Source organism: Watersipora subatra, chromosome 5 (assembly GCF_963576615.1).
Source record: "Watersipora subatra chromosome 5, tzWatSuba1.1, whole genome shotgun sequence".
Lineage (NCBI taxonomy): Eukaryota > Metazoa > Bryozoa > Gymnolaemata > Cheilostomatida > Watersiporidae > Watersipora > Watersipora subatra.
Window position 1 is genome coordinate 60,299,852 of NC_088712.1, and position 127,572 is coordinate 60,427,423.

The 127,572-nt window shown below is 36.9% G+C and overlaps 5 protein-coding genes across 6 annotated transcripts; 2 read left to right on the forward strand and 3 right to left on the reverse strand.

Annotated features, from left to right (window-relative positions):
- Nucleotides 1–15,646: 15,646 nt before the first annotated feature.
- On the reverse strand, nt 15,647–51,154 carry LOC137397545 (ATP-dependent RNA helicase DHX58-like). The gene is made up of 19 exons (XM_068083838.1): nt 51,137–51,154; nt 48,968–49,079; nt 48,294–48,392; nt 41,593–41,778; nt 41,028–41,122; nt 38,315–38,439; nt 36,695–36,836; nt 35,193–35,358; nt 33,344–33,436; nt 31,547–31,722; nt 29,188–29,308; nt 28,851–28,934; nt 27,551–27,724; nt 24,211–24,378; nt 22,804–22,923; nt 20,820–20,952; nt 19,982–20,100; nt 17,954–18,088; nt 15,647–16,272 (listed from the first exon to the last, which is right to left on the reverse strand). Exons 1-19 carry the CDS (start codon nt 51,152–51,154, stop codon nt 16,145–16,147), a joined length of 2,394 nt encoding a protein of 797 aa, XP_067939939.1. The 3' UTR covers nt 15,647–16,144.
- Nucleotides 51,155–60,451: 9,297 nt separating this feature from the next.
- LOC137396439 (UDP-galactose transporter senju-like) lies at nt 60,452–72,971 on the forward strand. 2 transcript variants are annotated; one of them, XM_068082722.1, is made up of 8 exons: nt 60,452–60,561; nt 62,406–62,523; nt 62,676–62,722; nt 63,228–63,367; nt 63,644–63,789; nt 67,433–67,524; nt 70,437–70,546; nt 71,969–72,971. In XM_068082722.1, exons 1-8 carry the CDS (start codon nt 60,540–60,542, stop codon nt 72,302–72,304), a joined length of 1,011 nt encoding a protein of 336 aa, XP_067938823.1. In that variant the 5' UTR covers nt 60,452–60,539; the 3' UTR covers nt 72,305–72,971. The 2 variants fall into 2 exon arrangements, with proteins under 2 accessions (XP_067938823.1, XP_067938822.1); XM_068082721.1 differs by having other exon boundaries at nt 60,452–60,511.
- Nucleotides 64,450–65,805, reverse strand: LOC137396676 (uncharacterized). The gene has a single exon (XM_068082992.1). It carries the CDS (start codon nt 65,803–65,805, stop codon nt 64,450–64,452), a length of 1,356 nt encoding a protein of 451 aa, XP_067939093.1.
- Nucleotides 72,972–74,804: 1,833 nt separating the features above from the next.
- Nucleotides 74,805–93,611, forward strand: LOC137396780 (protein FAM177A1-like). Its single transcript, XM_068083089.1, has 5 exons — nt 74,805–74,938; nt 82,230–82,376; nt 83,352–83,418; nt 90,861–90,958; nt 93,091–93,611. The coding sequence occupies exons 1-5, from the start codon at nt 74,840–74,842 to the stop codon at nt 93,226–93,228; spliced, it is 549 nt and encodes a 182-aa protein (XP_067939190.1). The 5' UTR covers nt 74,805–74,839; the 3' UTR covers nt 93,229–93,611.
- A 1,566-nt stretch (nt 93,612–95,177) lies between these two features.
- On the reverse strand, nt 95,178–112,813 carry LOC137396533 (uncharacterized). The gene is made up of 2 exons (XM_068082841.1): nt 112,682–112,813; nt 95,178–96,939 (listed from the first exon to the last, which is right to left on the reverse strand). The coding sequence occupies exon 2, from the start codon at nt 96,927–96,929 to the stop codon at nt 95,505–95,507; it is 1,425 nt and encodes a 474-aa protein (XP_067938942.1). The 5' UTR covers nt 96,930–96,939; nt 112,682–112,813; the 3' UTR covers nt 95,178–95,504.
- Nucleotides 112,814–127,572: the final 14,759 nt, after the last annotated feature.

Genomic DNA, 127,572 nt, shown 5'->3' on the forward strand with positions numbered 1-127,572 from the left:
AAGTCAACTAAACAAAGTTTCAAGCATAAAACTGCCATTAAATATAATTTTTTAGCATTAAGTTTAACAAAGAGCCAGTTTGTGGGCCCTGATGATGAGCTGACAAAAAGCAAAGATAAATATTCTGAAATGCTGAGACTGCTTACCTAAAAGCCAAGAAGTAGTTTAACACAGTTTGAGGTGTAGCAACTATCACTTTCCATTCACTTCCAGTGAGAATTCTTTCTAAGTCATCCATGCTGTCCACATCTCCACCGGTCAGTTTTCGACACTGTAGTATTTCATCAACAACCAAAGGTGAATTTTTATTTACTAATAAGTAGAGACCAAAATTTTGACCTTAAAAATTGACTTTTTCACCTAAAAATGTCTAATTTTGATTTAAAAATTACTGCTAACAGGTTGATATGCAATGGCAGTATCTATCAACACTAGTAGCTTAAATGCATTGTATTTCACACAGATGTACTTAACAAAATTCTAATTTTAAAAGTTCCTGTTTTTACTGATCAATGTAGAATTACTAAGTGCAAAAGATGAATACATCAAGCTGAAAGCAAAACAACAATGACCAGAGCAATTGGAAATAATTTTTAATTATTTTTAAACAAGTAAAAATCAAAACTAGAGATGACCTAGATTTTGTTATTCTTTCTGCAAATTAAATATTGAAAAACCAGATTTTGACTGTTTTTGACCTAAAATGCTCAATGGTTTCACTCAATTAAAATCATTTTTTATTATATAATGTCCAACAACATGTGACCTGAGTAAAAAACAAAGATATGGGTTTCAAACCGTAAAAAATTCCCAGCACCCCCAAAAAATTCATTTTTTCCATCCGGCTTTTCTATCAATAAGCTTACAAAGAAGAGTTGTGATACTCACAGAATATACCAAGGAATGAACATTAAAACAATTATATTATTGGAGATAGCTTGCGAACAGAAATTCATACCAGGAATATGTTACTGTCCTAGTCCTGTCCTAGATGAAGACTAGTTAGAAATTGTAGCCATGCTCCTATAAACAGCCTCAGATTTAGTAATTTGTATTTGTAGTTACTAAAAAACCTCTATAACTTCAAAGGTCTAAAAAAGGTCACCTTGTCAGCCCACTCTGGCTTCAGGTGTAATTTGATCACCTCCAGCTGCTGTTCACATAGCACTACCTTTGGAGTCAAAAATAGTATCTTCACTCTTGGATCATCTGTAATTATTAATTGATAAATTACTGACAATAAATTAATGACTTATTAGTAATAAACTATTATATTAGAAATACAAAATTAATGAATTAATAATAAACTAGTATATTAGTAATAATAATTTAAAAAACTATTAATAAAAACTACTATATTTGTAATTTATTAGTACTAATATAGTAATGATAAATTAATAAATTAGAAATAATAAACTATATAGAATAATCAAGTAACCACACTAAAATTCTGTGGAAGGAGGTACCCTATTTGATTTGGAAACTTTTTTAAATCTAAAATATACCGAATTCAGAAAATGATGGGTAACTAGTTTGAAACATTGGACTTCTATTGTCATAGATTTCTTTTGTTGTGCTATAGAACTAGTTTTATCTACCAACTATCATTTACACCTTCACTCCCCTAAGCAACTACATATATTACTGTGGTTGGGCACTCAATATCACTATGTACCCGTTTTGTCCATTTAAGACAAGAGACAACAACTCTCTTACCTGTTGTCGCCAGATGCTTTTCTATCATTCCAAAGGCTACAGCTGTTTTTCCAGTTCCCGTAGGAAGTATAATGACATCATTGTCAAATTTGAGTATATTCTTACTTATCTCCACCTGGTAGTTTCTTAATTTAAAAGAGCCGCTTATGCCTTCACTTTCTGAAACAGAGAATGTAGTATATTTTGTAGGATTTTTAGAGTTATCTTCCTGTGTACATGAATTTCTGCACATTACAAAATACTGGCTTTTATTAGATTGATAGATTATTGATGTATTGTGACAGTCATCGGCTGGCTCCATTTCGGCCCCTGGCTTAGCTAGGAGGACACCAGCTGATTACTAACTTGGCTCAGTCAGACCAAGAGGGCAAAACCCTGGGAGAGAAGACAACGAGCCAGCCAAGGTGGACCGAGAGCAACCGAGCCAATCTGGTCGGAAGAGAAAGAGCCAGCTGGTTCAGAGCTGAAGGGGCAGGCCCCTCACATATATATACAGACCCTCGAGAACGTAGCTGGTGCATTCGAATCTGGAGCTACGATACGATATGTATGTGCACTGTGAATACTTTTACTGTGATCTAATATTGTACAAATATGTTTATTACTGCAGACTTAAACCGGCTGGTTCTCACTCGTGCGGAGAAGTAAAGGATCACTGTGGACCCTTTACAACATTATGCTGTAATATTATTGTGTCTGTTGTTTAAAATACCATCACTGTCAGTGTATTGTATTTCATGAGTACCCATAGTTCACAAACTCTCTTTATGACTGTTTATCTGTGGTTTCAGTGTGAGTCAAGTTTCTCATGACTGACTGTATTATAGTTTCAAGTGAATTCTATCAAAAATCGTACAGTCAGAGCTCTCTGGTCAATGTGTTCTACAGAAGTCTTTGACGTCTCTACGTTTCTAATGAAGTCACATTTTAAAATGTTTATATGAGAACTAATAACTACACACCTGATAAATGGATATAACCATAATGTAACCATCTCGTTTCAGTCACATGATCACCAAGTCATAAAAAGTAAAAGTTTCCTAAACAAAATTGCTAAAGTTACAAAAAAAGTTGGGGATTTGACATAATTGGATTTCCTTCACCTCTTCTACCAATTTTGAATAAATTTATTATTAAATTATTAATTAAATTATTCCCAAACTGTGAGGGATGAGTTTAAGTAGATATTTTGCCGCATTTTCTTCAGAATAAATATACAATTATTTAACTAAACATAATAAATCAGTTCTCACGCTAATTTGACCACAAATCTCTCATGATACGATGTGTAGGTTACCATTAGTGCCTAAGCCTAAAGGCAAAGGTATAGAAGAGACCAATGGAATCACAGCGGGGATTAGTGTTCTATTGGAGTGAACCACAGTTTGGTCTCCTTGTGAAAGTGCTGTTTCAGTTTGCCCTCGTGTGTCTGCAACGTGAGTTCAACATAGTAAGAGGATAGTCTACTTTGATAAGAACTCTAACAGTGATCTTTGGTTTGAGTTACTAGTGTAGCTTATGTTATTTCACTGTTGAGTTTTTCATAAGGACACCTACTGATCATCAAAACTATGTAAGTGCGTAAACACTTGCACTATAGAAACATAGACATAGAAGGCTATCATACTTCTATAGCGTACCTGGTAAGTGAAATGTGTCATCACTAGTACTTGTCAGCCAGGCTACAATAACCAGAAACACATTTAACATTTTTGTGACACTGAAAATGTCATTGACATCTTTAAGCGTTGTATATTATGTGAGCTATAACATGATTTTTAGCATAGCTACAATTTAGCAAACCTCTCACACTGCGATTTAACCTATGCGTAACAGCATTAGAGAAAGGCCTAAGATGGCTTAGACATGTGCACAGGATATAGAGGAGTGAATACCAAGACAACTATTATATTTCAACTCCGCAAAGGAAAGAAGAATCAGAAAGACCCAGGCTGAGATACAAAGATGTAGCAAAGCATAACATGAATTTGAGGGAACTAGACACAAACAGATGGGAAAAGAAGGTGGAAAACAGAGCTGCATGGAAGTTAGAGATAACGTCTAAACCATAAGACAGTCATCGTTGCACTGGCAGCAAGAGAGAGATGAAGACATAGAGAGATAAAGATAAACAAAGCTAGAGAGAGATCACAATTAGAGAACTTTAGGTTATATCTATGGAACATCTGTCTATGCAATTTAGCTTCAATGATATAAACTCCTAAAAGGTCAAAATGGGCAGAATTGTACACAAGACTAGTCTGAATATGCTGAATGAGTGTAAACAGCGTAAATAATTATCAAAAAAACACATTGTTATTGTCATATTTATTATTATCATATACATGTATATATAGCAGATTGTTAAATAAGGTTTCAATTTTAATACATATCATGTCCTTCAGATATTACAGCGAGTCCTTAGTCAGCAAGACGGTTGGTAGCGAGTCCTTTGTCAGCAAGACGGTAGGTTCAGATATTACAGCGAGTCCTTAGTCAGCAAGACGGTAGGTTCAGATATTACAGCGAGTCCTTAGTCAGCAAGACGGTAGATTCAGATATTACAGCGAGTCCTTAGTCAGCAAGATGGTAGGTTCAGATATTACAGCGAGTCCTTAGTCAGCAAGACGGTTGGTAGCGAGTCCTTTGTCAGCAAGACGGTAGGTAGCGAGTCCTTTGTCAGCAAGACGGTAGGTAGCGAGTCCTTAGTCAGCAAGACGGTAGGTTCAGATATTACAGCGAGTCCTTAGTCAGCAAGACGGTAGGTTCAGATATTACAGCGAGTCCTTAGTCAGCAAGACGGTAGGTTCAGATATTACAGCGAGTCCTTAGTCAGCAAGATGGTAGGTTCAGATATTACAGCGAGTCCTTAGTCAGCAAGACGGTAGATTCAGATATTACAGCGAGTCCTTAGTCAGCAAGACGGTAGGTAGCGAGTCCTTAGTCAGCAAGACGGTAGGTTCAGATATTACAGCGAGTCTTTAGTCAGCAAGATGGTAGGTTCAGATATTACAGCGAGTCCTTAGTCAGCAAGACGGTAGGTTCAGATATTACAGCGAGTCCTTAGTCAGCAAGATGGTAGGTTCAGATATTACAGCGAGTCCTTAGTCAGCAAGATGGTAGGTTCAGATATTACAGCGAGTCCTTAGTCAGCAAGACGGTAGGTTCAGATATTACAGCGAGTCCTTAGTCAGCAAGACGGTAGGTTGCTGAAGGTAAAAGTTTCATTAAGCAAAGTACATGTAGTAAATAAACTCAAAATACTTACAGGAACCCGCAGATCTCTCTTGCAATTCTTCAGCGACATTGTACAGATTAACTACAAAAAAACCATGTATACATTATTGATATGTTAAAAGTGAATGCGTACAGGTTAAGGATAAGAATTATCATTTATATCAAATTATTAGAATTGTTGCTAAAATCTCAGCGTTTAGTGAGATAAAAAATTGCTGAGGAAGGCAGAAAGCTCAGCGATGTAACAATATCATAACAACCAAAACAGCAAAGTCCGCTGACTTTTAAAATGAAAAGAAATGAAATTTAAGCAACTATGGTACATGTAGTTGCTCAACTTCATTTCTTACCTATTTGCCAATAGAATGGTTAAGCAAATCCTTCATAGACAAAAATAGGGAGAAGTCCCTGCCAAGAACTTGATTCTCAAGAGCTTATCTACAGTACCTTACACTTAGCTGGCTAACATTCAGTGTATTATATACAGCATTTATAGACTGGGTAAATTACATAAAATCGTATAATATGAAAATGCATTGAATCGAATATAATTATATATAATTATTACAAAATTATCTGTAACATGAAGATATCCACAAAATCAAATGAGCAAAAAGATTTGAAGCAACTACCAGGGCCACCTTTAATGTAAGTCTAGAAAACTCTTTGAGATTCTCCAATGCTGGATTACCGACATAATCCTCAATGTTATCAGTAACTAAAACACTCCAGAACATCAAGCATGACTCTTACCTGATATTTCAGGGTTTCCGGATTGGCTGCCGCTGTCAAGACGCTGAGTAGACGGTTCACCGTCCTCATACAAGTGTAAAAGAGGGCTTAAGCTAAGACCTTCATCGTCATCAAACTGCTGAGACGTCATGTCACGTTACCCTCTGTCTTTAGTAGGCATATAGACACAATGAAAGAACATAATGTCACTGGCGATGCCTTTATAAAATGGAGCTTAACGAGATTACATTTAACAGGTCTTTCAACTAGAGACTTCCAAAACCAGAAAGCTTGGTTAAATTCAAGAGACACAGTGGGTACAAAAAAAGGCAGCACCTAGTCGCTTCTGGAAATGTTAAACCATAACTGCTACGAACAACTTTTATCGTATTTACTAGGTAAATCAGACATGCTGATTCCGATTTTGTAATCAAAATAAAGATTAGGCCACTAACTTTCAGAGTAATGAAGGATTTTTTATAGCGTTTTAATATCGGTCTCGAAAACAACACGATCGGCATAACAAGCTCCGCCCATAAATACTTGACGTAACCTAGCTTTTTAGGAACAGAAGTTACGTAGAGATGTTTAGACCGATTTAGAATAATAGAGATGGCTGTTTTAAAATCTATTAATATCTAAATCCAGCTTTAAAAATAATATCAGTCTTTTCTGAAAGGTAGATAAGCTATTTAGCATTGCATATTGTGTTGGTTCCTGCGACCAACACGTAGAGGCGACTAGGTCGGCTTACTCTACCGGTCTGCATTCACCCTTCACAGGGGCTGTGTACTGGTTTCCCGTGACCAACACGCGGAGGCGACTAGGTCGGCTTACTCCACCAGTCAACATTAACCACCTTACACAAGGGATTGCACCCCGAGGGGTTTTATACTAGGTCGACAAGGTCGACCGGAGGTCGACGAGGTCGACAGTGTTTTTACGAGTTTATCCCCACAGCACAGTCCATAGACTAGGTCTTTGGAGATAGCTATATGCTTGGGGTGGTTCTGATATCACGCAAGGTAGCAGAAAGAGTATGGTTCCAAATGCACTGCATATATTGAACGAACATAAAGAGCCGAGGCCCTGCCTTAAGTACATTAAATTATGTAAATGAGATGCAAGGACCAGCCTCCTTTAGGGGCGTGGTTACAAAAGGATAAAAAGGGAACATAACTCCAGTTAGAAATTATACAAGAAGGATAGCAACTTAGTGTTCCACCACACACGCCGCCCCTATAGACGACAATCGGCTATAATAAAAAAAAAACCAAAAAAAAGAATAAAATAATAAAAGAAAACACAAACAAACTAGAACACACCACAAAATAGAGATAGTCAATGTCTTTAACGGGATTCGGGTCGCAATCTTTCACTTGGTCGACATCCGATTGGCCAACTCTTCCAGGCGACGGGCCGTCCGTCTGAGGCTAGAGGCCTCCTCTCGAAGGGCGTCCACCGTGGCTCGGGGTCGGACATCTCCCAGTCGGCTCTGGATGCTCCCGACCGTCGTTAGCGTCTTCCTGGGAGCAGGTATGGGTCTCCCCTTTTTGAGCGGACTACATTTCTGATCTATCCGCTTTTCCTTCGGGGGAGAGAGAAAGGGTGCCTGCGGTCCTCTCCTCACAGGTGGCTTCATCTTAACCGGACCATAGGGCATAGGTTTCTCGAAGGCCGGGGGGGTTGACCAATCGGACCCTCTTGCTCCATGCGGGATAGCTGGCGCGGTCGACCTCGTAGATCTTAACGCCCGTTCCACCGTGGGCTTTCCGGATCTCCACGTCCTTCATCCTTGATTGGTGCTTGGCGATTGTGTCCCTCGAGGTCGAATTTCTCCTGCATTTGAAAAGAACCTCATAAAATGTTGTGCAATGTGAATCCGGCGCCGTCGAGGGGTGGATAATGATTGTTGGCACAACGGACAGTGGACACCGTCTTCCTGACATAACTTCATTATTTTCCTGGTCGTCTCCTCTGAGACCCACTTGGTCGGCAGGCGAGAGTTCGGGGAGGAATCTTCCTTCATCGAGTCGGAATCCATACCATCCAACGTTTCATTGGGAGCCGGGTGTAGTTCCAATGGAATCACTAACTCCGATAGTAGGGGCAAGGCTCCGGTAATTGGAGAAGCTTCCTTAATGGTCTCCTTGGTCACTTCCATGGCTGGAGGGTGTAAATATGTGTGTGTGTGTGTGTGTGTGTGTGTGTGTGTGTGTGTGTGTGTCGAGCTGATAACAAGCAATGAGCGCGCTTTCTTTGGTTTCCAAAATGGCCGCCCTCTGACCTTGACCCCTTCTGGCTTCTCCTGATTGGACAGTACTGGTGTCGTAATCCGCTAGATACGCAGGGGGCTTTCTTATTCGTTGGGGCCGCGTGGTGTTTCCGGCCCCAGTGGTACTAGCCTGGACTCCTTCATTCCCCGTAGCTCTTGCTTCTTCGGTCGCCAACTCGCAGCCAGTGTCGAGGCCAGCCCTCGAGTTAGAGTTGTGTTCACCTGGAGAGACCAAAAAATCTTCGCTGGGGAGCCGAGGTGGTTCCAATCTTCCCGGCGATTGTGGTATTGGTAAATCTATTAATCGACTAGGCAGAAGTGATTCGGAAATAAGGGCATCTGGATTACCGTTTTCTCGTGGTACTCGTCTCCGGGGGTAACCTCTCATGTTGGGACGTCGGGCAGGTTCGACTTCAGCTGGGGCTCGTCCTTGTTGCACCGGGCTAGGGCAACAGAGCCTTAATCTTCCTTCGGCCTGAGTGGATCGCTGTCCATATCTTTCTATTTCGTACGTATGATTTTCGTGACTCCTTAGTACGCGATAGGGCCCCACATACTTGGCCGCTAATTTCGGATTTTCCCCTTTTCTTCGCCGCTTGCTTAGCAACCATACGAGGTCACCCTCATTGAACAGCGGAGGCTCTCTCACATCGGTTGATACAATTTCCTTCTGTCTATCTCGGAGGAGAGTATGAGCTTGTATCAACCGGTCGTGAACAGTCTGGACATACTCGTGTGTGCTCGTAAATGATTCCAACCTATTTCCATGCAGCAATTGGTCAGGAAGACGAAGCTCTCGACCCAACATCAAATAATTTGGTGTTTCCTTAGTGGCGGAGTGCGGTAGCCCTCGCAGCGTCCGCATGATCTGTGGCAATAATTGATCCCAGTCCTCTTGTCCTCTGCCCAGTAAAAGTGCTCGTAGGGAGTCACCCAATACTCGATTGTTTCTTTCAACCACACCATTTCCTTCGGGGTGGTACGGAGTGGTCCTAGATTTGTCGACTCCCCACAAGTCACATAGCTCTTGAAACAAAGAGGACTCGAATTGGCTCCCCTGGTCGGTGTGGATAATTTCGGGCAGACCGAAGTAACTGAATACTCTTTCATCCAAGACTTGGGCCACCGTTGGGGCTGTAGCGTCAGGGATAGCTAAGGCATCCGACCACCGGGTGAAATGGTCAGTGAGTACCAACACCCAGCTATTTCCTCGAGGTGTCTGAGGTAGAGGTCCCACTAAATCTACGGCTAGACGTTGCCATGGCCTCCCGGCGTACAGCCGTTGTCGATTCCCGGAGGTCCGGGCCTTTCCCGTCTTAGCCCGCTGGCAAACTTCACAGGAGAGAACTGCCCTCCTGATATCTCCAGTCATGCCCGGCCAGTACCAATCCAGCTGGACGCGCTTCAGGGTCCTTTCCACACCGCAGTGAGTTTGTTCGTGGGCCTTCCACAGAATCTCCTGTCGCAGAGTTTGGGGGCATACCACCACCACCCTTTCTCGCCCATTCTGAATGAGATGAAGGGTCAATACACCTGATTCGTCAATCTGGAGCTGATGGAACATCCGGGCCAACCGCTGCAACTCGGGGCTGCCTACTTGTAATACGGCCTCTTCGATCCTCTTCCGGTTCCTGACGGCCTGGTAAATTATCCCTAGGTCGGTAGCGGGTCTCTGTTGCAATGCTCGTACTTCATCTAGTGAGGTTTGCACTACTGTCAACATTTCCGGGACCTTTGGGGCAGCTGGCGGTGAGAGATCTAAACTCGTGGCTCTAGCGTCTGATTGTACTGCAACTTTGTCAGTCTCCACAACGAGTCCTGGCTCACCTGCCACCTTGATGGCCCGTAACCGAGGGTTTTGAGACTTTCTGAGGGGGTTGTCCAACACTCCGGGTGACCCCGCACCGCATGGCAGCCGTACTGGAACTTGGCCGGCTGGTGTGGGAATCGGGAGGCTGGGCCCTGATGTATGTCTGCTGCTGGGTAGTCGAGGCCATTCGTCTTCGTCCAACTGGTGGGCGCTAGGACTGGGTCCTCCCGTACCTCTTGGTGGTTGTACTAGAACTTGGTCCACTGGTGCGGTAGTTTTCCGATTTGTCCCTGGGGGTACTAGCGAGTCACACACTTGTGACCTAGTTGGCCCCCGATCCCGCTTCTCAATGGCAGCACACTGCCGGCAGTCGATGCACTGTTGTCGACTCAACCCATCGGCGTTACCGTGCTTAACGCCTTTTCGATGGATGATTCGATACTTGTGCTCGGCTAGGCTCTCCAGCCACCGGGCCACCTGGCAAGAGGGTTCCTTTTTCCGGTGCAGCCAAACCAAGGAGGCATGATCTGTCCGGATAGTAAACTCTCTGCCATATAGGTATGGCCGGAAATGTCGGACAGCTAGCACGACTGCCAGCAGCTCTCTTCTAGTCACGCAGTAGTTGCGTTCGGCGGGGGAGAGGGTTTTGCTATAGTAGGCTATAGGTCGCTCCTTGCCTTGCTGGACCTGGGATAACACAGCCCCGGTCCCTACGTTACTAGCATCGGTATCGAGTACGTAGGGTAAAGAGGGATCAGGGTATGCCAGTACTGGAGCGTGCGTCAGTGACCACTTGAGCTTAAGGAAAGCTTCCTGTTCATCTTCCTCCCACTTCCAGGGGACCCCCTCGCTTGTCAACAAGGTGAGAGGTTTGGCGATCGAGGCGTAGTCAGGTACGTATCGGTGGTAGTACCCAGTGGTACCCAAATACGATCTTAACTGAGTCGCATCCTGTGGTGCTGCCCATTCACTGATGGCCTGAATCTTCTCAGGGTCGGTAGCCACTCCAGTGTCGCTGACTATGTGGCCCAGGTACTTGACTTGGGTCTGGAACAGACTGCATTTAGAGGGCTTCAATTTTAACCCTGCTTGCCTCAATCGTTCCAACACCTCTGCCAGCCTAGTTACATGACTAGAGAAGTCTGCCGACATGACGATGATGTCGTCTAGGTATAGCAGCAAAGTTTTCCAGTGTAGCCCTTGGAGGACGCGTTCCATTAGCCGCTGGAAGGTAGCCGGAGCGGAGGTCAGCCCAAAGGGAAGCACCTTCCATCTCCATAATCCACTGCGTGTGGTGAATGCTGACCGTTCCTGGGCCTCGGCAGAGAGAGGTACCTGCCAATACCCGCTCATCATATCCAGGGTACTGAAAAACTTGCTGCCGGACAAGGCTTCTAAACTCTCATCAATCCGGGGAAGGGGGTAGGCGTCCTGGCGAGTGACACTATTGAGCTTTCTATAGTCCACACATAATCGCCACGCCCCGTCCTTCTTCCTCACCAAGACCACCGGAGAGCTCCAGGCCCCGTGAGCGGGCTAAATCATGCCTTGTTTCTCAAGGGCCGAAACCTGTCGCTCGATTTCGGCTTCTTTCTCATGTCCTACTCGATATGGTTGTTGACGGATGGGTTGTGCCTCTGGGAGAAGGGGGATTTCATGTTGTACCAGGGTGGTACGCCCCACGTCTTCGCTTCCTTGGCTGAACACATCCGCATAACGAACCAAAAGGTCTTCCATCCTTCGGTGCTCGGTAGGGGACGAGCAATGTGGCGCCGCTTGTTGGAGCAAGTCCTGCATGTGGGGGGGCACGCCTGAAGGAGAAGGGGGATGTTCCTTAGTAGTCTCGACATCCTCCTTTGCTGTCCAGGGAACCCCTATTTCGTCCGGCCCTACTCCAGTGTATTGTCCCACAATCGTCCCTGCCGTCACGCTGACTGGATGGTCGGTAGGATTCATGCAGCGGATGGCCACTCTCCCCTTTTTACCGGGTTGATGTGGGCTGGCGGCCACCATATAACTGCTTCTTACTCCCTCGATTAACCCGACTGGCTGATAGGATGAGGACGTGAGACGCCCAGCAACTAGGACCTCGGCTCGAGGGGGAAGCGTTGTGGCTCGCATTATTTGAACTCCACTTGTCAGGGGTCGGCCCTCTCTGTCAGTGCAAGTCAATTTCTGTCCATTTAACACCAACGTGGGTTGCTGAAAATTCATCTCACAGTGGTGGTCGACCAAGAATGGCATGCCCAAGATGGCATCCTCCTTCAGGGCACACACCACTAGAGATACAGTGACTTGGACACTCCTGACTCTGACTGGGAGAGTGATGAGTCCGTGAAATTTCAGCCGTGTACCATCTGCCATCCGCCCATAGTCTTCTCGAACCTCTAATTGGCTTTTGACATCCTTGGGTAAGCGCTCAAAAACATGTCGTCCCAACAGATTAGACGTGCATCCGGTGTCCACGAGAAACTGGACGGGCTGTCCTCCGATGCGACCTGGCAAGAAATAGCTGCTATTATGTGGCTTCCACAATTCATCTCCATGAGTTCGTCTGGCTTCGCTCATTCTCTGGGGGCCTTTTTTGGAAGGCCGAGACGGCTTTGGCCAGATGTATGTTTCTTCCTTGGTTTCTGAGGGTGGGAGACCTGCACACTCAGGTAAGGGCTGATACTGGTTATGCAAGGGGACCGGTGGCGAGCAGGGGGGGAGCCTGTGTCGCCTAGTCCGTCGTGGCCGTTGCCACTGGCCTTGCATTGGTATAGTAGATCCACAGTCAGCACTTCCCCCTACTGCTGTGGATGGGAACCGTTTCCCGATCTCGTGGCTTGAGGTGGTTGTCTTTGGATAACTTGAGGGCACCGGCGTTGTACATGCCCTGTCTGGCCGCAGCCCCAACAGTTAAGTTCCCTTTTCTCCGCTCCCCGTCGTCCCAGTCGGTTTCCTTCTTTTAGTCCATCGGTTAACCCTTTTATAGCCAGTAGGACGTCATTCAGGGTGGCTGATGGAGGATCCGAGTGGATGGGGCGACTGTAGCAGGGGTAGTCTCCTCCTCCTCCACTGTCATTACTATGGGTCGAGCACCAGGCCGAGGAAGAGTGGGCTGAATTTGCAGGAACTCATTCCCTGCCTGCACTGCTTCCTCTAAGCTCTGGGCCCTCATTGCCAAAAGATGGCGTTGGAGGTGCGTGTTTCCTAGAGTCAGGGAAAACGCATCCATGGCCATGTTAGCTTGGTAGGAGTCCGGAAGGTCAGCGTATGCTATCTTCACTAGACGCTCCATCTCCGTTGCGTGTTCTTGGAGGCTAGTCTTTGGTTCCCTCTTGAGGTGGAGCCTACTCTTAGCCTCTCTCGGGGAGAGCCCGTACTTGGTGCGTAAGGCCGAGAAGATGGAGGCAGGTGAATCTCCTCGACTACAACCTCTGACTCCCTCTTTCAATGTCTCACGCAGGTGGAGGAGAGTGGCCTTCTCATTCCACTCATTAGCTTCTGCAACCTCTTCGAACTGGGAGATGAATAGTTCCACATCTTCACTCCCATCGAACTTCGGTGGCTTGAAGCTAGCCTCCTTCTTAGGCATTTGTAAGGCTCTAGTGATAGCCTCTGTCAGCTGACCAATCTGGTCGACCTGTTGTAGCTCTGCCTCAGCCAGATGTCTGGTAGCACTCCGTCGGCTGTTTGGCATGGTTACAAAGGTTGTCTTAGAAGTCCGTGTTACCGCAGTGAGATCCCACTGCTGCCACCAGTGTGTTGGTTCCTGCGACCAACACGTAGAGGCGACTAGGTCGGCTTACTCTACCGGTCTGCATTCACCCTTCACAGGGGCTGTGTACTGGTTTCCCGTGACCAACACGCGGAGGCGACTAGGTCGGCTTACTCCACCAGTCAACATTAACCACCTTACACAAGGGATTGCACCCCGAGGGGTTTTATACTAGGTCGACAGTGTTTTTACGAGTTTATCCCCACAGCACAGTCCATAGACTAGGTATTTGGAGATAGCTATATGCTTGGGGTGGTTCTGATATCACGCAAGGTAGCAGAAAGAGTATGGTTCCAAATGCACTGCATATATTGAACGAACATAAAGAGCCGAGGCCCTGCCTTAAGTACATTAAATTATGTAAATGAGATGCAAGGACCAGCCTCCTTTAGGGGCGTGGTTACAAAAGGATAAAAAGGGAACATAACTCCAGTTAGAAATTATACAAGAAGGATAGCAACTTAGTGTTCCACCACAATATTTAAAAAGCGCGATAACAACGCTAGCTCGTGATAAAACCGCGCTTTTTGAGCTCATTTTTCTCGGCGTCCAGCCCATTTAAACGTCATGTAACAAGCTGCAAGCAATTTTAAATAGTTTATATCCCTTTCATAAAAAACTGAAATTATTTTACAGGCTGGATTTAGATAATAATGGGTTTTAAGACACCCATCTCTATTATTCTAAATCGGACTAAACTTTCCTAACTTCTGTTTCTGAAAAAGCTAGGTTTCGTCACATATTTATGGGCGGAGCTTGTAATGTCGATTGTGTTGTTTTCGAAACGGATATTGAAACGCTTTAAAAAAGCCTAAATGACTTTGAAGGTTAGTGGACTAATCTTTATTTTGAGTACAAAATCGGAATCAGCGTGTCTGATTTACCTAGTGAATACAATAAAAGTTGTTCGTGACAGTTATGGTTTAAGTTTTAAAGCAAATGTAATTTATATCGAGAGGTATATTACTGGGCCTTTAAATGTGAAACAAGGTGCTCACTGCTTATTCCTGTAGTCTTTAACCTCTGATATCAGTATCAGATTTCTCCATTTTTCACATGTCAAGTTGTAAACAAAATCTTTGACTGAGAAATTTACTTTGTCATAAACGGAGAAGCATCTAGAAGAAGTGGAGCGTCCTTCAGAGAATCCAGCAAAACAATAACACAAAAGAAATGAATATAGCAAGTCATAAAAACAAACTTTTTGCTCGCATCATCTTCCGTTTGAATGAAAAACGGTTAACAGTACGCTGTTGATAGGTTCATCTAGCAAATATCCAGCATATCTGGTCTAGCGCAGTCGTAAAAGCTACTCAGCATTCAGTCCTGAACTAAGCGTATTTATAATAGCATCTTTGGCATCGTTCAATCAGCGATGAAATTAGACAAGGATTAATTTCGTAGTAAAAACAAGACATCATTTTTCAACATCTTACAGAGACAGCTGATCGAGCAGAGCGGGCTTTGTGAGACAATTAGTTACTTCTAGGATACAGCAGTTATGAAATAAACAGACGTATTATGTCTTTAGAGTGGCAACTTGGGATCATAGAGTCGTCCTAAAATATTCTGAGCAAGTTATGGTATATGCATTACTGTAAGACAATGACAGAAAATACCTTCCTATGTGGAGTGGTAAGAAACAGCGGTCAGCCTTCAGCAGAGCCTGCCAGACTAGTAGTAGCTGTGTTAATACTAGTCTGGTCATTTAGGACTGATTCGCAGAGCTTGGCAGTGTTGCACACGTTAATATCATAACAAAGCAGCAAATAAGGGGCTTTGAAAAACTCTGTTGAGATCAATGGATACGGCTTTTCAGTGTTTCATTCATTACAAGTAGGTGAAAAAGCCTGCTAGAAGTGACAATGGCATAGACTTGCTTTATCAGTCGATACTCGCAATCAACTGATAAAGCAAGTCAATAGCAGTTAGAGTATTGATCACTGGAGAGAGGTAAGGTAACTCTCACAAGGTAACTCTCCTTGAATGCAACATAAAAAGTACAGTAAATGAATGTTTTGTTTCGGTAATGATATTGAATCTGCCTCAGGACTACTACTGACTTATAGCATGTTGACACTCAGCAATTGAGACACTATTTCTGAGGATTTTATTTTGATTAAGTCTGTGCACACTAACCTTGTAAAAATTACCTCAAATAAACCTCAAATAAACATTTAAAGTGTTCTTGGTAAACGTGTAAAACATATAAAAATATACGAAAAGAAAACTTAAAAAAAATATAATGCAAAGATTGGAATCGTTGTAATATTGCTAATAATAGTGAAAAAAAACAGATAACCAAAAACTTTACTCAGCTAATCACATTCATGAATACAAAAAAAATGATAAAACAGTTTGGTCTAAATCATCACAGATAAAAATGTGTAAGGTTACTAAATCACCATGAATATTAGAATTAATGGCACCATGCTTGGATGGTCAAAACTCTAGACCTTAATGACAAGATCAGACTTTGAATAGATTATTTGATGCAGACTGTAGGATATGAAATGTATACTAAAACTAATCTAAAAAACTTAAAGAACAAATTATGCAAATATTTGCTGTTAAGAACAAGCCTTGGTTCCTGAAAAGGAGTTTAAAGCACTTAATTGGTCTCCATAAGTTTGTTTGCCGATGCCAGGTCTGTCAGCTCCTCCTGCTTTATATCACGGATAGCATACTTAGCAGTAATATCTGTCCACTTCTTTACAGGCTTTCGGTTGCCATCACTTTCTGTTGTACGAAAAAAAACAGTGAACATGGTTAGACAGCCAGCATGCATCTGTGATATAGCAACATTCCATCAATCTTTATCAGAGCTCAAGGTTGAGACAACTCCTACAGTAACTTGAGTGCTTACAAAGAACCATGGGAAATGATGAAGGCGGGTAAAACAAGTTTAACAGACCGCAACAGTAAGTTTAACTAGCCAAAGAACGTGAACTATTCAGACACAGTGAAAGCAACTGTGGAACTTGTAACAGTCAGCTGAAATCAGGACATGCCAGCCAGGCGAAAGGTGACTGACAATTGGCGTTGACTTGACTGTCATCCAAACTGAAAAGTTGCCAGAAAGAAACCTGAGACAGAGTCACAAGTAAACTTCCCTCATTACTTGTAACTCTGACAAGAATCACGCAGTGTCTGCTATATTTATGGTCAGCTTTTATTGCGGTTAGACACATTATTTTCTGTTGCTATATTGCAATATAGCAACAGAAAATACTACTTGCTATACAGTTATTATTTGCTATACAGTTATTACTTCAAAAGTCGTATGAACAACAGTTCCACAGCACCAGTGTGGTGGAAATCTGTAAAATCGGTAGGTTGAGTTATTCAATGAATAAGGTAATAAAAAAAGAAAGGTAATTATCACATCATTGTCGTATGAGCAACCTATGGTTGACAATAGTAGTTAGAATATACCGGTATGGTAGTGTGATGAAATACGCTGAATTTTTTACCTCTACTAGGGAGAGCTTAACCAGATACTATCAAGTTGAATCCATCAGCAGTGAGCATTTATGTGATGCCGAATAGTAGTATCCCTGCAAATGCCTTGGCACAAATTTTTCAAAGCGAAATGGTGTCAAATCGATTCAGATTTTACTGTATTATGATTCCGAGTGGTTGAAACTCCAAATCCATTCAAAACATGGAAACAATAAATAAATAAACCCAGTAAATAAAACTACAAGTGAATGAGAATACTCTCACTATGCATCTAAACAACGAAATTATGCAAAGTTATGCTGTACTCGTAATGAGATTTATAGCAAAATCCTGCTGAACGCAGGAGTTGATTCAACGATGATTGCCTTTTGACCCATCAGACCAAACAAACAGCTGCGCCATTGAAACATGTCAGAGACAACATTAAGAAAACTTTGTCAAATTGAAATTCAAACTGTAGCAATTTTTGAAACCAAGCAGCTTTATAAAAAACAGTGTGATTAACGATTCAGTGTTCATAAAAATTCACCACTAAATTCTTGGCACACTAAAACCTGATAACAATTACATTACCGATTACATTCACTTGTGGACATCAGGACATCTTCCAAAAAGATGATAGCTAAATAGATTTTCATCAACGGACAGAAGCTGTATTGGTAACCCCAAATTTATAAAGGAGTAATATAGATCTTGCTGGATTAAAAATGTTTGTAGGGGAACTCCTGGAGTTTATCACTAGCACTAAAGCTCAAGGAAGTTATATAAAAAGATCTGACATACAGTGTTGAGAGAAAAGGGAGCTGACGTAAAAGCGAATGTAACAGGATGGGACAACTGCCTGGCACTGCTTGAAAACTTCTGCTTCAACGAAATTAAAATGTGAGAACATGACTCTGAGAGTAAAAAGAAAATTGAGAAGAAAAGAAGAGCCATCAGTTATTAAAGTGTAACCCACCCAGCAAGACAACTTGTTGAGGTATCCACTTGACCACTCTACGCACAACGTCGGTGCTGAGCTTTATTCGAAAAATGTCTCCGAGAACGGAGCATCCATTCTTCTTACAAACAACAACTCCACATTCTGTCATTGCTGTAAGGACAAACTGAAGTAGAAACAAAAGCTTACTAAAAGATTCACAGTGTTCATATAGCTTAGATTTTAAGTAGATAGGTAGAGTATCATGTTATACCTTAGATGATATACACACTATTAATCATAGGTAGAGTATCATGTTATACTTTAGATGATATACATACCAGTAATAATAGGTAGAGTACATGTTATACCTTAGATGATATACATACCAGTAATAATAGGTAGAGTATCATGTTATAGCTTAAATGATATACATACTAGTAATCATTGGTAGAGTATCATGCTATACCTTAGATAATATACATACTAGTAATCATAGGTAGAGTATCATATTATAACTCAAATGATATACATACTAGTAGTCATAGGTATAGTATCGTGTTATAGCTTAGAAGATATACATACTAGTAATCGTAGGTAGAGTATCATGTTATACCTTAGATGATATACATTGTACATACTAGTAATCATAGGTAGAGTATCATGTTATAACTTAGATGATATACATACTAGTAATCATAGGTAGAATATCATGTTATACCTTAGATGATATACATACTAGTAATCATAGGTAGAGTATCATGTTATACCTTAGATGACATGCATATTAGTAATCATAGGTAGAGTATCATGTTATACCTTAGATGATATACATACTAGTAATCATAGGTAAAGTATCATGTTATACCTTAGATGATATACATACTAGTAATCATAGGTAGAGTACATGTTATACCTTAGATGATATACATACTAGTAATCATAGGTAGAGTATCATGTTATAGCTTAGATGATATACATACTAGTAATCATAGGAAGAGTATCATGTTTTATCTTAGATGATATGCATACTAGTAATCATAGGTAGAGTATCATGTTATACCTTAGATGATATACATACTAGTAATCATAGGTAGAGTATCATGTTGTAGCTTAGATGATATACATACTAGTAATCATAGGTAGAGTATCATGTTATAACTTAGATGATATACATACTAGTAATCATAGGTAAAGTATCATGTTATAACTTAGATGATATACATACTAGTAATCATAGGTAAAGTATCATGTTATATATTAGATGATATACATACTAGTAATCATAGGTAGAGTATCATGTTATAGCTTAGATGATATACATACTAGTAATCATAGGTAGAGTATCATGTTATAGCTTAGATGATATACATATTAGTAATCATAGGTAGAGTATCATGTTATAGCTTAGATGATATACATACTAGTAATCATAGGTAGAGTATCATGTTATAACTTAGATGATATACATACTAGTAATCATACGTAGAGTATCATGTTATACCTTAGATGATATAAATACTAGTAATCATAGGTAGAGTATCATGTTTTATCTTAGATGATATGCATACTAGTAATCATAGGTAGAGTATCATGTTATACCTTAGATGATATACATACTAGTAATCATAGGTAGAGTATCATGTTGTAGCTTAGATGATATACATACTAGTAATCATAGGTAAAGTATCATGTTATAACTTAGATGATATACATACTAGTAATCATAGGAAGAGTATCATGTTATAGCTTAGGTGATATACATACCAGTAATCATAGGTAGAGTACATGTTCTAACTTAGATGATATCCATACTAGTAATCATAGGTAGAGTATCATGTTATAACTTAGATGATATACATACTAGTAATCATAGGTAAAGTATCATGTTATACCTTAGATAATATACATACTAGTAATCATAGGTAGAGTATCATGTTGTAGCTTAGATGATATACATACTAGTAATCATAGGTAGAGTATCATGTTATAGCTTAAATAATGAGGAAACATAATAGTTTGAATTTGATCTTAGATGTTCTAGAAGCTGTAAATTGATATGGTTACCATCATATGTATCTCCAGCTCCATCAGGCACCAGGTCAACCTTATCCTGGAGTTGAGAGTCAATCGTTATGTAGTGCACAGCCATATATCTGCACACATCTTGAAGTTGCCCAACCCTTCTACAGCCATACCAATAAGCTTTTTTAATCAGCTTTACAAGAAATATGAAAACATGGGAGCGAGAGAAAACTGCAAACCGATGAACAGCATAACTTGTCCTTCTGCTAGTTCCATCGCAAAATTATGCATTAGGGTTATGCTACCTGATATGGACAGTTACAAACGGTGTTTAGTTGTCCTTAATGCTGAGGAGCTAAATGCGTTTATTTGCTATTTAAATTACTCAAATCGTACCTCCAATCTGCCTGACTATCCATTACATTCCTACTTCCCCAAACAAATTGCAACACCTTATACCAGACACCAACATTTAGTCAGTTTACTTTAAAGAACAGTGTTATGCAAAAAGAGCTTTTTCTCTCAATACACATAATTAAATTCACTATTTTTGGTTTTTGTTTTATGGTCTGATTTGATTTAAACGACCTTGACCTGTGTGAATAAAGTTAATATCTACCTATCTATTTATCTACCACCTATTCACATGTATCTATCTAGTTAACTGAAGGAGTCAGAATAATATTAGAGTATATCGGAATGGTGACCTGCTCTGACATGCTCAGGGTCAGAATAAATACAAAACTTCTCCTCTTACTGATGAAACAAAATGAAAAAATTCCAATTCCAAATTAGAATAAAGAAGAATGTTTGCAAAAATATTACAAGAAAAGTGGCCTTTACACATAAACAAAAGAAATGCCAGCAATAAATAACAAACCTTAGGCAGTTTTTGCAGGCTATTTGAACGTCTGCCACAAGCTTCTTTCCTGTGGAAGTCTCTCGTTGTATTCCTCGATAAAGTGAAGTTCGACGTTTGTTTACTTCTGCACGGAAATCTTTGTCTGACATACCTGCAAATAGATAACATTCTGAAAGAATGTAACGGGAGGTTACACCAAGTGATCAGGCACTTATTATCAAATGGCTTTAACAAAATGACGTTCATCAAAGGTTCAAAGGCCACGAGCAACAGTATACAACTAATAAAAACTTGCTTTATTGATAAATAATGCATCAAAATAAAATGAGAGTGGTAGACTGTTTCCATTCACATAAATTCTGTGGAACTCATAGGAGGATCAAACAGCCATTTTCACCAATAAAAGCTTACAGAGGGTCTGACAAGTTCAATGGCTACAAAATTCACAAAAATCTCTAGAAAACGGACAACATTACCTCAATAAAGAGTTGTTCCCTCCTGAAACAATTTATAATCTGCCCGCTTGCAGTAACACAGGCGAATGGACCCCACGAAGTCCTGTCGTTATAGCTATGTAACTGGCTACCTACTCAACTAGCTAAAACGCTTAACGCCCTGCGTAACGTAATATTATCATATCTCTTTTTATTGTTTGAAGCTTTTGAAGAACCTTGTTTAAAAGAGCTTAATATTTGTCATGAAAATCAATATTTTTTGCAAATAAAATTATAGGTGAATCGTCATTCCATTTAGTTTTTCGGATATGAAGTGTTTAATAATTTATGTCTATTACAATAACTCAAAAGTCTGCAATATCTAACCTTAGTTGAATTTTTTTTTGGTGAAAATTATTTAAATATTACAAAAACTCCACATTAAAGTTCTTCCATTTTAGCTTAACTAAGTAAATAAAAGCAGTCCAATTTTTGCATCTTCCGCTACACACACATTATAAATATAATGTGAGTATATATATAATGTGTATATATAATATGAATATATATATATATATATAATACTACAACGTTAACAATAAAATCTGTAGTCAATCAGCCTTCCAACAGCTCAATACAGAAGGCAGACCGATGAAGGCAAATCTATAACTGGTTTTGACAAAGTTCTAGCAGGAAGTTATCTATCAATATATGTAAATCTCAAATTTGGTGTGTGTGTGTTTCGGTGTCCAGCTATAGCTATTAACATTTAGGAATGAAATATCAGTTTTATGCTGGATTTGATCTCGGAACCTCCCATTAGCTAGGCAAATATCTAATATATCTAAAATATCAAATCGGCACCTCCAGATCTGGCGACTGTCGAGCTAACCCATTAAGCCACACAGCCTACTTGCAATACAATGTATGACTTGCACACATACTTATCACATCAGTTAGAATACGAATAATGACAAATGAGCTGGCTTCACGGCTCATGGCTCTTATTATAGTATGTTCAGCGATATAAGCAAGCTTAAGTTACTAGCTTAAATTACTCAAATTAGATAATTTTGCCATTGGCTAATTAATCAACTTAGTCAAAGGCAACTGCATTACCTGCCACTGTTTATAAGCTGCTTTTGGATTACCCGTGCAGCCCCGGACATTCAGCTAGTTACTGTATAAAGTTGTTAAGATTCCCGTGTCACATCTTCAATGTAGTTATGTTGAACCTTATCTATACGAATATAGTCCAAATGATTCAACAAACTTTGACAACAACTGAAAATTCCAATTAATGACAAATTCTAAAGATGAACACAGCTTTAACATACCAAGAAACTCTGTACCGAAGGGAAACTAAGTATTTGGGTTAGAGATGTAGAGAGAACCATGACTATCAGCTATACCGAAGTTACCTTTCCTGGCGAGAGTCTATTCAATTAAATGTATAAATATTACAAAACTCATAAAACTCCACCAAAAATACGTAATTTTCACATAACGAAATATGAAACCTGAATATTTCAACAATGAAATAAAGATGCAGCAGACAAACTCCCCACCTCTTATGTTTTTCAGAGCTAGATCCATTCTCTTTTCCATAATCTTTGTTTTATCATATTGATCCTTTAACTTTTGATCAAAGATAGCGACAATCGTACCATTCTTGCTTCTCACTCGACCTTGAAATATGTGAATGATGACAATGACTAGAGGTCGCCGAGATTAAAAATATCAGCATGAAACTATCACCCATACCTCTATTAAGGTTGACATACTAACTACAATCCCCTCTATCAACCTTGACCTTTCCATACCTTCTAAAATCCTCTCTGTTAAACTTGACCCTGCTATTCCTACTAAATTCTCTCTATCAACTTTGCCATCATACCTACTAAAATTATCTTAATTAACTTTGACCTTGCCATACCTACTAAAATCCTCTCTATCAACCTTGGCCCTGCTATTAATACTAAATTCTCTCTATCAACGTTGACCTTGCAATCATACCTACTGAAATTATCTTAATTAATTTTGACCTTGCCATGCCTACTAAAATCCTCTATATCAACCTTGACCTTGCCATACCTACTAAAATCCTCTCTATCAACCTTGACCTGGCCATACCTACTAAAATCCTCTCTATCAACCTTGACCTTGCCATACCTACTAAATTCTCTCTATCAACGTTGACCTTGCAATCATACCTACTGAAATTATCTTAATTAATTTTGACCTTGCCATGCCTACTAAAATCCTCTATATCAACCTTGACCTTGCCATACCTACTAAAATCCTCTCTATCAACCTTGACCTGGCCATACCAGTCATGATTACACAGGTGACTTCTAATAAACATTTATGGCGGTTCAACTGCTCTCCACATGCAACTCTGATGAACTAAATACATAAGAAGTATGATCTAAAGGAAGTTAATCTAGTATACATAAGTCAGCCACAATGGAGGAATAAAATATCTTATGTACATGTATCCTAGTGGAGAAAATAACTCAAATTAGAGAGTTGTCCTATCTTTTCGTGTAAGAAGTGGATGAAGGAGGGGATATCCTTTACCAAAGCCTAACCTTGTTATAATCGTGAGAGTGTTATGTAAAAAGGCATTTTCTCAAGCCAATTGGCTGCAAGGTTTGCGTCTTCTGTCAAACTCTGGTTATGCTAATGGACAGAACGACAATATATTGTTGCATGACAAGAGCAATAGCCAAGTAAAAGAAAGTATTTTTTACTGAAAACACTATTTTATCTACAAGATGTTTTAATTCTAAAAACAATTCATTTGTGGACCTAGATATCACTTGCAAGTATCTGATAATACCCAATCATAGCTGCCATCTATCTGAACTTGAGTTCTGTTCAGTCAAAGCAAACACGTCCATACAACCGAGTAACAACACACCAAGTACATCAAATTAGCATCATTAGATAAGTTAAGAGAGCTAACTACTGACCTGGCACCTGCACCTCCGCTATCACATCCTTTATGTACATATATCGGATGACACAGTTGCATTCTGGGATATCAAGTCCTTCTGAGAGGACAGAGGTAGCTACGAGTATGTTCAACTCTCCTTCCTTGAACTGACCCATCACTTCCTTCGCTTGTGGTGCGGTCATTCCTGCCACAACATGTAACACTTAATAACATTTGATAACACTTGAGAACATTTGACAACACTTAAACACACTTAATAACACTTGACAATACTTAAAACACCTAATAACAGTTGGAAATACTTAATTACATTTAATAACAATTGACAACATTTAATAACACTTGACAAGCCTTGAAAACACTTGACAAAAATTGAGAACACGTGACAACATTTGATAACACTTGGAAACGACTGAAAACGCTTGAAAACACTTGATAACACTTGACAACATTTGATAACACTTGACAAAGCTTGAAAACACTTGACAACATTCGATAACACTTGACAAGGCTTAAAAACACTTGACAAAAATTGATAACACTTGACAATGCTTGAAAACACTTGATAACACTTGACAACAATTGATAACACGTAATAACACTTGAAAACAGTTTACAACGCTTGTCAACACTTACACTCTATTGATGTATATAATCTATACTTTCACCAACTAATCATCTAAATGACCCACACAATTTTTATGGTTGTTTATGGTTTATGCTATATACAGTTTTATATCTAACCATACACACAAACTCAAAATAGTTATATAACAAAGTCTTTTCAAGTACAACGTTTAATATGGTTTTATAGCGAGTCCACCCAGACGAGCAACTGTGAAACACAAGTGAATCAAGTGGACACTTGGGAAAAACAAGGTATTAATGAATGTGGTTAAAGCAGTTATGATACAGTTTACACAAAATCAATTTTCATTCTCAGAATGGAGCTGTAACTTACACGTAACGTCCTATCTTGGCTCGCTATTAACCCAATAATGCATTTAAATAATGCTGCCTATGCTATAAGTATTAGCATGAGATTGTAAACTGGAGCTTTTTCCTTATTTTATTCAAGCAACAGACGGATAATCCAACATTCTTTAGTTTCATAATGTTAAAAGATAACTCATTAAAAATATATTTAAATAATACAAAAGTGATTAATTTAAAGATTTCCAGATCATTTGTAGAATTGTAAGGAGTAATGCTAGAAGCTGTTGTACCACTATAATGACAGTAGAAGGTGTTGTACCGCTATAATGACAGTAGAAGGTGTTGTACCGCTATAATGACAGTAGAAGGTGTTGTACCGCTATAATGACAGTAGAAGGTGTTGTACCGCTATAATGACAGTAGAAGCTGTTGTACCGCTATAATGACAGAAGAAGCTGTTGTACCGCTATAATGACAGTAGAAGGTGTTGTACCGCTATAATGACAGTAGAAGGTGTTGTGCCACTATAATGACAGTAGAAGGTGTTGTACCGCTATAATGACAGTAGAAGGTGTTGTATCGCTATAATGACAGTAGAAGGTGTTGTACCGCTATAATGACAGTAGAAGCTGTTGTACCGCTATAATGACAGTAGAAGCTGTTGTACCGCTATAATGACAGTAGAAGCTGTTGTACCGCTATAATGACAGTAGAAGCTGTTGTACCGCTATAATGACAGAAGAAGCTGTTGTACCGCTATAATGACAGTAGAAGGTGTTGTACCGCTATAATGACAGTAGAAGGTGTTGTGCCACTATAATGACAGTAGAAGGTGTTGTACCGCTATAATGACAGTAGAAGGTGTTGTATCGCTATAATGACAGTAGAAGGTGTTGTACCGCTATAATGACAGTAGAAGCTGTTGTACCGCTATAATGACAGTAGAAGCTGTTGTACCGCTATAATGACAGTAGAAGCTGTTGTACCGCTATAATGACAGAAGAAGCTGTTGTACCGCTATAATGACAGTAGAAGCTGTTGTACCGCTATAATGACAGTAGAAGCTGTTGTACCGCTATAATGACAGTAGAAGGTGTTGTATCGCTATAATGACAGTAGAAGGTGTTGTACCGCTATAATGACAGTAGAAGCTGTTGTACCGCTATAATGACAGTAGAAGCTGTTGTACCGCTATAATGACAGTAGAAGCTGTTGTACCGCTATAATGACAGAAGAAGCTGTTGTACCGCTATAATGACAGTAGAAGCTGTTGTACCGCTATAATGACAGTAGAAGCTGTTGTACCGCTATAATGACAGTAGAAGCTGTTGTACCGCTATAATGACAGTAGAAGCTGTTGTACCGCTATAATGAAAGTAGAAGCTGTTGTATCGCTATAATGACAGTAGAAGCTCTTGTTCCGCTATAATGACAGTAGAAGCTGTTGTACCGCTATAATGACAGTAGAAGCTGTTGTACTGCTATAATGACAGTAGAAACTGTTGTACCGCTATAATAGCAGTAGAAGCTGTTGTACCGCTATAATGACAGTAGAAGGTGTTGTACCGCTATAATGACAGTAGAAGCTGTTGTACCACTATAATGACAGTAGAAGCTGTTGTACCACTATAATAACAGTAGAAGCTGTTGTACCACTATAATGAGCAGTTGTACCGCTATAATGAGCAGTTGTACCGCTATAATGAGCAGTTTTACCGCTATAATGACAGGTACAATATTCCTGAAGTCATTACTAATTACGGCAGAGACAACACTCCTGTAATAGCTAGCAATATACTCACTCTATAATAGAGCACATGTTTGATGATCAGTACAGCGGTAACTCTACATAAGAGGTTGATTTGTTTTGGGATTGTATTTATACCTAGAACGATTCATACCTTGAACAAACTCTGATCTTGAAGAAACTTTTCTTATAAAAAGTAAATGAAAAACAAAGAATTTTTTCCAGTTTTCAAAACAATTCAGATTTACATTAAATGTTTATAATGCACCTTTCCTGATTACCAAAAACACATTCACATAGTAGTTGAGCATAACAAATAAAACTAGACTACCTGAGATAATAGCAATCTACGTATATACTATATAAATAAAGCTGTGTTTGTCTGTTGGTCTGTGTGTTGGTCTGTCATTCATGTGTCCAGTTATAGGGATAAAGTTTTAGGAATGAAGAATCCACTTCGCACTAGATTTGAAGTTGGACATCCAGTTCTGGAGACAGTTGAGATAACAAACTAAGCCACACGGCCCACTTGCAATACAATAGATTAATTTACACATCCTTATTACATCGGTTAAAATACGCATAACGATTTTGACCGCACTCGAAACTTTTAGGCTGGGCTGATTACACTACCCTTCGTCTACTAGCATACTGACTATATGTAGTGGCATACCATGTGAGGTCGAAGATTGCAAGGAGGAAACAAATCTTTTGGATTTGTACTCATCTCCAAGAGAGCTCAGCCAATCACTGATCATGCTGGCGAGACGTCTATGTTCAACAAACACCATGATTCTTGGCATGGAGCCATCATCCATCCTTTCTTTTTTCAACACTTTGTCCAGCTCTGTAACAGATGATAGACATTGAACAAGGAACTAAAACTAAAAAAAGACAATTTCCCATGCAAATTATTTATTACAGTACCAAGATGGTTGACTAGCTACGATGCAAGCCTGTGATCTACCGCTAGTGTAATTAGAGAAAAACATGAAAGTTTAGCAGCATTTTAAACTTGTCATGAATCAATACATTCTCTTGCCATAGGAGTCAGTTTAACTAAAGATTTTGAAAATTAGTTAACTGGCTATAAGAAATAGCTAATCCCATGGCTTATTATATTGCAAGTACAATTGATAATAATCACTGCATCAAGCCTTAGCAACCAGCAATCACAAGAAAATCGGGATTCAATCTCCAAGTACAGATATACATGTAAAATCAGCATTTAGTCTCTAAGTACAGATATACAGGTAAATCAGCATTCAGTCTCTAAGTACAGATATACATGTAAAATCAGCATTCAATCTTGAAGTACAGATACACAGGTAAAATCAGCATTCAATCTCTAAGTACAGATAAACAGGTAAAATCATCATTTAGTCTCTATGTACAGATACACAGGTAAAATCATCATTTAGTCTCTATGTACAGATACACAGGTAATATCAGCATTCAGTCTCTAAGTACAGATATACGGGTAAAATCAGCATTCAGTCTCTAAGTACAGATACACAGGTAAAATCAGCATTCAATCTCAAAGTACAGATATGCAGGTAAAATCAGCATTCAGTCTCTAAGTACAGATAAACAGGTAAAATCATCATTTAGTCTCTATGTACAGATACACAGGTAAAATCAGCATTCAGTCTCTAAGTACAGATATACAGGTAAAATCAGCATTCAGTCTCTATGTACAGATACACAGGTAATATCAGCATTTAGTCTCTATGTACAGATACACAGGTAAAATCAGCATTCAGTCTTTAAGTACAGATATACAGGTAAAATCAGCATTCAGTCTCTAAGTACAGATATGGAAGTAAAACTTAAAAATGAAAAGAAAAAGTTGGTGAACAAATTTATTATGAAAAATAGGAAATTTAAAAAGAGTTTAAAGAAGATGGAAGATGTAATTTTAATATCTTTTATGAAATATAACCAGGTGGCTCATGAAAAGTTGGCTAACAAACCTTTTTTAAGGACCAGAAGCTTTTTATTGGGATACTTCTCATCCTCTCTGCTAGCCCGTTGTCTCAACTCATCAGCATAGGTTTCTACAAAGTAGAGTTTATCACAGACCATAGCACAAAGTTAACAGTATGGTAAGTTTAGTGGTTAATAGCAACAAAAGCCCTTAGGGTTGCCTCCCCTTGATAAATAGAAACTCATGTCAGTAACTAGTGTACTGTATACTGGTTAGTCAATAATATGTATTTGGGGTAGAACATTATCAATTAATACATTATCAATAATGTATTTGGTGTAGAACAAGAGTTGCCTGTCCCCTATGACATCTTCTGAACTTACCTCTATATTTTTTTAAAAACTTGCAGTTTTGTAGATCATTTTTTTCCATTTCCTCCTCGAGGTATTCCATAGAGTTGCTGAGCCGAGCGAGGTTTGCCCACTGCAAGGCCTGGTGGTAGACCTGATCACATGACAAATCATCATATTCAGTAGGACAGTTTGGCATGTACATTTATAGGTCAGCATAATGCGCAAGCGCAAGAGAATATCACAAGATACCACTGGAAATGGCTAACACTCCGTTCAGCAGTGCACTGTGTACACTAGAAAACGTTAACCAAAATTGTACAGTAATTACAGTGTATCTTACAGCTGACTACAGACTGCCTAACAGATATATGAGTTGTTTTATTCACATTCAGAGCATGACTTTAGATTAATAAGCTATTAAAACCATGATTCAAAGCGTTCAAACACACATCTGTGTACAAAAAGTTTTACTGCTATATATGATAAAGCGTGATATGATGGAGCATTACTGATACAAGTTTTTTATGCTTGCACCGAAAGTTTCACTGAAATTAACTTCTATCGCTGATGCAAGCAAGGACAGCAAAATATTGAGTTGAAAAAATCAGTTGAATAAGTTCTCCCTAAATTGTTATAAGATTTTTGGAGTAATTATTTTGCTCAAATGTTAATATAGCCCAATATTTTTAACAGATAACATTACAGATTGGTGTTTACATAGCATTAACTAAAATACCAGATTTTATCAACATTACCAAGTCATGGAAATAAATAGAAAGATTTATGATCTTTGTAAAATGTTGACCAGAAACAGCTGCGACGCTATATAGATTATTATATTGCTTATCATATTCAAAAATTGCTCATCTTTTAAAATAAATTATCTAAAGATTCTACGCTCAAAATCCTTATTCATAAAAGTGAAGCCTATGTTAATAGGTTTTAAACAGATGGCTTCTGAGAATAGTAAATTTTTACAAACAATTTTTTACCATCCCATTTGTGTAAAGAAAGAAGCTTTTTTAGAGCAGTCCACAAAAAGTACACACAAGCCAATTGGCATAATTCTATAAAATTTAAAAGTTATTTAGTTTTAGAAATTTATAAAATTTAAAAGTTATTTAAGAAGTTTATAATTCTATATATAGAAATCTCACAGCTAGTCAGTTGTCTGGCAGTCTGTCCAGCTATAGCTGATTAGTATCTAGCTATGAAAGTCCGTATCACAGAAGATTTGATCTCGGAACCTCCTATTCACCAGGTGATAAACTAACCCACTAAGCTACGCGAGATGCAATGGAGTTATTGGGTGATATGAGTCATTATCTGGGTTAAAATGCGCATAGTGACTTTGCACTACCGTACGATGTCACTAAAGCTAATATAGATACTAGCTTTTTAAAATTAGCCATTGGTTATGTGCCAGGCTAATGGCAAGTGGCAGGCAACTACATTACCTGCCACTGTTTCTAAGCTGTATTTTAACACCCGCACAACGCCAGATATTCGGCTAGTCTTCAATATAAGAAGTATAATTACGGCACAGACTCTTTCAGTATTTGTGAAATCTGCCTCAAACTTGCATTTTATTTGCACGTATCTGTTAGAGAACCAAAACTAGTAATGTGGCAATAAAATACGGAAAATGCATTAGAATGGCAGCCAACAAAAGCACTTTGCATTTACGCATTAGCTATTCCTCTGCATCGTATATTATACATTGATTTTTTTGCCAAAAAATGACTTCCTCGTGTCACAGTTTCGAGCTTGCATCATGATTGTTTATGCCTCAGAAACTGGCTTTTTGTTCTTCTAACAGCAAAATTATCAGAAAAGGTGGCTGTAGTTTTTCGGGCAGATAATGCAGAAGGAAGGTCTCGAAACTTGACAGTCTTTGATCTTTAAAGAAAAACAGAGCAGGGGCAAACAGCGGCTGATCCAGTTGGGAAGCCTGGGAAGCCTAAGCAAATGGATGGCGCACAACTATCAGAAAAAGAGAGTAGAGGTATCGAAGTAAGCATTGTTGAAAATAACAAGGGATAGAAAGTGGTGGAAAGCCATGATCCTCATCTTCCTCACAAGACATGGTACTTAGAGAGAGAGAAAAAAACAATTTTAAACTCAAGTTCATGATAAAACATCTATCCGGCAAAACCATAACACCTTGATTACAAAAAACTAGCAGTATTAATAGATCTACTAGCAATCGACATTTCTTAGAAAGAGAGAACATCAACATCCTAACTGAAAGATGAGATAACATGTTATATGGATATAAATGGATGCGGTATTACAATGTTGTCAGTTAAGCTTTAATTACACCCATTTTCATCACTTTCCATTTCTGTCATTTCTTCAAACTAGCGTTTTACAATGAATAGACACATACTTGCAGGTGCTTCAGATGCTTTATGCATTCTCCAGGGTCAGATTGAGCAAACTTAGCAGCAGCTGTCAGACCACTGATGGCTTCTTTGATCGTCTGTACAAGAGACAGACTGAGCATATCTTTAGCCGGAGGTCTAAACTTGATTTTAACGCTTTTCCACGCCGGATCTCTCTCCACTAAACAGAAACACCACTATGTCAAAGGCATTATACTTGTGGCACAAGTAATGTATCATCTTTGCCAATGTATTATCTAAGATAGGCTATGTATGAATGAACCATTGACTATTATGTGCTGGTATTTGATGATGAGAATTCCATTTACCAGTAGATTATATTATTAGCTTGCACTCAATCTATTAATCGATTAGTTTTACCTCTACTTCTATAGATGTAAACTTCATAGATGATTATATGCGTTATTGAAGTGCATTCTATAGATGTTGGATTTAAACATTATAAAATGTAATTGTGGGTTCTCCAGCTGTAAACTCTATGATTGTTTATTCTGTGGATAAAGATTGCGGTTAACTTCTTTTATTATGCAGGTAATGAAAATATAGTGTGTGTAAGAAATGATCCATTTTCAGGCTATCTATGAGAAATTATAAATGATGTTGCCCTTAAACAAGAGCTAAACGCACAAAAGTGTGAGTTATGCCGTACTAATAATAATGTCTTATTAATGTGCAAGAGAAACTACTCCCAGATCTCCGAGTCAAGAAGTTCTCATTTAAATGTCAAAAAAAGTTGTATAGACAAGGAGGAGGCAGAAACAATAGCAAACAAAAAAAATGTGCCAAATCTGTGAATCAGTTCTGGTGAACCAAATAAATAGCTCATGAGAACTATGAAAACTGAAACCGTTATATGCTATATACAAAAAATATGCCAATATACAAACAAGATCTTGTACCAAAGCCTTTGCATGTAATACTGATCATTACCGTTGCAGTTTCTGACCACACACCACCATGGAACTTCGACTAAATTAACACCATGTTTTGAAATTCTGTGAACAGCTTTTTCATGCCTTTCATGTTCCTAATAGACTGAACTAATGCTGAACTGTTTTATTGTAGAAAATGCTTTCCCTAACCAGGAGTACAGAAAACATTTTAGTAAAAAAGAAAGTAGGTGTTAAAGAGGCTGGTGCTCAGGAACCAGATGGAATTTTGACACCGAATAATTTTAGTGACTTGGGAAAAAGGCACTGATCGCATGCATGTGAAGCTTGAACAGAATGGCAAAAAACCTGGAAACGAGGAGCCTGTTGTTCATCTGTGATAGTCAAGAAATGCTGCAGAAACGTTCCGCGCCATTTGGCAGGAAGTATGTGTAACATGATCAGATTACGACTAGATGATTAAACCAAGCTGAAACGAAACTGTCAAATAGCGAGCATTTATATTTGATAAGGGTTTTGTGGTAGAACCCGAAGTGTTTGTCATAAACTAGTGCTATGAGGCGTTTTATTTTGAGCCTTTTATTGGCCTTTCAATTCATGTGATAACGTCATGTGTCAAAACCATGTCGAGTTGAACACGTCAGCGAAATAAAAGGATTCCAACCTACAGCGTTTTCATGATGGCTGCGATTAGCTGTTCGTTTTTTTAGCTTTTAAGAGCTTGTAATCCCATTTCCACATATTGTGCACTTACAACACAGCAGAATAAGACATAGTGAACCTTTTGATACCAGATAACTGTAATGTGAATTTTGTTGCAAGTCAACCTTTAAGATACTTAAGATGTGATTTATAAGCTGCTCTGCACAAGTTAGAAAGTTATTTACTCACAATTCTCTTTAACATCCGAAATGATGTCTCTCATCACTTCTCGGAGATAATTGGAAAATGGATCTAATCTTACAGACTCCACATCTTCATTGCCTGCATAATAAAGGAGAATAGCCTCAATCTTTATCCATAGAGTAAACAGTCATAGAGTTTAATTACATTATCATGTGTAAATCACATCAAAATCCAGCATTTGTAGAATACATTTCAATAACTAGTATAAATATCTATAGAGTTAATATCTAAAGAAATAAATGTAAAACTAGTCAATTAAAGATGAATTTGTAAAACATTTGAGTAGTATTTATCAAAAAGTATCGGCATTTTTCTATCGTTTTTGATGTTTGAAGTAATTTGACAGCTAGAATGTTTTAAAATTAAAATCGACAAAACTTGATGAGTGGGTAAAAGCGGTTAAAACGCTTAGAAGAAAAGTACACACAAAATGATGGCAATAGTCGCTATCATTGCTATAGTTAATAGTCGCTATCATTGCTATAGTTAATAGTGGTTATCATTGCTATAGTTAATAGTCGCTATCATTGCTATAGTTAATATCAGTCTCTGCAACTCAACACGGCACCATATGAACATTTTAACTGTGATCAAGTTTTGTTCAACTTTTATTGATTTGAATCTTGAAGCATCCTGACAGTCAGATCACTTCAAACATCCTGTCAGTCAGATCACCTCAAACATCATGACAGTCAGATCACCTCAAACATCATGACAGTCAGATCACCTCAAACATCATGACAGTCAGATAACTTCAAACATTGAAAACAATCAGAAATGATGAAAAAATAATGAAACTCTTTGATAAAATCAACTAAAATAAGATTTAGTTGATTTTTAGTATTTATAGATTTTTTTTTATAGTTTTTTACTATTTTTAGATTCTTTAGTATTTTCATTTTTAATTGATTTAGTTGACTATAAAAATATTTAATGTTTTTTAACCCCGATCAGGTTTTTCAGATTTTAATCTTCAAACATCCTGTCAGTCAGATCACTTCAAACATTATGGCAGTCAGATCACTTCAAACATCATGGCAGTCAGATCACTTCAAACATCCTGGCAGTCAGATCACCTCAAACATCATGGCAGTCAGATCACTTCAAACATCATGACAGTCAGATCACTTCAAACATCATGACAGTCAGATCACTTCAAACATCCTTGCAGTCAGATCACTTCAAACATCCTGGCAGTCAGATCACCTCAAACATCCTGACAGTCAGATCACTTCAAACATCCTGGCAGTCAGATCACTTCAAACATCCTGGCAGTCAGATCACTTCAAACATCCTGGCAGTCAGATCACTTCAAACATCCTGGCAGTCAGATCACCTCAAACATCATGGCAGTCAGATCACTTCAAACATCATGACAGTCAGATCACTTCAAACATCATGACAGTCAGATCACTTCAAACATCCTTGCAGTCAGATCACTTCAAACATCCTGGCAGTCAGATCACTTCAAACATCATGACAGTCAGATCACTTCAAACATCATGACAGTCAGATCACTTCAAACATCCTGGCAGTCAGATCACTTCAAACATCATGGCAGTCAGATCACTTCAAACATCCTGACAGTCAGATCACTTCAAACATCCTGACAGTCAGACCACTTCAAACATCCTGGCAGTCAGATCACTTCAAACATCCTGGCAGTCAGATCACTTCAAACATCCAAAACAATACCAAATTATAAAAAAGTACCAATACTTTCTAAAAACGTCTACTAAAATTTTGTGTAAGTGCATCTTTTATGGATGGAGCGCAAGCTAATAACATCATCTACTGGTAAACGGAAATCCCGCCATAAAATACCATCACATACTAGCCATCGGTTCATCCATGACGCTGTTCAATTCATCTTTGTACTCGACTATTTCTGATGGCAAGGAGCCAAGGCTAAGCTTTGAGCATACATCCATAATGTAGTTTTGAGCTTCACCTCCAGTCTTAGCTCCTCCTATGCCAACCGTTGCAGTCATCCCTACCAACTAAAGGACCGCACTTGCTAAAGGAATCTCTTGAAAGATTAAATCTAAGAGATGTACCAGTTTGATGAGGGTAATAAAACTTTATTTATGGTAAAATTAACCAATGTCAAGTCTGTGGAGGCCTGGTACAATCGACTATTGTCAAGTCTGTGAAGGGCTGGTAAATTTGACCAATGTCAAGTCTGTGAAAGCGTGGTAAAATTGACCAATGTCAAGTCTGTGAAGGCCTGGTACAATTGAACATTGTCAAGTCTGTGAAGGCCTAGTACAATTGACCAATGTCAAGTCTGTGAAGGCCTGGTATAATTGACCAATGTCAAGTCTGTGAAGGCCTGATAAAATTGACCATTGTCAAGTCTGTGAAGGCCTAGTACAATTGACCAATGTCAAGTCTGTGAAGGCCTGATGAAATTGACCATTGTCAAGTCTGTGAAGGCCTAGTACAATTGATCAATGTCAAGTCTGTGAAGGCCTGATAAAATTGACCATTGTCAAGTCTGTGAAGCCCTAGTACAATTGACCAATGTCAAGTCTGTGAAGGCCTGATAAAATTGACCATTGTCAAGTCTGTGAAGGCCTAGTACAATTGACCAATGTCAAGTCGGTGAAGGCCTGATAAAATTGACCATTGTCAAGTCTGTGAAGGCCTAGTACAATTGACCAATGTCAAGTCTGTGAAGGCCTGATAAAATTGACCATTGTCAAGTCTGTGAAGGCCTAGTACAATTGACCAATGTCAAGTCTGTGAAGGCCTGAAAAAATTGACCATTGTCAAGTCTGTGAAGGCCTAGTACAATTGACCAATGTCAAGTCTGTGAAGGCCTGATAAAATTGACCATTGTCAAGTCTGTGAAGGCCTAGTACAATTGACCAATGTCAAGTCTGTGAAAGCCTGGTAAAATTGACTAATGTCAAGTCTGTGAAGGCCTGGTACAATTGACCATTGTCAAGCCTGTGAAGGCCTGGTAAAATTGACTAATGTGAAGTCTGTGAAGGCCTGATACAATTGACCATTGTCAAGTCTGTCAAGGCCTGGTAAAATTGACTAATGTCAAGTCTGTGAAGGCCTGGTAAAATTGACTAATGTCAAGTCTGTGAAGGCCTGGTAAAATTGACTAACGTCAAGTCTGTGAAGGCCTGGTAAAATTGACAATTGCCAAAGTTCAATACTTAAAAGTTTTATTTCAAAAATGGCAGTGGCTAAAATAGCCAGATTATACAAACTACAGCCAGTAAGAAAGAAACACTCTACAAGATGTGATGATCAGTAAAGTACAGGCACCTATACAGATAATCACCACCAGCAGTGCATTTCTTAGAACCATTTTTCTCAAACCTGTGGCAGTTTGCTTGCTCCATCAGGGTTTTCTGCTCTCTCCTTCATATACTCCTCCAATAGCTTGTTGTAGGGATCATTGCCTCTTGCGTTGTGGCATTCGTCAAATATTATCAAAGTAAAATCTCGCATGGTACTACGTCTACAACAAACATGCTGAGTAACTACGTTGACTTCACATCTGCTCGGTTAAACACTTTCCGGTGCAGACTTTCTGGCGCATGACTTTTGGCTCAGACCTTGTGACGCCAAACTTGTTAGCACCGCTATTATTTTTATACCAAAAACATTTTTATGCTTAGATACAGTAAATATTACGATGATAATAATAAGAAAACAAAAAACATTATTTTATTCATAAACTTCCGACATAATACCTTTTTTTATAATACCTAAAAAACAAACTGAAATTTTATCTCAGTTTTGTGTCCTTCACTCGTTCAGCATAGTATTTCATTTGGTGTTTTATTGCACAGTTAACATGAGCAGATTCGATTGATGCAGCTGATGATCCGTGGCCATGCTGGTTTAGTTCGTTAATCACTTCACCATTGTCAGTGTTGATTCATTATTTTCATAAATTTTAATGTTCACATTGTGAACATTTGATTGAAGGATCTCAAGAACTAAAAGTGTCAAAACGTTAATATAGCAATTACGTAAAAATTTCTCTTTCATTTCTATCTAAAAGTTGTTGAGCCGTAAATGACGACAAAAGATAGATTAATTCTAAACTTGTAATCTGCGCCAAAATGTTCTGCACCGGAACATCTGCGCCAAAAAGTCCTTTACCAACATTTGCTGAAGTCTTCTGACCATAAATGTAAAAGTGGAGTCTCCATTTCTCTAGAGCTCCGTAAAGGTACCAGGCAGTATTGCTAAACACTGAATAATGTTAGAGCATGCTATCTGGAGACCTCATTGAAGAAATCATTACCAATGTTGGAGTGCGAACAGTTAGGCAAAAGCAAAAATATCCATGTCTGGTAATCTAACTTCTGTCCAGCACAATTAGTGTCTTTGTTTACTACGCGTTGAGAAGTTTTGCAGGTATGAAAAAAATTAGGAGTTATGTTCTCAAACTTGGAAACCAGCTATCTCACCCTTTTATTATTTTGCTATTTCTTGTTTATTATTCCTTGACCTTTGTTGGCATGGTGAACGGAACAAATAACCACGCACAAAAAAGGGAAGTTGCAAACTTTGACAAACTTGAGAATTAAACAACGAATTACAAAATAGAGGAGGGTAGACCAACCACAACCGTAAGCTGTGGTTGGTCTACCCTCCTCTATCTTCTCTCTATGTAGTTGGTCTTCATCTGCCCTCCTCTATCTCCAAACCCACAACATTCAGATACCCAGGGAGACAGCATTTTTTTACTTACCAGTGTCAGGAAGTAAATACCTATAAAAAAGGCTTGACTAACAGTGAACACAATAGAGAATGAGCATTAGTACAATATCTGCTTCAGTAAAATACATGGTTGCTAAAAGGGATAATCAGAGAACAAAGAGCTCTACTACCAAATACGTACTTTGAATGTTAGAAATGTTACTAGAGCTAGCATAAGTTGAGTATCTTCCCAGTCATAGTTTATCAAAATAGTTACAAACTCACTCAAAGGCGTAGAAATAGTTGAGAATGATTTGTGGTGTGGCGACGATTACGGCATATTCTTTTTCCGTGAGGAGATTCTTGAGTGTCTCCATACTGTCCAAGTCGGCTCCACTCATCCTCCGACACTGCAACAAAATACACAGGTTTCTAAAGCAACCCTACCATTGAACTGACGAGGACTGGTGAAAAATATAGTGTAGCAAGTCAGGTACAGTTGCTGTAATCCAGATAGTTCTAGTAAATCAGCCTTCAAAAAGGAACTGCAACAATCACCATCACGATCAATAAAGTTATGGCAGTTAAATCATTACCAAATGGTAAGATGCTGCTTAGTGATGAACCGTTAACATTTTATGCTGAATGGTGAGCGGTTTGTGAGTTTCCTAGTGGTGAATGGTGTTTTCTGGTGTTCAATGGTGTTTCCTGGTGTTCAATGGTGTTTCCTGGAGTTCAATGGCATTTTCTGCTGTTCATTAGTGTTTTCTGGTGTTCAATGATGTTTGCTGATGTTCAAGGATGGTTCCTGGCGTTAAATGGTGTTTCCTGGTGTTCAATGGCGTTTTCTGCGGTACATTAGTGTTTTCTGGTGTTCAATGGTGTTTCCTGGTGTTCAATGGCATTTTCTGCTGTTCATTAGTGTTTTCTGGTGTTCAATAATGTTTGCTGATGTTCAAGGATGGTTCCTAGTGTTAAACAATGTTTCCTGGTGTTCAATGGTGTTGCCTAGAGTTCAATGGTGTTTTCCGGTGTTCAATGGTGTTTGCTGATGTTCAATGGTGTTTCCTGCTGTTCATTAGTTTTTTCTGATGTTCAATGGTGTTTGCTGATGTTCAAGGATGGTTCCTGGTGTTAATGATGTTTCCTGAGTTTTCAATGGGGTTTTCTTGCGTTAAATGGTGTTTTCTGCTGATCAATGGTGTTTTTAGGTGTTCTATGGTATTTCCTTGATCAGCTAACTAGCAACATCGTTTTATTCTAGCCATCGCAAGTGTAAACACCTGCTAGCAACATCATCCTTACAATAACAAAAAGACTTGCATAAGACTACATACATTTACAGAAATATATAATACATACATATACAGCTACATTTACGGGGAATGCAAACTTTTAAGACACAAACAGATCAACTTGTCACTGTCATGTAACCTGTGGCCTATTGTAATTGTTGAAGTTGTTATACATGTTAATGCTGCCAGATGTTTGCTAATTCCATTTCCTGTCTTTTTAACTCACCATTGTTTCCAAATAAACTGAAAAAACTCAAATCTATGAAGTCAAGTCTAACCTTCCCTACCATAGTAAAAAAGATATAAAACAATTTAGCAATTTGAAGCATATTTAGTAAATTACTTAAAGAATAGAGAAAGCATAATATTATTATGCTTTATTATTTATCTTGAGGTGTTGACTGATGTTCTAAAAAAAGAATCAAGGAGATTGACCAACCAGAAGCTGAGATATAGACAGCCAAACACAGGTCTGCCAAAAAACATAAGTGTTTTGGTAATCTTCTGTTTTGAAAAATCATGGCGAGGGGTTGTGGGCAAATGCCTTTACCACACAATGTTTGCTTGATTTTCCTGAGAAACCAGAGCTAGTCTGTAAATTCTTTACTATCGCGAGAAGCGTTTCACATCTCGTAGCCTAAAACAATCATTATACGTAATGACGATAAGGGTGCGCAACTCCGGCACATGACCAATAAGTCGATTTCATACGTCACAATTCTCGAGATTTTTGAAGGGTTTTCCTCTGATTCGTTATTAGGTAGACCTGTGTTTGGCTGGCTATATCTCAGCTTCTAGTGGGTCAATCTCCTTGATTCTTTTTTTAGAACATCAGTCAACACCTCAAGATAACTAATAAAGCATAATAATATTATGCTTTCTCTATTCTTTAAAACACTGGTAGGTTGGTTTACAAAGCTCCATCTGGCACCTCCACACCTGCTATAGATTGTGAGAGGAGACATGAGAACACAAGAAAAACATTTTCATGGTTGCCAAAACAAATGAAATCAGTTCATACACCAATAATACAAATGGCATCAGTTCAATAATACACCAATAATACAAATAGCCATCAGGTCATACACCCCCAAAAGAAATGGTATCAGGTCATACACCATCAAAACAAATAGCACCAGGTCGTAGACCCCCAAAAGAAATGGCATCATGCCATACACCACCAAAACAAATGGCATCACACCATAAGCCACCAAAAGAACTAGCATCAGTTCATGCACCAATAATCAAATGGTATCAGGTAATACATTCCAAAAACAAATGACATCAGGTCATACACCATCAACCGAGACAATGATAAAGGCGCAAACGCACTAGGCAATCTTATCGCGGGCGTCCAGTAATCGGTAACACGGGCTCGCAAACAGCCAATAACATTCTGTAAAAGAGTTTCTACCGAGTTGTTAATAAATGAATATAAGTAGATACGGCGCTTCCTAAACAATAAAAATGACACAAAAAATTCGCAGCCAGAGCAGTGCATTCTGGAGGAAAAAACAATAAATCGAAATGCACCGCCCGTGTGATAAAACTCTGATTGAGAAAGTCTAGTGTTATCGTTCAGCATCAACTCGCTGGGCGAGTTCCAGTGCAGATTGGCACTATGCAGCATGATATCACATTACAAATCGCCAAGTGTGTTTGCGACTTGAGAGTTTGATAAAATGTAAGCCTATAAAGCATACCTTATCTTTCCATTCATCCCCAATATACTGCTGAATTGCATCCAGCTGCTGCTCCACTAAGACTACTCGCGGCACAAGAAACAGGACCTTAACGGCTGAAAAAGGAAAAACAACTAAAATCAGCAAGAGTGTTATAATTGAAGCAATTCCTGTAACATGTGTTGAAAAATAAAACAAAATGAAAAACAATGTATTTTTCTATAATTGAAGCAGACCTGTGATATACATCTATGCCATAATATATTGAGTCATTTTAATAAAAAGACACGTGAAACTTGCAGAATTTAGTTCTCCATTTAGTAAAGCAATTCAATCTATCCAAACTATCATATTTTCACCAAACTAATTTTGGGTTAGCTGTGGTTTAAATTAGTCGTTAGTCGAGGTTGTAACTTCCCAAGCTAACATGCTAGTACTAATAGTAGTACTAGTACTACTATTAGTGCTAGCACTAGTACTAGTTGTACTACTAATAGTACTACTAGTACTGCTACTACTATTAGTAGTACTAGTACTACTACTAGTACCGCCTACTCTCAGTTTATCTACAACATGGAACACTAACATTCGCCTGAGCGTTGCTCAAGATGTCGGAGAACCAAGTTAGCTGCAACAGCCGTTTTGCCGGTACCAGTCGGCATTATTATGATGTCATTTTCTCCTTTTAGAATCTTCTGACTGATCTCCCTTTGATATCCTCGCAGCTGATACTTCTGGCCTCCAGATTGTTCAACCGCAAGTTTTTCTTTCACTGTGAAAAAGATGATAAAGATACCACTCAGAGAAGACTAGCGACAAGCCTGATCAAGTCTGACTTTTCTCATTATCAATCATATAGCCTGCAGACTTCCAATACAAATTGCTCCACTGCTTTCATGACAACAATACATGAACTCGTTCATTGAAAGCAATTGTCCTTTTCTTGAGATTCTGATCAGATGTGTGTTTGAGAGGCTGATTCTCAGAAACTTGAAAAACTTTGAAACCAAATAATTTTGCGTGAAGTTTAAACAAAATTGGCCAGAAAATGTGGAAACGCACAGTATTCACGCAGACACACGCAATGACAAAGTGAGATTAATTTAATCTATTAACCTAATGGAATCGAACAGAATACAAGTTATTATAAAGGTCATAATGTGTAGAATGCTTATAATTCATACAAAGAAGGTGCAAGACCACTCATAATATGAACAACCTATAAAAAGAGAATTGGGAGAAATAAATAGAAATTGGCCTGATCATTGACTCAATTGACCACAATAACTGATGACCAGTTTTCAACACTGTCTTGACATCTATGCTTCACATAGACATTGTTGTGTTATTCCATTGAAGCAAATGGATAAAACCTAAATTAGCTTGCATGCTTTTGGTAGGCTAGTTTTTGCGATTGAAACTCTATAGCAAACCAGCATCTACGATCTTTACTAAAATAAAAGTCATGTCTGTTCGTCTGTTCGAACCCAGGGCTAGAGGTTGCGAAAGATTGCTTCATACAGGATTCTAACTCGTGACATTCAGCTCAACAGACTGATGCTCTAATGACTGCGCTAGTCAACCATCTTTATGTATTTCAGAATAATTGTACATGTAAGTTTTTCTCTGTGATTTATTGGTACAACTGAAGACCTCTCACGATACACTAGACTGCCAGGGTACTTGTACATCATCCATAACAACTCTGGAAGCAAATCTGACAAACTGCCAATTGCAAGGAAATGCTGAGGAATAGAGGGGATATGGGGATGTATGGGTTCTTTATGAATATACTAGCTGGGCTACCGGCGTTGCCCGGGTATTAAAAATCAGCTTATAAACAATGAAAGGTAATGAGAGTTGCCTGTCACTTGTTATTAGCCTGGCATATTGGCAATGGATAATTTGAGGAAGTTTATTAATAAGAGCTACCAGCTTCTCATGACGTTATGCCATCACTTTGCATCGTGACCGGAAGCGGTAGCCTTTTTTTCTCCCATATAGCGACATACATGGCCTAATGAATTCAACAAGATTGTGTGGCTGAGTTGGTAAGGTGTCGGACAGGTGAACCGGAGAGTATGAGATAAAATCTTCTGCTATACAAATTTTTTATTCCAAGATTATAATAGCTATAGCTGGAACAACACACATACCTAAAAACTTTCAGAAATAGAGATGTGTATAGATATACATATGTGTGTACACACACACACGCACGCACGCACACACACACACATACATATTATATATATATACATGTGTATATATATATATATATATATCTATACGTGGATATGGAAAGAATAGAATATAAGATATTGGAGGGGGGCGTTTGAAAAATGTCTCACAACTGAATGCAATTTGATTGTAGTTCTTCATGTTCTTTATGTATTTACCAACGGGTCACCAGTTAAAGGTCACCAGTTAAGGACTTGACCAGCAAATTTTACAGATTGTAGAGTAAAGTTACTTTAGTTAATAACAATAATACATGCTGGAACGGTTGTACCCTCATATGCTATATGTGATGAGCTAGACTCGATTTCATTCTATTTTAAGACTGACTAACAACGAAATCTTTCGCAAACTGTCTCGTGGAGCAAACCCAGTCTTTATCCAATTCCCAAAATATGTTACACCACAGAAAGCACCTGCTCACACACTGTCCAACACTAAACACACCTGCTCACACATTGTCCAACACTGAACACACCTGCTCACACATTGTCCAACACTGAACACACCTGCTCAAACGCTGTCCAACACTGAACACACCTGCTCAAACACTGTCCAACACTGAACACACCTGCTCACAAAATGTCCAACACTAAACACACCTGCTCACACACTGTGCAACACTAAACACACCTGCTCACACATTGTCCAACACTAAACACACCTGCTCACACACTGTGCAACACTAAACACACCTCCTCACACATTGTCCAACACTGAACACACCTGCTCATACACTGTCCAACACTGAACACACCTGCTTACACACTGTCCAACACTAAACACACCTGCTCACACATTGTCCAACACTGAACACACCTGCTCGCATTCTGTCCAACGCTGAACACACCTGCTCACACACTGTCCAACACTGAAAACGCCTGCTCACAAACTGTCCAACGCTGAACACACCTGCTCACACACTAATCAATACTATTCAGAAACTGTCGCATGCTGAATAGGTTCACAAACCACTTTCATTTATGATTATACTAGCTAAATGCCCGACATTGCCCGGGTAATAAAAAGGTGTTTGGACAGAAAATTTATTTGTATTTAACATATAGGCCTACAACATTTACCATTCTAACTTTTAAACTTCATATCATGAGAGAAGTATTTTTGGGCAATTCAAATGAATAAAAAAAATAAAACTGTAAAAGTTCTCAAACTTTCTCAAACACCTGCAAGTTTTAAATTTCATAACTTGAAAGAAGTGTTTCGTTGAAATAAATTAGGAGGAAAAATAAAAATGACAAGGTGTTTAAATGTAAATTTGAAATCATTAGCAAGTAATGGCGAAATATAGTACGTTTTGCTACAATTACAACGAAAAATTATTTGGCATATATATATATATATATATGTATATTATATGATTTTACTTCGTTTCATTGTTGGCATGCAAAAATTGGCATGCCAATTTTCGCATGCCAACACGTGTTGGCATGCAAAAATATCATAGGCTATAGATCAGTGGTTCCCAACCTTTTTTTTGCTTTTACCCATTTGCAAAATTTTAAAATACAAATTCACCCCCGGGAAAAAGTGAAGTGTGAACCTATAGGCCTACTATATATTGTATTCACTGAAAGGGCTACATAGGTACATATATGTAGGTCAGCAGCATATATACATATATTTATTTGTTAAATAACTGAGAGTAGCATATATAGTAATAAATCACGTCAACATTATTGTTATTCCGGTACACTCAACGGGTGTGGGGTGAGATTATGAGTTTTAACGAGACCGCTCCTGCTGATGCCTCTGTGCAAGTTTTCACAAAACAGGCTTTGTTTTTATAATGCACATCTCAAGTCGCTCTCCAGGTCAAGTCGATTTCTTTTCTCATTTTTAAGGTGCAGCATTGATGAAAATCCTACTACGTGTAGGATTTTCATCAATGCTGAAGGATTTTTACGTGCAGCTAAATGGCATCAGAATCATTATTGCCTTTTTAGCAATGAGTAGAGAATTTTTTCTCGCTGAGAGCCAAAACTGGTCAATAGACATTGATCTGAGATCATCGTTCAGTGCAGAAATGTTAACCAACTCAACAAACTCCTATTGTAGCTCCTCTAGAATTTCTTCAACAGTGCGTTGAAATGAATTTCGTGTGATGCTGAGCATCTTTTTTTTTCTGAATGTAGCTCAGGGAAGTAGCATCTAAATTCTGTTATGAGATCAGACAGGTGTTCAGTAATGGTTGCCACTAGACTACCAAGAGCAGGTTTTGTGTTCCAACAATTCAGTGAGTGTAGGAAAGGATACCATGTTCCCAGTGCAGGTTCGTGTATGCCACAGTACCAGCTTTGCTTTGAAAGCATCAATGCTGTCATGAAAGGCAAAGAAATGATGATTGCTCCCTTGTAACTTCAAGTTCAACTTGTTTAGCTAGGCAAATGTATCAACCAGGTATGCAGTCTCAAATACATAGTTATCAGCTTTCATGGCTGCTAAAAGTTCATGCTGGCTTTTACTTTCAAGAAATTTCATAACCTCGGACATATGCAGCTCAAAGAGCCTGCCTAACATGTTTCCCTTGGACAACCACCTCACTTCAGTATGAAATAACAAAGTTGTAAACACGACATCACTTTCAGAACATAGTGTTGAGAACAATCTGGTATTTAGTGCTGATGCTTTGATGTAATTCACAACTGTTATGTTCACATCCAAGTTTGATTTCAACGCTTATGGAAGAGTTTTTGATGCCAATGCTTCACGGTGAATGAAGCAATGCACTCTTTCTATATCAGGGTTCTTCTGCTTGATCTGTTTTACAAAGCCTGATCTACATCCTAACATAGCAGGTGCTCCATCAGTGCATACACTTATTAACTTCTCCCAACTTAACTTGGCCTTATCAAGGCAATTTTCAACTATTTTTAACACATCTCTTGGTGAAGTTGTTCAAAGAAAGGGCTGAAAAAACAGAAACTCCTCTTCAATGGATGTGTCATGCACATATTTACCATCCACCAGTAGCTGGAAAAGACTGGCAACATCAGTTGACTCATCAAGTTGTATGGCTCAAAACGGGGATGCTTTAATCTTAGCAACTAATTTCTCTTCAATACTTGCTGTAATATCATCAATGCATCGCTTCACAGTGTTGTTGGATGGTGGATGTCTTGAAATTTTTGCCCAGCTAGTTTTCAAAGTACTATTGATGCGCAGTCTAAGATACATGGCTTGTATGTGCATGAGGCATGTATGTGCCTCTTTACACTGAGCAATACGGTAGGAAACAGCGCATGAAGCTGTAATAAGTGCATTACTATGAGCATAGAGATCTCCACTTGCATCAAGTCGACTTCTCTTTACTTGCCGCTTTTTGGACTAAAAGTAATTCCGGTCGTTCTCAACTAGTGTGAGGTAAATTTTTTGCGAGTTTTGCTTCAACTGAAAGGGTTTCATGGAGTCATTTGAGAAAGTTTTCAGGCATATCACACATTGCGGAGGCCGACGACCGTTTTTCATAAGATATGAAAACCCATAATCTAAGTAACTCTCAGTGTAGGTTCGTTTCTTTGCCTTCGACATCTTGCACTAATTAGTAGTTGTAAAAATAAAGCGTCGGCTAAAACTTATTATAAACGACCTAGTATCTGTTTGTACAATAATAATCATCTGGACTGTATTAATATTTTTTATTTAATCTACTACTATAATAGATACATGATTATGTGACTTATTTGCAGAAAAGCAAGTAAGACAACATGAGTGATAATAGGAAACAATAATGTGAGCATAGATGTAACTATACTTATACAAAGAATCTTACAGATTTTTTTCTTTTACATGTGATGCAGTAGTTGACAAGTGAGTGTGTCCTTGTGTCAAATACATGTGCACTGTGAGCAGCACAATTTCAAACTAAGCCTTAGTTTGACCTTAGTTACTAAGGTCATTAATTAAGGTCAAGCTGGCTTAATGGAATTTTTCCAAATTGTTGGCAAAGATTATTACATTTACAGTACTTACATGCAGGCTGTATTACAATGAATGTACAGTAAAAGGTACTTGGTCTACTGCCCCAGCCAGAATATACATGTAATAGAACAGGAATGAGAACAGAAAACGCATCTAGGATTTTGTTAAGGCTTAAAAGCGCGTTCGTAAAATGTGAAATTATAAAAACTAAAATTCCCCCCTTTAAAATGCCAAATTCCCCCTAGGGGAGAATTCCCCCCAGGTTGGGAACCACTGCTATAGATGTACATAGAGTGGTATAGAAACCCATAGTAATTATCTAATGCAATCACCTCCTGGTAAAAACTATCATCATTAAAAATAGTAACAAAATAATATGTTAACCTTTGTAACTATAGGTACCTGTAACGATTTTAGTGAATTTATGCATTATGATCTGCAAGATAATATAACATTACAATGTACTACGAGGAGAGTTCTTACCTTCGAGACAGACGTGTAACATAAATGTTGAATCTAAATAAAAATATTTTAGCTTACTAAACACATACTTGAAGGAAGTTTTAATATGTATTTCACGCAACTTTAAACTTGTAACTAAAAATTTTTATCATTTATCCGTTTGCGAATCCGCTGTTACCATAACAGATAACGCTGAACTCGCTATGGCATGGCGAGCAACGTTTATCTCCTAATAACGTATATAATCAGTACAAAAATCGTCAAATTTTAATTTCAAAAGAAATTATTGTCGATATCGTGTGGCAGAAAAAATTTGCCCTAATGAAAAAATAGTGAAAAAACATCAAGTTTCCTAGAGGTAAGCAAGAAATATTTTATAGCAGGAGCATCGTAACGCATGGGCACAATGCTCAAATAATACATAATTTAGTGTGTGCATGCGCTATACTGTATATGATAGTGTCATTGATCAATACGCCTTGTATAGCTCAATGGTAGAGCACGTGGAGTTAAACCTTGCGGTTGCAATCTCCTCGAGTTCGAATCCGTCGTAATGGGTAAATTTAATACCAAGATTTAATAGCTATAGCTGGACATACACACACAGACAGATACACAAAATTTGAGAAACATTTATAGATTGCAGACCTGGCAGAAAGATTTGAGTTTCCAATTTTGGCTCTTTTGCACTGCTGGCTTCAGTATCATCTTCCTGTTTACGCTTAATAGAAGCAGGCAAGTCTGTCTCTATAAGAAGCATGTAGAAGAAGAACGTAAAATGCTTATACAAACTTAGATAGGAAGAGCAGTTTGTAGCCTAGAAAGGAAGACAGTAAAATGATGATCTAGAGATGTTGTCTAATTAGGATCCTCTGATAATAAACTAACCATAGAAACAGCTAGACAAGCACATGCCAGCACATGCCGACTGCAATAACGAGTGCCTATTATAATAAAGTGAGATTTCGAAGTTCGTGACCAATTACCATACATGAAAAGTTAACACTTAAAAACCTTTTAAGGTTTTTCAAAAACCAAAAATCTACTAGAATTGTGTAATATTACCATGGAGCTTTCATTCGTAGGCCAATCTAGTGGACTTCTCAGCAAGATTTTACTCACTTGACGGAAAATAATTTTTTAATTTGGTACTTTAGCTTCTTGGTCACAGCAAGTATGAATGACTGTAGTTTCTGTCATACTAGTAGAGTAATAGTAGTAGAGTTATAGAAGTAGTAGTAGTAATACTATTAGAGTAATAGTACAAACAGCTTTAACACTAGCAACATTGGCAGCCACAGCAGTGCACTTATTAGTATTACCTGATGTTTCTGAGTCATCTAACAATTCATCAAAGGTGATACTAACTTCCATATCATCATTTGTGCTAACGGGTTCATTAAGGTCCAAAATATCGTCTTCCTCTTCAGACATCTATAACAAATTATAAAAGAATATTTTTATTAAGCGTTTAACAACAAACCCGTGGGAAAATGTTGTCAACATTAGCTTAAAAAACAGTTCATTACGGGCAGTCAAGAGAGATATATATTTAATAATGAGTTCAGATGTTTTTTATATTTTATATTTATTTTTTGTATTATTTTTTATTGAGAATGTTTTTATTAAGCATTTTACAACAAACTCGTAGTAACGTGTTGTCAACATTAACTTAAAGAATAGTTCATTAAGTGAGACATCTATTAAAAGGTTAGTTTAGATTTTTTTTAAATGGTAAATCTGAAAGAAATCAAGAAACATTGTCAAGGATCAGCAAAAATATAAGATTGACCGGATGGCATGACAACGTGAATCAAGAAAAACAACACATACCGTCAAACCACTATTGATTATACCTTTTACTGATGACTTTTCAACATATGACTAAAGATTTTAATAGGTAGTTGTTTTGATATATAATCCAAATTCTAGCATTTGACATCTGGAAATTATCGAAACACTAGAGTTTCGTAAGTTAAAGTGAAAATACTTATAGAAAATAAAAATCAACCACTGAATAGGACCAACTAAAAAATCTATACGACTTTGTTTGAATGTCTCTAGCTGAGACAAATTGATAACATTGAATCGTGTTACCAGCCTAAAAGTTAAAAGTATGGAGCTAGAGCATAGATATAGTAAACCCTAGATTGGCGAATAGCTACCATTACAATGGTGCAAAAGTGAGGCATATAATTGGCTGTTGGTTTTACGACGTTACGTCGCAGTGATGTGCATCACAGCATCAGAGCCTTGAATTGAGCAATGAGTTTAGTAGTAAAAGCACGCTTGTCATACTAGTTTTTAAGTCATGAACGTAACAATAAGACAAGATTCTTAGTGAAATGTCATCAGAGGAGACTACAACACCCCAGGTATATCCTGAATTGCCCATAACAAGACAGAACTTCAACTCAAAACAAGTTCTCAACAATATCATAAGCTATCTATGCCATATAAAGACACCTGCTGCTGCTGCTGAAGCTGCTAGCGAAAAATAAGAAGAAAACCCTCCTCATTGGTTTTGAGTCAGCAGCCAAATCTGCACATGACCTTGCTCAATATCCTTTCAGCAACTACCCTTACATCAACTACTTCCTAACCTTTAAGATCAACCAGGATCGCATTGAGACTCTGTTTTCCACGATACGATCTAAGGGTCGCTATAACCCGGATATGCAGTGCTTTAGATCTGCACTTCAAGCAATGCTCATAAAAGCGGATATCACACCAAGTCCCAATGCTAACTGTATTGATCTGGATGTAAGCAGGGCTGAAAAAAACTAGTCAACTCCTGCTACACTCTCTGGCTAAAAAGAAGAAGAAAGAAGAGACAAAAGCTGAGGGCGGTGAAGATGAGGAGTTCGGTGATGAGAACTTGTTTTAAAATCAAATGTGATGACTGTATCAAGTTCTTGACCGATGTAGAAGTAGTGGGAAAGATAAGTAGGGATGACATCACCCTAATCTCAGTTGAAAAGAGAGGAGGATTGGTGACCCTATTGTTAGGGCAAATATGTATTGCTGCAGAAAAGTGCCTACCTTCACACATGGAAGGCTATGGTATCACACAGAGTTTTTAAACAAGTAACATCACAGACAATAATATATGTCTTACTACATAACCTCAATCAAGGTTTTACATGCACAGTGCATGCCAACAATCTACTCAAAACTATAGTAAATTGCTATATTAAAATCAGAATACACTATGCCACTTCAAAGCAGGAATCTAGTTCAACCAATCTTAGACAAAAACTATCTAGTTTAGTTATTCACAGTCATTTCTAATGGGTGTTTATCTTAACTGGTTCAGACCAGATGTTTATCTTAACTGGTATCAGTGGTTCATCTTAACTGTATCTAAATCTCATTTGATTCATTAGTTTGTTATTAGTTTAATTTCTGTTTGGTCACGTTTTGTATCATCAATGATATAGAAGCTTCTAAATCATTGGTATTATTTATTACCATGTCTGTAAGATGCTTACCTTTGTCATCCAAGTCATTATGTAAGTTTTATATATTTTCCCACGACCAAACACGAGCAAAACTATTGTTTGGGAGATTTATGATAAATGCACATGTGCACACAACTCCCAAAAAATTATCCGCTAACGGCCTTGACCAAACCCTTGTACCGAAATCTCTTCAACAAATCTAACCATTTTTTGTAGAGTCGTTCAAGTATAATAATGATACAAAACACATATAAACCTATTTAAATATGTTACCAAGTCTTTGAAAGGTTACCGCAAAATCCTAAAACTAATCCATCTTATCGGATGATACATAAATAGACAGATTAATTGGCCTAAAATCGAAATAGAAACTTGAGAAGCCTTTTTTAATCAAAATTAAGACCAGCCAACGGAACTCCAATAAGGCCGTGCGACAGATAGTATAACCTTTAAGTCGTCCAAATTTCACGAGAAAAACGTGCACATTTCACCAGTCTATGGAATTGTTCGATTGTCGAAGGTTTCTGTAATTAACGTAGACCGTTTGAGGCGTAGACCAATTTACAGGTACGAAAACGTGGTAAAAAGTTATCAGCTCATGTTTTCTGTCCAATTACCGAAGGTTTCATTAAATTATCTGGAACATTAGCCAGATTTCTTTACATCTTATCTACAAGCTAGGGCCGAACTACAATGCCACTTTGTGACAAGAATATTTCTTTATTTTGTTCCAGTTTGCAGAAAACTTCCAGATGCGTTAATGCTAATGCTTGCTTTCTGTTAAATATCGCTGTCAAAACCATTCTACATTCAACACAACCAACTTTCAACTTTCCAACACAACTTTCAAACTGTGTATATTACACGGCAGCTTGCCATTTTACTTTTAATATTGCATTTCAGAGATATAATAAACATATTTCATTATTGCTGTTGTTAGTTAAATTACGTACAGTAGGTTAGGCCTACAGCTTGAATTAATATTTATTTTATTGTTGTAAAACATAGGTTTGAGATAGTAGTAGATTAGGTCTGATTTTTATACATTTTGTTTTGCATAATTGACCTTTCGAATTTCATTTCAAAACAACTTGACAACTACCATGGACATACAACCTCCCATAACACCGCGTCATCGCAGTGGCCGTCCATGAGTCTCCCAATTATTACGGAGGAGGATAAATAGAAGGTCCTCACAGCAACCATCAACATCAAATGCTAATGTTCAACAACACGCTACTCAAAATAATAACAACAACTCATCTGATTCAAAGAATTCTTTAGTAGATGTTCTAGGCGAAGTCTACAACATCTAACTAAAGAATTCTACTTTTGTAGAATTCTGACCTGTTGTAACTGCTTTTTCAACAACCAGCAGTACCCTTTCTTTTTCCCATTATCACTTTGGTCATGGGCTGTATGACAGGGGAATTTCTAGTCAATAAAATATGCAGTCTCAAATGCACAAATTATGAATAATTGTGCAAGATTTAGTGTTAAGTCAATAGGAATTCATAGATCAGCTGATTCCCTCTACATATCACCACAACGTTGCATCATGCTATTTATAGGCCTCATTTATTTTGATTATTCGCATATCTAGGTTTTACTATATCTATGAGCTAAGGTGAAAAATTGTTAGTAAAACTTTTCGCTACATGTTTTGCCTCTGTAACCAACACAAGCCTACATCTATTTTTTAGGCCAAGAAAGTTGACGTTTACTCTAAACTTGCCGATTTCTAAGCAGCCCGGCTTGGAAAAGGATTCTTCTTATAGGTAGTCGATGGCATTCGCGGAAGATACAACAGAGTAGCAAAGGTACAGAAAAGATCCTGCTTAGAGCAAATGGCCAAAGGCTGTGGTAGGGCTGACTCGGTTGCTGAGGTGAATGAAAAAATATTTCATATAATACTGATTCTGTTGCTAATGAAGAAGAAAAAAGAAGCAAAGGAAACCAGACTATGACAGTAGACATCGCAGCTGAGATTTAGGAAAGTTGCAACCAAGAGATTCAGTATATATAAATTCACGAACTAGACTTCTAAAATACTGTCAAATCAAAGGTTGTGCCAAGATCATATACCGTCATCTCTAACTTCGACAAATTTCTTTAGTAACATTGCTCAGCTCTGATGAAGAAGGATGTAATTGTTGAGCAATCCAGCTAACTTGCAGCAGGAAATCTTGTTTAAACAGAAGCTCTGATTCTTGCAGTTAATCTTTTTAGACCAGTTTGCAAGCTGCTAAGCAACATGAAGAAAGACTGGTGTCTCATCTGCCAAAGCTTGGAAAGAGCAATGTAGAAGAAATTTATACTTAGAATTGCTTCCTCTTTTGGGGGCATGCTATTATAGAGTTATCTTGTCTTTGGTTGTTAAAAACTTTGGTTATGATAATGTTTTCCGTTGTGAATTTTGTTGAAGAAATGATGGTCATGTTTTGGCTTGTTTTAATGCTTGTACAAGGAATAAAGAACCATAAATTCTAAACCTGCCGCATCACTACAATAACATTTGCGCAGTCATATAAGGACATCTTTCACAATCTTTTACATCAACAAGTGTACATGTTTGAATACTCATAACCATTGTATATGTATCTCAGAATCGTCTTGTTTGTATTGATGTGTACCGTGTTTAGAAAATATGCATTATGCCTCAGTGGACACCAACTGACTAATGTTTATTTCATGTAACGATCTGATTGGTCAATTATCCTTTATCTCATATTTTGTCACAACAACCTCCTGCTATATATATTAAATGCCATTTCACCTTGTTTGTTCTCAAAAGCAAAGTCAAGAGCCATGATGAATTTATCAGGTGAGCTCTTTCCAAGTAGAAAATATTAGTCATTGACCAGCAATTCTGCAGTATGCTGCCAGTCAGTGACCTACCATTGATTCATGGCTACCTCGACATACCGAACAGCCTTGCTGACAGATGATGGTCATAGAGAGAGCCAAGGAAGGACTGACTAGGCCTATACCAGTCCGAGTTTTTCAGCTCTAACAAAGGAAACGGTGAGGGCAAGGTCAGCCGAAATGGATCCTAGCAGGCTATAAAAGCATATGCTATTTATACATCGACCATTCATAACTTTTTCCATACGTGTTGGTAATATTATCACAAGGTTCTGCAGAGAACATAATGTAGCCCGATTTATGAAGTAAGTAGCCTGTCATTCACAGGGTTCTCGCTACACAAATGATAGCAAGACACCGACACATAGATGTGTCGATGCTTCTGAAGACCACGATGACAAGCTAAAAACACACATCATAAAAGACACAAGAAAAAATGAGGGAAACCCGTAATAGAGCATTAATCCACAAAAACATCGCAACTACATCCACTGTAGTTGACACTTGAATTCACACACAAGTGTTTACAATATTTTGCTGTGTTTGTTTATTACCTGCCTGTTCTTTGGTTGTGGTGTATTTTTTAACAAACAACTGCGACAATCAACTAGCTGATCGATTAGTAGCAACTACAGTTGGGCACAAGAGACCATTATTCCTAATAAGCCTACTTGCATAGAGCCCATTTGCATGTGGCTAGTCAGAGCAGATTTCAACTTCATATGAAGATAGAGCATACGGCTTATTACAGAATCTTTATTGAAATCAGGAACAACCAAAATCATTTGTGTAATTCTATAAATCGACTACAAACTTAAACTTGAATATGCGCCGGTAAAAAGATTGTAAAAGCAATGCATTTGCTCAGTACATGTTCGAGCTTTCAATCTACAACAATCAAATCGAACTATGCTCATTTTCTAAACATTAGCAAAATTATTTATCAGTTATCCACTTATATATGCGTTTAAGTGACAAAAGGTAAAATACGTGCAATGTCATTTAACAGACGCCTGATGGCGGAATTGTGAGCTAGTTCCTACATCAATCCGGCCCGATCGATACCATTAGATTTCATAGCTTAGTAATGAGCGTAAGCTTTATATAAGCGCGAAATATTGCAGGGGCCCCGTCGCAACTATAATTGCTTGAGTTTCAGGCAGTAGGGAAAGTCCCGCGACAATGGGTAAACACAAAGCCTACGCTCTTTAGTTGTTTTTTAACGAGATACAGGTAACTGTTGTATGATAGGATCGATCTCGGTCGCCGACGGGTTCGAGGAACCAGTACCCAGTAAGTATCCGGACGTCTCGCCAAAACAGGCAAACTGCTTGCCCGTAGACAATCATGACATGTAGCTTCCGTGAACTCCCATGGCCTCAGGCATCCATCGAGCCCACATGAGCTTCTTCTAAACCAACCATTAAATTGTTTGTTAAAATGTATTTTTGCTGCAATAAAAATATGTTGGGCTTGACCATTCAGTTCGTAACACGAAGGATTTCATATTATTAATCAAAGCAAAATCATGCTCACAAGCGTTGGAGGTGGTGCGAAGCAATCTTGTTTTTCATTAAAATCGTGTATGAAAGTATGTACTTGTATCGTGCTGCTGCTCGGAAATAATTGTTCATATAACTATTTACGGTTTACAGGAGTGGCCAGCTAGTGTTTTAACATCTGGATACGCGGATAAAGTACCACGAGGGTTGCTAAACGCTGCCGCTTTTCGCAACGCACGTAATACCCGCAACTGAATAATAAACGTTAGGCTACGAACGGACTTGTACGACATCTAATCAAACCTATTTACGGTTTTCCACAATCGCTAACGATTCCATTTATTTCTTGTTAATCTTTACTACGCTGTCAGCACAAAGTGCGTACATCTATTCGTTTTAATACGCCCATGGTATTACTTAGCTTTGTGCCTACGTTTACTACTTTGGGTATGCTTGTAAATCAGCTTTGGAACGTTTAACAAACGATAGAGATATCTCATTTGTCATAGTTCCAAAATTAAGTTTAGCTGTTTTGTAATAGGAAGCAAGTTTCTGCAATAATTTTACTTACAATCATTAATTTTTCTAAAAATTGTCAGAGTTGGGGTACACACTGCCAAGATTAAGCACTTACTGAAGTATGTGTTGGGATTGCACAATTGCGTTGTGTAACAAACAGTGGAGTTTGAGGGAGGCACCATGACCTTGAAGTGACGTTACTTCTTGAAGTTTCCAGTGTTTTATTAGTCAATATTGTTGTCTATATACCTACAAAGCTATCAAATGGATTTCTTGGACAAGGGTGAAACAAGACAAAAAAGTTATTACTTTTATCAGTTTTGAACAGTATTCAAATATATATATTGCAAGTTAGACCAATGATATACAGCCCCCCCCCCATTGGGGGCTGGTATATCATTGGTTAGACACTTTGAGGCACGATACTTGTTGCAAGCTGACTAAGGATTGGCTAGGCATACCACTTATTCTGTTCTAATGCGTACTAAAAAAGAAGATTAAAAGAGTACACACTCGAGTTAAACCTCAGCGATTTAGCATTACTTTATTCGCTCCATCACTTAGGGAACTAATTTGCAGTGTTCAGATTAAATTACAACTGTTATGCATTTATAGGGTACGGTAATATTATATGCCCAATCTATTTTGGATAATTCATTTGTATGATATCTCTGTTCCAACAATGATATACAGCCCCCAAGGATAGCCGACGGCTATCATATGGGCGGGGTTTAATGATGGAGCTCAGTTAGGATTGTGCTAGCCTGGGTTTCGGAACAAGCACAACTCTCGCGGGGCGATCGCGTTGCCTTGTTAGGTTTTGGAAAACATGACTCGCTTTTATCGTTTCATTAGCTTGTTCAGTCAGTAGACCCGCGGTTCATTATAGCAAACCTTGAATTTCTACAATGGAGGGGTGATACCTAACCAAAATAATAGATCCATGCAAAATAAAACATTTCAAATTACCTACTTTTAGTAATTTTAAAATTGGTAAAGGTCGTAGTATATGCTTAAAGTTGAATATAATTTACCCGAAATTACCTGAACAACGGCCTTTTTTCCCTAGTTTTTGATTAATATGTTGCCACCCCTAATAGAAAATGACAAAGCCTTTCATCGTTCTCACATTGTTTCATCTAGCCAATAAGATGGGGCAGCAGGCAAAGCTGTGCAGTGCAGTTTTTATACTCAAAATCTAAATACAAAACCAAATTTGGGCTATTTTACGATTGTGACTATTAATATCACGAATTCTTGCGAATGGCAACTGACTGATCATAATGGTGACAATATTGGAATACTATATTTATTTGACAACAAAATGAATTCAACAGATAAAGTAAAATAACCACTACAGTTCATAATAATTGTAAATTTACAGGGGGCTTTATTTGGCATATTTGTTTGTTCGGGTGCCGTGTTCGGGTTCATTCCAACAGAGCTCCATCATTAAACCCCGCCTATATGAGAGCCGTCGGCTATCCTTGGGGGGCTGTATACCATTGGTTCCAACAACCTCAGACTCTCCAATATTGCCCTTTCAAGCAGTCCGAGTCGAGGTTGTTGTTTGCTTTGATAGATTATTATTGAAAATCTTGCAGTATTTGTTATACAGTCATACTTCGACTTACGAGCTTAATGCGTTCCGAGACTGAGCTCGTATGTCAATTTACTCGCATGTTGGTGCAATTTATTTATGTATAGAACAATTAAATATATATTGATTGGTTTCCATACTCTAAAAAGTGCAAATAAAACACTCAAAACAAGATATTGTAACAGAAAGAACATGTTGGTTATTGTCCTAACTTACCACAAGCTTTTAAAAAGCAACAAATAAAAAATAATGCAAGGAAATGTGATTAATTAAAATGTAAAATTAAATACATACAATAGCAGCTAACGGTAACATTTGCCAGGAAGAGAGAGATAAGTTATCCTTCATTACAACAGTTGACTTTGATAAATTTGGATTTTACCAAAGTCTTAACAGACAAACTTAAAAGCAAACCTAAAAGCAAACTTTAATTTCTAACTAATTGTTTACGTAATTAAAATTTCTTCGGCGTTCATTAGTTTCTCGCTGGTTAGCTAATTTTTCCTTTGTTTCGCTCTCATGTCCAGCCGGCCGTTTTAAGAGAAACCTATCTAAGGACCTTTGCCTTTGTCGCCCTTTCAACTTGATGCGATTAGGACGAACACAGATGTCGTCACAAAGGGTTAATGCACGACCACTAGCCAACTTGTCCGAATGTCTATTTTTTATATTCTTGATAGATAGCACCGGCCTTTTCACATAGCATCGTTTCAGTTACACTGTCACCGGCCAGTTGTTTGTCTTTTATCCAAAGCCTGAGCAGTCTATCTATCAGCGGTCGTGAAGATCGCTGCGCCGTTTAGAAACTATGGTTAGTCCTTTTGCAAACTAAATGCCCTGAATATAATCCTTCTGTTTGATAATTGTGGATGCATTTCTGTCATATTGCTGAGCTAGCTCAATCACGCATACACATTTCGCATATTTTTCAATAATTTTTTGTTTAATATCAATTGTTATCATTCGCTTTTTCTTTGCATTATCTTTCATTTTGCTGGCAAATTTTCGGTCTATGCACAGTACTTTTAATTCGCATAACTCTGCACTGAAAATCACGCACAAAAAACACGGTACAAAAGTATAACCTGAACAGTTAAACAATACAGTGATGCTGTTCTCATGGTGCCTCCGACGTACTTGGCAACTGACTCACATGCTTGTATCTCAAACATGGCTCATATGTTAGTGCTAAAACTTGTTTAAAAGCTGGCTCGTATCTCAAGTTTCTTGTACGTTGGGGCACTCGTAAGTTGAAGTATTACTGTAGAGAATATTAAAAAGATCATAATTATTTTAATGTTAGAAAAGACGGATGCACCAAAGAATAACTTTTCAAAGAATCAGCTAAAATAGCCTCTTCACATTAAAACCTAACTTGCGTTTTTCTAGAAGTATATGCCAAACAAATCGTTATGCTAGCTTTAATCTAACTTGGAATATGCAGTGCATGAATTTTAACTTACAAAAAAAAACAAGTAATAAATAGATTTTATTCTGCATAATATAAAGACTGTCTTTATAACTTATGAAAAAGTGTTTGTTCGCTTATTTTTATCAAATTTATCCTTAAAACATTTGATACTAACAGATTTCATGAATAACCTGTCAACCAGCTTGTCAGAGTTTATTTTAATATGTTCTGTTCAGTTTGACCATGCAATGTCCCAGTTGTGCTTAGTCATGTGTTGAGATACTTGTACATATCTAATGTGCACAAGGCATTAAACGAAACCTAAAATCAACAGATCTTGAGCATGCCAGAGGAACTGGGGTTAGTTATGTTTAAAAAATATCTTAGACATTTATTTTATGATTAAATATTATTTTAAAAATGAAAGTATTTCAATCTTCACTTATAAAATGATGAGGGGTGTAGAGAGTGACAGCTGAATAACATTAGAAATTGGATAAACTCTGTTAAACTAAATGATTGAAAGTTATCCTTGTTTTGAGCTAAAGTAAACTTGGGATGACTTATAATACTTCTGTAATTGAGATATTTTTATTAACCCATTTCACTATGTCACTTTGATTAGGGATTATAACCATCCATTACCTGGAAATATAAGGCAGTTAGATTTCTGATATTGTTAGCTGAAATTCCAAGCTTATAGCCTTATTTTATTACTAACAAGTTGTTACTAACATTTTAAAACCTGTTATATAACTCCTTCATGCATGGATAAGCTATTTCTACAATTCTTGGTAAGGGCTATTTATACTTCCCACATTTTCTTTTGCCCAAAGACTGTATATGCTAAAAACTAAGTAATCCAAATGTAATTCACCGTAGCTCAAGTATTTTAGCATAAAAAATTGTGGATCACTTTGAGTCCAAACTTATTCCTCAATGTAAATCATGAGTATTTACTATCACTGAGCACTCTTTATGTGTTGAAAATTCCCCACGATATAATCATACCCCAAATATTTTTTCGATTTTATTTTTATTAAATTTTCAGCATTGTTTGAATTTCTGTAGGTGAGCCTGTAGTGGTATGGCTAGATTAATATAACAGTTCTCTGTATAACAAAAATTATAACATCATAACTGTATGTAACAGTTATAATGACTCTCTGTGTGTTACGCAGTCTGCCCGCTTCATTTCTATTGCGCTCAAAATTTCTAGGAATCTGTTTTGTCTTCTTAACAATACGTCCTAAATTAACTACAATTTTTGTAGAACTTTCTCAGCTAAATTTGTTATTTACCCAGTGTAGACATGTTTATGTTCCTTAACTGTTCCCCAACCCAACTAGAATTAGCTAGGTTAATTGGTCTTATAACTTTCACAACCATAGTTGTTGTTGACCATTATGGTTTTATGAACGCCAAATATATTATTTGTCTCAGGTTATGGGTGGTTCGGATGCCGAGTCCACTTGTGGCTGCTTATCAAAGGATCTCTTTCCAACAAGGTTTAGTTTTGTGATATTTATATTGTACATGGCACTATTTATTAATCAAGGTACGTGTGTGATTTCTTCTTTTATAAATATGTATTACTTAAACTTAATTTTTTTTCCGTTACTTATATTCAAGTTGCTGTAAGTGTATCAGGTTTCAACTAAAATGTTAAAGATGAACTAACACAAAATTCTAGTGAATTTCATCAAAAACCTCAAGTATTTTTCTATCATTTTCAATTGTTTTTGATGTTTGAGGATGTCTGACTAACAGGATGTTTCAAGATTAAAATTGAAAACACTTAATCACGGTTAAAATGATTTTAACCATTTATATTATAATAGTTTATAATAGAGTTTATATTATAATTTTTATATTCTTCAATCGAATAAATGTTTTAACAAAACTTTCCTAAACTTCTGCTAAATGCTCTCCGTACAAATAAATATTAAAGATAAACTTACACAAAATTTTTGTAGATTTTTATTCAGAAAGTATCCGTATTTTTCTATCACTTGTGATTGTTTTTTATGTTTGAGGTGATCTGACTACCAGGATGTTTTAAGATTAAAATTAACAAAACGTGATCGTGATTAAAGCGCTCGGAAGAAAAATATATGCGAAATGACACCGCTAGTTGTTATCATTGCAGTAGTTGATATCAGCTATTCCATTTAGGTTGCATGGTTATGTGTCTCTATTCTGTCGGTCTCTTTGTAACTAGAGGCATTATAATCGCTCCTTCGCTTCATCTGAGCATTTTAATCGCGATCAAGTTTTATCGATTTTAATCTTGAAGCATCCTGACTGTCAGATCACCTCAAACATCAAAAACAATAACAAATGATAAAAAATACTGATACTTTCCGATAAAATTTAAAAAAGATTGTATGCAAGTTCATGTGTAAGTCTTGCCATCAGTCATGTGGTGAATACTTAGCCGAGAACATTTGTTTCATGTTACTAAATATGCTTATATAAATGGAGAGCGGCACAAATGAATAGCTTTGGCGATTGCTATCTACATACTGCTTAACCTCTGTTTTCTACCACAACTCATTCTAGAAGGTGTTAGAAAAGTTCTTTGTTTGAACAATGAAACAATCCTTTTTCGTTACTAATGTTGTGAATAGTTATTGATCTATTCTAAGGCTGAAGAATAATTTCTTAGCATTTTTGCATCATTTCACACCACAACTGAGCAGGTGATATTTGACTTATTCCAGTTGTTACAGGTGCATGTACCTTATATGGCATCACAGGAACTGATGATCATTCGGTGAAAAAACTAGATATTTGCACATTGCTTACAGTTGCTAACATCACACACAATAGTATTACCCTAATATATACACTGCTAATAGTTACTTTGTTTAAATGGTTATTTGAAGTAAGCTTCATTCATCAGTTGACATGTCTGTTTATAAAGTCATAAGTTGACATGTTTGTTTATAAACTATTAGTTGATATGTCTGTGTTTTAACATATAGTAGTTGACATGTCTATTAATAAGGTTATTAGTTGACATGTCTGTTTATAAACCATCAATTGACATGTCTGTTAATAAGGTTATTAGTTGACATGTCTGTTTATAAACCATCAATTGACATGTCTGTTAATAAGGTTATTAGTTGACATGTCTGTTTATAAACCATCAGTTGACATGTCTGTTTATAACGTCATTAGTTGACATATTTGATATGTCTGTTTGTAATGCTGTGAGTTGACGTTTCTGCTCTAATGTTATAGGGTGAAGGGTCTATTTGACTAAGTTCACATGTCTTTGCGCAATGTTAAGAATTCACAAATAAATGTATGTTTATAATACCATGAGCTAACTACACTATGATGGTTTATCGCAGACCCCAATTTCTGTGAGCTCCTTAGGCTAGCTGTTGTTTTTAGGCATCCTTGTTAAGGCTACCAATAAGGAAGGAGGAGGGTATAATTATAACCCCACTATTGCTGTCTTTATAACAGAGTGGGTTAAGATTACAGCTGCAGTGATTTTGTACATCAAGGAGTGAGTTGTATTTTTTCTCATTGCCAGTGTATGCACTTTCCTGTATCTTGCGACTTTTACATCAATTGTTGATCGTTGCCATGTTTTTTGGTGATCTTGCCCGTTTTTTAGAGGAGTTAGTTATTGTTGGTGTGGGGTATTTCCTGTTTCAGTGCTGGGCTGTCTCAACTATTGCCAGAAATTGTCAAACATTACAGAGGTGAGTTGATGTCTGTCAGATTACATAAACTTGTGGTGCATGTAACAAATGTAACATATATACTGTGGTATGGTATTTCATAGTAGACGGCAAGCCACCTTTCTCATGAAAGTAATTAAGGAAGTTTCTGAAGGAAGAAACACAATTGTTACAATCCTGACAGGCGGGAAGAGTTGGTCAAATAAGTACAAATAAAGAGCTCGTTCACTGTATTGAGCTTGTTGATGAAGTTTAATAGTAGTACATGTATGTATGAAAGTAATTATGAACCTTATGAAAGGAATATAGCCTTCATAGCAAATCTGCAAAGAACGTCATATTAAACCCACTTAGTATGAAAATAGTTGACTGCAGGCAAGTTTTATCAGCTCCTGTGTATCACCTCAGTCTATTTTGATGAGACACTACGACTTCTAGCAAACATGGGCAATAAAGCGAGTAAACCTCACAGTCACAGATGCGTGTTCTCTTGATATGTTAGGCAATCGAGCTTCTTTTGTTGTAGTATGTCTTTTCTACTTTGTGCCTGCTGGTCTCTACTGCGCGTACAACAATCTCGGCTTTGTCAATCTGAAACACTTTGATCCCACCACATATTTCCTTCTACTTCAATTCAGGGTCGTTGTCACCGGCATCATCTTTCAGGTTTGCTCTCCAGTCAAACTTTTCTAGCTGCTTGCTTCTGTATCTTTAATCAAAAACTTGTCTCATTTTAATTGCCATGTTTTATTTTTCACCAAGCTTCTGTGTCATAGATTTTTGAGATATGAGTAGAAAGTGTATGAAAACCTGGTGGTATGCTAGCAGTTTGGTAACAGATCTGTATAGCCTTCAAACTTTTTCGAATTCCACTATTTTGACAACAAAATTAATATTAAAATAAAAATAAAGACACTGATATGTAGGATTTGTATTATGTAGTTATTGTTCAAGAAGAAGCTGTCACATATGCAATGGATGTCACTGGTTATTCTCACATTGGGGTGTATTCTCAAGGAGGTTGGCCATACTCAACAGGCTGTTACTGCATCACTATCATCTGCCTCGTCCAATGGCTTTTTTTCACAGTAAGCTATATCGTAACACCTCATTCGCGTGCGATCCATTGACTTCCAAATCATTAAAAATAATGTAAAACTTGTACATATGGAGGTAATTCGTTATGAGATTTGCTCCATATTTTACAACTTCCTCAAGTTGTGGCAAATATTTTTATAAAAATATATTGTTATTCGCTGCACAGCTGAATATGTAAAAAACTAAATGTAAACGGCTAACTTATATGAGAAAAATCTAGATGGGTCATGTCAGAATTGATAAAAGATGTTTTCATTGTTAGCGACACAAACAGAAGTGTAAGATAGGCAATGTATAGGTTCAGAAGTAGAGATGGTGATAGAGATATACTAGTGTAAAATAACTTAGTGTAAAAATTATTTTGTTATGGTTTTATTTTTAATGTTTTATTCTCCAGTTTTCTATCCGTTTCACTTTCATCTTTTAAACTGCTGTGCTTCAAGAAACTTCAAATTTTGTATGTCAGAATTACGTTGGGTGTAAAGTTACATCTTGTTCAAACTTTTGTTGTAAGTGTGAAGGCTGAGCCTTAGTTCAGCAAAGATCTTACTTTGAGCTAACAGCTGAGGTAAGGCTGACTTAGTTGAGGTGATAAGAAACCAAATTTCAACTGTATTTGGTACAGTAACTCTCTTTAAACCTTACAAGTGTCAATTTCGATTGACAGCCATACTACTACTACTACTACTTGTATAGAGCCCATTGACAGCCATACTACTATTACTACTACTTGTATAGAGCCCATTGACAGCCATACTACTATTACTACTTGTATAGAGCCCATTGACAGCCATACTACTACTACTACTACTACTACTTGTATAGAGCCCATTGACAGCCATACTACTACTACTACTACTACTACTTGTATAGAGCCCATTGACAGTCATACTACTACTACTACTACTTGTATAGAGCCGATTGACAGCCATACTACTACTACTACTACTACTACTACTTGTATAGAGCCCATTGACAGTCATACTACTACTACTACTACTTGTATAGAGCCGATTGACAGCCATACTACTACTACTACTACTTGTATAGAGCCCATTGACAGTCATACTACTACTACTACTACTTGTATAGAGCCGATTGACAGCCATACTACTACTACTACTTGTATAGAGCCCATTGACAGCCATACTACTACTACTACTACTACTTGTATAGAGCCCATTGACAGCCATACTACTACTACTACTACTTGTATAGACCCCATTGACAGCCATACTACTACTACTACTACTTGTATAGAGCCGATTGACAGCCATACTACTACTACTACTTGTATAGAGCCCATTGACAGCCATACTACTACTACTTGTATAGAGCCGATTGACAGCCATACTACTACTACTACTACTTGTATAGAGCCCATTGACAGCCATACTACTACTACTATTACTTGTATAGAGCCCATTGACAGTCATACTACTACTACTACTACTTGTATAGAGCCGATTGACAGCCATACTACTACTACTACTACTACTTGTATAGAGCCCATTGACAGCCATACTACTACTACTACTACTTGTATAGAGCCGATTGACAGCCATACTACTACTACTACTACTACTTGTATAGAGCCGATTGACAGCCATACTACTACTACTACTACTACTTGTATAGAGCCCATTGACAGTCATACTACTACTACTACTACTTGTATAGAGCCGATTGACAGCCATACTACTACTACTACTACTACTACTACTTGTATAGAGCCCATTGACAGTCATACTACTACTACTACTACTTGTATAGAGCCGATTGACAGCCATACTACTACTACTACTACTTGTATAGAGCCCATTGACAGTCATACTACTACTACTACTACTACTACTTGTATAGAGCCGATTGACAGCCATACTACTACTACTACTTGTATAGAGCCCATTGACAGCCATACTACTACTACTACTACTACTTGTATAGAGCCCATTGACAGCCATACTACTACTACTACTACTTGTATAGACCCCATTGACAGCCATACTACTACTACTACTACTTGTATAGAGCCGATTGACAGCCATACTACTACTACTACTTGTATAGAGCCCATTGACAGCCATACTACTACTACTACTACTTGTATAGAGCCGATTGACAGCCATACTACTACTACTACTACTTGTATAGAGCCCATTGACAGCCATACTACTACTACTATTACTTGTATAGAGCCCATTGACAGTCATACTACTACTACTACTACTTGTATAGAGCCGATTGACAGCCATACTACTACTACTACTACTACTTGTATAGAGCCCATTGACAGCCATACTACTACTACTACTACTTGTATAGAGCCGATTGACAGCCATACTACTACTACTACTACTACTTGTATAGAGCCGATTGACAGCCATACTACTACTACTACTACTACTTGTATAGAGCCCATTGACAGCCATACTACTACTACTACTACTTGTATAGAGCCGATTGACAGCCATACTACTACTACTACTACTTGTATAGAGCCCATTGACAGCCATACTACTATTACTACTACTTGTATAGAGCCCATTGACAGCCATACTACTACTACTATTACTTGTATAGAGCCCATTTGCTCTAGTGGCTTGTCAAAACAGATGTTTACTTCATATGAAGATAGAGCATACGGCTTATTATAAAATCTTGATTGAAATCTGGAACAAAAGAAATCATCTGTGTAATTCTATAAATTTCACTACAAACTTTAACTTCAATACGCACTTGAACTTAAAAACGCACTTTAACTTCAATACGCACTTTAACTATGAATAGCGAGTCTAACATGCCGCAGATATTGGAAGGGTGTTGACCTTGGTACTTATTGCATTCCTTGCTTTGTTGAAACTCATCAAGCGTGCAGGAGGTTTTTGAGATTTACACCTATTTTGAAATTCTTCTTAAGATTAATCTGCCGTAATACATCCAACATTTTTTCTGTAAAATACAAACCTAGAATTTGTTATTAATGCCAGTACTTGTCATTTTGGTAATGCAAATAAATCATCCCTCTTCTGATATATACTCAGTTTTACATATCCAACATTCATAATTGGGAACTGAGAATAAATGAGAAGATGGCTGATGATTTAGCTGCATTTTTAAAAGGACAATTGCTGGCAATAATAACAAATTGTAGGTTTATAGTGAACAGAGAAAAACCTTTCATTTTATAAAACTTTTTAGTTTTTTATAAAGTTTAATAATAATAAATTAATTAATTATAAAAATAAATGTTTTAAATTTTTTGAATAAAACTTTTGAAAAGAAATTATATACAAAATGTAGTTTGAGATATTTTAATTCTTTCTAGTGGGTAACAAGCTAGGAATGTAGCTGGCCGCAACGGTACTTTCTCATTTCAAGTTCTCTGTTTAGTTTTACAAGGTTTTATTCAAAGAAAGTCGATTGTCATTTCTGGAGGTTTACTTGTACATTGTCATTCTCAGTTTGCACCACCTACTATTAATAGCAGGATTTTATGGCTCTTGTCGGTGCAACCGGTTTATTATGCAGTTTCTATAGTGTTTCTCCACTCACAGGGCTGCCATAGTGGCCATACTCAGAAAGTCTTTTTTGTACTTTTGTACCATAGCCATTCTCATCTGTATCTTGTAGAATGCTGAATGTACACTTGCTGCTAATCATGGTACAAGTGTTTGCTTCCTGTTTTGCTGGAGTATACAATGAGTTTCTGCTCAAGGACACTGGTATGAGCGTACCTAACTTTGTGTAACATTGTACTTTGACTTCTTGGTCAACAGCTCTATAGTTGTTCGTCATCTTATGAGTCAGTTTTTTATTTGGTCATGACTAACATACATTTGCTAGCATTGTTTTTAAGGCTTTAACGGCAATAGTTTCATTTCAAACAGAAATGTTTACCATCTTAATGCCATAGATAAGTCATAAAAAGGGCAGAACTTGGCAATCAAATCAAATAGATGGCTTGACATTCAGAATTTAAAATATCTTTCTCTGTTGAGAGAAAGAGAACAGTATTATGTAGAATATTGCTTAAAGCACATAAATTATATAATTTTTTTGTTATATAGTTCAATTAATCAGAGTCTTGGCTTTCGAATGAGCCTATATTCAATACACAAAAGAATAACAGAACTATGAAAAACAGGGTGTCAAAAGTATGTCCTGCAGGAAAAAAACACTTGGTTGCGGTTCCCACAATGTGATGTCATAATTATTATTTAGCCTTAGGTAGTCGATCCCTTCCGCTGCTATTGAGGCTGCGCTTTTTTGTGACAATCGGTGCTGTTAAACCCGGAGAGCGCTAATAATAAACTGGGATTCTAAATAATCAACAATGCCCGGGGATCGTGCTAACGCCCGACCGATACAAACACATGTTCTGGGTTAATTAATTATGCTTCAAAAAATATACTGTCATTGATAAAGATAATGAAATCACATCCATCGATTAAATTGTGACCTGCAGTTGCCTGGTCCTAGGACTATATGTCAATCGCACTTTCATGAAATCACTCAATGCTTGAAATTAATTAGTCTCAGTCGTGCCCCTCAACATCACAATAAAAAGAGAGGGCAAGTGCATAATATCGTCGGGAAAACATAGTATGGTGCTTGGAATCTGAGTTATTTATCATAGAAATAATCTGTACATGGAAAGCTAATGACACTGATTCCTTTGCAGTCTTCATTGGCTCTCTGGAGTTGTCCTATCTTCGTTTGCCACTAGCGTCATTATCGTAGTTGATCAACAAAAGCGGTATGCAATTAAGTAAGTGGTAAGAGCACACAACACCGAATATGAAAATTGTGATGTCACAAGTTTCGAGCCTATACTATTAAACATTTCTGTGGTAGAGCTCTGGGGAAATCCTGTAAACACCAACCAATGTCTCACCATGGCAAACAATAGCTCATTCGAAAGCCAAGACTCTGATGTATTGAAATATATGATAAAAAATTTTGTAATTTATGTGCTTTAAAGGAGTTGGCAATAATATTTTTAAAATAATTATTAGATGATGTTATATGCAATTTGTTCAATCATGTAAGCTGAAATCAAAGGGAAAGCTGTAATGTATATAGTATGACTAGCTTTGCTACCCGGCGTTGCCTGGGTAATGAAAAGGTCTTTGGTCAGAAAATGGATTTGTATTTAACCCTTTGGCTTGGTTAAAGCCCAGCAAAACCACCCGAAAGTTTTGTAATTTATTTTTCAAAATTCAATAAAATTGGTATTTTATGAACATGAATAGCTCAAATCTTAAATTTATTTTTATGAACAGAATCTTTTGTACATAAACATTAATTCTCATATCTACTACTACAAAAAAAATACAACCACGTGTAATTGTCCCTGTATGAAATGCTTGGGAGCATTTCTTTCGGTAGAGTCAAACGCTATATCATAGCCGTGCGAGCTACCATAACGATCGTTTTTCTCGTATATTCCAAGTATATTAAAAGTCCAAAAAGTTTACATCACTTCTATCATCTGAATTATTTTTATTCTGATCAGACGAAAAATCACTAACGATCGCAGGATCAAAGAATTTTTTATTTTACTCTTTTGAAAGTCGAGCCGATGTTGACTGGTTTTTCCAATTTTTATTCTTTTTCCAAGGAGTTCTTTAGCTTTTAGCACAAAGCAACGCCTCTCGGATAATTGTTTCATATTGTAAATCATCGACTAATAACTTGTTGATTATATTTAAAACTTACTAGTTTTCATATCCGTTGTTTAACATTACTAGGTGATAGCTTTATAAATGTCTACCGAAAGCGACATAAATGTCGTTTCCCCACTCAACCGATAAACGACATTTTGGTCGTTTCCCCAGCCAAAGGGTTAACATATAACAACATTTGCCATTCTAACTTCCAAACTACTTATCATGAAAAAAGTGTTTTGTGTAATTGAAATAAATTAAGAGATAAAATAAAAACAACTGTATAGGTTTTCAAACTTTGTCAAACAATTTTTAAACTTCATATCATGACGAAAATGTTTTGTGCAGGTCAAATAAATTAAGAAAAGTAAAACAATTATTAAAAAGGTTTAGGTGTAATTGTGAAATAATTAGCAAGTAATAGCTAAATTAAGTCAGTTTTGCTACGATTACAATAAAAGATGGTTCGGTAATGATACAATTAATACAAACTGACAAAACAAAATAAAAATCCTGAATATGTTTAATTAATAATAACAATTCTTGCATAGAAGTGTATGTGTATAAAAAGTTACTGTTCCACCAGAAGCTATCCATCAAAACTTTGAATATGATGACGATACGGAGACAATATAATTGTTTTCGTGAGACGAATTGGCCTTGACCCCAGATATAGTAATCGAACCTTACGAAAAATGTTTCTTAACAGCTGCATCGTAACGCGTGGTCACATCGGTAAAATAATCAGCATGCGATATAGCTATAGTCGGAATGACCTATCCACAGACATTATTTGAGAAATATATACATAGAAGTATATGTATACTTATAGGTATACACCGTACAGATATATAACTGTACATAAAACATGATTTTACTTTTCTACACTGAGTGTTGCAGTATACCGTATAAATATCTTAAGGTTGTCTTTCATATAACCTGAAAGTGCAAAAATTATTTGTTGGCAGGAGCCGAGGTACATGTCATGATACAGAATATATTCATGTACATAGACTCCATCATCTGTGGATTGCTTCTTCTTTTGTACCAAAGTCCTGCCAAGGTGTTTACTACACAGGTTTGTACAACTTTGTGAAAATTTCGGTGCTTAATTTACACTGCTACTATCACTTTTAAGTGCTGTAAAACCTCTAATTGAACATCATGGTGCTCTATTGTTCAATTAGAGGTGGTGTTCAATTAGAGGAGGTGTTCAATTAGAGATGGTGTTCAATTAGAGGAGGTGTTCAATTAGAGGAGGTGTTCAATTAGAGGAGGTGTTCAATTAGAGGAGGTGTTCAATCAGAGGTGGTGTTCAATTAGAGGTGGTGTTCAATTAGAGGAGGTGTTCAATTAGAGGAGGTGTTCAATTAGGGGAGGTGTTCAATTAGAGGAGGTTTTCAATTAGAGGTGGTGTTCAATTAGAGGTGGTGTTCAATTAGAGGAGGTGTTCAATTAGAGGAGGTGTTCAATTAGGGGAGGTGTTCAATTAGAGGAGGTTTTCAATTAGAGGTGGTGTTCAATTAAAGGTTTTACTGTATGACTTAATGTGGTATAACTTTTTATTGGCAATGTTAATCATCAAAAAAATTACCTTTTTCGTCACATACTAAAATGAAAAAAAAAGAGAAGACAGAAATCAGGAATTATTGAGTGAGTTGAACAAATGTGTTTTGAAAGTTGGTAATATAATAGTATTGTAGAAGAGTCAAGATAGTGAATTGAAGGTAGTAGTAACAGCAAGTTTGTAAACTGAAACACACGATGGTGGATGTACATGTAGTATGTTGGTGTCACGAAATAGAAAACGGTGTTTTTTATGTGTGAAGAAATAAATACAACTATTATGGGTGTAGTTTATGCAGGATTTTGAAATCTGTAACACCAATGCAGATAAAGCAATATGTACAAAGATTTTGTGATGTGATGAGTAGAAGTGATGGGTAAACAATATGGGTAAACTGTAATGCGTGATTCGTCGTACACGAGTCTCAGTGTAAACTTCTGTAAGAAGAATATCCTTTACTGCTGTCGATATGGTGAGACGGGGGAATATATATATCAACACCATTGATCAGATGACAATGCAGACATGGAAAGTAAAACAGTGGAGCTATCTTTTTGTTTATAAAATATCTGAACTACCTTAGGTAAAACATGTTTGGCGAAAGCTTGCTGCAAACATGATCAATATGTTCAGACCATGTCAGATCATCGCTTGTGATGAAGCTAAGTAGTTTTATTGGTCTCCTTCATGACAGAATGTTATCCCCACATGTGAACTGAAGGATACCGTATCCATATTGAGAAGAATAATCAACTAAAAATGCGACTTTTCACAAATCTTCATACAATTGGCGGTGTGACATATCATACATTCATGATAGTTCATCTTTTGTTTCTGTTTAGTTCACTTTTAGTAAGTTGTTGTCACTTAACATCACTTTGATCTGTTTATCCAAGCGTCAGCAGATTTCAGCGTTTTGTGAATCAATTGCAGGAGTTTTCCAAAGTGCTTGGGAGTCCAGGGGTTATGGTTGTGGTGCTCAACAACGCCGCTATTGGAATTGTCACGTCTCTCTTTCTTCGATCTCTCAACTCCATATTAAAGACATTCGCGAGTGCTCTTGAGCTCATGTTCACGGCGGTGCTCTGTTGGTTTATATTTGGTATCGCTGTTGATGTTTACACGGTTGTGTCTATCGGTATCGTTAGCGCAGCAACGTTTCTTTACGCTCAAAATCCGGTCGTGAACAAGGGCAAACTTGATGAGGAGGAGGCTAAGCAGTCCCCTGCAGCGGCACCTGCTGTCAACTCCAAGTCTTCGATGGTCTGATACACTTATACAATCAAAAAGACAATCTTTTCTTGTCGTACTAGTAAATCTTTTTTATTTCTCAAATCTTCCATTTTGTTTTGCAGTGATTCTGTTTGGAAAAACAGAAAAATGTTTTTATTAGCTTTGTATTAACTTTGGCTCGCATGTGATACTCAGACTTAGATTGTATAGTGTGGAAAGTGGGTGTTGTCAAACCTCCTTGTCCTTCAGTCCGTATGTCTTGCCAACGAAAAAAATACCGCAGTTTCTATACTCATGAAATGTCTTGTCAGTCGGTTGCAACAATCAAAATATACAATTTGTCTAGTTTGGTCACTTCACTGATATTATTATTTTTTGTTACGATTTTGATTTACCACAAATTGTTCTAGTCATGTATGGAAATTGATCAGTGCTTTCATCAGTTCACACGGAACATACATTAGAGGCACTCGCCATTCTCTGTTCTCATGATGCCATGTTGATTCGGTTTGCTCTTAAACTGTTTTTTTATCTTATCTGTTTAATTATGAACTGAATATACTAGATATTATCTGCATGTTTGACCGTTGTGTTATATATTTACATACATTTATGTTTGTAAATAGATATCCCTTGCATCATCAAATGTATGTAGGTTTTACTACGCATCATGTATGTTAAATATAGTACAAATTGACTCATGCTTGACTAGATGGGCAATTACCTATCCCTGCGATATGTGAGGTGTCAATTTTATTAATGGCTCAATTGATTATTATTGGGAGTATTAAGCAATTACATGTATTTAGTCATTATTATGATTGAGTATTAGCATAAACGGTTTTTAAGGCATAAGATAAGCAAACTCCATATGGCAGCTGACCTCGCTTTCACAATTCCACTTGCTAACCCAAACTAAAAACAGTTGGAGCTGATATGGTTGCATTTGAGAAGGTCAGCAAAGACTGGTATTTTTTATTGACTCCAAAGTGCTATCAACACTAGTAGTTGCCGAAATTTAGTTAGATAAAAGAGATGGAAAATGGATAAGACCCACTTATCTAACCAGAGGGTTTCAGTTAACATGCGAGTACAACAAAACTTCTTTTTGGAGTTTTTCTTTACCGTGAAAAGTCTTCTGGAATATTTTGTCAGAGAAACGATCCATGTATGTTTTATGAATGTAAGCAGAGTAAATAATATCAGATCCTAAACTCCATTTTATTTATTGTTAAGTTTTTTAACTTCTAAAGATCAAAACCAAAAGGATTGCAACAGCTATTGGTCTTTAATAAATGTATGCTCTATTGTTTTGTTTTAACCTTTAATTACGATTAATTACTATATTGCAGCAAATATTGTTTAAATAGGTCTAGATATGCGCAGGTCAATTTTGGATTTATTAAATTTAAATGTGTGTAACCGTCCATCTGTTATTGTAGTCTGTCATATCAGATCAACATGTTTTGATCAATTCATAAGGTACTCATTAGTTAGTAATCTTTTATTTTGTTAATAACAAAATAACAAGGAACTTCTATTTGCAGGCATATTATTAAATAAACGGGAAACTGTTAAAGTATCCTGAATACAAGATAGCAGTGAACAATTCATGTTTAATTTAAGATTATTGGACATTATTTGTGTAAAAAATTGAAAGAAAATTCACATGAGAGGATGACTTCAAATAAGTTATGTGGGATAACTTGTACAAATATATATTGATTGATACTATATACAAGTTTTCATGTCTGAAGACTAGATTATTTATGAATATTGAATGTGACAAGATCAATTGTTAATTAATAATTGGATGACTATAATATGGTCTGTATCATCTGTCTGTGTGATTATCATCAATGTTTACTTTTATGGTCTATCTGCAGTGTGTAAATTATGTTTTCAATTGAATCAGCCGCTTTCATGTGTAACTTCTAATAGATGTTGCTAGTTGTGAGGGTTAGGAAATATTTTCTCTTTTAGGTGTAACTACGACATCTGCATAAGGTGATGGTCTACTGTTTCGTCCTCATGCAGGTATGTGCATGTTGGTGTAAATGTTAAATTGAATTTGCATAGGTGATATTGTAAGATTGTGTGACCTGTGAAGAGCATGGTTAAAATTGATATTTGTTTCTTTGGTAATATAAGTGGAATAGGGTTTTTCTCCGGATGTTTTGTTTTTAGGTCCTTAAAAAGGCCAGGAACAAATTAGCTGTTTTATTTTGATTTTATTTTACTTGTTATTTTTGTAATTGAATTTTTAAAATGCAACATCGACAAATAGATACTTTTTTAAAGCCACCATTGTGTAGGTTGAAACCTTTGGGGGTCCCATGAGTTAATGGGGCGGTCACGTGCATTTTTGTGCTCACCAGTGGTGTGCGTCACATTTTATTATATGGAGTTGTTGGCTCTCAATTGTCTCTAACCATGTGGCGAGTACGTTATTAGGCATTCTACTCAGGCGTAGTTGCGAATTCACGGTTAGCTGCGAAATAGGGAAGGCACGCGTATAAACGACTTAGGAATTACGGAACTGCATCTACTGCTGGCGGAGCAACGAAATCAATGATGGCTACGTTCACCCACAGTTCCGAAAAGGTTTCATCAAGGAATGATAGACGCGGAAGTCACCCCAAAGTTGTGTTTGACGAGATTCCTTTAGAGGTATTTTTTTATTTTAGCCCACAGTAATGGTTATTCATTTTCGTGAAGCTGTCTGCCGTTGATATTGAAGTTTTGACCATAGATTTTTCAATAACCTTATCATTTTCGTTGAAAGATCTAACATTAATTTAGGAGTAATTATAAATTTTATGTTTTTTTGCGGAATTCTTATAAAAGTGAAAATTATTTCATAACAACACTGAATAAGTATTTGTGGAAAATTCTTTAGAGTTGCTCTCAAATAGTGCCATTAGATGGAAAGTTTGGAACACTGATTAATTTCAAGCTTTTATTGATGTTAGAGCTTGAGTGTGTTACTGCAACGTCCGCAGTTTTACTAGACTAGCTACTGTCCTATCTAATACAGATATACAATAACGGTTGCTATGTGACGACATGTTTGCTGCCTCTTACCAATTTTTCTGAATACCCTAGCCAGCGTAATCAAGTAGGTATTACATAATGGGCATTGGTATGGTGGATCATACCTGTAGGTACCCAATATAGTCTACGCTCAGAATAACAAACAGAAAAGAGATTAGCCTTGTGAATGGCATTGAATTTTCAACACTAATACCACCAATCATAAATCTAGAAACGGAGTAAAGGGTTGAAGTAGGAAGGTTCCGTCTTCAAGACTTGAAAGTCTAATTTTTCTGGTGACCCCAGCAGCCTGAGAGGATCACTGTCAATTCTTAGGGCAAAGCCGTAGGTATGTAGGCCTACGCCCTGCACTCAACTTCGAGCCACGGAGTAGTCTCATCGCATGTGCTGGTTGCTTCTGCATCCATCATCCACACCTTCCCATGTCATGTTGACTTCTGTTTTCACCTGGTGATTGGTCTTTTGTTATTTTGGGCTCAGCTTGAACAACCTGAGAATGCCGGTGGTACGTCATCCTACGTCCTTTCAATGAAAGCTTTGAATCCAAGTCTATCTGTGCGTGACACTAAAACTTTATTTCGAGGTAGTAATGCTGCAGTGAGCATATCGCTCTGCCATAACTGAAGCGTGACTTAAGCATCAACTGGGCTGCAATCAAATGTAGGAAGCCATTTGTGGGCAATCGCTAACCTTTTAATGTATCCCCCCCCCCCCCGCAGTAAAATTGTATTATTTTTTATATAACCAAGTATATGTGATTTACAGAAGTAGATAGGTCTCATCATTTTAATGGGTCTCAATATTAAATAGGTCTCAGGCGTTCTATTTTTTAACCCTTCTCCTATAGTCAAATAGAGGTGGCATTCAAATATAGTTTCAATTAGAGCTTTTACAGTAACAAACGAATGAGAGATGACAGTTCTAGTGAAAAACAAGCACGAAGAACAATGCTTCACCGTCATATTGGCCTGCCTCGTCAATAAAACAAAACTAGTTAATTTTGATAATATGTACATTTTTAACAAAAAAAGACGTGCCGCAAAACATATTTTTGTCAGGAATCGTGATTTATGTATAAAAAGAATGGATGGACGATAGTGGATGTGTCAAATGGATTACCAAAGTGTTTGCCTTGTAAGCAAATACTACGAAAAAAGTCTTAAAGTTGAAAAAACACGTTGTCCCAGAAGAGAATTCTAGCAATGACAATTTGAATTGTGAAGACTGGGACTTTGTGTTTGATCTATCTCATGTTGAATAGGAATACTAGTATTTTACAATTTTATAAATGAATCCTTATATGTATGACGCCTTACAGTGCCTTGCGTTCCGTGTTCTCAACTTGAGTTGTTGAACTCGAGCTCCAAATCGTTTGATTGGCTCTTCTAACTAGCCTTGTAACTTCACTCTTCTCCTAAAGTGTACCTTATAAGATATTGCAAGAGGTGTACCATATTAACTCCATGGTTTTCTGTAACAGTCAAGCGTATACGACTTAATTGCTGAACCAGTGTAAAAGCAAAGCCATACATTCCATTGTTTGTTTTAATACAAAAGATAACCATTAGAAGAAAAATGTATTTCAGTCGTACTATTTCTTATCAGACGTTGTGATCATGTTTGTTTGTTTCATATGCCTGGTTTGCACGAGGATGAATCACCTATGAAGTTTACGACAAAATAAAACAGTAGTTTCGTCTGGCGCCCACACCTCACCAAAGTTTCTTCGAAAATTTAGTCCGACTCACCGATTTAACCAATGATGACACAAGGTATACTCTGCGCAAGCCTGAGCATTGTTACTTTCTCAGTGAAGAACTGATCAAAAGCTTCATCAAATAATTAGGTGACAAAGGTGTATAACTCTTTCAATCATATCAATTCTTTTTCCTAACTATTTTATGAATCCCGACTTTGCTTAATCCGCCACACAATATTAACAGATAAATCAATTGCTTTAACAAATTTGCTTCATGGTAAGTTTCATTGGAGTTTTCTCCTCGTGGGAACTTATCATTCCTTTAGAAATAAAGCAAGTCTTATTGTCTGTTAGTCTTATAGGATTTGTGTTGAGAAATATGAATTACAATGAATTGAGTAAGGTTTACTGTTAAAAACAGCCAAGCATGCGAGTGCAAGCCTTCTTGCTAAGCTGTCTAATCCTTGTGAGATATTTTCCGCTCATCTTGAGGTAACACGCTTGTTCAGCATCTGTAGTCATTGGGCCAGTAGTTTGTGAGGTAGTAACTTCAGTTGTCTATGATTAGCACATTGGGCAGACAACCCTAATCGAGACCCTAGGAACATAGCAGCAGAGGCACTACCTACTACATAGAATAAACAGGTTGGGATTGTATTCCCCTGGGATGATACCCAATAGCTATAGCCATTTGCCAGTGTTTGCTATTTGGTAGACCTGACATAACAATACTATAGATGTGTTCTTCTAAAAAAGCTAAACATGGCTAGCTTGTCAGTTTACTGCTATTACAAGCATTTTGTACATGCAGTACTTGCCATTTGAAGTTTTTGAAGTAAATGAATAGAACTATTTTGATTTAGTTGCATTAGTTCTGTAAGTTTTTAAATGTTTTTAAAAAAATTCAAAATGTTATGACACTGAATAAAATTATAAAGAGCTTCTCATCAGCACTACAAACACTTGGAGTCAATGAATATTAATACAGTGCTGCCCAATTGGATAAGGATAGGTCAGCTGCTGTGAATCAATGATCTCTTCAGAGACTGTAGTCTATCGCACCCTTGAGGCACACCGTTTTCATCTCCATTAAATTTGAATAGTTGTATAATTCATAAGGCTGGCTTGCTTGAAACAATAATTCGCGTAGCAGCTCAGCACCTGTCTGTAAAGTACAGCTGCATCTTACTCAGACTTTCCTACAAAGCATGTCGGGTATTATGTGTAGTAGCCTTTGTTTTCAACTTGTCAGTGGGGCACAGTCTATTGCTCAGAAACTCAGTTTATAGTCAGGGCTAGTCAAGATATGGTAGTGCAAGTTTTCATCTCTAGTTGATCAGGCCTGTAGTGGAGAGGCTGTTGGATAGCTCCAATATTCATTCAGCAAGCAACCGACTGCGAATTTGCAAGCGCCTCTAGATAGTTATGGTTATCTACACTTGCCCGCTCTCAGACAACTTAATAAACATGATTGATAAGGTTGAATCACAACTAGACCACCTCGCATGATGCATTATCAAGGCAGTGAGAGTTGTCCCACCCTAACTGGAATCACCAATCACTCTCCGCTCAACTGCAGGAAGCATTAGACATGCTAGTGTTCATGTGTTCCTAAATGGGCCTAATGAAGCTGTAGAACATACAATATAATGAAAATACAAATTCTATGTGAACATAGGAGTACAAACATGAACACATGAATTAGAAAATAGCAGGCTTTCTGTATCAGCGAATGAGTTTCAGATTTCTGAGGTCAAATGGCATAATTGAGCCATGTAAAAAATGCGGTATTACTACTGAACTATGTTTGAACGTCATTTAAAAAGACACAATAGGTGTTGCAGCTTTTGTTCTTCTACCATGAATTTTTAAAATGTGTCAAGAATTACTACTTTGCAAATTCTCTACATATCCGGTGTCTCAGGTGCCTTGCTGCAATCCTGGAGATATTATAGATGAACTGACAAAATAATGAAAGCGTAAACTTTCAGATTTGACACGGGTCTAGTAACAAAACTCAGTACAGTAATACTTCAATTTACGAGTGCTCCAACGTACGAGAAATTTGAGATACGAGCCAGCTTTTAAGCAAGTTTTAGCACTAACATACGAGCCATGTTTGAGATACGAGCACGTGAGTCAGTTGCCAAGTATGCCGGAGGTGTTTTATGAGAACAGCATCACTCTGTATTTTTCAACTGCTCAGGTTATACTTTTGTACCGTGTTTTTGCGCGCGATTTTCAGTGCAGAATTATGTCAATTAAAGGTACTGTGCGTAGACCGAAAGTTCGCCAGTAAAATAAATGATGAAATGCAAAGAAAAAGCAAATGATAATAATTATTAAACGAAAAATTATTGAAAAAAATGCGAAATGTGTATGCATGATTGAGCTAGTTCAGCAATATGACAGAAATACATCCACAATTATCAAACAGAAGGATTATATTCAGGGCATTTATTTAGTTCGAAAAAGGACCAACTATAGTTTCTAAACGGCGCAGCTATCTTCACGACCGCTGATGGAGAGACTGCTCAGGCATTGGATACAAGATAAACAATTGGCCGGTGACAGCGTAACTGAACGATGCTATGTGAAAAGGCCGGTGCTATCTATCAAAACTATAAACATTCGGACAAGTTGGCTAGTGGTTGTACCATTAACCGTTTGTGACGACACCTGTGTTCGTCCTAATCGCAACATGTTGAAAGGGCGACAAAGGCAAACGTCCTTAGATAGGTTTATCTTAAAACGGCAGGCTACTAGGGAAAGCGAAACAAAGGAAAAATTAGCTAACCAACGAGAAACTTCAAACTATGATCGCCGAAGAAATTTTAATAACGTTAAGTTAAAAATGAAAGTTTGCTTTTAGGCTTGCTTCTAAGTTTGTCTTTTAAGACTTTGATAAAATCCAAATTTATCAAAGTCAACTGTTGTAATGAAGGATAACTCTCTATAACTCCCTAGGATATCTCCCTCTCTGGCAAATGCTAGCGTTAGCTGCTATTGTATGTATTTAATTTTACATTTTAATTAATCACATTTCCTTGCATTATTTTTTATTTGTTGCTTTTAAAAGCTTGTGGTAAGTTAGGACAATAACCAACATGTTCTTTCTGTTACAATATCTTGTTTTGAGTGTTTTATTTGCATTTTTTACAGTATGGAAACCAATCAATATATATTTAATTGTTCTATATATAAATAAATTGCACCAACATGCGAGTACATTGACATACGAGCTCAGTCTCGGAACGCATTAAGCTCATAAGTCGAAGTACGACTGTATTGCGTAGACGCGGATTGAGGTTCTGTACTTGTCTTTTGACCTTAAAGAAAGCAGGTTTCCTGCTTTGAACTTATGGTATTTTAATGAGCTGTTATGGATTATTGAACATCTACCCGCAGTACCGGACAATTATTAATACTCCGAACTCTCCAAATCGATTGTAGAGAATATATGGTGAAGCGTTTACTTCAGTTGTGAGAAAGCAATTCTTTGCAAACAAATGTTTTCCTTCTCCTCACGGCTACTCATTTCTTTTGTCTGTCAACTGCTAGTAGCTAGAAGCTGTTTGTTATGCAAGTTGGAAAGTTTGGTGCTTTAAAGATGCAGGGTTTTTTGCATTTGTAGTTTTTGTAACCCGAAGCTTATTTTATCCTTACGACAACTCAGAAATACCTCTGGTGACGCACATATTACGTTATTTCTCATGTAAATAATGTCTCGTCAGTCATACACCACTTATCTTTGGCAATGCTTGTGTTTATTAGGTAATATGAAAACCTTCAACAGATCATTACGAGCTTACACAAAGCTATTAATATTTCCCTGAGTTCACTTTTTTGTAGTGATTCTGGATTTCTTTGGCTTTCAATATACTTCTGTCTGGTTGTCATGAATTGCTGAATGGATAAAAATATTGCCTTCCTTTGTAGGAGAATTTCAAGCCCTGTAGTGTCAGTCGCATCTTTTGATGTTCAGTTATTGACAAGCTGGCCATTACCGCTGATAAAATTTGCATCATTTTTATGTTTCTGGTTAGTTGCCAAATAAGAAATTATCTCATCGCTTCTCTATGCCATAGTGCCACGCATCATGCATTATTGCTACATATTTCGATATGTCACTCATTCTTTTTCCTGTTTCTACTCGGCTGGGGCCTTTTGTTCCAGATATCTGAGTCTCCCGTAGGCCTATTAATTTCATTTTTGTAAAACGAGTTCATACTATTTGAAGTAGGTGGTAGCAAGGGTAAGACAACTTCAGCGAAAGTCAAAATTGTCACCTTTTGTGTATTCATCTTATCAACTAGGTCCTTGGTAGTTGGAAATGCATCAGTGAGTTCTTTTTTATTTCCAAGGTTGTTTGGAAGATTTGCTATAAAATTATTTCATGGTCAGTGGGGACTCTTGTGGACTCAGTGGGGACTCTTGTGGACTCTTACGAAGAGTTGCCCTTTTTTACTAACTCGTTTCAGGATTTTCATCGTTTCTTCAATTGCTAACATGCCGACAAATGTGTTAACTCGCTACCAATTTGTTAACAGACTTGTTGATAACGCGTTTGTTTTAAATAACTTACATCAAAAAAAAGCTACTTTGAGGAAGAACAGGAATTATGTTGAGCACCACCATTGATAAGCATACTACACTCAATATAGTAATGGTGAACTTCCTGCTCTAACTGCAGGGTTTGTAATAGAAATAACAAAGTTGACAAAATAAAATAGTTCTCACTCAGTGTTTTTTACCTCAAAGTTTCAAACTACACTACTGCCTTCTGCCATTGCGAAGAGTGACAACATTACAAATTTATTAGTCACGCTATTGTCTGTTGGAAGTTGGCATTAGAATGGAGAGGTTACTAGCTTCATTGTTTAGTGAACAGCTTGACTTCTGCTTTGAAACTGATCCTCCTGTGAAAACAGCATACCGTACGCGCTCATTGTCATCAGAATCATAAGCTCTACTTGCTTATTCTGTTTTAGGCCTAGTTTTGGGTTTTATTACTAGTTGACCTTGAGTAGTTTCGTGAGAATGGTTGGATGTACAACGGTCTTGCATTTTTTGCCCTTTTAAACTAACGTGATACACATATTTGAGTATTTGAACTGTATAAGTTCTCGCCACAGTGCTAGTGATGGGAATTATTGAATTAGTGAAAGATTAGCTTGTGTAGTCACCTCGGTATGGTTTCTTTTACAGGAATTGGGACAAACCGAAGCGGTTGAGCCAGAAAAAAAGAAAAAGGTTCCACGAAGAATAATTCATTTCATAAATGGTGATACGATGGAGGAATTCTCGACAGATGATGAAGAGGAAGAGGAAGTTACCGCTCCCCAAGTAGACCCGGTTTGCAAATAATTCTTATCTTGTTGACTGCCTTTGGTTTGAATCTGGTTTGCATTTGTCAAGAATTGTGATAGCTGTCCGACACTTGGCCAGCCATTACAACTTAGCTGCTACCGACGGGTCTGTAACAATTGTCACAGCCTATATACTGATAGTGTTTGCTTAAAAAGTTAAAATTGGTTTCCAAATCGGCTGCAAGAACCGGGTGGTAATTTCGCGCAGCAGAACACTTGCGGCGCTAGGCTCGGCGGTTCATGTTCACATAAAGCCGCATCGCTGGTTATCACATAAAAATGGTCGCTCGTCATGCTGTTTCGAAAGTGCTGGGCTTCACCTGTACGGTGCATTCAGGAAGGTTTTGCCTGCGGCTCGTTGCGGAAGATGAACAGCGGTGAGCTGTTGCGATGACCGCCGACAGCTATTCCCATTTCACCGCCGATAGCCCGGCAATCCTGCCATCGGTGTTTGCGGCATGTATAGGAATCAGGCTTAAGACTGTCTTCAAGGCAAATGAGAGAATTGCGTAAGCAGTTAGACTTATGTATAAATATTCGATGAATAATGTGTAGCATTTCCTTGCATGCAGGCTCTAGCTTGCAATTTCATGTGAACTTGGCTATGCTGTCTAGAAGACCTACTAACTTGCAAGTTCTCTGACTGTTCAAGCTGCAAATGTTGAATACACATGTTTTTGCTGTGAGTAGAGAATAGCTGCATTGGCATTTCCTGTCTTTACATGCTCTTGTTTACCTACTAGCTAACCTTTGCAGCGAGCTATACAACCACAGTTGTTGTTGTTACTGGTTAATTCTCCTGTCTCGTCCAAATTATTTTAATTGGGCAACAAAAAAGAGCAATCATCGGTAGGCAAGTAACTTTACACAAACCTTGGAAATGTCATTTCCTTTGCGTAGCTGGTGAGTTTCCTTATGATACTGCGTTGAGTAATCTATAGGGAGCTAATTAAATTTACAGAGTCAATTAGACTGGCTGAGATGGTTCTGGTTTTGGACTGTGCTGACAGCTACTAAGTCTCTGGCCGGTGAGTCTAATACAATGTTTTAGTTAATACACATTCAACCGGAGTTTGACTTGCTTGTCTCTGTCCGACCGAATACATGAGGTGATGTTCCGAAGTCGCACTTGTTTACAAAGTGGTATTGTGATTATCCGATGAGATTCCTAAAAATATGGAGGTTTATTTTACATTAATGCGTTCTGTGACTGAGCTCGTATGTCAATTTACTCGTGTCTCACAGCAATATTTTCTATATAAAATCACTGAATACAAATTAATCTGGTACCTTGTTATAAAAAACAGCTAAAACAAGGTTTTACGATGGAACAATGTGTTTTCAATTGTTGTAAATTACTACCTACTCTAACAAATACCTATTTAGTTGTTAAAATCTGCAATGAAATGTAACATTACTATGTACACTACTATAAGTGTTTAGCTTCGAGACTAGCCTGTCTTGACAAACTGTTGTTTTTGCGGAGTTGTCCCCTGTCGAGTGGGCGAGCAACAACAGCTTGTCACAAGACGTACTGCACCTGATGCATCAGCTGCACTTATAGGGAGCTGTTATCTTCCGTCTACGCGGCTTGGTTGCGATGTTATGTCGGTCGCTCCATTGGTAATCATAATGGATTTCGCACAAAAATTTATGTAGAAAAATTAAGATAAGAACGTTTAACTAGCGACCCGTCTCTGCAGTAAACTTTAGTAGAATTTGAGAACTTAGGCAACAACAGCGACTAAACATGTCGTTATTTGGGCGTTCAGTCAGTTTTATTTCTATTTTTGTATCAGTCAAGTTTTATTTGTTCTTATTGATTTTATTTTTAATATATTTTATTCTTAAGTTCTACTAAAGTTTATTATAGAGGTTGGTCTTTGGTTAAACGTTGTAATCTTATTTTTTTCTGCATAAATTTTTGCGTGAAATCCGTTATGATTACCAATGGATCGACCGACATAACATCGCAGCCAAGCCGCGTAGACGGAAGAGAACAACTCCCTATAAGTGCAGCTGATGCATCAGGTGCAGCACGTCTTGTGACAAGCTGTTGTTGCTCGCCCGCTTGACGGGGGACAACTCCGCAAAAACAACAGTTTGTCAAGACAGGCTACTTCGAGACAGACGTAGTGACTAACGGCTGTCTAAGAGAGACTTGACAGCAGCGCATTCGCTACACCAAACTTTTGTGACGTTACGTAACAGAAACTTTAAAATTAACTTACATGAATTTAGCTTATTAAACACGCACTTGAAGCTAAGCTTTTATTTTTTACAAAACTTACTTTAATTTCATCATCTTAATTTTTTTTATTTGTTTCCGGTTTGATGCTTTTTGCCTTGGGTTACTATAACTTTTAGACAACCTTTTAAAAGGATTTTTCAAACTGGTTCAACCAGTATATATATAGGCTACTTGGTCTTATAGTGGCCATCGGGAATCGGCATATATTCCAAAGGTTACTCGCATTTCCAGAAAGAAACTTGCTTGAAATTCTACTCGTTTCTCAATTCTCTCGCATGTTGGGACACTCGTATGTTGGGACACTCAAATGTCGGGACACTCGTATGTCGGGACACTCGTATGTCGGGACACTCGTATATCGGGACACTCGTATGTCGGGACACTCGTATGTCGGGACACTCGTATGTTGGGACACTCAAATGTCGGGACACTCGAATGTCGGGACACTCGTATGTCGGGACACTCGTATGTCGGTACACTCGTATGTCGGTACACTCGTATGTCGGGACACTCGTATGTCGGGACACTCGTATGTCCTGACACTCGTATGTCCTGACACTCGTATGTCGAGGTGTGACTGTGTATGCAACTGTTCAAAATAGCTAAAGAAATGGCTAGTATACCTAAACATCTCACATATATATAATATTCTGTTGTAATGCCTCCTTTTAACCGTAAAATATAAACTACTTTTTCCTTTATCTCATTAATTATATGCTTCAATTGTAATATAATTTTACCAATTGTGTCAGTTTATAGACAGTCTGCTGGTTGTAATAGGTGTAGATATACCATCATGACATTTAGTACCTTATGTGCTTCAAGGAAAGGCCTCTTACATGTATGTTAAACACTTTGAACCCTGGGCCTGAAATATTTCGGGGAGTTATTTTCCTACTTGCTCCTACGCACTAGTGAACTCGGCTTCGTAGTTTCGCTTTGTTTTTTCTGCACTTTCGGTTTACATATGATTGTAAAATTCTGGTCGCTTTGTGCATGATACATTCATAGGTCATTCATAGGTCAGTTGCGAAGTTTGAAATCAATTGGACTATTAGCTCTTGAGATATCGTCGAAAGTCCTAGAGCACTTGAGATTAAAATTAACAATGCTCCGACAGCCAGGATGTTTTACGATTAAAGGGACAAAACTTGATCGCGGCTAAAATGCTCCGAAGAAATATACGTGCCCAAGTGACGTCACTAGTCGCATGGCCGTCACTAGTCGCATGGCCGTCACTAGTCGCATGGCCGTCACTAGTCGCATGGCGGTCTGTCTCTCGTTATTGATATCGGCTATTACGATCAAATTGCAGCGTTACACATCTCTATTCTATCGGTCTCCTTGCCGAAATGCAACTATAGATGTCATAATCACACTTTCGCTTGAATCTGAGCACTTTAACTGCGACCAAGTTTAATCAATTTTAATCTTTAAACAGTTCTGGTAGTCAAATCATCTCAAACATTAAAAACACAAATGATAGATAAATGTTAGTAGTCACTATTGTTTCTGTATATTTCTGAATCCCAAAATAAGCGAGGTAACTTAATACAGTAGACGCTCCTATAACGTAAATTCCAGGTAGGCTAAAGAATTTGTGAAGATTTTGCTTCGTACTACGTAAAAACTTCCATATAACGTAGTTAGTGTCAAATCAGGCAAGTTCTCTAATTCTGTTTTAACATTCATCTATCTCGCCGCGACGCGAGTCTAGCGCTATATCGACTAGATATACTATACAATTTCCATGAGATTCTAGTTCATCAGATATGTTGGCAAAACAGAGAATAGGTAGCTGCACGATTGTTAATATATACAGAAAGGCGATGGATAGGTGCAGGTGTTACAGCATAGGTCCACCAATCTAAATGTCATGAGTTGGAATATCGTCGAAAGTTATCTTTTATCCTAACCTTGACTTCTGAGTACAGATAGACGACGAACGAGTAGTACCGTTTTTATAGTAAAAATATTTTGTTGCTTTGCTTTATTGTAGACGTATAAAATATTTGTTTTTAGCTTTGCTTTGCAAAATAGACTTTGCTGTTTAGAAAAAATGAGCAAATATTTGTAAGTGAAAGTCCAAGTTGTGCGCTTTGCATCAATTTATTGTAAAATTACCGCAATCATGTAAAACCAGTGAAGTTGATCAGAAAAACGGAAAAAGGTTGAAGATGCAAATCAATGATACTGTAGTTACCGCACAGCCGACAAATTTAAAAAAGTCAGATTTGTGCTTTTTATATATCCAAAGTAGTGAATTTGAGAAGATCTCGGAATGGATTAGGCAATTTACATGTATTTTACTGTTCTTATGACATAAAATCCTTTTAACGTGAACGTTACTGGAACGGATTATTTACGATGTAGGAGCGTCTACTGTACACCGAACTCAAGTTACAGACAGAACGCCAAGTGTGAACTAGAAACGTGATGCAAGAGCAACTAGTGAAACGAACCAATCAGGTTTGACTCTAGCTTAGGCGTTACACAACGTTGTAGTCAATATCTAGGACAAACAACCTAGTAACACCTTTATTTTGCCAAGGCCTCTATTTTTCAACCCTTCCCTTGGAGTGGGATTTATTAGAGCTAATGTTCAAATAAAGGGCGGTGTTGTATATTTCAAACACCTCGTCAGAATGATGAAAAGATAAATTTAACCCTTTCCCGGGCGAATCAAATTTACTCTTCTTCGGGCGGTGTGACATTAACCCTTTTTGTGACAATAAATTTGCTGATATACCTCTAACTTTTCGTAGACTTTTAAATAAATATACATGAGGAAGCTGATACATGTCGCTACCACTTGATATCTATCGCTTACAACTAACCTACAATGATCTTATAGCCTGCATTGCAATTAGTTGGAGCTTTCAAGTTTTTTATGTCATTTCAAATTTGATGGCATATTTTCATTTAATAACTCCATATATATTTAATAAGGTTGCATAAAAGCTCAACTGCAGCCAAAACTGGCTTTTTATGTGCAATAGAACGGGAGTTACAAGCCTTGATCCATTGTAAGCCGAGTTCAGATTACTGCAATCATGCTATCTAATAAAATACTATAAATACCGCTTCACAAACCCATAATAGCAAGTGATGAGTAGAAAAGTGTCCACAAAATCGTACTAATAATGACTTGGGTACATCAATAATAATTAACTCGATCGTTTTTTTGTTCGTATTGAAGTCCGTTTTCCAACTTCAAAGCTTTTTGGTTTTTTCATTAAAATTTCGAAAGCAACACCAAAGAAATAACTGTTTTAACTGTTTCAGGCTAATAGTAGTTTCTTGTTCAAGACGGTCTTGATACATCGACGTATGTGAAAAATGGTTTACATTTACGATGATATATAAATGACTATTTTTAGGCTAAAAGTTGTGCTTAGCGATGCAAACTTTAAAGGTAAGGCCACACGTATCGTGTAATTTCAACTAATCTGGAAATTCCATTCGTACGAAATTTTTGACCTGCCACACGGAGTTTCCCCACCACGGATTCGTACGAAACTAACTTTCAACTAGCCAATCAGAACGCGGTGATAAATTGAAGCCGATTCCGTTTCAATGATTTGCTTCAGTACAAACATGCGCAGAAGAAAACGACCTTCGACATTCAACTAACCTATTCAACCGACCAATCAAACAATGATTCGTAGGAATTTATCACGTTTCGTCCAATTCAGGATTCGTTCATCGTGCGCAACCAACGATGGACGAATTCGTCCAAATGTCAATTCGTACGAATCGTTTCGTCCAAATTTCGCCGATTTCGTGAGAATTTTGTCTCGTGTGGCCCTACCTAGACTCCTTGCATTTGTGCGAAAAGCAGCGCCTACAAGTTTTGCTCTGCTAAAAAAATTGTTTGGACACTAATATCAACTAGTTTACCACCTAGTTCAGCGATTCAGAAGAAAAGGTCAGGAAACATTGTGGAAAGTACTGAACAGCCAGATGTTTGTTTGTTTCAAAATTGTTAATTTTTGTTTCTACATGTATTATAAGCATTGTTCATTTATGGCACTTGTTCTTGAATATATATTAGTAGAATTTGATAGATTATTATTATACAACTAATAAATTTATAAAGGATAGCATCCTTGCGTTTATCTTAACTCGGCTTGCGATAGATCGGCGCTCATAATTCCTCTTCTATTACGCATAAAAAGCCAGTTTTGTCTAAAAACTGCAGTAAATGTATCAGTAAGTTCAATGAGTTTTTATGCAACATTGTTAAATTTCGTTATGAAAATATGCCTTCAAGTTTGAAACGAAGTAAAAAATTTAAATCTCGAACAAATTGCAAAGCACTGCACAGGCTCTAATATCATCGCAGGTTAATTGAAAACAATAGATATCAACTAGTAAAGATACGCCTCGGCTTCCCAATGCATATTTTATTTAGAGATCTTTGACAAGTTGGAGGTAAGTTAGCATCTAAAATGGTTAATGTCACTCCGCCCGAAGGAGAATGCAAAATAGAGGCTACATTCACTTCATTCGTAAAATGGTTAAATTTAGCTTCTAAAAATTCTGACGAGGTGTATGAAAAATACAACGCCAGACTCTATTTGACCGCCACTATAAGAAAAGGGTTGAAAAATGGATCGCCATGGTTTTCAAGTAGAGGTTTTACAATAGCCCTCGACCTGCAATTTCCCCTACAACAGCATAGAACATAAAATGTGAGAAAGCATTTATTTTGACTCAAAAGTAATTCTCAACGTATGACACCCAAAATGTCTTTACATTAAAGTTTTTAGTTTTTTTTTAATGTACTTTTTCAAATGTTGCGTTTGTTACTGCAACTACTTAAGGCTCTCATGTTTTTAGACTCTAGAATAAATTAAACAAAATACAGTATTCTCTTACAGCGTAAATAATCCGTATCTGAGAATGTTTATGTTATAGGGATTTTATGTTATACAAACAGTAAAATACATGTAAATTGCCTAATTCGTTCCAAGATCATCCCAAACTCACCCCTTTGGCCCTTCAAATAAGAAAACACTTACTAACCTTTAAATTTAAAGGCTGTACAGCAATGGTGGTGTTATTGGTTTGTATCGACAACCTTTTTCTTTTTTCTTATCGCTTTCAATTGGTTTCGGGTCATGATTACAGTAAGTTTTTTACGCAGACGTTTAAAGTCAATATAATTATTCACATTCTCACTGACAACTCTGTTGCAAAGAAAATAAAATAAAGAAAATTGTTTATGTTGAAATAAAACAGAACAATAAACATGTATACCATCATAAGAGCGGTGTCTGTCTGTCCACTTTTCTAAAACCACGATTAAAGGTTAGGATAAAAGATAGATTTTAATGAGACTCCATTTTGTGACATTCAGATTAGTAGACAGACACTCTAACACCTGCACCAATCGACCACCTTTAAGTATTCCTGAATTATTGTGCAGCTAGCTACTCATTCTTTTTGCTTTATCGGTACTCCTGACGATCTCTCACAGCACGATAGACTGTGAGGATACTAGTATATATAATAGAGTTAACATTATATATCATTTTCTCTCACAAATTTAGCAAGAGAGAAAACGATATTTCGAAGGCCAACTATGGAACTCTCATTATTCAAATCAAATTTGAGAACTCAGACCAACTTGACGCCACTACAACTACCTTACAGTGTATTCTCTCAGAATATTTGTTTCAGTATTTGCAATAATATCAACATACAAAAATAAATATTTGAGCTCATTAACTTTTTGTTGGAGTTTGACTGTATTAGCATTCTTTTCTTTTGATTGCTAAAAATATACTAGAATAATCTACCTATATTACGAATATTTATTACAAATACTATTTATAACATATATTATAATAAATATTACAAATAATATTTGTTACAAATACTACTTATTACAAATACTATTTTTATATAGTTTTACTATTTATTTAGCAAATGATATACGGGCTATCTATAGGGTCGGTTGTATCAATTAAAAAAGTTGATCGCCCAAACAGCGTGACATTTTGTCCCAGAGATACAATTTGCTAAACCATCCAAAATGGAGTATGAACTTTTCTTTACAGATACTATTATAGATGAAAAGTTTAAAATATTTATTTGCTGGCAGATTTCTTCACATGTTCATAGTAACAAGTTGAATCACTGGGCATGACAACCATTATTTATTCATTTTTCTTTGCTAAAAACTAATACTTGCTGTATGAAAATTTGTTTCAGTTGCTGACTACTTTGGTGAGAAGCTAGCCTGGTTCTTCGGTATAACGCAGCCCAAGTACCAGTATGTTATCGATGAGTACTACCAGCGGAAAGCAGAGGTAGGTGGCTTCGATAAATTGCGATTAATGAGAACAAGTATTTGCAAAGACATCAATAATAACAAGCCATATAAATCTCAGCGGTTTCGTTAAACCCTGTGTCTATTTATAGCAATTACAATCTAGCACTGGATTAATTTTCATCTCAGGACTTCCAGTTCTAGAGCGAAGTCAACTATTAAGCTACATGGAATACGATAGATTCTTTGGTCAAATAGTCACTAAATTGGTCAAGATACTGTTTTAAGCTCTTACTTGGGGTCAATAACTAGCAATGTTGACAATCCATCTTTTTTTTTATGTCATCAAGTCGTTTGCACATGCGCTCGTTCACGAAAAAGAGACCATTTTTGTAGAAAACGATCGTTTTTCTTTGATTTATTAGTACTTTGAAGTGTTGTTTTGATACTATAATAAAAAATTGCAAACAAAAACATCGTTTTCAAATTATCATTGCAAAAGCTTTGTGTTTCTAACGATAAAATTGTCTATAAAGATGGCCGACAACGATAAAATGACGTCACAAAAAAGCGAAGGATTAAGCTAATGCTCGTTAAGCTGGCCTAAAATAGGGATATTGATTCAGTAAAGATGTTAGTAAAGATCTAGTTTTCTAGGTAAGTTACTCAATTTTATTAGGTAGTTATTCTATAACCTAATTTCGGGCATTCGGCAAGTAATGTATAATAATTACCTTATCCTGGTTATGCCAAAAGAATTAGAAGTCTGCATATCTCACGCAGTGCTTCTGTCAGTCACTTTTAAAGAGATGCTGGTAGCTGCTTTTGAGTCTGATCACACACTAATGCTACTAAATGCTGCATCGTCTTGACAAATACTGTAGATTGTGAATTAAGAGTACTGATGAGAATTGGCATCAATCAAATGGAGGCCACTCTATGTCTGTCTGCGCTGAATTTTCGAGTACCGTTATTGAATTGAAATTGAAAGATTATGTAACATGCAAAATCTACGAATTGTGATCGCACTAACGTTTGTGCAGCTATTTGCATTGCTATATTTTGCTCAAATGATATGTTAAAGGTTAACATTAAGGCCAGCCAAATACAAAAAGTCCATGACATAAGTCAAACTACATGTATTAAAAAATGGATTTTAGCATGTTTAATTACCACAAATATTATATAGATTGTTTTATAAACAGTTCCAATTTATACTAATGGCTTTCGTATGTTTTACAAGTATGAAAATATTTGTCTACATATAAATAGCCGTTTTCGTTAAAGTCCTGTTATCATCAATGTTGAAAAGCCTATCTTCAATGCAACTGGCTTGTGCTAGACATATATAAAACTGAATCGATATCCTCACAATCAACTATTTCAACCAATTACAGTTGCATTGGTTTTATATTTACACTAATAGACCAACATGTTTGTATTGAAATTATACATTGCCTAGCTGTTAGCAACACAGAAAGATGCATTTCATTTGTGTGAAGCCGGGTCTTGAAAACTAACTTTTAATCTGTCATAGTGACTTGCTCTGTTATTCAATGTTAAAATGTGGTTGTTCATATGTTCAATGTGGTTCATCATAATACCTTTACTATTTGTTTCAGCAACTAAATATCTGATTTGAGAATAAAAACTTGCCTATGGGTCATACTAATGCTTTCTCACAGTAACCTACTATTGGTACGCATTTTCAAGGTGCAACATAGTTGCTGCGCTCTAAAACAATTTTTTACTCGGGGAAACGTCGCGCACTCGGGGACATGTCGCGCACACTCAAAAACACGCTACACATTCGGAACAGGCCACACTCTCTAATCTGCTTATACTAAAGAAATTCTCATAATAACTACATTGTATATAGCAATATCACAAAACACCTCACATTAGACATTTTGTACAGTGACCTTTTCTGAGTGGTTTTGGGATATGACATGATGACATTCAAACGTTATTTAGGAATGCATGCCAAATATTAAAACAATACATTTGTTTCATGTTGGCAAGGGAAACAACTCCGAATATTGGTTGCATAAAGGCAAGATCGCTGTTAAAACTGAATACATGGAATTTAAGTTTGATGCGTCAAGTTAATTAGGTGATTGTCTGGCATGGCAGGTTAGCATGCTATCTGTGCTTTAGTCTACACTGTTGCAGGAAGAAGAAGACGAAAGGTTAGCGAGAGAGGAGGCGGAGGCTGAACTCGCCCACGTAGAAACAGAGCTGACAGGTCCAGTGTCTGGAGAGCTTTCTCATGAACATGGTGGTGAAGGCTTAACTGACATGAATGGATGATGTAACTCCCTTTTACAGATCACTAATCCTCATTCTATGATAGATATTCCAGCCCGGTGCTCCAGCAGTGTCTTTTCTATGCATAAATTGTCTCACTCCCTTCAGTCTACTGGTGGCCTACCGGATAATGGTAGTCTGTGACTTACGAGAAGTTGAAAGGATTTAGTATTGTTGCCTTAATTGTTTTAATAAATCTATTGTCCAAGTTTTAAATGATTTTTGTGTTACTCTTTTGTACATTGCCCGGTAAACAGCTCGCATGATGTTGCTTAGGAGAATGTAAAGATTGACTTCGACAATTATAATCACAAGGTTGTACTGCTTCATTAGATTCAAGCCATTTCCTTTATGTAATTCAAATCTTTGATTTGCAATACAAGACCTTGTTTTTATCAAGTCACGTCACTCTTGAAAAGCTTGAAATGCTTTTAGTATCTCTTAACGCAAAAATTAAAAAAACCTTTTCATTCTATGGTGTTCATGACAAGTAGGCCTAATCGTTTAGGCCTAAAACTTGGAGTTATCAGCCAAATGCGGCTTTCTACAACATGAGATTGATACAACAATTAATTACTATCGATTCAAAGATGACCCACAAATGAGCCCAATAAAGGCATTTTTAGTATTCATTGTACGTGTGTGTTATCATTGCCTACAAAAATTAACTGTTTTACGAATACATAGAGAGGTACACATTTACTTGCCAAAAAGGCCTTGACTCAGCTATATCATACTATCATGTACTCTGGATATGGCAAAAGCTACTGATATATATATATACATTTTTGTATATATATATATATATTCAGTGAAACTCGGATAACTCGCTCTCGGATAGCTCGAACACATGGTTAAATCGAACGGATTTGTTTTGGCCGTTCCTACGAAATGATAAATTGCTTTACATAACTCGACCTGAACTTCGTTAACTCAAACAGTTTTTTGCCCAACGGCTACCAAGAAGGTTGTTATCACTTTAGAATATCACTTTATTTCAAGCCATAAAGATAAACATCAATTTTTAGTAGTTCTTAGGCGTCATTACTACCACTATCGGCAAAATATTTTCGTTAACGACTTTTCTAAAGGTTTACAAAAATCAAATTTTACCAAACATCCGCTTGGGGATAATTCTTTCGAAAGCAAGGAAAAGCGAGGTAACCTTAAGATAAACTTAAAGAAAAATCGGCATAATTGGTTTTTGTAAAAGGCTAATAAGAAAAATGTGTATGTTTTTCTGAGTGTTTTTGAACTGCGATCAAGTTTTGCCTATTTTAATCTGAAAACGTACTGGCAGTCGCATCACCTAAAACAAACAAACAAATCTTAAGTAATAGGAAAACATTTATACTTTATGATAAAAATTGTTAACACATTACATGAGAGGCCCCTTAACTTGCAACGAGCAATCAATGCTTTTGATTTATATATAGTTTGTATATGTACTGATAAATACATGCACTTGTGACAGTGTTTTCACAACTTGAACACTCTAATAACTCGAACACTTTCTCTCAGTCCCGTGAAGGTCAAGTTAGCCGAGTTTCACTGAATGTGTATATATATATACATGTACATATACATATATATCAGGGTAAGAATGGCTGGAATCTGAATAGCACTCGTGAACCCCATATACATGCACTCTACTAATAGAAAACCTAAAAGAGCCCACAACGATAAGAGTAATTGCTTTGAAGCTGTATGCATTGACATGGTATCTTCATCTTGGCACAGTAGTAGAGGTTTATACTATTTATGTCTTCAGATGTACAATGAAGTGACAGATGATCTGTTATTTATGACAGTTTAGCTGAAAGCTGGCTTAGTGACTAGCCTGAAAATTGGAACAATCCAAATTAACAACATGGTAGTGATGGGCAACTGACAGATTTTGTCCCACAACTGGCCGGTGCATTGCGCAAACTCATAAATCATAAGTAGGTGGTACTAGAAAGGCTTGTTCTATTTTAAAATATTTTAGGAATAGGTTAGAAAGAGTTATTGAAAATAACTATACTACAAGCACAATGACAATTATGCAGCCTACTGGCCGTAAGAACCGGTTACACAAGACCCAGTATATTACACGCTCAATATCACAAACACCATAAAGCAACATGGATGGAATGGCAATGATTCTCAGCATCATTTGAAGGTTGCACCTCTGTGCAAATTAAATCTTACAGGTATACAATGTTTCTTGGTGAGCAGTTGTAGCCTACGAGATCGTTTTCATATTACATATAAAATTTCCTACAATGTTCCTTGCTGTATTAGGCAGGCATGGAAATAGCGACGTGTCCATTATATGACCTAGTAGGGAGATTTGGGGGCGAGGCTGATCGGGCGGGGGTGGAAACAGAGTTGCGGACATATGTTGGTTTTCCTAGCTCATTCAAGTTGCAAGCCTTCAAGTACATGTTTCCTTCATCCCTAAGAGCATCGGTAATGTGAAGCTTCTTATATGTAGAAAGGCTAGCTTTTGATAGCATGGTCCCCTCCTGACTGTCGGCTGCAAGGCTTTTAATAGCAGCTTCCACATGGTCGAGTGAGATGCCACAGAACTGGAACAGTTTGGTGAGGGTCGCATGCTTGTTGTCCACAAGGTCTTCATAACGTATGGCTCTGATGGATGACTGCTTGTCAATTAACATATTGTAGTGGTAGAGAAAGCAGCACCACTGGATAACAATGAGGCCAAAGCTGGTGACATTCAACTGAAAATTTGGATCACTCAACCATGGCAATGCATCAATCACTTCTGGGGCACAGAGAGATCTGACGAGAATTTCTGGGGATCTAACTACGTATCGACAGCAGGCATTACCACGCAATTTCATGAGAACATTTAGGAGGAAGTGATTGTTGAGAGAGCGGAGATAAGACTGAACAGTCTCCAAGCAGTTCCTATAGAGAAATAAATGAGTGTGTGTTGGAAATAGTGTTTCCAGATCTGCCACCTCCCTCACACCAGACAATGTAAAGTTTTTAATGAATAAAACCTCAGGATTATGCTGATTCGGTTTGGCCATCATTCGCACAGTTGCCTGGTATGTCTGACAATAAGTGGGGCAATGAAGCCACTGTCTGAGCAGCTGTGAATTGTACTTAGAGCCGGCATCATTTCGCGCGACAAACAAGCCCATTGGTTCGGAGACAGTAGTACAGTTAGGCACTGCCTCGAAGACTTGGCTAATAGCAGTGCTGCCACACCGGCCTGTGCTGTGCAACCAAATGACCTTCATTTTTGGGTCCCCTAGTTCTTCCGCACATCGGATGAATGAAGAAATAGGCAAAGTAATGATACGGATTGCCTCACTAAACTGACCCAAATAAATAAAAGGGCTTTTTCGGCAATCAAATATGTCATAATGGGGAGGAACTTCCACAAAGATGGCAAGATCCATCTGTACAGCTAGGAGAGAGATGTTATGAGAAAGGACGAAATTGGGATGCTCAAATCGGTTATGCGTTGCTATAAAGTTATGGCATCCCAAAAGTTGAAATGGTTCTTTCTTAATTTTATACCAAATGTCAAAGACCTGCGCAGAACGTTCGTAGAGCTGGCCAGCCTCAATCTGCGTAACAATGTCATCCATACCATTACAGATCCAATAAAGCTTCTGGAAGAGTGAGAACAAGAAGTAGATGGGGAGGTAAATGAATATGTAGAAAAATCCATCCCACAGCACTCCCATGCTTTAAATTCTAAAAAAGAAGGCGATATTTTTATTCATTCAGCAATTCATGACAACCAGACAGAAATATATTGAGAGCCAAAGAAATCCAGAATCACTACAAAAAAGTGAACTTGTGGAAATAGCAATAGCTTTTTGTAAGCTCACAATGATCTGTTAAAGGTTTTCATATTACCTAATAAACACAAGTATTGCCAAAAATGAGTGGCCTATGACTGACTAGACATTATTTACATGAGAAATAACGTAATATGTGCGTCACCAGATGTATTTCTGGGTGTTGTAAGGATAAAGAAAGCTTTGGGTTACAAAAGCTGCACAGGCACCGTTAAATCATCAAACTATCCAACTTTCGTAACAAACGAAACTTCTAGATACTAGCAGTAAGTTGACAGACACCTTTGGACAGAAGAAATGAATAACTGTGAGAAAATAAACATTTGTGTTAAAGGCATTGCTTTCTCACAGCTGAAGTAAAAACTTCAACATATGTTCTCTACATTCAGTTTGGAGACTTCAGAGCATATATAATTATATCGTGATTTTAATTCATATGCGGATATAATAAATATAGCTTCACTAAAGCTGCTGCAAGACATTTCCCCAAAGTCTATGCTATTACTAATCTCACTACATCTGCTCATACCGATACATACAAAAATCAAAGCAATCTTAGTTAAAACACCAACTGTTACTTCCAAACTAGGTAAGTTATGGCAGCTATTCCTAGAGCTGTGAATGAATAAATGGAGATTAGAAAAAGAGGAAAACTGAGAACTTCCCGTTTTTTCTGACCATTTTTAAAGTAAGTACTTCATGATGTCACCACAGAATTCTGGTACACATGATGGCTATATTTTGTCAAAGATGTTTGGCTTTTAAAGCCATTTTTAAGAACCATATTGGTTTTAAAAATAATTATCATAATGGTAAACTTTTGAAAGCATAAAAAAACTATGCCCAGTTGTACCAGAATTGGTATGAGATGTATGCAATTTGAGAGCATTTAATCTTTTGACTGGCGTCCTACTTGTGCTGTCTGAGCTCCAGCTCCTATTTCATCAATACTAGCCATTTTATTTTGCTCTTAGAAGGGTTAAGATGCCACGAAAACAGTTTGGAAACGCTAAAATAAATTTTTGCAGCATTATATAACGCAATATAAGCATAAAACAAACCGGAAATGGAGTTCTAAAAACATGTAAGATCGACTAACAAATAAATTTGTAACATGCAAGATGTAAGTATTGATAACAGAAACTTCCTAAAATTAATGACAATGAGTTCCCAACAGAAAAAAAGGTTTTGCATTCAAACTAGAATACATTGTAACAATGTTAGACAAAAACCACCATACAAAAACGTAGCCTACATTTTGTTTATAGAAGCAAAAGGTTTCATTGACTTTTGCTGACTTGAAAATGACTTCAGATCATTGACTTTTGCAAGACATAGTTTTTTCTATTGACTAGAGCATCAATTACCAATAAATATAGCGTTTCCTCTTAATATTTTATCGACGTATAGAGGTTTATAGTGTGATGGAACGTGGGCTAAGGGAGTTGCCAAGAAGTTTTGAAAGTCTCGATAAATATTTCGAAACCGCTTGCAACATTGCGATGAAATGTGTACTATTTTGCTGTTATCCATTTGTTTCACCATATTTAATATAATACTCGTCCCAACTGTTTAAAACAGCTTCACATGCAATCTAATTATATTTCTATTTTGAATATATCAGTTTTGTAAATATCTTTCGAGTGGATTATGTTCATTTACTAGTCATTAAGTTTCATGCATTCTTAGCTGCTGCAGAATCGCAACAATTTTACTGGGGTTTCATCCGCGTTTGTGCAGAAATGCGAAAATGGCACCGAAAGGGTTACTGCAAACCTAAAGCCTATGGCATTCCTTAAACATTTCACTGCCATACGCGAGGTTATGCGACATCTATGATTACTTTTTATTCATTTTATAAAAAATTCCTTTTTTATTGCTAGTAACAAAAATTTCCTTTTTTTACAATAAGCAGTTTATGACATAAAAATGTGGCTTTTAGCACACTTGACTACACTGCCGTGTGTCTGAATTGTCCTCTATTCCGACAGTATTTGACTAGAGCCAGATTAGGATACACAGACACCCATAGTTGTTGGGTAAACTAGGTTCAACGAACATGCTACATCAACCTGCCTTGTCTTATTACAATGAAACGTGCGCAAAATCATCAGCCTTCCTGATACAGTGCATATCATATAAAATCCTCAGCCTTCCTGATACAGTGCATATTATATAAAATTAAAGTTTAGTTTATTAAATACATACTAAAATTTAGCTTCAAGTGTGTGTTTAGTAAGCCAAATTAATTTAAGTTAAATTCACCATTTATGTTAAATATCTGTCTCTAAGGTAAGAATTCCCTATAGTACATACTGCACATAGTACATAACACTGTGCAGTACCATGTAGTTATGTTACAATTTATTACAGATAGTAACTACTAAATACACTCAAGTTACTGTAGGTAACTATAGTTATTAAGGTTGATATACTATTTTGTTATTCATTTTCACTATTTACAGTGTGTATATAAATTTTTGATACATTTTACCCGGAGACGTTTGCGTTAGATAATTATTATGGGTTTCTATACCCCTTTATATGACATTTTTGCTGCAACACAGTGTTTTCATTATACAATGCAGTCGCTAAAACGATGAATTACTTACTAGTCCTGTAGCAACTATCAGAAAGGACAATAAGGATCATGTTATTCGCGACTATCAAATAGCACCGCCAAAGTGGTGCACATTACAGGCTGTCGTGGATGCTTGGCGAAATATCGAGAAAGTTTGACTGCTGCAAAGTTTCCTGCCATATTCGCATTGTCATATCCAGTTTATGGTGCACATGGTATATGAATAATTGCCGAGAGGACAACCCCGACATACGGCGATACAGTGTGAACCATCCCTAAACGATGTTCACCAATGTGATCCGAGCATTATAAAAAAGACCAAAACGGTCACTATGTTCTCATGGTACGGTTAATCCATTTGCGTCATCAACAAGTTTGCGTCATCGGCAAGTTTGCTTCATCGGCAAGTTTGCTTCGTCGGCAAGTTTGCTTCGTCGGCAAGTTTGCTTTATCGGCAAGTTTGCTTCATCGACAAGTTTGCTTCATCGGCAAGTTTGCTTCATCGACAAGTTTGCTTCATCGACAAGTTTGCTTCATCGGAACTTTGCGTCTTCGACAAGTTTGCGTCATCGGCAAGTTTGCGTCATCGGCAAGTTTCCTTCATCGGCAAGTTTGCTTCATCGGCAAGTTTGCTTCATCGGCAAGTTTGCTTCATCGACAAGTTTGCTTCATCGGCAAGTTTGCTTCATCGGGAAGTTTGCGTCTTCGACAAGTTTGCGTCATCGGCAAGTTTGCGTCATCGGCAAGTTTGCTTCATCGGCAAATTTGCTTCATCAGTAAGATTGCTTCATCGGCAAGTTTGCTTCATCGGCAAGTTTGCGTCATCGGCAAGTTTGCGTCATCGGCAAGTTTGCATCATCGGCAAGTTTGCGCCATCGGTCAATTTGTTACATCGGCAAGATCGAAAAAATCGATCGGCAAAAAGTCAAGTGAGTTTTTTACTCAGAAATTTTTATCAAACGTTTCATGCATGCGAAAGATGGAAACGGCGTTATCAAACGATACGTGAGACAACGCCGCACAAGTTAATCCAGTTTAAGCCTTTTTCGTGGTTCAGTTGTTCATATTTAGAAAGTTTGCTGCTAAGCGAGAGAGTACGCTAAGAACTCTGGTGTAGAATTCCTCATCTTTTTAACAAAGCACCCGTGTTCATCCACAACCTACAGTTCATTTCAATGTCCAGTGAAACACAATCACATGATGACTTAACATGTGTGCACAATTCCAAATCCGCAGCATCCACGCAATGGAAACAGTGGTTACCAGCAGTACTTGCCTAAGCACATTACTAAACACGGGTGGGTGTAGTCATGCCTTAGACAGGTCAGAACTTGATTAATGGCTAGATGTGTCAATATTGCCCTAACCACATATAGCTGGAGTCAACCGAGTATATAATTAGCATGCAAACAGTTGGAACATTAAACTGAGTGCCCGATAGGTATGTAGTGAAAGCATGAGACTAAACGCGGATTAATAAAGGCCAGACAGCATTGCAATCAATATTGCCAGGCGGTCATCTGTTAGTGACCTCCTGGGCATTGTATAGTTTATTATCTAAAGATCTCGCGTTTTCTTTAGTCTGTTGATGGGCATAGTTATGAAACCTCGGCCAAATGCAAAAACTGCTATAGTGCAGCAAGCTACGTAACTATTCCTATAAAACTATTATTTTCTCGTGCTTACGTCTTAGGAGAACATTCCATTAGGACTAACTATATTCCGAAAATGAACGATTACAAATAGAAACAACTACAATATAGATAGGCCTAGACATCAACTTTATTTATACCATTCGATGCCATTAAAAGCAAATTAGACCATGAGAAAAAACAAAAACTCGTAACATAAATTACGATCGAAAACTGCATAAAAATATAGCTGTAGCTTTGTTTTATGCGTTTTTATGAACGGCTACAGGTTCCTGATTTCATCTTCGTGTCGTCCAACTAGAAGCACCTCATGTCCTAATTATGATGCCATGGCTACAGCGTTTTGACATCTGCTCCGACTTGATCAGCAAAATCTTTATCATTCAAAATCATATCAACATATAAAATAATAATTCGTATATATTAATTGTTAATAAGCAATTAATACAAGCAGCCACTGTGAAAAATGTACTATGGTAGCAAATGTTGAAGAGACAGAGTTGTAAGCTCTCGATTTCTTGCTTTTTCTCTTTCCACAAGTAGTGGCTTACAGTTATTTAGGTTATTCGGTGCGTCGTGGGAGATACCAAAATGGGGTGCGCGAGATCTGGCTTAAAATCGTCTGCTCTTACTGTTTTTAGAAGAATAACAGTAGTGTTCGCTTTGATTGGATGAACATGAGTATGCATGCCAACAGAGTCAGCGGTATTTGCTGAAATCGCCATTAAAACAGTAGCCTGAAATTCAATTCATAGAAATAGTCTATTTGTAGGTTTCAAAAGCCTAGCGCTCAATTTATAGCAAGCACATTCGCTGCTTGCCAGTTTGTGTTTGTAACAAACGCGCAGTTACTAAACATGCTTTGCTGCAACCGGTAGTCTGTTATCAATAGAGTAAAAATGTGTCAGTTGCACATTTCCTGGCGTATGTATGGGGTAACGTATGTATGGGGTAACGTATGTATGGGGTAACGACATTTATGAATATAGCTAAAACTATATCCAAACTTACCACGCATCCTTCAATGATAGACCAATTGTATTTTATGAGGTCTTGTTTGTCAGTTTGATGTACGCATATGGAATCTGTAACTGCCCTAGAAATATCTCATCCATGTTGGTTTACTGAGAACTCGCTTGAAGGTTGACTTGCAACAAAATTCACATTACAGTTCTTTGGTATCAAAAAATTCACCATGTCTTACTCTGCTGTGTTGTAGGTGCAAAATATGTAGAAATGTGATTACAAGCTCTTAAAAGCTCAAAAACGAACAGTTAATCGCCGCCATCATGAAACCGCCATAGATTAGAATCAGTTTATTTCTCTGACGTAAACAATCCATTTGGTTATTGTTTTGACGTGATACGTGAATTGAAAGGCTAATAAAAGGTTCAATATAAAACGTCTTGTAGCACTAGTTTATGACAAAAACTTCAGGTTCTAAAGCCCTTATCAAATATAGATGCTCGATATTTTACAGTTTCGATTATCACAGGTGACCAACAGACTCGTCATGTTTATCAGAGAATGATATGTACTTCTTCGAGCTAAGGTTAAAAAATTAAACACATTTTCACGGAAGGTTGTAAGATATTAATGCTGAAAGTGACAGCATTACAATGATGAAATAGACGCGCAAGGGCAATATACATGGTTTTATTGAATGCGTGAAATATATTTGTAAAGATATTTCGACGAATGAGGTTGCATGAAAGTGTAAACAGAAGCCATCCCGTTCAACTACGTCCCATTTGAGCCGTTTTGGAAAGAGATTCTAATCTACAGCAGTTTCGTAATGGCGGCGATTAACTGTTCGTTTTTGAGCTTGTAATCACATTTCCACATATTTTGCACGTACAACACAGCAGAGTAAGACATGGTGAACATTTTGATACCAAATAACTGTAATGTGAATTTTGTTGCAGTCAACCTTTAAAATAAACCCCCTGAGCAAAAAGGAACTAGCAACACACCGAAGTGGTAGAATTAACACTTCCCAAGAGGAGTCCCTACTAAACTGTGTACGGCAATGCGGTTACTCCATCGAGGGGTCTTGTTACAAGCGGCATCGCCAGGCTAGACGAAAACTGATGCGCTCAAAAGGAAAGCATTACAGCGTCTGCCCATTCCTTGCAATTATCCATTCAAGTACTCTCCACGCATGAGTAGGCTGTAGTGAGATTGACAATTTGATGGAACACACCGGCTGCTTCACCTGTCAGGACCGGGATGTATGTCAACGGGTGACTACTAGTGTTGGGCCGGTATTGGGTTATCCGCTCTTACCGATACCGAGGGATTCTCGGTATCCGAGGAAACCAATCATTTTCGGTGTCAGCTAGGTATCCGCGGCCGGTTTGATATGATCGGTATTTATCCGTAAAAGCCTATCGGTATATGGTTATACGGATATCCGGAGAGATTTTTAAAACGCTTCATGAGGAACATGCCAATCTCAGCATGCATTGGCGAACAAATTCAACGAAAATTTCCACGATTACTGTATCTACTATTATATTACGTTACATTGATAATGCCCCCAGACTCGAAGGTTTGGGAGTTCTACACAGATGGGAGGACGTATAAAGACTCTAACGGGACTGAACTCTAATTGGACTGCGTATAATTATGTGATTACATTACCTGATTACAATATGTATGTAATAGTAAGATTTTTTTAAACTGTTTCAGTATATTTAACAAAGAGAGCCCATGGCCATTATCTATCTGTTCTTTATTATATATAACGTTTGTATCAATAACGATCTTTTTTAATAGAATAAACAATTAAAACATCTATCATGAAAATTATATTTCCATCTATCTTTGTTGGCTTTCTAAAACAAGGAGTCTCTTTGCCGTAACAATATACTGCTGACTAAAGAATGTTTTTTGCACAGGCTACTTTTTGCACAACGATAAAAATTGTTCGAAACAGTTATGATTTAAAGTTTAAACCATTTAAAGACACACTGATAACCACATACCGAACAATAGTACCGACAATACCGAACTTTCTTAGTTGGCAAAGGATACCGAAGATGGTAAATACCGAGGATACCGATACCGGAAAAACCGATAAAAATGTGCAAGGATATCCGATCCGGCACTAAATAGATACCGGTCCAGCACTAGTGACTACACAAGCTGATGTATTTTATTGATATATGGCAATGAGAACTCTTACACGCTGAGGGCATGTTTTAGAGATCAGCGCAACCGGTAAGCCGGTGTTTGTCTAGAACAACTTTTTATCGTTCACATATCTGTAGGTATTCTGCGGAAGTAGGAACACTTTTCTTTGTACAGTAAAAGTTTCTCGAAATTATGCTATGACTTTCTAGAAAATACAGATGAGTTGTTTGAAGTGAACCTGGTCAATAATTTTTTTGAATAATATTAGCCTTACCTAGATACCAAAGAGAGGCATCATTTAGAGCATTAAAACATTGAAAAAAGCATCGGCAGGTTTCATCATTCTGTGGAGCCCAGTCTACACCGGACACCTGTTTGATAAGTGTTTTATACTACTAATCTTATGATCCTCCAAGGGTCAATACATTACAAATATAGTCAAATATACAAATATAGTCATAGACCAGCATGGCTCCCACAAAAACTGACGGAAATGTGATTGATAGAATTAGATAGATAGGGCCTACATTTTGAAGGCAAAACCTGACAAAAAATATAGCTAATGAAAAAGTCAGCCTTGAAAGGTCCACACACAAGTAGTCGTAACATCGCAAAACAATAAAGTATGGAGACGATTAGCAAATACACGAGTACGAGTTATGGCGACCTTGTATGCTAGCTGGGAGTGGTGGTGCACTCTTGTAATCCAACTACAGTCAAACATGGATAACTCGTCCACGGATAGCTCGAACACATGGTTAATTCGAAAATTTCCTTTGGTCCGTTCCCACGTAATGATAAATTGCTATAAATAACTCGAACTCAACACTGTTAATTCGAACTGTTTTTTTGCCCAACGGCTACTGAAACGGTTGTTATCGCTTTAGAAAATCACTTTATTCAAAGCCATAGAGGTAAACTTCATCTTTTCGTAATTCATAAGCGTTGTTATTACCACCATCGGCAAAATATTTTTGTCAACGACTTTTCTAAAAGTTTGGTGAAATTTGATTTATACTGCGATACGATGAATAGCACAGGCTAGCCGGGTCACGCGTGCAAGGATTTTCGCCACGCACATACAAAACAAAAATCGCATGTTGTTTTGTATGTGCGTGGCGAAAATCCTTGAGTGCGTGACCCGGCTAGCCCGTGATGAATAGTTTTCCGATGTTGATTCCGGGTTGAATCAACGTTGGAATGTTGAATGTTTAAAACGTCTTAAAAAAATGTTGTAATTAAACGTATACGTTGTCTGAGCTACAAAAAACTATTCATCGTTTGACCTAAACACAGAATACGTGTGTACATTCAATAAGTATCTATTAAAAAAGCGTGAGTGATATAGAAAGTACCGTAAAACCTGGTAAAACTTCTAATTGAACTGCCTCGGAGTGTTGCTCTTAACGAATCCCAGGTAAAGTAAGGTAATCTGCATAAACTTCAAGAAAAAACAGCAAAATTGATCGTGGGTAAAACCCCAAAAGAAAAAAATGTCTTTTCTTTTGAGCATTTCAACAACGATCAAGTTTTGCCAATGTCAATCTGAAAAACGTCCTGGCAATAACATCACCTCAAACAACAAACCAATCTCAAGTGATAGAAAAATCTCTATACTTTTTCATGAAAACGTTTTAAACTTTACATTAGAAGCATTTAATTTGAAACAAGCCATTTGTGTTATTGATTTATATTATAGTTTGTATATGTACATGTATCTACTAATAAATAAGTAAATACATGGACTTGTGACAGTGCTCTGATAACTTCAACGCTCTGATAATTCGAACACTTTTGCTCGGTCCCTTGAAGTTCGAGTTATCCATGTTTGACTGTATTTGGAAGCTAGGTTTGGTGGTAAGCGACCTTGTATGCTAGCGACCATGACACTTGTGTAACAACACAACGACGTATATCGAAACTACATATTTTTCAAATAACGAACTTTTACGAGATTGACAAAATTTTGGACAAGGACCAATTGATCCATTGTCCATGGCATATGTTTGACAACAACAAGTTAATAGTACACCAAAATGATAACTGTAGCATTAGACATACGATGTGTCAGAAAAGAGGTGATCCTAAAACGATAACTTTAAAAATAGATTTTTGGGACGATATTGCTTATGAACTAGACGGTCAATGCATCAAAAAAGTAATCCTAGCATTGGAAAATTTTAACAAAATTTCATTTATAAACGGTAATTTTGTGGGTATTTAATGAAAAACTTCATTTTGTGGGTGATTGCCAATGCCAATAAAATGTTATACATACATAAAAATAAAAAGCAAAATAAATTCGGTTATCAATGCTGCCAATCTGGATACAGCCCGGGTACGGTGCCTAGAATTATCAATTCACCTTTCAAACCACTAAAATTAAACATCTTAGATCGATCTTTTGACCTGCCAAGCACTGATCGATAAATATCGCACTTCTACATTTTATCTAAATCGATCTTTTTGAATATCGACAATAATTTAAGTTCTGGACGGTGGTTATATCAACAGAAAAACCTTCATATATAGCCTTACAGAAATCCGTGATTCGCGTGTCTGGGGGATCCTGCGAAGCATATTCCACCAAATTAAAATAAGTTGAAATTTATATACTTAGTATGGCATGATTGGCCAGAGCTAGATTGCTCAATAAACCAACTTAAAGACAGAAAGATAGCAAGTCTGAAGCATGCATGTGAATTGATGTGAAACAGACCTAAAAAAAACTTACTGCAAATTAATGCCAGTATAACAATAAACAGAATTTAGCTCCCAAGGCAGCACGGACAGCATTGAAGAGACAAGGTCATCTCTCCCATTCTACCGCTAACCACCAGACTGCGATGTTTAATTCGCCAGTAAAGAAGATTACAGTATTGAGCATATAATTTCAAGTACAAACTGCCGCAAGCTATTCAAGAGATGTAAGCTACCAGATGTTTGCTGAGAGGATAGCGAGTTCGGCCTTTGTGGCAAACAGCTGTAGGCTAGTAATGTTAGCAGCTGTCGTCTGTGGTACTCCTCATTGCAGAGTAGTTAGTTGTCAATCAATTGTGGGTAGTAGGTAAACACATGGCTTGCAGTAGGGACACCCTAGGAAGGAACTCACAGCAGATAAGCGAGAATCAGTTTCCGTGAATCAGTTTCCGTGATACGAATGATGCATATTGAAATTGTTTGCACGTTGAATCAGGGTGTTAAGTGTTTTGATGGACATTCCCAGTTTGCGGATTAACTCGGGTGCTTCGTTAAAAATGATAGGTAATTCTAAGGGAGAGGTTATAGTGACGCACTCCTGTCTAGCTTAGCAGCATGCTTTCTTGACTAACCAAAATTGGAACGACGTAAGTGTGGAAAATGTTTAAAATGGAATAGCTTGCTTGGCTTTTTTTTACACATTACTCGCAACTGTCATTTCCATTTTTCTCACACCTGAAACATTTAATGAAAATGTGAATAACAAAATTCGTTTGACTTGGGGCTTCTCGCCGTTTCTATCTTGCGGATGAGTCAGTGATCAACCGGGTCATGGAAACAGCGTATACAAAGGTCTTTTTCCAAAATTAAACACTCAAGGTCATAGATGTACAGTGCGCTAGCAGAGTGACATATCTGTTATAGCCATGATAGGCTTCACAGATCTTTAACAGCAAATCTAAAGCTTTCTCCTTGGAAATGTGAAAAACAGATGGGTAAACCAATTTTTCAGTCATCAAAACGGTTTTAGGAGGAAATGCGGTGCTCAATTGCGATAATCATAACCATCTCCAAGCTAAGAACTATAGCATTTCGATTTTACACAAAGCACTAATGAAAGGTTATTAGACATAAGTCGTACAGTTCCATTGAACAAAATGTTGAAACTTAGTAAATCTAAAGGCTGGATAGGCCTACAGAAATTCAGATGCATCGTTTAAACTCGTTTGTCAACCACTATCCGTACCAGGAGACTGTTCCAAAAGATATTCACTTGAATTCCAAGACAACTTTTCTGAATATGAACGTGAATAAATTTGTTTATTTTAAGATTGATAAGCCAATTTTTAAGCATTGTAAAATTATTTTACAATAATAACTACATATTATGAATAAATAATATATACATTACACTGGAGTTTTAATAAACACTCTATTAATAAAGTGGCCTAGGGTGAATATTGTATTGCCACATATTTAGCCACTCATATTCAGGCCTCAGTTCTTTAGATTTCTGTATACAATGAAAGTATAGAGATAACTTGCACATTACATTTTAATAAAATATACTAACAGAGATCAAGCGAAACAAGCTAAGTGAAAAGATGTGTGTTACGAATTTAAACATCAAAAAGCTAACCAAGAGTCGAATAATAACGATAGAGAGCGTGCGCAAGGCAAGCAACGCAGACAGGTCGACTGGGTAGGCTTATCTTGAGGGTGATCAAGTTTCGATTTTTGCTTGACTTCTAAAGAAAAATAATCTAAATGTTTGTTGGAACTCCGAATGACTCAAGAGTCGAGACTTGCTAAGCGAGGATGCATTGTAACAATAGAACAATTAAATAACACACAAAGGATTCACTTATCTAACTATAAATTCAAGAGCTTCTCTTTAGAATACTTAATCTCCATCGAAAAGCTAGGCTAAAATTGGTGAAGATTTCAATTAATTTGCGAGTTTTGTACAGTATTTCTTCACTTTTCCCGGTTAACCCGGACAGCACGATGCCTCTCACCCCACCGGCACTAAGTGAAAATTAACTAAAGAACTCATACCTAATAAAGTCACTTTTTTATTAAACGTAAGCATTTTTCTCCTTTTCTTAGGTTTATTAAACAACGTGAAAACATACTGAACCATGATCAGTAATTTTATGACAAACAATTCTCTTGTATCAAATAAAGTTATCAAGCTAAGCTAGAAAGAGTATCAGAGTAACTTTCGCAAAATGCATGAACTCTGTTCCTGTCCTGCCTTTAGCATTTCTAACAAGAAGCGGAGCAAACCACAGCAGACCGCAAACCATAGCAGACGAGATACAATTTGTTGAAATAAAATCATTTAAATTCACTCCAGTTACTCTTACATATGTCTGCGGTCTGTCTTTCAAGGCTGAAATGGCTTACTGGTCATGAGAGTCAGATAGAGATGAACCTTATCCTTCACTCAAGGTCAACCCATTTTGACAAAGTTATCAACTACAAGTTTCCTCCTGTCTATCTGATCATAGATGGACACACTGGCTTCTATGGACTAATGTTAGCTGGATAATCAAAGGTTTTGAAGCCAAGAAAAAGTATTAGGAACTCTAGCTAGACTTTGATATGCAAATAATGAAATGAGAGGTCAAATTGCTTTGCCCCGTTTTTGTAGTTAGTACGCTCTTTACAACCAAGAACCCTCTCATCCATAGAAGTCATAACATTGCATAAAACTGAACATACGACAGAAAGTCTAAAATTTTTTTGACATGAATCAAAATTTGATTAAGTTATCAGTGTATGAAGTTTTAAAATATCACAGACACTTGAAAATAACTATAAAACTTTGGATTTCCTTGAGAATACTGAATCTGTCCGGTAACCATTTGCAAACTGCATAAAAAGTGAAGAGAAGCCAGATAGAATGCAATCATGTAGAATCGATAGCAATAGCATGGTCGAAGGCAGCTCAATATCACGGGATGTATTGACATTTTTGTCTTGCACTGATAGGAACCGGAGCGTAGCAAGCACCAGCAATTAGGCTTATCAATGAGTGCATCACACAGCATTTGCAATCAATTGTTCATACTTGGGAGTATGCTGGATAGCATAGCGAGATGGCTGTGCTTGAAAAGATTATAATCATGAAAACTAAAACACGATGATCTTATAATAGCGCTGCCGTATTGGATGTTTCAAGCACACCTGTTCATGTAAAAATAGACGCCAAAAACAACGCCTCAATGTTTGAGTTGTGGAAGACATGGGAGTATCTATTCTAGAATAATTATCTTTTTTATTATCCTAAAGTATATTTTTTGGGTGCGCTTGTTTAAACTAGATTATCTAAAATTCTTATTCATGAAAGAAGAGCATACATTAATAGGTTTAAATAGATGACTTCCGGAAATTTGCTAAACTTTATTAATAATCTTTGAAATTAATGTTTGCATGAAGGAAGAATTTCTTGCTAGCGCACTCCACAAGATTTAAATGCAAGCGGATTGGTGTAATTCTATAACCATTGTTCCAATGTTCATGCAGGACACATAACTGCAGAGAAGCAGATTCTTTGTTATTGGTAGAATCTCCTTCAACTTTTCATTATAATGGTCTGCCATGTAGAGTAGCCATAATGGTGAGGCTTAGGAAAAACGCATAAAAGGCAGTTGACACAAGTGTTTCTGTCTCGCATTCACCCATTGTCTAATCATCGCCATTGACATCGTAATTCATAAGTCTGGGCTTTGCAAAAAAAATTACCGCTTAGAGCTTGCATCGCTTGTGCTTTGTTTCTCCAAAACTGGTTTTTGTTCTCTTAACACCATAATCATTGCTGAAAAGCAAACTATGATTATAATGGTGTAAACAGATGTAATTTCAAAATGCTGTCGATCAACCATTAAAAACTGCTGATATAGACCACCCATAACTTTTATGCTAACAGCAAAACAGTTTTTAGAGAATATGAACCAGCAAATACTGGTAAAAGAATAAATTAGTAATAAATGAATCATTGAACCCTCCTTGACGAAAACTCTGTTAAATCTTGAGTTATCAGCTAGCTACTTATGACAACCCAAACACAAGTGCACAACACAATTCCGTATCTATTCGTCATGATATTTAATTGTAAAAGCTTTACTAGCCTTCAAGTGACCTTCAAGTGAGACAGGAGTTGGACAGAAAAAGAAGAGTGTTCAGCGTAGTGCCACACATAGCAGCATCTGTGAAACACTCAAAAAAATTTTTGCTAGCTGTAGATATTAATCAATTATCTATGCCAATCACACACGAGCATAAGCCGACATTGCATGGCAGTAAATTGGTAAAGACAATGAGCGGCTACTGGGAAGAGTGACTCACCTAGCAATCACAGAATAGCAACTACCGGTATGCTATTTGATTATTTGGCATGATTCGGCTGCTTACTAATCAAATGAATTAAGCTGATGGTGTAAAGGTCATTTTGCTAACTACTGCACTACCTTGTAAGAACGAAGCATCATTAGAAACGGCCAAGTTCAACGACGTGTTACGATGCTTTTATTCTGTAAACTAGAAAAACATTAGTAGGTAGAAGCATTTAAATCGCGTGATCATGACAAATTGCTCAAATGTAATGCCCGGCAGCATTCTCTTACACTTTAAAACGTTCAAGATCTAAATTCTAAAACAAACAAGTTGGCCAATGGCTAAATTTATATTGCACAAATAAATCCAAAATAGCATTCCATAAATTAACTATCAAAATGAGGACAGCCCTAAGCTTACACTACAGATAGCTGATAGTGGTTCTCAAGCTCACCATTTCGCTACGCAAGCTATAGGTTAATGCAGTTATAAATGTGATGCTGAAGAGTAACTATGCATTAGTAGCAAAATATGTAATATACTTTCGAAACGAGCGTTGTTTGGAATTATGGCATTGAGAAAGTGGTAAACGAAGAAAAACCTTACACAATGTTAAAACAGTAGAAAGGAAACAGATTTTACACGTTGATAAATTTGCTATAAATAAAAAATTACTTGCTTCAAAGCGTTAGTAGATTAACTAGTTGGATATTACACAGTCAGCTAATTTGAACGATACTTTACGTCAACTAGAGATTTTATTTCAGATTTGAGGGGAAAACAGAGTGTTACGGAAGCAAGGCAGTTTTTGGATCTAGAGCTGTTGGAGGCAAGGCGTAAGAGTGCTCGCATGACATTGATGCTAGAAATTTTAACAGATAGCAAGCACAGTTCTTTTGTTGATGGTTTTAAGCATTTACAAGATACAATTCATGATCATAATACAAGGTCAACAACTAACGGGGAACCCCCCGCCATTGAGTCAAATTCGAGTTTTTATCAATATAGTTTTATGCCCAGGACTTCCCGCAACCTGCGAGGAAAGCCATGAAATTTTATCGAATTTTTGACAGACATTTTGAAGGCCTTCTTTTACCCGCGAGCGGGGTCTAAAGGCTCGAGTTTTACCTAGACCTAGACCTAAACGTTTTATTAGCTAGCAAAGCGACACTCGATCTAAAAACATCTTCCAATAGTGAATTATGACTTAAGCAAGTTAAACTTACAATATCGTTGATGTTTGCAATAATCTCAATGCTTAATCACGTTGAACCTTTCACAAGATGTACAAGATATTATTAATTAATTTCGGCAATGGCCTATTTCTCTTCGAACGGATGAAAAACGCGTAACATTTGGATGGGACCGGTTGTAAACATACTCGCTATGTCGTCTTAGCGGTTCTGTGATTGGCCAACACGATCAGATCTATAAATTGTCACCGGTGGCAACTGTGTTTATCGGCTCATATACGTATACGGCACATATACACACGTAGCCAAAGGTTTTGGCGATAATGATTCTCAACTATTTGTTAGCGTAAACAAGCGCTAATGCCGTTATTTGAGAACGAGAAAACAACTACCATTTTACTATCAAAAGTTTTGCAAGTTTTTGTTCCTTTTAATATTGTATTATATTTAGCACGCTATACTCTAATCATATATATAAACTTATGATTAAGTGTACAGTGTTTATGTCTCTCTAATTAAAAGCTTTGATTTTTGCCACAACAAAAAAACATTTATTTCTAAAACGCTATTTCTAAAAAGCTTATCTGTGTGAAGTAAAGGTAAAACAATTGTTAGCCAAATTAGTTTTACTTTTGGTTGGTTGTACCTTGGTCTCATTCATACATTTGGCTGAAGTAGGAAATCTGCAATTTTCTTGGTAAAAAAATGCAGATGGCTTGGCAAATATTCTGAACAAGTAATTAAATAGTCAATTGCAAATCATCATATTCCTGTTTGATGTTACAGCTCAGCAATTTATAGTCTACCAAAAACCTTTATCTGCAACTCAACTGCTTATTGAAGACCCCAAACACACAATGATGGAATCATGTAACAGGCTTGGCTAAAAGTATACAATTTACTCTAATAAATTATATATATTGTATAAATTTTATATATATACTATATATATTGTATATATTATATATAATATATATAATATATACAATATATATAGTATATACAATATATGATTATATATTGTGTATACATTATATATTATATATATGTGATTATAATATACAATTATATTATATATAATATATATATAATATATATATTATATATAATATATATTATATATAATATATATATCATATATACATATATAATATATAATATATATATTATATTTATTATATATACACCATACTAAAAAGCAATAAACTGTTAAAACTATACGCTCAGCTTGAAACCATACTAAAAGTACGTTTTTAGTACTTGATGAATATGGTTTGCACAGCTTTAAATATATTTATACATATATATCAGCATTCTGTCATACATGCTGTAATATATGCTGTCACGCATGCTGCCTTATATACTGTCTTATGTGCTTCCAAAGATAGCCTGGTTTTATCTTTTCTGCTTTTTCTATATACATTGATATATATATACATTTTTTTTTTCAACACAGCCTGATGAATGAGCAAGTCATGAAACTGACAGTAACTGAGAAAAAAAGATAAGTATTGCTTTTAAATAATTTATTAGTATATACATATATATATATATATATATATATATCAATGTATATAGAAAAAGCAGAAAAGATAAAATCAGGCTATCTTTGGAAGCACATAAGACAGCATATCAAGCAACTTTCTATATATATATATAGAAAGTTTAGGCTAAAAGTCAGCATAAAATGCTCGATACTAAAGTAGAGCTTACTATAAATTTGGTAAGAAATTTATTAAAATTTGACTAAGCATAAAAATCACTAAAAGTTTCATATCACACAAAAGGTGTGTAACACTCATCAGATAAAATGCTTAGTAAGGACTTGACATGAAATTCTGCATAAGCTGGGAAACTGAAATAAAAGCTCAGGTATTAAAAGCTAGATGGATGAAGTCTATGTCTATTTTGTAAAAGATATTTCTTAGAATGTCTACAAGTAGATATGAGTTCACTTTGTTTGTTTAGAGTTGCCTTCTTGGGCCTGTAAATAATGAAATATTTTTCCAAAGTACATAACTTGCATTTTCCGCTGTTCTTGGAGTAAGGCTTGGCATGTGATAAAATTTTCCAGGTGATGTAATAGTCGGTGCCACTTTTTGAGGTGCCACACGTAACTGCTTAGTTTTGAAGCTGTTTTCAGTGAGTGCTATATATGTTGCTACAAATTCTCTGTTATTGGTAGTTGTTACACTTGCCTGGTACATGTATATTACGTATTTTGATAGGCATTTATCTAGTAATGAACAGGTGTTTTTATTTCTACAATTGCAGCCGGAAGTTAGTTGTTTCTTGATTGTTCAGTGAACGTAGCTTCCGGTTGTGAAAGTTGATAGCCTGTTTCACATTGTTCATGCAGCTATAGCTTAATTTTATAACATTTCTGTAAAAGATTTTGTGTAGCTTGTGGTTGGTAGGAAACTCTTTTTCAATTAATTTGAAGGTTTTCGTGATGTTAGTGTGTACGGTGTTGATGTAAGGAGGGTTATACCAGATTGTATCCAGACTGAGGTACCACATGTTAAGTAGGACATATTGGCAGCCGTTTAGTCATAAACCAAATATCTAGGCAATATGCTGCATACAACCAAGTGGTTTGAACCTATATACTAGGGATGCCAAATTGACTTACAATAAAAATGAAATACCTCATAATATGTCACAGCCACTCAGCCAATATCTAAATACAGTATACGCTCCTTTAATGTACACCCCGTATAACATAAATTCTACTTAAAGGCTGACTTGCAACAAAATTCACATTACAGTTATTTGGTATCAAGAGATTCACAATGTCTTACTCTACTGTGTTGTAGGTGCAAAATATGTGGAAATGTGATTACAAGCTCTTAAAAGCTCAAAAACGAACAGTTAATCGCCGCCATCACGAAACCGCCATAGATTAGAATCCCTTTCCAAAAGGGTTTAAAATGGGACGTAGTTGTGCAAGATAGTTTCCGTTTACACTTTCATGCAATCTCACTTGTCGAAATATTGTCACAAATATACTTCACGCATTCAATAAAACTATGTCTATTGTTCTTACGCGTCTGTTTCATCACCATCATTGTAATGCTGTCACTTTGAGCACCGATATCTCAAAACCTACCGTAAAAATTTATTCAATTTTTTAACCTTAGCTCGAAGTGCATATCATCCTCTGGTAAGCATGGCGAGCCTATTGGTCACCTGCGATAGTCAAAAAATGTTGCAGAAACTATTCGCACTGTTTGGCAGGAAGTATGGGTCACATGATCAGATTACGACTAGACGATTAGACCAAGCCGAAACAAAACTGTAAAGTGGCGAGCATCTATATTTGATACGGGCTTTTCGGTAAACCCCGAAGTGTTTGTCATCAACTAGTGCTACGAGACGGTTTATATTGAGCCTTTCAATGGCCTTTCGATTCACATGACAACATCACGTGAATACGTGATGTTGTCACGTGGGTGTCACGTAGATACGTGATGGAATCAATTTTGTTCCATCCAATTTTGTTCAATCTACGGTGGTTTCGTGATGGTGGGGATTAACTGTTCGTTTTTGAGCTTATAAGAGCTTGTAATCACATCCCACATATTTTGCACCTACAACACAACAAAGTAAGACACAGTGAATCTTTTGATACCAAATAACTGTAAGGTGAATTTTGTTGCGAGTCAACCTTTAACGTGAATAATTTATTTAAAGTTTTTGATTTGTAATACGTAAGAAAATGCACAGTGTAAGTGGTACGGTGTAATGAGCATCCTATGACTAGCTCTTAAAGTATGGTTTTTTTGTTGCCATGCTTGGAGAAAAACCGACATGCCAGGTATCTCAATTATACATACTAGTACCATACCAGTCTATATTGTTGTGACAGATCGTCAGGTGAGCTGATTTACCACAGATATTAAATAGCTTCACAATTATTCAGAAATAGCTAAAAGCAGTGGATTGGTGCAAGTGTTACAGTGGTGGTCTAATAATCTGAATGTCATGGGTTAGAGTTTGGTTGAACTCAGTCTTTTATCCTAACCTCTTACTCTAGCTTCAGAAAGACGGACAGACAGACACCGATCTTATTACAGTAAAGATATATTTTTATTTTACTTTATTTCAACAGTACATATATTGTTAAAAATTTTTATTCTGTAGTCTGTATTTTTACAATATTTTGCAAATTGCTATCATTTTCATAATTGCATTACAAATTATTTTCCAAATGACATAATAATAATATAATAATGGGCATTATTAATTAAAGCTCTTAATATAGCTGTACTCATCTATATATATATATTTCTCAAAGTCCGTCTGTATGTCGTATATCTGTCTGTGGGTTTTCTGGCTATAGCTATTATTAGAACAGCTGAGCTGGACAACAATGCAGAATGGTAAGTCATGGCTTACTGTCATTGGAAGCCTGACCTTATTAACTAGCTTAGTGGAATTTTCCATTGGCAATATGCCAGGCTACTAGCTTGAAAGGTAAAGTTGTTTGACAAAGTTTTAAAACCTTTACAGTTGTTTTTATTTTTCTCTTAATTTATTTCAAATACACGACACACTTCTCTCCATGATATGTAGTTTGAAAGTTAGAATGGCAAATGTTGTTATATGTTAAATACGAATCAATTTTCTGTCCAAAGATTCGTCTATTACACGGGCAACGCCGGGTGGCACAGCTAGTTTTAAAATAGAATGCACCATTTTTATATTATGCCAATTAGAATAACTCACATTTCACACTTCACCTAGCATGCTTGAAGATCATGATTGGGTGAAAGATCATGACACAATCTTTTTTCCTAATGCTGGCTTTAAAGGGATGAACACAGCTTATATTACAGTTTGTTATTATAGTTTGTTATTATACTAGCCTAAGTTACTCAAATTTATTGGATAAAGAAACCTAGCTAATTAAAAATAAATTTTCTGTGTAAAACCCTTTTTGTTGCCCACCCAACGCCAGGCATTCATCTATTATAAAATATAATCTGATTTTGCGATTGATAATAGAGAAAAACTGTGTAGCGAGTTATAAAACAGGGGAAGAATATTAAAGTATTTGAAGACAAGAAATAAGAAGTACCAAACCTCATTCAGAAGCCAAAACTGTATATTACGGTCAATAGAGAGTTTATCCCCTTGCAAGTTGAGATCAGTGTCTATACCAACTATCCATCTGTTATAGAGTGTTGGCAAAGCTCTACTAGTTGAAGGTCAACTTCCCTGTAGATAACTCAGCTAAATAGACTGCAGAAACAAACTGAAATTATCTATCAGTCATGTTTTCACATGCATGTCTATAGAAACAAACTGAAATCTTCTAAGGTTTGACTCTGGTATTTACACATCTCATATGAACTTACTTTTTTCATATGTACTTTCAGCACTTACTTGTACTTACACCCAGTGCTCAAGCTATACTGTTTGAGCGAGCCAGTGAAACTAAAACTGACGCAGCAAATTATACCTCATTTGTTTATGCATCGCGATGGAAAAGACTTCTAATAAAGGTGTTAGGCTTGATTGTGCAGTTTCTAGCTTCAGCACCAAATGAACTAGTACTTATTTATATCTAACAGATGTGCTGATATATTTTTTGACATCACTCGTCGTAAGGTGGGATGGAGATTAGCTTGCGTTAGGAGCTGTTAGATTGGTAAGCAATAGTGGCAGACCAAATAGTCTGCAATGCAGCTCTCATCATATATGACAGCAATGTCTTCCAGTTTTCCCTTATTCACAATGCATAAATAAATGTAGAAGCATCGGGTGCAGTAATACCTTCTGATCAGATCATCAAATGGTGCTTAGCGATAATCCAGCAACGCCGATGATAATCACCTGCACTACTTAAAATGAGAAAGACCTTAAGGTGAGTATGAAACTCTATAGTTTATGGTGAAAGATTCAAGTGTCAGTACCACCCACCCTGTTTCAAGTGTCAGTACCACCCACCCCAGGTACAGTATATGATGAATTACGAAAAAAGAAAATATTTTTTTCTTCTCACCGATTATAAATACATATCTATCTAGATATATATGTAAAACCTCTAATTGAACGCCATAGCACTCTATTTTTCAACCCTTTTTTGTAGTGGCGGTTAATTGTAGGCAACATTGAAATAGAGGCTGGCGATGTATTTTTTAAATCGCTCGTCAGAATTTCTGGAAGATAAATTTAGACCGTTTTCGGGCGAAGTGAATATCACCTATATTTTGCCCTCTTTTTCCGATGGAGCGATATTAATCCGTTTGGACGCAATAAATCTGCTAACTTACCTCCAACTTGTCAAAGGTCTCTTAATAAATATGCATTGAGAAACCGAGAAATATCTTTACCAGTTGATATCTATTGCGTGCAATTAACTTGCGATGATATTATAGCCTGTGGCCCGCTTTGGAATTTGTTAGAGCTTTATTTTTTAATCAATCTAAATTTGAAGACATATCTATGTTTTATACCTACATAAAAGCTCATTGCACTCATTGATATGCTGGCTACGGCTTGCAGCCAAAGCTAGCTTTTTATGTACAATAGAAGAGGAGCTACAAGCATTGTTCAATTGTAAGATCAGACTACTGCAATGCTGCTATTAAATAATATGCTATAAATGTGCAAATTTATAAATTGTATAACAATAATCTATCAAATGCTGCAAATATATATTCATGAAAAAGTAATATAAATGAACCGCACTAATATTACTTACAAAAACAAAAATTAGCAGTTTTAAAACAAAAATATTTGCATCGTTTGCTCAGATAGCTGCGTTTTTATTGTTGCTTTCGATGGAACGAACATCTTCCAATTGTCCAGTGTCATCTGACTGCAACTCTTCTTCTGCAAAGCTGAACTAGTCGATATTAGCGTCCAAACAAATTTTTGGCGTAGTGAAACCTTTACGCATCGCAATTAGCACAAATGCAACGCGTAAAAGTTTTGCTCGCTAAACATAACCTTTGGCACAAAACTTGCAAACCATTTTTTATATGCATGTACTTTGAAATACCGAGGCCTTGTTAAACTAGGAACTACTAATAGCCTCAGACAGTTATTTATTATTTTTATGGTGCTTTCAAAGCTTTAACGAGTAAACGCGAACGGCTTTTGGAGTTTGACAACAAGATAATTGATTGTTATTAATATAAACTATTCATTATTAATACGATTTTGTGGATACTTTTCTACTGATTGCTTGATATTATGGGTTCATAAAGATCAGAAATAGTCAGTGGCGGTCAAATGGAGGTGGTGTTCAAATAGAGATTGGCGCTCCATTTTGCAACCCTTCTCTCATAGTGGCGGTCAAATACAGGTGGCGTTTAAATATAGGTGACGTTCAATAAGAGGTTTAACGATATATATATCGTACGATATATATATCGTACGATATATATATCGTACGATATATACGATATATATATATAATCCCAATCAACAACTGTAATCTCAATAGTCATTGGAGCACTGGGCACAATGACTATTACAATGACAATAACACCGGCGTATAAAATGTGGCCTGCCCAAATACCGACAGCAATCAACTCAGGTGAGTTGCAGAAAAGTGCCCTATTGGGAACAGCTAAGATCTTGAGGCGAGTGCTCAAACTCCCAGGTCTCTGGTAGAAGACCCGAGTTAGAACAGAAATTACCACCCATACAGGTTAACCGGGGTGAGGAAACAATTTATATATATATATATATATATATATATATATATATATATATATATATATATATATATATATATGTATATATATGCATGTAAATTGATTTAAGCTTCAGCAGCCACTATGGAGTGACTTAAAAAATACTCGAGCAAACTGCTTGCTTCGACTGTCTCCATTTCAGATTGCTAGCTATCACCAAGTTAGCAGAACAGATGAACAGATGTTTGTGTGTAAAATATTTATGGATTTAGCTCTGTTTTCATAGCTGCATATTAGCAGCATGCACTGTGCTCATGTCTTATCATAAGCTGAGCTCAGTTCAAGCTGATTATGTGAGCCCAGAAAGCTAACATAAAAATAAGTGTCTATTATCTCTAAAGACGACACCCAACAGGTAATTTCTGCATAATAAAAAACAACGATTAATATGATTGACACATCTATGAATAATCTTCATACATGTGTCCTGCACATTACAGGTCTGGAGGAATGTGTTAGCTGATTACTGCTTTGTGCCATCGGGTGAACCCCATTGTTTTAATTGTTCCAGCGCACAATACTTGGTAATCCCGGCGAACAATAATTGATAATAGAGTAAAAATGCAAATGAGTAGATTATAGATATAAAGCTAAGGTCGCTAATCAGATTCGTAACAGGCTGGAAGCGTGCGGTGGAGGGTGAAAATCATTTCATGCAAGCTTCTGCGGTTTACCTTTATTACCGCAAATGTGTCACCCGTCTGCAAACAAAAGATCCAAATTCACTTTTTTGTTGCAATGTAAACCTGCATTAGTGACCTTCACAAATTACATATTAAATGGTTGGGTTGAACTCAGACTTTAATACGGCAGTTCTGAGGTAAGAAGAACCAAAGTATTAAATAAGATAATCCAGTTCAAAGCTCTTGCCTCTAACTTACAACTTTGGTTTGCAGTTAACACTACAACTTAGTCAACTGTGTGTGTATTTTATTTCATTAATTAGTAGAAATATAACATTAAGCAAAATAAAGATATAGTTATAATATTGATCAAGTTGAACAAAATAAATGAAAGCTTAGTTCTAACTTGTTAAGGCATGATGAGGCCCACATGGGCGGTAGCACTGCGGCTAGTGGCTGCACGGCGCTGGGCCTACAGGAATTGACACACTCAAACGGCAGTTTTGAGTTAATCTAGGCTTTTAACGTTGGCTCTAAAACTAGTGAATGCAGAGGTTTTGCGTAAGTCTATTGGAAGACTGTTCCGTTGTTATGGTATTCCGTATTTGATTGCTTTTTTGACTTGAAGCAGTATAAACTAATGATAAAGGTAGATTGGTTTCTAAAAATCTGGTGTTATAGTGTGAGTTCTTGGTTTCGTCATTGGATATAATTTTCAATGAGCTATCATAAGAATTTTATACTGATAAAGTTTGTCAACAGGCAACACAGACAGCTGAACAAACAGGGACTGAGATGAAGTCAGTGGTGGTTTATCAAATATTATGCGCATTAGACATTTTTGTGATATACTGTGAACTGAATATAAACACTCAGCATTTCCAGGTGATGTTAAATGCATTCACATATTGTGTAATTACAAATAAGCTCATAGATGAAACATTTATGTAAAAAAATCTAAAACGGTACAAGTATTAAAAATACCTGATGTTTTTCCTACTATACTCCGATTGGCTATCAGCTTTGTGCAGCTTGTGAAAGATTTTTCTTACTAAGGTCCGATTAAGTGATAGCTGGCCTGAGTCTAATCTGCAAGGATTTGGCAGAGAAGGAGTGATTTGAATTCAGATGCTCTGTTTATCATCATTAGAGACTTGTCTGAGAATTCAACCACACCCTTCTGTTCTATCAGGTGCTCCAGAGAACAAGGATACAGCTGCACCTATTTGAAAAACACAGAAATGGAACAAATAAATATTCAAAGTTCAACTGCAGTTGCTGACAAGTTCAGAAATGTCCTCAATAATGGATCATGCTGATAGACATTTTGGGTTTTGTTTTAGAATTCTTTTACAATTCCATGTCAAAGAATGACGACTGTTTTATGGAAATTGAAGACAGCGATCATGTAAAAGGTATTAGTGTATGCAGAAGATGACTGATAAATACAGGTAAATAAAAATATAATAAGAAAGCTATGCATTTCTTAGAAAAGTGTACTTTAATTTTGCAAATCAAACATTCATAAATATAACAGTTAAATCTCATAATGATGTCTGATTTTAAAAGCTAAATGTTGAACTATTTATATATATATATATTACTTCGTTGGTAATAATTTCATTTTAAATAAAAATGTTTTCCAAATTCTGCTATACAGGAATCTAAATTTTCAAAATGAAATTATCACACATAAAGTATTGAACAAACAACATATGCTTCACCTGACTTCAACTCTGGCATCATAGGGTCATCCAAATAAAGTGTTTATTTAAATGCATCATTGTTGATATTTATATATACTGCTACACCGACAGGCTTAGAGACAGGCTCACATAGATATATATTTAAATGATCTCAAGTTTGTTTTGAATTCAGATCAATAACAATATCAACAGTTTTTAAAATCGTTAGAGTGTTATATAAACGTGCAATATAATATGACTACCTGTAATATCCTGTCAAACAGCACAAATAAATTGTTTACAAAATTGTCTGAATCTGAAAAGATTAATATTGCTTGCTATAGATATTGCTATATATAAACTCTATTTAGAAACTAATTATATCAATAAATTTTGTTCAAAGTTTTTATGACAGTGGATATTGAACTAGCGTATATTGAGTTTATCGTCTTACTTAAAAGTCCGATTGTGTAGCGTAAGGTTATATTCTCCATATTACCTTAGTAAAGATTACGGAAGCAAGAAATTGTTTGCAATTCTAATATTTTTCTTCAAAGCTGATCAACTTTTAAAAATATTTATAAATCGGTTATTCAGTTAAAATTAAAAGAAAATTTAGAACATTGAAAAACATGAGCTGAAGTAAAATAAAATTTATTTTTGCAAATTAAGAAATAACATTACAAATTAATCAGTTAAAAGTGCCAGTTTTCTAAATTTAAAAAACACATAAAGAAACAGGGAAAACACATGAAGAAACAGAGAAAACACATGAATAAACAGAGAAAACGCATAAAGAAGCAGGGAAAACACATGAATAAACAGAGAAAACACATGACAAAACAGGGAAAACCCATGAAAAAACAGGGAAAACACATAAAGAAATAGAGAAAACACACGAATAAACAGGGAAAACACATGAAGAAACAGGGAAAACGCATGACGAAACAGGAAAAACACATGAAGAAACAGGGAAAACGCATGACGAAACAGAGAAAACACAAGAAGGTAAAAATAAAAATGTAAAAATATGATGAAAAACAATGATTATATGAGAACACCAACTAGAACTCCTGAAATGCCACCCAAAGAGCTTGTATGATTAATTGATTAAAAAACGGAGAATGGAGTAAAAAGGGTTTGCCGCAATGTGTTAATCTCATTATTGTGGTATCAGACATTGGATTATCTCTATACCAGGTACTTCCTAATCGAGAGAGCACCTGATGGGCGGAGGTTGCCTTGATATATAAAGCCAACGGACTCATACTTCACTATTCCTTCTTTCTCTTTTAAGAAGATCTGGCAGCAGTATATATAAGTTCCAATTTTACAACACCGTGTCTAGCCTTAATTTCCTACGCTTTATCTTAGTTTTGTAATGTTTTGTCTAGTTCTCTGTAACATACAGTAGATGATAACATTATTTATTAAAAATATAACACACTTTTTATTTGTAACATAAGACTTTTTGTTAACAAGAAAATTATCAGAGAGCTAAATTGTTGATGGAACTGATTGGATGATCTAATTTCAAACTACATATTAAAATTCGGATAGTGGTATCGGGAGAAACAAACCAAAATAAATACATGTAGTGTCACCAACTGCCATAGCAGGTAAATTTGCTAAAACATAGTTTTTATATTTTTACCTTGCCTGTGAACTTAAATATGCCTTAAATGTTAAAAAAGGGTCAATATCTATTGTTCTTTGCTGCAGGAATGCGTCTTTGGAGTCTACCCTTTTGTACCCTTCTATGTCTTGGTGAGTCATCTAATCTCTATAGTTAAATTCATTCTTTGAACTACAAATTACTATTTACTTTTACATTAGTCAATGTTATTCGATTATAAATCACTCCTAGTTCTCTCAATGGAATGGGAAAATTCCAAAAAGAAGTTGTTGTTTATTATGAATTATTATGTCTTTTGTCTTCTTAACTAAGCTTGTAAGTGTTTCCTAAGGTGCAAAAGAAGTTTACTTGAAAATATCGGCAAATATCCTTTTTGTGAAATGAAACATGAACCAGTTAAAGATTACAAAAAATGATGATTTGATGGCTTCATAATCTTTGGTGATATGATATATTTGCAACATTAAAGTGCGTTCAAAAGGGTGAATACTCTTTTACTTTAAAAATTAGTTTTGGTTGTTAAAGTTGGTTTCATTATGTGATTATATGTCACTGCTACAATCTTTTCAAACAGCTGAAAGGAATTGTAGCCATGACTCAAAATTTATTTGCAGTTTTGGCAATCAACCACCTCTATATCCTAGCAGTCGAACATTTCAAACATCAAAAAAAATCGAATATGATTGAAAAATACCCACACTTTCTGATAAAATTCACTAAAAATTTTGTCGAAGTTCATTTTCAAGCTCTTGTTTATTCTGTATATTTTGTAGCCATAGCTGTTCAGTATTGTGAGGCAACGGGGAGTAATGACCAAAGTAGAAACTCTAAAGGAAATGTAGGAAGCCATACAGGAAATGGAGGAGGTCATACAGGAAATGGAGGAGGTCATACAGGAAATGGAGGAGGTCATAACGGAAATGGAGGAGGTCATACAGGAAATGGAGGAAGCCATATAGGAAATGGAAGAGGCCATACAGGAAATGGAGGAGGCCATACAAGAAATGGGGGAGGTCATACAGGAAATGGGGGAGGTCATACAGGAAATGGGGGAGGTCATACAGGAAATGGGGGAGGTCATACAGGAAATGGAGGAGGTCATACAGGAAATGGAGGAGGTCATACAGGAAATGGAGGAGGTCATACAGGAAATGGGGGAGGTCATACAGGAAATGGGGGAGGTCATACAGGAAACGGGGGAGGTCATACAGGAAATGGGGGAGGTCATACAGGAAATGGAGGAGGTCATACAGGAAATGGGGGAGGTCATACAGGAAATGGGGGAGGTCATACAGGAAATGGAGGAAGTCATACAGGAAATGGTGGAGGCCATACAGGAAATGGAGGAGGTCATACAGGAAATGGAGGAGGTCATACAGGAAATGGAGGAGGTCATACAGGAAATGGAGGAGGCCATACAGGAAATGGTGGAGGTCATACAGGAAATGGAGGAGGCCATACAGGAAATGGAGGAGGTCATACAGGAAATGGAGGAGGTCATACAGGAAATGGAGGAGGCCATACAGGAAATGGAGGAGGCCATACAGGAAATGGTGGAGGTCATACAGGGAATGGAGGAGGCCATACAGGAAGTGGAGGAGGTCATACAGGAAGTGAGTATGTCAGAAAAAGTATGAAGGGAATTACTCTAAAAAAACTTTGGTGAGCAAAGTCTTAAAGGTTTCATGCTTTGAGTTTGCTACTTCTGCCAAAGCTCTAATAATTTAAAAAATGATTCTATCATTGACCTCTAACAATTTTTTTTATGAAACTACTTGTGGCGTTGAGACAACTTATGAAGAGTTGCTTATCTTTCTTAGTTGGAGTGGATGGCCAATGGGGAGAGTGGTCGGAAGCTTCCAGATGCACAGTTGGATGTGGAGGAGGAGTGACAAGAATGAGAAGAGAATGTAATCAGCCAGTGCCTGCCAATGGAGGCCGAAACTGTGTAGGCCAGTCAGAGAAAATAACTCCATGCAACACCCAGTCTTGTCATGGTTAGTGCCATCATTAGCGCAGTGCATACAATGCGTACATTATATTTGGCAAAAAAAATAAATAGTGAAAACACATGGTGGAGTTATTGAGTATTTTATTTTTTAGTTTTCTGCCAAAATTCTATGGATTCTACTGATTAACTTATATTAGTAGCTTAAAGACCCTTACGAAAAGGTGTACGAATACAGCATCTGAATCCGAGCAAAATAACATAACTCAAATTGAACTACATGTAGTTGAAGATCGACTGTCATAGACCCACTCAGAGATATAGCCTGTCATATATCTAGAGCATCCTTATATCATAAAAAATTATTTTTGAAATACTATTAAGTTCTCTTGCTATTATTTAATTTTTTTATTTTATTTCTCTTCTATGTGGCCTGATCGCTTTTGTTAGCATTGACCGATGAGATAACGTTAAGATCAAATCAAATTGATTGGCTTAACGATGAACTTTCACAAATTTTAGTAGATTTTATCAGAACATATCAGTATATTTACTATCATTTGTGATTCTTTTTGATGTTTGAAGTTATATGACAGCCAGGATGTTTTAAGATTAAAATCGACAAAACTTAATTGCTGTTAAAAGGCTCAGAAGAAAAATACGTACAAACTGACGTCACTCGTTGTTATTGGTGCAATAGTTAATATCAGCAGTTGTCTTCAAGTTATAGCGGTACTCGTCTCTATCCTATCAGTCTCTTTTTAATTATAGACCTCATAATCAAACTTTCACTTGATCTGAGTGTTTTAACCGTGACCAAGTTTTGTTGATTTCAATCTTGAAACATCCTGGCAATCAGATCATCTCAAACATCAAAAACTATTGCAAATGATAAAAAATACTAATAATTTCTGATAAAATCAATTAAAATTTTGTATATGTTCATTTTTAAACGGAACTGATAAACACACTTGCTAAGCATAGACATGTTCAGATTCTGAAACAAGCATAGCTTAATTTAATTTCCATTTTTTAGTGTCTTCGTCAAAATACTTAATTTGCTTGTCTAGATAGGCTATGCTAAGTAGACATTTATTGATGTTCGTATTATGCAATACACAGATATCAACTTTGATCAAGATGCTGCCTAAACTCAACACTGCCCAATGGCTGCTGGCAGACTAGCAGGTGGAGATAATGACAGATATTTTGCTGGAATTTACCAGCAGATTGTAAATTTGTCTTCATGGGGTGTGGTGAAACTTACCTTTTTTGAGTAACACGTCTTGTTTCAGTTGCTATGAATGGAGGGTGGAGCGAGTG

Excerpts from the sequence above, each read along its gene's own strand:
- LOC137396439 (XM_068082721.1), top strand. The coding sequence starts at position 60,463 with ATGCCGAGTCCACTTGTGGCTGCTTATCAAAGGATCTCTTTCCAACAA. Across the intron at positions 60,512-62,405 it reads AAGGATCTCTTTCCAACAAG|GCATCCTTGTTAAGGCTACC; the intron begins GTTTAGTTTTGT and ends TGTTGTTTTTAG. Across the intron at positions 62,723-63,227 it reads AATTGTCAAACATTACAGAG|TATGTCTTTTCTACTTTGTG; the intron begins GTGAGTTGATGT and ends CTTTTGTTGTAG.
- LOC137396533 (XM_068082841.1), bottom strand. The coding sequence starts at position 96,929 with ATGGGAGTGCTGTGGGATGGATTTTTCTACATATTCATTTACCTCCCC.
- LOC137397545 (XM_068083838.1), bottom strand. Across the intron at positions 38,440-41,027 it reads GGGATGAATGGAAAGATAAG|TGTCGGAGGATGAGTGGAGC; the intron begins GTATGCTTTATA and ends ATTTTGTTGCAG. Across the intron at positions 28,935-29,187 it reads GTTTTTAAAAAAATATAGAG|AAACCTATGCTGATGAGTTG; the intron begins GTAAGTTCAGAA and ends TCTACTTTGTAG.
- LOC137396676 (XM_068082992.1), bottom strand. The coding sequence starts at position 65,805 with ATGGCTGTCAATGGGGTCTATACAAGTAGTAGTAGTAGTAGTATGGCT.
- LOC137396780 (XM_068083089.1), top strand. The coding sequence starts at position 74,840 with ATGATGGCTACGTTCACCCACAGTTCCGAAAAGGTTTCATCAAGGAAT. Across the intron at positions 83,419-90,860 it reads AGCTACTAAGTCTCTGGCCG|TTGCTGACTACTTTGGTGAG; the intron begins GTGAGTCTAATA and ends AATTTGTTTCAG. Across the intron at positions 90,959-93,090 it reads ACTACCAGCGGAAAGCAGAG|GAAGAAGAAGACGAAAGGTT; the intron begins GTAGGTGGCTTC and ends ACACTGTTGCAG.